General features: G+C 40.1%; 1 protein-coding gene across 1 annotated transcript; it reads left to right on the top strand.

The window, feature by feature from the left end:
* Positions 1 to 12,070: 12,070 nt before the first annotated feature.
* LOC131052438 (transcription factor IIIB 60 kDa subunit) lies at positions 12,071 to 110,160 on the top strand. The gene is made up of 6 exons (XM_059207823.1): positions 12,071 to 12,214; positions 12,317 to 12,403; positions 32,695 to 32,775; positions 95,772 to 96,080; positions 109,765 to 109,845; positions 109,948 to 110,160. The coding sequence occupies exons 1-6, from the start codon at positions 12,194 to 12,196 to the stop codon at positions 110,143 to 110,145; spliced, it is 777 nt and encodes a 258-aa protein (XP_059063806.1). The 5' UTR covers positions 12,071 to 12,193; the 3' UTR covers positions 110,146 to 110,160.
* The last annotated feature ends 34,019 nt before the right edge of the window (positions 110,161 to 144,179 follow it).

Raw genomic sequence — 144,179 nt, forward strand, 5'->3', positions numbered from 1 at the left:
CGTACAAGGACCTCAAAGGGGTGCCGCAAGAACTGTGCATACACCAGATTTCACTCGTACCTAGGGCCGAACCTGTACAGAAGAGTTCGTACAGAATGAATAAAAAGTATGCCGCGAGAATGAATGATGAAATCGAACGTATGCTCGAAGCCGAGATTATTTTTAAAGTGCAGACCAGCGAGTGGGTGTCGCCCATAGTGATATCCCTTAAAAAGGAGGCAAATAGATCCGAATCTGCGTGGATTTCAGATACCTTAACGCAGTTACCATAAAAGACCCGTTTCCAATACCATTTACGGATAGCATCTTGGAGGAAGTGGCCGGTCATGAAATTTATTCATTTATGGATGGATTTTTTGGGTATAACCAGATACCCATTGACGAAGAGGACAAATTAAAAACAACCTTCGTAGTGGAAGATGGCGTGTACGCGTATAATCGAATGTCATTCGAGCTATGCAACCCGCCAGTGACATTCCAGCGGATAATCCTTCACATATTTGACAAGATGTCAGTAGGGAACTTTAGGGTGTTCCTTGACGACTGGTCCATCTACAGTAACCAGGATGCACATCTGGCTGCACTTGGCGAATGCATGGAGAGATGCAGGCGATCCTGCCTAGCACTCAATCCCAAAAAATGCAGATTCATGGTGCCTCAAGGGACGTTGTTAGGACACAGTGTGTAAGGTTGGACTCAAGATTGACCCGAACAAGATTTGGGTGATAGTGGAAATGGAGGCACCGACAGATGTCACGGGAGTCAAATCCTTCTTAGGACACATACGGTATTACAAGCGGTTTATCAAAAACTTTGCTCAAGTATCCTGCCCTCACGACAAGCTGACGAGGAGAGGTGAACGGTACACATGGGGGACGACTCAGGAAGAAGCTTTCCAAGAACTAATGTCACGGTTGGTAGGTGCGCCAATCCTGACATATTTGAATTGGAACAAAGAGTTCCATGTACACGTCGATGCATCAAATTTTGCCATAGGGGCAACACTGGCGTAGGTTGGCGCTGACGGGCTAGATCATAGGGTGTACTTTGCGAGCAGACTCCTGTCAAAGGCGAAAAAAATTGTAGTACGATAGAGAGGGAAGCCCTAGGGATGGTGTACTTCGTCCAGAAGTTTAGACATTACTTATTGGCCACGTCGTTCACATTCTATGTGGACCACTGGGCGTTAATGTACCTGATGAGTAAGGCAATCATTCAGGGGCGAATTAGCCGATGGCTGCTGCTGCTGCAGGAGTTTACATTCAACATTATTGTACGACCTGGGAAAAGCCATGTGATAGTCGACGAGCTATCTAGAATCAAGTCAGGGGAACCGGTGAAAGTAGTAAATGAAGACTTCCCGGACGCCAAAAAAAATTGCAGTACGATAGAGAGGGAAGCCCTAGGGATGGTGTACTTCATCCAGAAGTTTAGACATTACTTATTGGCCACGCCGTTCACATTCTATGTGGACCACTAGGCGTTAATGTACCTGGTGAATAAGCCAATCATTCAGGGGCGAATCAGCTGATGGTTGCTGTTGCTGCAGGAGTTTGCATTCAACATTATTGTACAACCTGGGAAAAGCCATGTGATAGCCGACGAGCTATCTAGAATCAAGTCAGGGGAACTGGTGAAAGTAGTAAATGAAGATGTAATGTCCCCTACTAGGATTTGGTCTAACTAAACCATAATTAATCTACTTTCAAGTGCTTACAACTTAAATAACTTGATCAAGAGTCAAGGCTATCTTAACATGAAAACAAATCTGAGACATTCTTTCTTTAGTCGATCAAGTACTAGATAATTTAATCTTATTCCGATTCATTTATAAATCATTTACATTTATTAAATTACCAGTTTATGAATTATTATACATTATTATAGAGTCGTTACTAAAAGATACTACATTAATTATATTTATTGTATTAATATTTGTTATTATATCAGTATCCATATTTATAACCCTTATATTATTCCTTATTGTGATTTGAGTATATATATATATATATAAAATAATGTTACCAATAATTTATATATTTGCTAATAACCTATTAAATTGTTTTCATTTTACTAATTGTATTAACAGTCTTTTATTATATTAACAACCTCATGTTGTGTTAACAGTATTTTATTTTATTAACAGAATCATGTGTGTTAATAGTATTTTATTTAACAGCATCATGTGTGTTAACATTATTTTATTATATTAATACTTGTATTAGACTGTGAACAGCCCCTATTATCATATTAATGAAATGCTATATTCTAACCAGTAAATAAATATTAAATAGTTCCCTACGTATTATCACAGATTTATACTTACTGTGGCAACTGTGATGGTTGCTGGTGAAAGTCTTACCTTTCTTTTCTCTCGTTTTCCCTATTCTCTTTTATTATCTCCCGTGTGTCTCTTATCTTATTTTCCTGTGTGTGTGTTATATGCCTGTAACTAGATAACAGTTCTGATCTGAATTGATCGATAATCCTTTCATTTTTATAAGCACCCATTATATATTCCCCTTTTATGTCATATTAATTATATTGAATTAACAATATTATATTATATAATCAACATCATATTGTATTAACAATATTATTATATCAACAACATTATTGTATTAACAATATTATATTATATTAATATCAGCTTATTGTAATATTAATTTTATTAATAATAGTAAACTGCATTATTAATATTGAATTACATTAATAATATTACCAACAAACCTCATATTCATACCCGTAGTGTTTTCCCACTGCTGGTATTTTCTTCTGTATTCTTTCTTCCTTCTATTCCGTGTGTGAGTGCCTCCTATATCATATTAACAGTGTAAATTATATTTACATCATACGATATGCTATTAGCAACCATATATTCTTCTACCTATCTCCGTGAGTATTTCCAGACAATGTGTTGACGCACTTCTTGCCTTTTTATATCTTCTTCTTTTCCGTATTCTCTTTTTCTTCTTCTTCCGTCTCTAAATACCTATTGAATAGTTGCAATGTCGAGTAATATCTTTTCAATGGAATGGTTTTCTCTAACAGCCACGTCCTCCTCTAAATATTATTAGTTAATTTACTTAATATCATTTCCCTTAAACATACTTCTTCGTAAATATTTGTTATAGTCTAATCATAACCATAAGTTATTAATTGTTGACTATGTCTTACGTGTCTTAATTGATATTTGTTTGATAACATAATCCTATTTAAACTTATTAATTGGAATTTGCTTAATGATATATATATAATGTCGATGTCTTCCGGATAATTGCTGGATGATATTGGTGTTGATCGCTGATTTTCAACATTTCTTTGATGACACCTGAGTTGTTAATAATAGGGAGACCATATAGTTCAATTCTTTGTCAGTAATTATTTGATGTGTTTTGTTGTTTGTCTTAGCATTTCCTTGGAGACTATGGATCGATATAGGACAAGAAGGATTGCTAGATCTTTCATACCATCCATCTAGTACTTCTCAAACTTAATGGATGACTAATACTAAATAACACCAATGTCGTTTTTGCCACTCATTGCTAGATTAGCACCAAAATATGCATCGCTACCTTCGTTATCATAGTTATCTTTTTGTCATATTCATGCTTCCCTTCTGGACATAATCCTTAACATATTGTAGTCTCTTTCCTTACGACTTGTCCCTTCGATAATGGAAGAATATAGAACATTAAGATGTAATATTATAAGATAAAACTATAAAGTTTAATAATAAATATTAATAAATATATTAATTAAAAAATAATAATATTTAATCATTACAAATAATCTTTGTTTTCATAATTATCATATTAATTACTAATAATCACTTTATTTAAGATATATATATATATATAACGATCAAGGAGGGGATATGACAATCTTATTATAATATTAATATTATTTTTATATTAATGAATGATTAATATTACTATTAATATTATTAATTACATAATAAATGATAATTTATTATTATGATGAAGAATCACAAAAACTATTATTGATTACATCACCAGGATGTGGGGTTATGACAACCCTCTCACTTTAGAGGAAAATTGTGAAGTCTCATAAATGAGACGATTTTTCCATATTATTAAATGTTAATTAATAAATGTTTTAATTATCGTATTTATTTAATCACAATAATCCAATGTCCAAAGAGGGGAACTGGTGAAAGTAGTAAATGAAGACTTCTCGGACGCCCACTTATTCCACATTGCCGTTCTTCCTGCTTGGTACACAAGCATCGGGGAATATCTGTCGACATCACAATTCCTTAGAGAGATGCCACTAGGGAAGCGAAGGAAGCTCGTACTAAGGAGTAAGACGTTTCAACTCATTAATGGCCTTTTGTATAAAATGGGACCTGACTAGGTCCTACGGTGATGTACCTGGAGGAAGAAATTCAAGGTGTTTTACGAGAAGCACATGAAGGGCCAGTAGGAGGGCACATGGGGCCTGACACGACGGCCAGGAAAGTTCTATTGGTAGGGCTATGGTGGCCGACATTGCACAATGATGCCCGGGAGTAGGTGATGAGTTGTGACACGTGCCAATGGGCGGGGAGGCCGTTGATGAGGGATTTTATGCCCCTCAACCCGTCCAATGCCCACGAACTATTTGAACGATGGGGGCTGGATTTCATCGGACCTTTGAAGGCAAGTCGAGCCCGACGGTGCAGATACATCGTGGTGGCCACAGAATACTTGACCAAGTGGGTCGAGGCACGAGCTGTGCCAGACAATTCGGCCGTCAGTACGACAAGGTTTATCTACGAGCAAATCATTACACGGTACATGATTCCAATCCAATTGACGAGTGACTGGGGAGGAGATTTTGTCAATCATATAATTCGGTTGCTCACGACGGAGTTCAAGATATTCCACTCCTTATCAAGCGCCTACTATCCTCGGGTGAACAGGCAAGCTGAGGCAACAAACAAAATAATCATCTTTGTGATTTACAAGTCTTGTGGAGTGGAGAAGATTGGGAGGAACGCTTACCGTCGGTACTATGGGTGTACCGGACGACGTATAAGGTCACCACAGGACAGATCCCCTTCTAGTTAATGTTCGGGCAGGAAGCAGTGGTGCCAGTGGAATTCATGGTGCCGAGTCTTCAGATTGCTATTGACAATAGACTAGGCGGCATGGAGAGTCTCCGAGAGTGGTTGTATGCCTTGAGCAAGCTTGACGAAAAAAGAATGATGGCACAATGGGCCACAGAGGCAGCCTAGCAAAGATGGAAGGTCTGGCATGACAAGCGTCTTCGGCGAATGAAGTTTACTCCGGGGCAATTAGTGTTGGAATTCAATGGGAGGAATGAAATCAAACCCGAGAAATTTAAAGTATGATGGCTAGGCCCCTTCAAGGTACACGAGGTCAATGCCAACGGGGCGATTAAGTTGTGGACGCTCGACGGGAAGGAGATACTAGACGTCGTCAATGGGTCGAAATTAATACAGTACCATGAATAGAGATGGGCGACCGATCCCGAACCCTCTTGAAGAAATAACAATTAAAAAAAATAAAAAATCCGTAAGGTTGTACGACAGCTGACCATACGGTCCAAAAAAATTTTAAAAAAAGAGAAGACAAAAGGGCATAGTACGGCAGAGAGACCGTACGGTGGCACTCGTCGTACGGTGGGGGCCACGCATCCATCGTGTGGTGGCACCCCGCGCGCCATATATACCTCGTAGCACCAAAGACAAAAAGAAAAGAAAAATTTGCAGACCGCACCCAACCATACGGAAGGAGACAAATCACCAAGGAAGGAGAAAAAAAGTCGCAAGCCGTACACTGCACGCCACAACTGTACACCGCATGCCACAACCGGACACGGTACGTTGACATTTGGAAGGAAGGGCGTAGCACGTGCAAGATGGTTAAAAACTCTATAAAAGCAGATTAAGGGAATTAATCGGGAATCAATGGACACAAACAGGAACAAGGTGGGTTGGAGAAAATAGTTATAGCCATTAGAAGACAAGTTACAGGGAGGGCGAAGAACTTCTGAATCAAGTGTTGAGACAGGCATGCGAGTTTTGGCATCTGGTGTGCGTATTGCAGGCAGCCTCGGGATGAGTAGTAGTCAAAAAAGAAGGAAGCATTGTCCAAAACCCAGTTGACAAAGGAGAAGGAAGAGGTAACAGCGGACAATATTGTGTTCGAGGGTCTTAATGGAATAGATTGTAGGAATTGGTGGGTGAAGACACCTCACGCTGACTTGATAAAGAAAAATCTTCGCCAGGCACAGGTACACTGGGTTGTCCAAATGCCATTTTTCTGCATAAAAGATTTTGAGGCGGTTTTGCGTGCCATGATTGGTAGCTATGATAGACACTGCCACCAGTCTGTATTTGTCTATCAGCACTAGCGAATAACTATTTCTTTCACGGCAAGCGAGTTCAGCAGGGTGTTTGGCATACGGGGATTGAAAGGAAAAAAATTGGATACTTCACAGAAAATCACTCCAGAAAACCATGCCACCTTGCTACAGTTGATGTTGTGGGATAACCTCACACAGGGAGAAAAAGATAGCCTCAAAAATGCAGGTAAGAGTAGGGGGGTCAAGGAAACATTTTTGACTGAGTATGGCGATGTGTGTTTTCCATAGTAAAGAGTCGCCTTACAGGTGCCAGCGGCACGTTTGACATAGCTATCGCACAAATAGTGTTGATGAATGGGTTGCACAATGGGGTGGTGTATGATTGGGCATCACTACTGGCGGATAGGGTGGACGAGTTCATGACTCTACAGTACAAGAAATTTACATGCCGCATCACGCCATTGGGTTATTTCTCGATGTAGTCCGCACGCAGATCACCCTAGGCTCACAACCATTGGAGCCACAAGGTCATGTTGCATCGGACCAGCCGCCTATATTCTACTGGTCACACTTGGACGTCTTGGCACATGGCGCGGAGGCACATCTGGGCACTAAAAGGAAAAAGACCACCATGTTAGAAACAAAGTCCGACACAGAAGAGTCTGACGTAGAGGAGGATGCTGATAGCGGCAGGGAGGAATCTGCAGACACCTCCTAGGTGAGCAGAGGGAGTTTTCGGTTGGTAGGTTGAGGGGTTGACCAGTTGCCTAAAGAGGAGGTAGTGGAATCGGTAGGCACGAAAGGGTCCGTTCTAGCATCGCACCAGGCTTAGGTTCACTTTACACCAGCACGCTTACCGGAGACTTGTCAGTTGGTGGTGCCACGGTCATTCGAGATAGTCAGCCTAGTCACCACCGGTGTAAATATATTGTAGTTGCCACAGAATATCTCACCAAGTGGGGAGAAGCTAGGGCCTTGCCAGATAACACGGCTTTGAGTACGGCACGGTTCCTCTACAAGCAAATTGTCACCAGGTACGGGATACCACTCCAAATAACCAGTGATAGAGGAGTGCACTTTGTCAATCAAGTAATCCGTACCATGATCGTGGAATTTAAAATATTCCATAACCTATCCAGTCCGTAGTATCCCCACGTTAGTGGTCAGGCAGAAGCAACCAACAAGGTGTTGGTATCAATAATCTACAAATTGTGTGGGGTGGAACATGAAGACTGGGAGGAAAGACTACCAGTCGTGCTATGGGCCTACCGAACAACATACAAAGTCACTACCGGGCATACACTGTTTCAGCTCATGTACGGATAGGAGGCAGTGGTACCAGTAGAGTACACCGTACCAAGTCTTTGAGTGGCGCTGGAAAATCGACTGGGGGACATAGAAAGCATGAATGCAAGGCTTGATGGTTTGATAAAATTATATGAACGAAGGCTGATGGCACAATGGGCAACTGAGGTGGCACAACGCCGGCAGAAGCATTGGCATGACCAGCATTTGCGGAAGGCCAACAGCTGGCCGGGACAGTTAGTTTTGAAGTATAACGGCCGGAACGAACTTCGACCGGGGAAGTTCAAGGTCAATTGGCTTGGACCCTATAAAATCAAAGAGGTCGGTAGGAACAGAGCGGTAAAGCTCGTGACTCTGGATAACAATCCGATCAGGGACCTCGTGAACGGTTCCAAGCTAAAAATCTACAGGGAAAGAAATAAACTTGTGATTGCGATCAACATGCTAGGATACGCCACGAAAGGGCATTGGACCATTGGTCGAAGCAAGGAGGTCGAAGAAGACCCGGTGATAAAGGGAGAACCCTATCGAAGGGATGACGACTGGGCGAAGCCATTAGCGGGCATGGAAGAACGACTTGTACCAAAAAGGGTGGAAGGTGTGGCAGTTCCTAGGATTCACAAACATCTCACGAATGCGTACTTCGGGGACCTAGCTGTGTGGGCGCGAGTTTCCGGTTATTGGAAAAAACGGGCCCCATACGAACGAGCTCGGGAGGGATACGTAGCATATGACATTGATGAAGAAGCAGAAGCCAAGAGGAGAGCTGAGAACATAATTAAAAAGGAGGAACCGGTGGACCTGGAGGAAGAGCTCAACCTCGAACAATATGGGGCAACCCGAGGCCCATGTTTAAAAAAGGTATTGAAGATAGAGGACCTATTCGTCATCGCTTCTGAAGCAGGCGAGGTAGAGGCCGAACCTAACTCATTGTATTGGGTTATCCCCAACTCGGCTGGACCATCGAAGATCGACGGAGAAAGATTAAAATGGTACCACCAATACGGGGACCGATACATTGACAACCGCTACAAGGGTGTGGGACCCGCCCCACTGGTGGACAAGATATGTGACCTGGAATACGTAGGGATGTGTTGTGCACAAGAATGCTATAGAAGACTACCACATGTGTGTACATGGTTGCACGACTCAGAAATAAGAATGAGGACGCCCAACAATACATCAGGAGTAAAAAGGAAGAACAATGGGGATGGAGACTCTGAACAGGAATCAAACAAGAAATGGAAGGAAGACAAGGCGAGGAATGACGAACCAAGGAAGAAATGGACGAAAAAGCAAGGTAAAGGGCCAGTAGGAAGGAAACAAAGGAGACAAGGAAATTCCTTGCGCAAAAACAAACACAATAAACCGGCCAGTAGCATACAGAAAGTCAGCCAGAGGGCACAATCAGGCCAAGCGGTACCGAGGTAAACTAAAGTCAAGGAAGCTAATATTGAAAAAGTCGTGCCAGACAAAAGAAGTAAGACAACTGGCAAAACAAGGGGTCTTAAAAGCTGAGGAGGGGAAATACAAGAAAACAACAAAGAAGGCCAAATCAACAGGCATTAAAAAATTGGAATGTCAGGCAAGTACAAGCAAAAAATAGTAAGGAAGAATTAAGATTACTGAAAAAGAAAGTATTTTATGTTAAATTAATAAAACATGTATACCTAACCATAACCTTGGCAAAGAAAAGTGCTTATAAAAGTTGCCAAGAGACCCCATTAGGCACAATGCAGGAAGGAGAGCAGGGTTAACCCGACATCCAGACAACATTGAGCAGAACCACTTGTACGGACACCGAAGGAAGCCAGAAGGAGTTGATCAATTCGTACTGTGTACGGACTGCACAGTTGGGAAGGCACGAGTGCCAGAAAGCTGGGTCGTATGACGTACGGATTGCAGGGAGTTGTCAGCAGATTATACCGTATGACATACGGATTCAAGGCACAAGTGAGTCAATCAGGAGCCACCGTATGGCATACGACACATGAAGTACAAGGAAGAATGCAAATTCACCATACGTGTACGCCATACGAAGCACGAGCAAGGACCATCGTACAACGTACGACACACTTACCGTACGTGTATGATGCATATTGTTTGGGCGTACGGAACACGGGGTGAAGGCAATTGTTTGCCGTACGCGTATGACATAAGAAAACTCTAGAAGAGCCCATGGGTGATATCGTACGGCGTATGACGTGGCCGTACGGACAAAGTCCGAAGAGGGACATCTTCATTGTACGGTGTACGGCCCGCCCACACCAGCACGTGCATAAGTATTTGCACATGACAGAATCCGTATGGCGGTAGACATAGAAGTGTACGGAGTACAGCGACAACACCCTACCTGTATGGCAGGCACTTGTCAGGCCAATCGAAGAGGCAGTACGTAGGTATAAGAGGCCAAGAGCCTGTCCATTAGAACACAAGGAAGAAGCCGTACAACAGGGAAACTGAGAGTGACACAATGGGCCGTACAAATTGGCGAGACAATCTGTCAGACAGTTATAATAATGACTCAGGGAGGGGTATGGGAAGAAGAACAAAGAAAGGCAATTGCAGTGCAGCCATGATTGCCACAGAGCCTGCCAGGAGCAAGAAAACCAGGAGCAGACCGAAGGCAACAAAGGACTCAGAGGAACTCACGGTAGCAAATGTAGCATTCTAGAGTGTGACTGGCAGTGAATGTCGTACCTCGTGGGAGGAAAACCCTCCAGACCATGTGATGAAGGAATCTCTCAGGAGGGCACAAGTCGACCACGCTGTGTAGATGCCCACATTCAACATTAAAAAGTTCGAGCCAGTCCTACGAACCATGGTATCCGGCTATAATCCGAACGAACGAGCTTCTGTCATCCAGTTTCAAGGGCACACAGTGCGAGTTTCATTCAAACTTGAGGATTTCAGGCAAGTATTTGGCATATCGAAGAAAGGAGCATCTGCTGCCAAGCCAACCCAAAAACTCACCAGAGAAAAGAAGAAATGGTTGATGGATTTGGTGTGCAGAGACGACCTCACAGAAAGAGTGCCTGGGCTGACAATAGAGGAATGAAGCGTACCTTTATCGCACCTGGGGAATAGAGGATGTTAATGGACCTAGTCAAAAGCCGCCTGATGGGGGCCAACCGTGCCTCTGACATAGCCATATGGATGATTGGATTGCTGAACGGGATCAGATGCAGGAAGGTGTACAATTGGGGGCCATTCCTGGCAAAATGCATTCATGACTTCTTGAGATTAGAACACAAAACGTTCTACATGTGTCATCATGCTATCAGCTTGTTCCTAGATGCCGTACGACTGCAGGTTCTGCCAGAGGTTTGGGGGACGTTTGAACCTCACGGACGGGTTGAACCAAGTAAACCCACCACGTACTACTACATTCACTTGGACATCCTTGGCGACATAGCGCAACCCATACGGAAGAGGAGGAAACTAGACACATCTGTAGAAATTGAAGAGGTTAGTAGCGTAGAGGATTCAGAGGAAGTAGAAGAAACAGAAGAACAGGAAAATGGGGATGAAGGGTTCCACATGTCTGGACACACCGCTGTAGAGGAGGAAGAGGAAACAAAGTCATGGCAGCAGGAAGAAGACGAAGAGGAGGAGCAACAGGGAGGATTGCGGGCGCAATGGAAGAGTACAAGGGTTAATGATAGTTATCAAACATAACTGAAATCGGGATGTGCAAAATGAGAAGGCACCGATCAATAGGTGCCTTGATCGGTCATGTCTAAATGACATGACCGGTCAAGACATCTATTGACCAGTCTTCTAAACATATAAAGCCCGACATGAATCATTTGGAGAAGACATAGAAAATAATAAATGATCTCTCTCCTTCGGCCTGCAACAAAACAATAAGAATATTAGACAATATAATAAAATAATATTCTCACATATATAATCTGTTCTTTTATTGCGATTGAATAAAACTTTACACATCCTAGTCTTAAGCTTCATAAAGCTCTATAGAACTGGAAATGAGAAATCAACCAAGCATCTCTCGAATGAAGCCCAAACTGCACTTAAACAATTACTTGGAGACGTCTCTTGGCTTTCCTTCTTTGTTTTTTGATTTCCCGTCATTTAATTTAATTAATTTTAATAATATTATCCTCATGATTTTCTTATGAGGGATAATATTAAATAATTACACTTTAGGTCACATCAAAAGGGGACATTATGCTTTAGTTCTGTTTTACAATTTATGTTCAACACCCTGAGAGTAAAATTGTATTTATTGTAAAAAGTAGCTAAGGTTCTGGTTTTTTTTTTTGTTGTCAAAGGGAGCATGCCCTTCCATTTGAAGAAAGGTTTACTCTCACATGCTGTAAAAATGTTACACTGAAAACTGCAAATTAAAATGCAAACAAGAAGGAAATAACATTTCTTGCACGTTGCTTTTGCATTCTATTTTTAAAAATTCTAAGTGACTGTAATCTGCCAGTTATATAAACTTGTATTGTTTACAGGCTTAATTGGCAGAACAACATCTACAAAGCAATATCATGCTATATCGAATACTGCCTTGCGAATTCTATCAAGTATGAAGCGTGATTGGATGCAGGTAAAGATTTTTTTGTCTGGAAATGCTTTTTAAGATTAGTAGTGTCTCTGAATCCACTTGACATTTCTTTTGATCTTGTTGTGATTATTCTACAATCCTTAGACTGGGAGAAAACCAAGTGGAGTGTGTGGTGCAGCATTGTACATATCTGCCCTCTCACATGGCTTTGGATGCACTAGAGCAGATGTTGTAAGTCAACATTATTATAGTTATTTTGTTACTTCAAAAATATCTGGGTTCATGCATGGTTAAATATTCTCGTCTTCTGTTTTTTTCAACTAGTGAGTGAGACTTTTTAGGTTGTCTTTACATAGTGTCAGCATGTTTTACTCTGTTCCTATATTCTAATAATGGCCTCACACAAGTACAAATTTAAAAAAAAAAAATTTGAAATTCAAACTGTAATATACTACCAACTACTTGGGTTTCTTTTCAGAATATTTTGTTTTCATCAATCCTTCCTTACGTTGTCTTCTCTCTTTAATGATTTATCAGTATATTCATTTTGTAGGATGTGCAAGGAATGTATCTTTATGGCAGGTGTTTTAATTTCCTTGATTTGCAAAGTATTGGCTGAGATAAAAATATCAGACCTATCGTATAAGAATTGGTCTATGGATATGAATCTAAATTAAAGTTACAATTCAGTGGACATCAAATTAATGTGTTATAGACAGAAATTGAACAGTATTAGAGGCAATTTCAATTGGAGACTGAAAGATCCCAAATGGATCCTTTTGCTGTTACTGCTGTAAATTCTTAATTAAACATACTATATTTTTGTAATTTTCCAGTGATCTTATAGAATAGACAGAAGTTGCAGAAAGGGATTGTTTCTTTTTGGGTTTTGAAGTTATAAGTAAAGTAATTGATAAATAGCAACAACTGTGAAATAAACAGTAAACAATGCTCATATGTAAGAACACTTAAGCAATCTGAAAATACTGCAAATCATACCAGGCAAATAACCTAGTTTTGTATTCAGCAAGAATCCATACATTTATTTGGAGATGTTCTCAATCTGGATTGATGCCAGATGGAGGAATATTACTGGCAACGAACAAGGAAGACCAAATAAGCTGAATACAACTCTTCAAGCCAACATACAAACAAGGCATGGTTGCAAAGGAGGCGTGGAAGCGTCTGCAAATCACGTGCCAGCTGAAATAGACCAGCCACCTTGTTGAAACCCCCAATATGCACGCTGAATCTTCAGGCCAAGAAGATGTGTCTTCTACCTCTGACAATCTCTATGCAATCCTGGATAAATCTACTATCAACTCCTACCAAGGGCTACGTCCCAGCAAGCTCAGACCTGGGGTTTGCGTCCCAAACCAAAATCACTCTTCCAGAGCAATTCTCAAATTCGCAAGTTTCAAAATGATCAAAGATGCTATCAATTAGGTTTTCATCTCCTTATAACTCCTTTCCCTTTGCAAGTTGAACCCTAAAGAATAATAAAGCTTGCGCTTTATAATTAAAGTGACACTTTCTCAATTAAGGCGTCAAACTATAAAAAAATATCACTTTATTGTGAATAAATAGCTTCAAGCATCCAAAAAGACTCCGAGAGGTGAGAATCATGTAGCAAAGTTCAAGACCTTTCCAATGAGCTATAACACAGGCATATCAAACCAGATGAAGCCAAAAATCCCTTATTACTCCGAAATGGCTATATACATAGCCTTATTTTAATTTATTTAATCGCTAACTTAGGAAATATTTAAATATATTAAAATATTTCCATAGATCCAATAATAGCCCAAAATAACCAACCAAACATGAATCTGACATTGTCACCTGTCTGTGACTGATGCCGAACAAGATGGCCAACTGGCAGTCCCATCCCTAAAATCTAGGGATGCTCCTAGAAACTAGGAAACACACCCAATCTTCCTGAAATTGAAACCATGGTATGGTCTTGTGGAACCTCAAATATGGAAACTGCCACAACCTCCTAAAAAGTAGGGAATCTGTCTCCAAATCTTTGGAAATGCTCAAAAGCAATCCTGCTATGCTCTGTGGTCCTCCGATAGTCAACCAGTCAACTGGTAGTCCTCTCTAAAAAATAGGACCCCTCCCTAAAATTTAGGAGATGGTCTCAAATGATCCAAAATGGTTCCTAGACACCCCGGAACCAACTCTCAGTCATTCCCTAAAAAATAGGGATCCCTTCTAAAAACTAGGAACTGTCGTCTGAATGTCTGAATTGGCTCACAAAGCCCCTTGCAAGACTTCAAGACTCCTGAATGGGTTCCCTCTTCACTCCATTGACCTACGGGAACCGGATGATAGGCCAATCCCTGCTCAACTGCCTGTCACCTAGGAAGGGGACATTACAGAGACATGTATGCCTGGAGCTCTGATTTCTTTATTCAAATCTCCTTATTTAATAGCTTTGCAATGCTTAAACTCAAAGCTATGAATGTTAGTAAATTAAGGGTTCACCTTGAGAACCAACTTGTCATCCCTTAGGGGAGTGATGACTGCACATCTTGGAAGTAAAACCAAACTTTTGAATAAGATAAAATAGCTTGGAAACTTATATTTACTGTTGGAGTTAGGTTCTTTTTGTGGTACTACTTGTCAACTTTATAGCTACTTGATTGAAGCCAAAAGTTCAGATTTCGACATGCTTTGAAAAGCTTTGATTGTGAACTAGTTTTAATGTCCCTAAAGGTATCCCTACCATCCTTTATCCAAACACTCTCGAGGAAAATTATGCTCAGAAAGGCTCCAAAAAATGTGAAATAAGAAAACATAAAAAATGGAAATTTGAGTTTTTAAACTTTCTAGATTTCTGTTTGGATTGATGTCAAGGATAACTTGAATTGTTCCCTGAATCAGGAAACATAACCATTTCCAAAATGTGAAGAATGTTTTTGTATTGTTAGGTTGGATTTAAGTTGTTAGAAGCATTGTTGGAAAACTTGGACTTGGCAAAACCTCGATAGGTTGAATATTTGACTTAGACTTAGGACTTGGGAAAAAGTGGAAAAAGATAGTTAACGTTTTTGAACATTAAAAAACCTAAATTTGTTACAATCTTCAAAAACATTCAAAAATCTGAATTTCCAAAGGTTATCAATAGTTTTTTTTTGTTCTCGTCAGGGTATCCTCGTTGCCCTAGCCCAACACCCTAACCTTACACTGGTTCAAGGTAGGGGCGAGCTGGGGCCGAGACTAATGCCGGCCACAGGGTAACCAACGCCGCCCCCAAGCGTCCACGATGGGGTGATATCCGGGTAGAGAGTCAAACCCCAGACCTCAGGGAGCATACCCGAGGCTTGTTGGTGTTTGTTTTATCATCTACCAAACATTTGAATAAGATACCCAGAGGTATTCTATCCTCTCTTGAAAAATCACTACTGATTCCAAGGTCTATATGTGCAAACAAGCGACTTTAGTGGGATAGCTACTTGGGTAGTGTTTGCTGAAAATCTCAAGGGGGACTTATGTTAACAAGTGTCTTTGAAGCTTTTGGACTTGGATAGATTTATCAATTTTAGGCTCTCTTTTTTTTTTAGATTTTCCGGGATTTAGAATTTCAAAAAGGGAAAAAGGGATAGGGTTTCAGAAAGCTGATCTAATCCTACAAATTCTAGAGACGGTTTTACTTGGGTGTTCTCAGGAAACCACACTTTGCTTTGCCACACTGAGGACAACTACACAAAGCGGGTGTAATCTTCAACGGGTTGTGCTTATGATAGAAATGTTGGCACGCATAGAGGATAAGCTCATAATAACTTTGCATAGTGAAATGGGAATCATCCATTCACCAAAAGTATGAGCAGAGATACACCGTCAATTAACACTTATCAAATCCTTCATTCAATTCTAACAACATGAAAGCAAAATCTAAATTAACTTTAACTAAGGTGTTAAGGAAATTGAAACCATGCTAATCATTCAAACAACAAAGATTACAAAGCCTTAAGAGAAAGTGCACATGCAATATATTATTTGAAAATGACCTTTATGCAACAATACATCAAAAACCTCACACTCTCCAAATGAGAGGAAGTAGCCTTATATAGTTTTTTAGAAAAATAATGAACTATCGAGATCAAATAGTGATCAATGGCCCAGATTGAAAGTTGCAAACCCTAATTAGGGTTTTCTAGAACTCTATTAGTTTGAAAGAATGAGATCATGACAAGTGGCACAACTGCTATTGTCACTGAGGTGAGTGTCTAGTTTCCCCTTTTGCAGATTCAATGTATCTGGACATGATGAGCCTAACCTCTTCCATAGTGACACTTGGCAAGTTGCTAATCTGGAAGTCGACGATGTCAACATCATCAGTATACGTGGCGAGGATGCCTTCCCACTCAACTACCTGGACAAGAAAGTTCTCGTCAATGAAGAGAAAACTTGCAATCCTTGAAAGATCGCCCTTATCAATCATCCTTGAGTCTTTGAAAAAGATCGATTGAATTCTGGCTCTCAAGTTCTCTGCCGTCTTCTGCTTATCTCTTTGAATTGTCATATGGCCCTCTAGTTGCCTCACACCTTCCAATAGCACAACTCGGTTGGTAGGGTAGGCTGGGAGCTTATAGGGAGATCCTGAATATCCCTGAATTCTGATGTAGGTGAACTTCGGGTATTGAATATACCAATATTCGAATCTGTTGATGAAGTCCATAGACTCTTGAGAGAGTCTCTGATGCAATCCACCTTGCAGTGTCTGTGTGATATGCATCAGAAATGTATCATTTACCCTCTTGAAATGGAACTTTTCTTCCATGTGAAGTTGGGGATAATAGTCATAGACAGGAAACTGATTTTCTTTGTTTCCCACTTCCCCTCTATAGGTGAGGCCTCTGTATCTGTAGGTTCTAGCCAGGAAATAGAACAAGTATGAGCTCATGTAAAAGGTCCTATCCACCTCCAAATTCTTTAGCTGGCTGTCCAAGTTATCACTTATCATTCAAGCCCAATCTATCATCTTGACTCCGCTCATTATTTCATTTATGAGATAATACATCCAAGGCTCAAATGGAGCGCCTTGGGGATTACCCATTATCCTGTTCAACAAGAAAATCATATCTCCAATATCCTCTTTGAAATACGCCCTCACCAAGCTCTTCCTCTATAGTTTGGAGGCACCCTTCCTTGGTTTGTCCAGCTAGGAATATTTGACAATGGCGTCATACTCCTCCAAATGATCTTGATACATGCGATCAACTTCATCCTTGGTTACGTACACGACATTATGATATTCTGGAATTTTGAAAGCTTCCCTTATGGCCTCATTGCTGATGTTTGCCAACACTCTTCCATCTGGTGTGACAATATCCCTACTGACAGGGTTGTAGTGCCTAGCGCACTCAGCTACCAACCATGTGCACTGCATGGTAGGGAGAAAGCCAACAGCATGCATGATACCACTCTTCATAATCTTTCGCGTGGTCAGGGTAGGCACAAGGTTATCTAAACCGAACATCTGCTTCTTGAAGTCCCTCAGATTGATATGTCTGAGGTTAGTATCGCTGATATTCTTCCATTTTGAGATCATTCTCGATTCAGGAGGAGCATCCTTGTCTACTTGGAACTTCAACGTGCTTTGAAATCTCCAACGAATCTGGAAAACTCAGAAAATATAATAAATCTGCACTTTAAAACCAACTTCACCTTTGAATGAATGAGAATAAGGCTAGAAGATAGAAGGAATTTCAAGAAAACTCAAAAAAATTGACGAATCTGCCTTCTACCAGCTAGTTCAACTCCAAAAATCTTCAGATACTTGAGAAGAATGAAGTTGATAAATCAAAATTCCTCAAAAAGTTTGCCCAACCTGCAAGAGATAACCTTGCAACACTTCCAATCTACAAAATTTTCTACCAAATGACCTTCAATCTGCAAAATAATTCTCAATGTTTTCCTTAGCTTACTTAGAAAGTTCAAAGTTTTGTGTGAGAATGAAGAGGTAAAGAATGTATTTGTAATGAAGTTCAAATCTGCAATTAGAAACATGCAGATCTTTTCCAATTCATGTTTCTAATTCATCCTCAGTCCATTTCATCCACAAAGAAAGTTTCCATTTTATATTTCAGTTGCAATGTCATCTTTTTTAAGTTCGACTTCTTCACTTTGCAACTTTCTAATTTGTTTTTCCACTTCATATTCGAACTAGACTCGTAGATTGGCATCTTCCAAAAAGTTTCTAATTTGGAACTCAATCCAAAATTGCCCCAATCTGCAAGTATCCTCTTTCTAATTTTGATTCATGGTTCGAATCTCTCACAAACTCAAGTTTCTATTTTGATTTTCCAGCTCATATTCGAACTTGATCTTCTAATATCTCTTTCTAAAAACTTTCTAATTTGGGATTCAGTTCAAATGCCATGAAGATTTGAATGACATCACCAGAGAATATTCCTTATTCTCAATTCTTTATCAAGTATTGGTTTAATCTTTGACTTAGGCAAACTTTTGACTTCTTTACATATCATACAATAAGTTCGGTTCACATCATGAGTATATATAAGAATTTACATATCAGTATTAACACTTTAGAATTCTTCGTGGAAAAACATGGGCCCAAAACAGTTTTTATTTTGTTATTTTTAGAAACTGTAGGATCCCTTGCTCGTATAGGTGTAGGAAAGACTGATTTCGACACAAAGAATATGGTCAAATAGCTCACATACAAACTCTCAGTTTGCTTGTCTGAGTTTCAGTCTGATACAATGCGTGTTATTGACACCACAGCACCAATAATGCTTGCAAAAATGACCTCTATAATGTTTAAGCTACAAGCACAATGTATGAATAACTTCTATTTAACCCTTCTAATGTATATACATGACTTTCGAAGGAGGAATGTGCATCTACAGCCAAAAGACATTATCACAAACATTTGGCATGCAAACCACTATCACCTTGAATATGGACTTATTATCAAATAATTGGCCTGCAACTAACAAATTAACTAACAGCTGCAAATGCACTATGTATTCCTTCAATTATTCAATAGCTGTTCATAATACATCATACCTGGGAAGTGACCAAATGATCAATTAATGAAGATGCCAAACCAAATGGTGCTGCTGGGTCTGTACGGCCAGCATAGGAAATCGTGCCACTCCAAAATGGTGCCAAATGCCCCCTTGATGGTGCGTTTAGTTTCCCTTCAAGCCTACGCCCCTTCTCCAACAGAAAAACAATTTTTTTGAAGACTCCTAGCATGAAATCATACTATTTCAGGTGGTACGGCTGGCATATGTACGACTGGCTGCAGAATTAGTACGGCTTATTGGAATTGATGCTGATACTTGTAGAAAATACCTTCACCAATGCAATTCTTCTATTCACTGATCAGATTCAGTATTTAGCACAAATTCATCCAATCTTTCACGAGTTAGCACAATCAGAGCTTTTGAGTGAAGCCCTCTCTGAAGACCAAATTCAAAAGATATTTCACTTCCTCAAATGGTTGAACAATGAAGAATTATTTGCTCTCCAATGGCAGAAGGTTGAAACCCTTGACTTCTTCCTCTCAAACAATTTCAATTCAAAATGCACAATAATCAATGAATTGAATCGAATTCATCAAGCAATATATATAATTTCCACAAATGGTTCAATTTTCTCCATAAAGCCATTAATTGCATTTAATGATATTAAATGAATATAACATGTGCACTTTGTCATTTAATAATTGCCTTGATAAATGAGCCCACTTAATTAACTCAAAATGGCCCTATATCATGTTGCCATGACCGTCACTTAAGTTGTGATATAAAGTTATATTATAACTTCATAATATAAGCTTCTAAACCATTATGTTTATTTGGGCCAAATAAACATTAATATCTCCATAATTACTCAATATGAGCGCTGTCTGAACAAGCACCTAAGCTGATGATGCTGCATACGATCACACACCTTACTAAAAATAGTAAGATCCCCCTTTAAGCATCTGTGATTTACTATAAATAGTAAGTAATGCATACAAAGTCCAAATGAAGCCAAACGAAAGCCAAACCTACAAAACTCTGACCACTGGAGAAGCTGCATTTCCCAAAGGACCCTCTATCCAACCTTATTAGCCTACGAGGGTCAAGATGATAGGGACTTTGATACTCACAAAAATGGGGACATTACAGAAACCAAAGTAGGTGTTTGGGGGGAGCGGAGTTGAGGGTAACCATCCCTTGTGGGGGATTGGGGGTAAAGCCCCTTTGCAAGGTTGAGGTGCAGTGGCTTGTGGGGTCCCGTTGTGACCTTTTCACACATCGCCCCATTGCTAACAAGGACCCCCTCTTTTCCCACTTTTTGCGTTGTTAGGTTAGGGTTTTGGCTGCTTAGTGGGCAATTTTGTTTTTCTCGTGCCCGAGTCTCAGAGTTTTGATCATGCTATTTAGGGTTTTTGAGGTCATAGGATCAAGTGCGTGAAAATTGAGATTTTTTTTAATGATCCTAGTTTTGTTCAAGTGTACCGCCCCTTTTTGGAGCGTTAATGTGTTTTTTTAATGTCCTTGTCGATGATTTTAAGTACTAAGGTGTTTTCAGACCCTTTGGAGTTGTTTTCTCGCTCCTAAAGAATTATTCAAGTTGATTTCGCACTTTATCTTGATAGTTTTCCTTGTGTTACGCTCCATTTTTTGATGAATTTGCCCAAGTCCAGTTGAGTTTTATTAAGTTTCAGAGTTTCTAAGTGATTCTGAGTGGAAAAATCATCATTTTCCGGAGTAAAATACATATTCTAAGGGTTAAAAGGTCAAAATTCCATGCTAGAGGTGCTTTTCCCCTCATTCCTGACTACAAATCGTTTTCCCCACTCAAAATCCGAACTGGACATGGATTTCCCCTGAAATCCATACTTGCCTCATTTTTCCACCACTAATAATCCATACTAGGGTCATTTTTTCTATGGAAGCATTAAAATTTGAATAAGTGTCAGGATTTATCTTGACTACCCACGTTTTTCCACCAGGGAGGTATGGACAAGGTTGCTGATCATGTTTGCATTCATTCCACACCTGGGTCGATTTTCCACCAGGAATTTGTGACAAGTTTTTGAGGATTCTTGTTCGGATTTTTATCCAGACTCAGCGATTTTCCACTGAGAGTGCATTTCATAAGTTTGAGTCCCGATTTTCATCGAGATTGAGGTCGTTTTTCCACTAGGGAGTTTTTTTGGTGAATGAAGTGAATTTGGAGTGTGGATTCTTTATCCATACCCAAGTCGATTTTCCCCTGGTCCATTTTATGTGAATTTTGATGAGGGTTTTTGTCCACACTGAAATCGATTTTCCCTTGGGAAAATTTTGGCATTTTAAATGATTTTAATGGGATTTTTTAATCCCTACTTCAATTGATTTTCCCTTATGGCTCAATTTTTGACTTGAAGTGAAATATTTTAATAAATGAGCCCTATTTTAATTGTTTTTAAATGATGTTTGACGATTATTTAAAATTTAAAAACAAAACTAAATAATTTGCAATGAGCATTTAATGTTTTAACCCTTCTAGAAGCAAGTTAGTTTTGCCAGGCAAGTATAAGAGTAAGTTCTGTATCCCGCATTGCTTGTGTGGTAAAAGTGAGGCAGAAGCAAGTATAAGAGAGGAGTCTCCAGCATTATTTTATTGTTAAATTTGCCAGGTGTCTCCATGCAAGGCTATTTTTCTCTCTTGTTGGCGAATTTCGGCGAAGTGTTTGATTGAGGATTTTTTTCTCCTCCATTTTTTCCAGCTTGGCAACCTTTTGGTGGCTGCCATTAACGGCTTAGTGCTACGATTTTCCAAGTTTGGCGCTATATTTGAGTTTGGCGATTTTTGTGAGGATGGCAATTTTTGGTGATTGAAGAACTTTGGCGATTTTCCTTGTCTTCACCATTATTGCTTGTTGTTCCCAGATATTAATTGCAGATTGGAGTTTGATTGAAGACATTTTCAGAATTTCCAAAGTTGGCGCCATAGCTGGAAAAAACAATTTTGATTTAGCAAGTGTTTATGCCATTGTTTGGGTGGATTCTATGCATATTTGGTCTCCTCCATCACTCCCTACTTGCTGATGTGTTGCAGATCTGAGCTTATCCTCCATTGTTGCAGCTGATTTGACCTCCATAGTTGGCTGGAAAATCAATTTTCAGACTTATATCTTGTTTCCAGCTAATTTGTGCCTTAGGCGATTTTATCCGAAGGGCTGATTGGAGGCATTCTCAATCAATTTTCAGAGTTATCTTCCATTGTTGCAGATCTGAAACTCCATTGTAGGGGGCTGTCCTCAGAAAATAAAATTTTCCAGCCACCTACCTACCTTGCGATTTCACTTGGGAAGCATTCTTGCTTTATTCCGGAGTTTATTTCTGAGTATTTTATCATTACCAAGGGTGCTGGTAAGTCTGAAAACTTCATTTCCAGATTTGTCTTCATACTAAGTTTTCAGTTCCAGCCCAACATACATGCTTAGATTTTCTTATGTTTGCCTTAGAAGGTTGATTGTCATAAAACTTGGGCATAACTAGGTGATTGCAACATGTTTTAAGAGTTTAATTTTCAGATTGTCTTCAGATTTTGTTGACCTCCATTGTTGATTGCGGAAGGTGTCCTTAGACATACTTTGTGTGAAAACACAACCTTTCACACCTTTCCTTAGTCACCATTGATCCGGTATACTCCTTTGCACTCTAGTTTACACAATTCCTAAGTATAAGAAGGTGTTAATGAATTTCATTAGGGTTTCATACCCTAATGTTGTCAGATTTCGAATCTAATTGTTAAGATCTACCAAGAGTGTGGACTATTTTCCTGACTTCATGCTCTAATTAGCTTAAAATCTTTAGGAAGTCGGGAATTCTATTAAGAACATTATTTATTTTCCTAAGTTCTAACTTCAAGCTTCGTATAGGTGCGCGATGTCGAAGTCTAGATTTAAGGAAAGACAAGAACAACAAAAGATAGTGGAGACTGGATTCTATCTAAAATCCAAGATGTCATCCAGATGGAAGGACATTACGGATACAAACATGCATTTCCTGAACTTGAACCTGATGCGACAACAAATGTTCGTTGTCGAAAATCAGATTCCTTCCCCAACATATGTTAACATTATGAAGAGGGGTATTTTTTCATGCCGCTGGATTTCCATAGTCCATACAATTCAATGAGCTTATCCTAGAGTGTGCACGATGTTATGATCCTCGCTCGCGAATGATCAAAACTCCTAAGGGCGTTGTTATTGCCTACCTTGTTGAGGATGCGATTGTTGAGGTGTTAGAAATTCCATGTGGAACAGATATGAAGGATGCAACTAAGGATGAATATAAAGAGCAGTACACGAAGAAGATGGATGCGTGTAAGAGTATGATAAACAAAGAGTGGATGATTGAGCCTAGGCTTCATCATTCCAAGGCTCCCAAGACATTCATGTGCACAAACTCCAAAGAGGAATATAGTGACTTAGTATTCCTGCTCAACAGAGTGATGGGGATGCCGCAGGGTGCAATATTCGATGGATGGATGTTCTATTTCATCTAGGATTGTCTTAGAGGGACATTGGTAAATTGGTCTCAAATTATAAGTGACAATCAGGATTTTTATTTGAGGAATGTAGAGTGGTGCAAGTCATTGGCCATGACTTCCTACCTGGTATACCTGCTTGCACGATTCGTTTCATACAAAGGATTGATATGTAGAGGTGAAGTCGAGAATGGACAAGGACAATTCAGGAGTCATGAGTGCTATCCCCAGCTGAACATGTATAGAATTGACGATTATAAGAGAGTAAATGATGTATTCACCATGTACATCATGGGGACGCTGCAAGGCGGAATCCACAGAAGATTGTCCAAGGAGGTGTTGATGTGTCTTTTGTACACGACCAAACACAGAATAAAATACCAAGGTATCTTATCCTCTCTTGAACAAAGTTTCCCCGACTGTTGAAGATCTCGCAGAAGGATCAATCGAAGTATCTCCAAGGTTCTGATTGTAGGTTCTCTACGTGTGGATAAGTTCTTGCGGTATGATGTGATTTTGCTAGAATCAAAAGGGGACTTACATTCGATGACCTGAGCATCTTATTTGCTTTGGATATCACTAGAACGTGGGTCTTTACTGATCCTTGATTTTAAAAAAAAGGGAAAAGGATAAGGGTTGGAGAAGGATCTAATTCTAACACTAAAAATGTAGGAGCAATGGATGACCTTTGATGAAACTTTAACTAAGTCTTGCTTTGACATGCTAGGATCATCTCCACAAGGTTAGTGCGATCTTCTAAGGAAAGCTTTATGATGTTCAGATCACCGCTACAAGCATAGACACCGTCAGGTTGATGCATATCAATGAAGAAGCGATAATTGAAATTAAGCTTAAGCTGAATGATTCTAGTTGACTACACAAGGCAAGTTTGCAATCAACAAACTGCTAGTAGTATGGATATACAAATTTCACCATTGATCATACAAATTTCTTCCATTCATCTAATAACATGAAATTAAATTTGAGAAGTATAATGACCATGCAAATTGTAGAATCGACACATAGAATTCACCATTCCTTCAATGGAGTTTACATGTCTTTTGCAACAATCTCTTGGCAACGATCTTTGCCTTCTCTTTCTACTCTACTCTAAAATGCTAGCTACTATTGAACTACTAATTATTGACTATCTCTCTTTTGCTAACTCCTAACTATTCTCTGACTATCAACCTTTACAAATGAAGAGCTAGAGCTTTATATAGAGAGCCCTTTACAAATTGACGCTCTGATTGACTTAGAATCAATGGCTAGGATTACAAGATGAAAACCCTAATGAGGGTTTGTTATAACAAGCACCTCAGCAAATGACAAAATTACATTCAATGAGTGTGGACCAATAGGAAGGGGTAGGTACACCGAAGTTTGTGTCGTCCCCGATGAGTCAGGTACATTGAATCTAGACATGCTGAGGTGGACCAATCCGACTGGAGGAAAAGTGACTGGGATGCCACCTTTTTTGATGTTTGTATCTTGGTTGATCCTCCTCTGTCCTTGATGCGATGAATGATGCATTCCTTGATCTTCTATGTGCTTGATGAGGCTTCCTTACTGTCAAGTTTTCTTTCTCCGATAGCATACCTCGCCTTGAAGTGTTAGTAGGTTCATTCTTCTCTGTCATCATGTGGGTCTTTTGTGTGGTAGAATGGAGTCTTTTGAGGCTAGCTTGGAACTCTTCGAACTCTTGAAGTCTTCCAACGCTTCAAAACTCCTTGAGTCCTCCTTTATGCATCTGGAACATCCTTGATGGTGATGGGCTTAGAATAGGCCGTCCTTGTCCTGGCCTGATTTTCTTCAACCTGCAAAACAAACCAAAAGGTGATTAAGTACACATAATAAAGTCATTCTAACATAGCATTTCCTTTCATATCTTTGACAAGAAGGCATTAGAATGAAATTTGCTCAAGATCCTCCCTAGGGATAGGCCCTATAAGAATTTTTCTTTGGATGCTGTGGAAGGTCAAGAGCAAAATTTGCATTTTAGCTTAAATTTCATTATCTCCTTGCCTTGAACTTTTCTTGACCTTTGAATCGTTATCTCCTCAAGACATCATTGATTTGACCTCCAAAAAGACCAAAAAAGAGGATTTCGCTTTGGACCCTGGCCAAGGACAGGACCTATAAGGAATTTCACTCTGTACCCTTTGGAAGGGTCAAGAGCGAAATTCACATTTTAGGACAAAATCTTCACATTTTGTGACCACAATTTGCTCAAATGCATGTCTAAGGATGCCCTTAATCTCAATCAACACTAGGTTTGATGTAAAATTGGAGAAAAATGGAGTTTTTAAGGATTTCGCTCTTGACCCTTTGGAAGGGTCAGGAGCGAAATTCTTGATCAGGCTTAAATTCTAACATTTTTCTACTCCAAAATACCTCCTAAGACAAGCACATGCTAGCCTTCTCTCCACCAAGTCCTAGGAATCCATCTCTTAATCTCAATCATGGGCAAACTAGGTGATTTTAGGAATTTCGTCCTGCAAAATTCTTGATTTGCTTGTTTTCTTTCACCTAGATCTATTCTTCATACCTCACTTTCCTTTGACTCTCTTTTTTGGATCCCCCTCTCACGAAGACAACACTTGTTTGACCTCAAACTTGCTTGAAAGGAGAATTTCGCTAAAAATCATGGCCAGGGACATGACCTATTTAGGATTTCGCTCTGAACTCTTTGGAAGGGTCAGGACCGAAATTCTAGTTTTAGGTCAAAATCTTCATCATTGGTGGCCACAATCCATTCAAAGGCATGCCTAGGGGTCTTTCCAAGCTCAATCCACCCTGATCCACACTTGGCTTGACACAAAAATGGAAGGAAAAGAGGGATTTTGGGAATTTCGCTCTGGACCCTTTGGAAGGGTTAGGAGCGAAATTCATGTTCTAGGCTTGACTCTTCATTCCTTCAACTCCAATCCACCTCAAAAGGCAAAGACACATCATTTCTCTTCCAATTACGCCCAAGGGACAAGGTTGGTAGTCTAAGCGAGGAAGCAAATGAGGCTTATGAAGAATTTCGCTTTGGACCCTTTGGAAGGGTCAGGAGCGAAATTCACAATCTTGGACAAGATCCTCACTTTTCAATGCTTTCATGTTGGTTTTTATAACTAGGTAGAAAATAAAAGTTGAATTTGTTTGTCTTAATTAAGGTAAAGAGCGGATTCCAATTGCCTAAGGCAACATTGGAATCCGCCCTTAAGGGCTGGGCCCTTCTCACGCGCCACTCTCCTATAGGGCCGACCCTATATCTCATGCCTCATAATATGCCTCTCACCTAAGTGAAACCTGTTAAGGAAAAGGTAATTAATAAATTATATATTTATTGCAAGCCGACCTTGAGAGAAAGGTATATATATGTGTACTTCAAGATGAAATAATTCAATTCATTATTACATTATCACTTAGCAAACCTATCCTATGAACGAACTTCTTTGGTGATCAGCGAAGTATAATCAGGGGTTAGCGAACTGCATTTAGAGGGCAGCGAACCTTGTCAAGACACAACGAACTCTCTTGCAGGACTGCAAACTGGTCTGTAGAAGGCAGCGAACATCATCTAAGGGTTAGTACATCAACCTTGTAGACAGCAGCCTCAATCTGCCTTCCTCCTTGTCACAACAACAGTTGAATTGCAGATAAGTTCATAATTGCTATCTGCCCTAGGGTTCTGTGTATATTTATTGATAGCTTCATGTGTTGAAGCTCATTGTAAACTCTGTTGATTATAGCCTAATCTAGATAATTTGATTGCTGGGCTTTTCCTCTAAGAGGGAGGTTTTCCCAAGGTACATGTGTGTTATGTGCATAATTTACTTAGCATTCTGATTTTCATTCTACATTGCTAATTTGATTACTTAAATTCAACATTTCAATCACTTCCTAAGGCAAGAACATATCAATCTACCCCCACTATGTCCAAGGAACAAGGCTTTTAGTGCAAAAGGTGTCTTCTAAGAATTTCGCTCTGGACACTTTGGAAGGGTCAGGAGCAAAATTCACATTCTTGGTTGATTTCACACGTCTTTCATCCAATCCATCTTTAAATTCGATCAAACTCACCTTCCTCTCGCCACATTCAAGTGAATTTGCCACCTACTTAGTTCAAAACAAGATCTTTCCAATGTCCTAGGCAAGATAGAGGGTCAAATGAGGATTTCGCTCTGGACCCTTTGGAAGGGTCGGGAGCGAAATTCTTATTTTGAGCTAATTTTTCACTTCCTTTCTCCTTTTCATGCCTTGGACATACTTTTTTAGGCTTCCTTCCATCATGATCATGCGAATTTGCTCTTCAAGTTGACATCTAGCTCAAAATTTTATGAAAAATAGGGTTTTACATTAATTTCGCTCTAGAACCTTTCGAAGGGTCAGGAGCAAAATTCACCTTAAGCTATAATTCTGACTTCATTTTTCACATTTCTTCATTCCAAATAGGTGTTTTGCCTTCACTCAATCCTGGGAATGAGCTAGTTCATGACTTTGGGAAATGTAGAGTGTCTTATAGAGGAATTCGCTCTGGACCCTTTGGAAGGGTCAGGAGCGAAATTCCTATTATAGGCTCAATTCACCTTCAAACTGACTTGACTTTGTTGTAGACTTGATCCTAGATCCATTTCCTTCCATATCCTTGCAAATTTGCTTGACCATTCAATGATTTAGGTGAAGAATTTAGGTCCTTTGTGAAATTTCGCTCTAGACCCTTCGGAAGGGTCAGGAGCGAAATTTGGCATTTAAGCCTCTCCGTTAGGATTCATATATGGAATATAACATTTAAGTATAAGTCACTTATACTTTAAGTTATATTCCATATATATTGTCAATATGTTTGAGAGTGGTTTCGGACCTCCAGGAGTTGTAATGCAAAATCTAGTTTTTGGAGGATTCTTCAATTTTTCCAGAATTAGTCAAATTTAGGATCAGGATGACATTCCAGACTTAGCCAAATTTTAGGACATTTGAGGATCAAGATGACATTCCAGACTTCTCAAGGCGAATTTGCTCTGCCCTTGATGTAAAGGATGGGACTGAGGAGGGCATTATGCATTCAACCAAGGTTTGATTTAGCAACTTGAAGTGCGACCAGATAGTATGCAAAAAACACCCTAGGAATGATCTAAATTACCCCTAATCACTCGATTGACCTGACCTCTTGACGAGATCCACTTGACTCAAGCAGAGCCTGCTACCCTAATGAGCCCCTTGGCGACCCTTCAAATGCAAAAGGTGAATAGAGAAGAACCTAAAAGACCTAAAAAGCAAACCGTAGAAAGCAGAAAGTAGGGGTCCCCATTTGCAATGGGGCAATGTGTGAATATGTCACAATAGGAGGTAACAGAGCTAATAGAGAAATATGGATCATGCTATCTTCAATTTCCCACTTTCATGTACCTTAGGATTCATGGGTTTCAATCCGAACCCTACAGGTTTCCTAGGTATTCGTCCAACAAAATGATCTTGTTGGAAGTGGTGAGACAACTTCTAGAGTTTTATGCCATTCAAAGAGAGAAGCATAGGACATGCATGACATTCCCTATTTCAGTTGGGAAGACATCAGAGGTTTGCTAGTCTGCCTTAGCCACTAGCACTGTGAGTGAGGAGGTTGCATTCTATCAATTTGCACCCTTCAAGAAAAGAGAAAGATTTGATCTAGATAAGAAAGTTGGAAGGATCAGGGGAGAGAAGTTCATCCACAAAGTAGACATAGAAGATTATTGGGCCGACCTAATGGACGATCAAGTAGTGAAGAGACGAAGGTGGCCTAAAATGTCAATGGATTTGATGAGGAAGTGTGGACTTTCCTCATTCCTGATCAAGTATTAGATGACATGGATCATACGCATCCATAGTATGAGAAAGAAATGAAGAAGGCAATCTTATTGCCTAATTGGTCAGAATCAGAAGAGATTGATCTGAATGTATTGATGAGAGAGGTCTTGAGTTTCTCCAGTGCATGGGTAGATATTCAGATGAATAAGTTAGTTGATATGGGTGTTCCCTTCACTTATGAAAAGATGAAGCCGGAAGAGTCTGCTTCCAAAGATGATCAGAGGACTATCAGTGATGTCAGGATTCATGCAGATGAAGAGTCAAGCTCTCGAGAGGAGAAACACGTTAGGAGGAGTCAAGGCTAAAGTGAAGAAGATTGAGGAGGTAAAGAAAAAGCAACAGAAGATTATCATTCCTTCACCTATCATTCTTTCACCACGTCTCAGTGTCTCATCAATTAAGGTGATTGAAATAACAGAGCAGAATAAGGAAACCCAATAATGTTCCAACACAGTGATACTACCAGAGAATATTCAGGAGTTACATGCCACAGCAACATTTGCACCACCAAATGAGAATGATGATTAGTCGGGATCTCCTACCATCCTCTTGGAAGTTAGTTTGGGAAATGAGGTGTACGATTTGACCAGGAATAATCCTGATGATGATGATGATGTTATCTCGGCATTGAGAGGGCTTGATTGAGAGATGTGTCTCGATGATGGCATGGAGATGACCGCTATTCCTGATTGGCTGATGAGAAGTATGGAGAAGAGTAAGAAAATGATAGAGGTACAACCTATTGATAACATTGATGATTACCTAGCTAAGAGTGGTAAGGAGAAGGAACCCAAGAGAGCTGAGATTTTGTCGCACATAGCTAGAGATGAGACATGAATGCGGATTGCGTAGATTGCCGTTCCTATTGCAGGCATGACAATGGACATTGCTACTCCTATCAATTTCCAGATTACTTCACTTGCCTTTGGCCATACATCAAGAGAGCAAGAGTTTTAGGAGGTTGGTGATAACCTTAAGGCGATCAACGCAAGGTTAGATAGAGAAATTGAAGAGATTGAGAAGTACAGAGAAGAGAATATCAGACTTAGAGAGTATATTGCGGGGATAAGGCGTGAGAATCCCACCCTTATTTCCCCTATTGCAATTGATCATGGGCTACATTCACATTATGAGGTAGCGAGAGATACACTCTCGGAGGTGGAAAAGTGGATTGAGAGTGCAAGAAAACAGGCAGATGATTTCCTAACTCAGTTTTTCCAGGCATATGATAGGACAATAGGGATCGTGTTTAGAATCCAATATTTGGAGGGAGTTTGGGAAGAATTCCGGCCTATTCAGGAGATGACTATTCCACGCCTCAAGGCTTTGAAGAGGATTCCTAATTCCACCTTGGTCAGCAAGAACATTGTGCACAGTGGAGAGAGATACGATTTCCATGGCTGGTATTGTTCATTGGCCGTAAAGAGATCAACTTATGAGAACGCCTAGTTGAGTTGTATGGAGACGGAGGGATTGATTCAGGACATTCAGATGGAGATCCTTGCCTCAATTGAGGAATTATTGGGTGTTGATGTTAGTGATGCTAGTGGTTTACACTTAGCCGAATTAAGAGACAAGATGAAATTTATGTATTTTTGCCAATTGGACTCTTTGAAGAAAAGTCAGATAGATGACTTGGTCTCTTTGTTGATTCATGTTCGTAGTTTGCAGAAGCTCATGCTAGATTTGGAGAACACTTTGGACGCTTGTTCTGATTCATTGGACATGATCGATTTGCAACAGGATACCTTGCCTAGCATTTCCATGGAGGAGTTATATTTTGTATTGGCTAGATTCTTGGAGTATGCTAAGAGAGAGAGATGCAAGGAGGAATCTTCTAGAAGAATCTCTATTTGATGACTAGGTATCTTTTTATTGGGCCATATGTTGGTGGCACCATTTTTGATGTAAACCCTAAATAGGGCAATTCTAGGGTGTTGCTGACATGATCTTGGCCGTTGATCTTGTATCAATCTTGGCCATCCATTTTGTAAGAGACTCTATATATACCTCCTTGTCTCTCATTTGTAAGAGAGTTTTTGTAGAATTGTTGGTATATGCTGCAACTATTTGAATCTAAATCATTGTTCAATTGTTGGTGATTTTGCTCTTCAAGTGTTTTCTTTCCATTCATGGTTCTCAATTCCTCCAATTAAGATTGAAATTTTAGATTAGAATTTATTTTCATGTGTGTTAGATTAAGTGAAAGATTTGTTGAATATATTTGTGTGGAATCCTTAATCCATACCACTAGCCTCTTGCCTCTGGTAAGTGCACCTTGTGTGGTCAACTGGAGATTTGAGTAAGCTTAACTTCAATTATTATGCAACCTTTGACAACTATCAACTTGGATGGTGTCAATGTGTGATGGTAATAGTCTGAAAATCCTTAAGTATACCTTAGACAATTGCACTAAGCTTGTGTCAATACCTGTTTGTGAGAGCTTGCCTAGTTTGATTCCACTAGATTTGTTCATCATTTCCTACATTCTTAGGCCTAGAATAGATTTCCTGAACCCTATTCCTTTTGCCTATTTTTTTAGGAAGAACTAAGTCCGGAGCTTCATTGCTAAATCCTAAGTTTTCAGCACACCTATTCCACATTTTCATGATCGAAGAAGATAATCCTAACATTTGCCAAGGTCACGACTTATGGCTAAACAACCTATCTTTGGTTCATGGTTTGATGGCAATTGATCTTTTCCAAGGTCTGCAACCTCTCTTTGATGATGCTCTCCCTCTCTCTTGAGGGCGTCATGATTCCTACATGTACTTGTCACATTTTAAAAAACAAGTAGTTAGCCAAACTTAACTTCCTGATTACAAATAATATAGAATTAACATTAACAATATTTTCCATATTCAATTCCATCTTTATGTATGAAACAAATGTATGTCTTGATTTTATGATCACAAATGCATATTAGTTTGTAATAAATCCAAAAGAAGGAACATAGGGTTGCAACAATTTTTCAGATATGTTTTTGAGATAAAACTGCATGACGTAATAAAACAAAGTAAAAGGCATTTACCTTTAAAATATGTTTTATAAATTAATCATACAATTAAAATGCTGGGATTGTAATATTTGTTCAGTATATGTATGTGTACAGTCAATTTAGATGTAGCTTATACTCATCCTCACTCAAAAAATCAATGTTATCTGAGTGTCTGCAGGTCGGTATTGTGCATATTTGTGAGGCAACATTGACAAAGAGATTGATTGAATTTGAAAATACAGAATCAGGCAGTTTAACTGTAAGTGTTTTATAAATGATAGCAAGTATAATTGTTAGAGAAGGAATTTGTTGAACTTTGGCCTTTTCCAGAAATAATGCATGTTATAGCTATGCATTCTTGGTTAAGAATGGTTTATTTTTCTTCATGCAATGCTAAAATGATATGGAATAAGCGTAGAATCTTGCCCATTGTTTTGCTTTTTGCATGTATTTTTCCTTGAACTGTTTTGTAAAGCAAATTTTATGATGCTTAAAATAATATTGCAAAATGGGTAGATGTCTAGGTTGCCTTCTATCTTCTAAATTTTAATTTATCTTGATGATCTCTTTATTTGGATAACATTTGAAAGCTCTATTGGACAATGCATCCAGGCTAACTAAGGACACCATTTCATGTTATTATTTTCTTTTCTGCTTTGAATGGTTGAAACACCATTGGCATTTGAATGGACTACCATGATAGATGAAACCTCTGCAAAACAGTAAAAACTGCCCTGATAAAAATTCAATTGGTGCCCTACTGTCCCAGGTGTTTTTTTAAGCATGCTTTCTGTTAATGCATAGATAGCTTCGGTAAGATAAATGATTGAATGAGAGATAAATGAAGTCTCTCATTCAATCATTTATCCTATCGATTATTCAAATGAATATCATCATGCCCTCAATTGATAAGCATTCTTTGTTTATATAGAATTCCGATGTGATAATCTATTATATTAGTTGCATTCACCGATTAGTAAATCAGGATAACCATCGCAAAACCGATTTGATGATTATCGGTAAACTGAACATCAATTAGTATTTAATGATTATGCTTGAATCGTTTGTTATCTGGGAGATGTAATAAACTCACACCGATTGATATCGGGTGTTAAGGAAAACATTCGAAGCATTAATATAACCATATACCGATCAGTATGACTTTGTATATAATATGCAACGATCAATGGTTAATGAATATAATCATTAGTTAAGTGATCGGTGTCTGTTAACATAGACACCGATTAACTTCGGTTACCTTGCAATACCAAACGCCATAATTAATACCGATTGGCATATCGGTTAAACATGTTACGTAAGTCTTGATTAGTATCGGGTTGGCAAATATGTTTTGTGTTATGTGATCACCAATTAATATCGGGCTGACAAATATGTTTAACACCGGTTGATATTATATACAAAAGGGTGCGATCAAGTAGTGTCTTGATCGGTCATGTCCATAAGACATGACCGGTCAAGGCACTGCTTGATCCTCCCCTCTCATATATATATATATCATATGGCATTTAAGAAAAAGGACATAGAAATTATAAAAATGCTCCTCTCACCTGCCATACAAAAGTAGACAATCAGATTTATCATATAAGTAGACAATACATAGATCAATAAAATATAACTAGAATATATCTTGCATATTGAATTGAGAATTGAACATCATTTACATAGTATTAGAGCCAAGTTAAATCGAACCTGAGTCTGTTCAATTTTGTGGAAAATTCAAACAAGCATATATTCAACATCAAATTCTTCTAATGGGCAACGCCATCAGATTTGAAGATCCTATCAGATTTGTTGAAGCAATCAGACAACTCCTCGTCTAGGTTGGAACTTCTTTGAGAGTGGTGATTTGGATATCCCGATTGCCTATTCTAATGCATTCTGGATATTAAAAAAGATCGACTCTACTCTCAGAGAATCAATTGCAGTTTGCACATTAAGAGCCAAGTTTTTTGTGGAATCACCAGGGAGCGATTCTTTGTAAATCGAACAAGGCAATAAGGAAGGTTGCAAGTCAAAGTTTGATGGCAGATATGTGTCTCTAGCTGTCCATAAAATCACAGGAGTAACCAGTGTACTCTGGATGAACACTTGTTCGCAATGCCTTGTTATCATTAGACAACAACGACTGTATGATCAATTGTTGGGCATTCCTACCATGAGACAATATTATCTTGTTAAGTGCCTTTCTGTATGAGGATGGGTTCGAACATGCCACTTGAAGAGGTCTATCACATTCATAGAGTAATGATACATAAGTTGATGGACATTATCGCAGGCTATTTTTGTAGAGGCGATGCCATAGTACACACACCCCGTGCGCTACAAAGATGATAGAGTATGTAGCATCAAAATGCGGGAGAGATGATTTTCCATGTTCCAAGCAGACACTGCAAAGCAATGCAATGTGGAGAGACTTCTCTTCATCTTGTCTTCTCGACAGGGTCACACAAATACGTTTCATTTGCTTTTGAGAAAGGAGCTGAAGTAGACGTTCAAGATGACCGGAAACAGACACCGCTGGACAATACAATTACATGTAGACAAGATGCAGTCACAAATGTCTTTATGAAACTAGAACAAATTGCTGTAGTAATAAAAAAAAAAAAAAAAAAAAATTGATCAACAACGAAAGTTCAAGGGAGGCGGCAAGATCTCGATCTGACATAGATCTGATGGATTGTCTGTGTATCGAATCACTTAGCAAGTTTTTGTGATTAATAGTTCCATCTATTGAATTGGGCATTAAGGTTTATCTTTAATGTTGTTTGACGCTAGCGCCACAACATTGGAAACAATACTCATATGTTTGCTAGTCAGAGAGCGACATGAGAAGCGACGGTCTTACTGTAGACAAAACCAATTCGATACTCTCTTTCCATAGCATGTACAGATTTGTAGAGAAGGGTCTTCATTTGAATGCATGGCTGGGAAGATTATTGAGGAAGATCGATGCCACATTGATATTGCTGAGTGTCTTGTACGTGGCATATGGGCTCAACATCTCACAGATCCTGGTTATGTCAGATGAACACAACAACTAAAAGCATGTGTATCAAAGAGAAACCATCAAATGAGATCTAAATCTTCAAGTTCAAAGAATCAGGAATGAACAATTGTTGGATTGCGAGGAAGACTAATAAACAAAGAGATAAGTAATCCATGTTTGATTAATGGTCACGAGTTTCCTATGTTGTTATTAATTCATGCAATTACATTATGTGTGTTATTTGTGAATCAAACATTGTCAGTAGGTGTCCACACACGACAAGCTGCATTTGAATATCTTGTTTCAATTTCTTCAACATACTATGAGAAACTTGCCCCTTACAAGCAGGACTTCTTTGGAATCACAACAAAAGCAGTTAAAAGTGATGAAGAGCTTGTTGCTCTTTAGGCTATAGAGTTTTGATGTACTATTTGTGATGAAGAATTCAGGAAGAATATGGAGGGGACTTTAGTGGAGATTCTGAGATTTCACATTTCCATCTATAAACAAGTATTTGCTTGCAGAAGTGCAACAGTCCATGAGGAAGCAATGTTGACCATAGGGGCTCTTGTTTATGCTACTAGTGGTGAATTTGCTAAGTACATACCAGAGTTCTATAAGTCATGTTTTGCAGGTGATCTTTCGAGATAAAAAAAGGACAAACCAAGAAGCATAAGAGATTTCATTCAAGGGAGAAAGAACTCGATGCTTGCAGTCATAGGACTGAGTTGATGGCAGTAAGTATTTATCGAAGAAGAAGAACCCATACAGTTTGTCCTTGCGATCTGGTTCTTCGAAGAGGAGGTCAGATGGTTGATATCAGATTTAGAGGGAGTCTAACATCTCATCAGAAGCAACCTTAGACAAGGAGGTCAGATGGTTGATATCAGATTCAGAGGGAGTCTAACATTTCATCAGAAGCAACCTTAGACAAGGAGGTCATATGGTTGATATCAGATTTAGAGGGAGTCTAACATTTCATTAGAAGCAACCTTAGACAAGGAGGTCAGATGGTTGATATCAGATTCAGAGGGAGTCTAACATTTCATCAGAAGCAACCTTAGACAAGAAGGTTAGAAGGTTGATATTAGGCTCAAAGGGAGCCACACCATCAGGAAGATATGCTTAATGCATTCTTCTCTGTGAGAGAGAAGTTTGAGGAGCAAGCCCTTGTTAATACACTCTTCTCTGTGAGGGAGAAGTTTGAGGAGAAGGCCCATGTTCCACCCTCTAGGAATAGCCATGATGAATGTCATCATGTTGGGTACCCTGATGAATCATGTTATACCCTCTAGGAATAGCCATGGTGGATGTCATTTCATAACTTTATTATTAACAAGGATTCCTCCCTAGCTAAGAGGGAGTGTTGATTTGTAGTGGCCACCCTTTTGAAGAGACAGATGGTGTCATTCAGGACCAACCCCTTGTGAAAGGGTGCCTCATTCATATATATAGAAGATGCAAACTCATTCTCTGATCCATTCAATTTATGTGAAGAGCAATTTATATATTAGTTAGAGCAGATCGATCCTGTGAAGAAGGCCAATCAGATTTGTTCTTGTGAAATTTGCTTGAAGGAGTGAAGCAATATATATTGGGCCCGTATCTTGCATTATTGCTAGACATATTTGATATATAAAGAAGACATTTTTATGCTAGGTGTTTCTCCCTCGAGTAGGAGGGTTTTCCCTTGGAGATCAAACTGTAGATATTCTGACCAAACTTCTTTCAGAGTGAAGGTTGATCACTTCAGAAAAGGTTTAGGTATGATAGAAAGGTAATTTGCTTTGTAATCTGTATTTGCATGTTTAATGTGTAAACTTCTTTGTCATGACAGGACATTTTTGGATTTTATTCCCTGGGTTCATATCTAAGAGGTGACGATCTCTCAAGATAATGAACACTTGTATGGAGACATTATAAGGTGACGATCTTATAATGGCCAAACCAGTTATCATGGTAGATCTTTGGTGGATCATGGATGAAGCCATGATTGTGTTGTGGTAAAACATTCATATGAAGTGTTAGTGCACATACCACAACTTGGATAAGATGAGAATTTAAATCTTTCTCATATGATTATCCTTAAGTATTGCGTGTTTAGGCAATACTGATATCACGTGCTTAGGTGATATCTTGTCATCACAAGATTGACGTGATGGACATTTGTATCATGTGTCTAGGTGATACTTCATATCATGTGATTAGGTGATATGACATTTGTATAAGGTGTTTTTGCACATACCACAACTTGGATAAGATGAGAAATTATGATTATCCTTAAGGATTGCGTGTTTAGACAATACTGATATCACATGCTTAGGTGATATCCCGTCATCATAAGATTTACGTGATGGACATTTGTATCACGTGTTAAGATTATATCATGTGATTAGGTGATATCTTGTCATCACAAGAATGACGTGATGGACATTTGTATCATGTATCTAGGTGATACTTCATATCATGTGATTAGGTGATATGACATTTGTATAAGGTGTTTTTGCACATACCACAACTTGGATAAGATGAGAATTTACAATTATCCTTAAGGATTGTGTGTTTAGACAATACGGATATCACATGCTTAGGTGATATCCGGTCATCATAATATTTACGTGATGGACATTTGTATCACGTGATGAACATTTGTATCATGTGCTTAAGGGTTAATCTCCTCAACATTGAGAAGGCTGAGAAGACTGGTGAGAAAGAAGTACTGGCGATCACCCGCGCCCAGACGAAAAAAGCCACTTATACCGACCCCCGTACGGAGAAGGAGAGATTATGGGAGGCAAAGGCCAATATTGAACGTGAGATGACGACCGAACGACGGGACAATGAGGTGGCGAGTACATCATTCCGTACGGAAGCGGAAAATAACATCATTGGGCAAATCTTGCAGATAGAGGTGCCGATAAAGGTAAAAGACCTTCTAGACTCTATGCCACAATTGCGGACTGCCATCCTCACCAATGTGCAAAGCACCGCATTGTCGAGTGCACCACAGGTAGGGGTTCCCACCACCGCATCGTCGGGTGCACCACAGGTAGGGGTTCCCGCCACCGCATCGTCGAGTGCACCACAGGTAGGGCTTCCTACCACCGCTTCGAAGAGTACACCACAGGTGGAGGTTTCTGTCAGCCCTTCGACTGACCCGATGTTACTAGCCTTGAGTAGTGGTAGACACCCAGCTGTGGTAGAAATGGGTATCCGTGGGACCATTTTGAAGGACACCATTGTGGACGGGGGATCTGGGTGAATGTACTACCAGAAGAAACATGGAAGCGGCTGGGGAAGCCCACCTTGTGGCCACCCACATTCAACCTGGTGGGAGCGGACCAACACGGCATTAAGCCACTTGGCCTGTTGATGGCCCAGCAAGTGACAATTGGTACGCAACCATTCTTGTTAGATTTCGTGGTTATTCCCTCAAAGAAGAAAGGCTATGACACCATCTTGAGGAGAGTGTGGTTGATCAACGCGAGGTTAAACCACAACTGGAAGAAAAATACACTTTCCATGGAGAAGGGAGGGCGGAAATATACCATTGACCTACACACCCAAGATGTTGGCGAAGAGCTCGCCTCTTCCGACTCGGACTCAGAGGACTCTAATAAAGGGGAAGGGGGTCCCGATGAAAGCAAGGGCAAGAACACGATGGAGCCGAATAGTGAAGGGGTGCTCGAATTGGAGGGATGTTCTGAAGATGAGGTATGCTCACTTAACAGGCTCTTCCACTGGCAAATGGAGGATTACGAAATGTTCCAAAGCTATAGGCTCGAAGTAGAGGAACCAGAGCAACCAACAGAGGTGTACCTGCCCGAATACAGAGAATATTGGAAGGGAGACGCGCCAAACCCTCGCGACGTAAATAATCCGAAGAGTGTCGGCAACGATTGGAACTTTGTGTGGAAGGCCGCAGCCTTCAAAATCTTTATTACCCCTTCTTCTTCTTATGTATAGGAAGGAGATCGTGGTCCCTGTAGAAATTGTGGTTCCAGGTCTTCGGATGGCTATTGAAAATAGATTGGCCACCAACGGGCCCAAATTGAAACCCTACCACGCAAAGCGCGCAGGGAACCTGAGAGGCCGGACGGACACCCGAGAGCTCGGACGGACACCTGAGACGATGGAAGGGGACTTCAAAGGCCAGGCAGGCGACTCAAGAGGCACAGGACCACAACAGGCGACTCTCGGGCGAGGAAAACCGAGAAGGATGAAGGGCAATCCCAGAGACAGGGGACCCAAGCAGATGACTCTCTAAGACAACTAAATTAGGAGATGAAAGGTCGTATGACAGGCGACTGTACGGTCAAAAATTTATAAAAGAATGAAAAAACCGTACGGTCGTACGACAGCGACCATATGGTCAAAAAATTATATATATATATAAAAAAAAAAAAAGAAGAAACGGACCACCGGCGGTGGTAACACCGTACGGTGGACACCAACGGTGGATGCCATTGTGCAGTGGTCAACCGCACACGCCAACCACGTGCCGCCAACCGCACCGCCAGCCGCACACGCTAACCACGCGTCGCCAGCCGCACACACCGCACAACCGCTCCGTTGTACGGTGGAGGGTAGGCCGCACGATTGGGAAGGGGGCCGCACGATTGGAGGTGCCAGTGCTGTTGTTGACCGTATAGGGAGGTTGTATGGCCGGGGTGCCATCGGGGACATTATAGTGCCAAAAAAAAAAAACGACGACGACCAGATTTAAAATGATTCGCTGGAGTTTGAAGCCAGGACACTGGAAATTCAGAGTGGAAAAGAAGGGTTTTTGGCATCTTAAAATATCACAGAAATGCTGCCCCTCGACCCCACTAGGGCGCTGCCCCAAACCTTGCGAAGGGGCGCTGCCCCTCGATCCCTCTGGGGGCTTGCCCCCAGACCCCCAGTTTATTTTTGAGCTACAGAATACCATGGGAAGTGTTGTGCTTGTTTGTACTGTGAGAAAGAAGCCTGCCGCTAAGCATTGGCGGGGAAGCCATAAGCTGTAGAGGGAGATGGATTTGGAGGTTGCGAACAAACAGAGTTTGAGGGAAGGCATTGCAGGTCCGCGCAGTCGCACGACAACAAGGAGTTATTCAGTTTAGTTATTAGCCTTTGGGGAGTGTGATGGAGGATTTGAGGTGTCTCCTGACATTTGTGCCAGCGGATTGTGGCCACCTCCAGGCATGATTGGTACGCTTTGAGGAACTCGGAGTATGTCTCGGCTGGACGTGAGGTTGCCTTGGTGGATGCAGAGAGGGCTCGGGAGGAGCTGACCACCAGGTTGGAGGCAATAGTCGCGTGAGACTTAGTTCAGCGTACCTAGGAGTTGGATGTCAGGAGAGAAGCACGGGTGGCTATCGAGGACAACTTGGCTAGGGAGACAGTATCATTTGAGTAGCAGTCGGTGGAAGCTGAGACTGAAAAACGTGTTTTGCAGACAAGTTTGGGTTAGGCACAGGAGGACTGTGATGGCAAAGGAAGCAATATTGGTGAAATCCGCACTTGAGCATCGGATGGTAGCAGAAAAGGGTTTTCAGGCGAGGATGCAGCAAGTGTATAAGATCTTGGCCCGACTGGCGTCAGTAGTTCCTGCCGTTCATCTCTATTTTGTATTAAGTCGTCGAAGTCGACTTCTTTTCTTGGGGGGGATGATGTTGCCGAGAATAATCATTATGTTATGTTGTCGTCGGTAATAATGAGTTACGGCGGTCAATTAGTTAGCCGATGGGTAGGTAGTTGGAGTCGCGATGGTTGTGTCGCACCCCTTCGGGTATTATATATTGTGTACCTTTTCTTCGAAGTAGGATCATGTTAGTCGTGTCAGATGTAATGTTATAAGCACTTATTGTACATGGACTGTGGAATTAATACAGAGGCTGGTTATTTAATATATTTCCATTATGTTCTGTGCATCTACTTTCTGCATTTAACCGTTTACCCGAGAGGGGAAACAGATTCTTTTGCATGTGATTTACTAGATGCTAATATACAAGATGATAAATATATGTTAAATTCCCTACTAAGGACTATTTGCAAAGGAGCAGTTTATACAAAGATACAGTTTTACTTATTGATAGGTGAAATGCCAATGAACTTAATTAAGCAATGCAACCTGTATAATCCAAACTTCATTTCATTTTTTTATTGATTTTCATAACAAGTATTGTACAGACATTCATAGAGAGTTTATAATGCAGAATAGAGCACCTGTAGATTATCCGCAACTGTCAATGTCCCCTTTTGTGGTTGGCTGCCTTCAAGGAGTTTCGGAACTCCCCTGTAGTGCTAGTTATCAATGGCTTCAGCATCAAGTATTTACCGACTGAAGTTTTCGGCTTGTTGCAATTCCATCCCAACTTCCTCTCACCACGCAAAGACATATAACATCACGCACGCGATATCGGGTCTCTCCGTTCACTATGGATTAATGGATGTGTAGTCGTCGACTTCGTTAATTGGTGTTCACGTGCCGAGTGCGTTTTCCACCTTCGGTCTCCTAGACCCCACGGTAATGCACAAAAATCCTTTTCACCGCGAAAGATCTCTGAATACACGAGAATGAAATGCACGACAATATGTGGGTCGCTTGAGAGCCATGATAATGTCCAGAATCGCGAACCTTTTCACCAAGGTTGATGGACAGAATACATGGCAGCACATAGATAGAGTTCCCGATAATGCACTGGTTTCTTCACGGTAATTATAGTTTGCATAGAACTTGCGGGTCTTTCCTTCAAGGATGATGGGCGTATCTATATGTGATGCTTGTCCGAGTCTACCTCCAATGCCGACTTCCCTTACAAACGGCTTGATGGAAAACACGCCTCTGTGACTCAATTCTTCGATTCCAATAAGCCAGAGCAAGGCTGGCGAAAGGAATTATCTTCCACTGTTGATATCCCGTGGATCATCAATCTTCACTAGGTTACTTTCATAAATAAAATCTGCCTTTCTTCTTATTTGCCAAGCTTATTTATAAGATACAAATAGGTAAAAGTCCCGTAAGGAACCAACTCCCATAGATTAAAACATTAAATAATAGTTAAGCAACCTATATTTAACTTTAATCTTAATTAAAAAGAATTATTATAATATATCATTCCAAAATGATGTAATATTAAGGAAGTTCACTTTATTAAAACCAAACTAGGCTTAATTTGATGGTGACTTTGACGGGGACATTACAGTGTCCCCTACCTCGAGTTGCTTGCCCTCAAGCAACTCCAAAACTCGTGCATTTTCCCAGGTGGCATCATCATGAGGCAGATTTTTCCATTTGATGAGATATTCCTTGATAGTTCTATTCTGCAATTGCCTATCTTGTGTGTCCAAAATTACTTCTGGAATCATTTCAAGCTTTCCTTCGTCATTCAAAGGAGGTAAATCTTCGAAAATTGACACCTGCTGACCCAAAGCTTTTTTGAGACAAGATACATGAAATACGTTGTGTATCTTGCTATCCACTGGTAAATCAAGTTCATAGGCTACTGCGCCAACCTTCCGGACTACCTGATATGGGTTGTAATACCGAGGTTTCAATTTTTCAGCACTGCTGCATTTGAGAGAAGATTGCCGATAAGGTTGCAACCTGAGAAATACCAAATCTCCCTCTTCGAAATGGCATTCAACTCGCTTTTTATCCGCATAGATTTTCTATTGATTCTGAGCACATTGCAAATTCTCCTTAAGAGCTGTCAAAATATCTTGGCTTTCTTGAAGCCAATCATGAGTTCTAGGTACATTGCTTTGTTCAAAAGCAAGGTCGAGAAAAGAGAATACATCATAGCCATATAATGCTTTGAAAGGAGACATACCAATTGACATATGAAAAGTACTATTATAACAATATTCTCCCAGATATAACCAATGAACCCAAGCCTTCTGATGACTAGCTACATAGTTATGAAGATAACCCTGAATCCACTTGTTCACTATTTCCGTCTGCCCATCGGTTTGCGGATGATAACTAGTGCTATGATTCAACTCTGTACCTGTCAACCTGAAAAGCTCCCTTCAAAATATGCTCAAAAATCTGCTATCTCTATCACTGATTATGGTCTTTGGTAACCCATGTAATCGGAAAACCTCTCTGAGGAATAATTCTGCAATCTGAACTGCTGTACATTTTGTAGTGATAGAAAAGAAGTGTGCAAATTTAGTTAATCTATCCACCACAACAAATATACAATCTTTACCTTGAGATTTCAGTAAGCCTGTGATGAAATCCATGGATATACTTTCCCATTTCTGATCTGGTATAGGTAGTGGTTGTAATAAACCAACAGGATACGTTTGTTCAACTTTATTTTGCTGGGAGGTAATGCATTCCTTGACATAGCGTAGGACATCATTTTTTAATCCTTTCCAAGTGAACCTTTCTCTTACCTGACAATACATTTTGAAATACCTAGGATGCTCTGCTAAAGGAATATCATGCATAGATTGGAGAATTCTTTCTTTTAGCTTCGATCCTGGAGTTAAATAAATTCTGTCTTTGTAATAAATAACATCATTAACAATTTTATATTTATCATCCTGTATGTTTCCATCTAGCAAATCACATGCAAAAAAATCTTTTGAATACTCGACCAGCAATAAAGATTTCCAATCAGTTGTTACGACCGGTAACGCATTCATTCCAGGCCTTCTAGATAAAGCATCAGCAAAAACATTATTTTTACCTTTTACATATTCAATCTCAAAGTCATAAGCTTGAATTTTACTGATCCACTTCTGTTGCCTGTCATTTAAATCTTTCTGCCCCAAGAAATATCTCAGACTGTTTGAAGAGCACACGATTATACTTGGGGGGGGGGGGGGGGGGGGTGAATCAGTATAATAACCTTTTTCAATTTAATACTTTGTAATCAATTAAAATAAGCATGCATATGAACACAATAACACAAGATTTAAGTGGAAACTCAATGCGAGAGAAAACCACTGAAAATGTTTGCTATATATATATTTCTTTTACAATGTTTGTGAGCACCAACCCACTGGAAGCACCAACTCCCCAATCTGATTTTGTGAGCACCAACCCACCGGAAGCACCAACTCCCCAATCTGATTTTGTGAGCCCCAACCCATTGGAAGCACCAACTCCCCAATCTGATTCTATTTCTCTCCTTAATGTGTTCCTATCTGCTGTAAGAATGTTTACAAAACATGTTTCATAGTTTGTATTAAGAAGCCTCTACAAATCTGCCTTTAAATCTGTATAATCTTCTTCTATATCTGCTGCAATATACTTAGAAATCTGCTTCATCTTAATTTCTCATTCTGCTGTATATCTTTTCAAATTTCTACGCACTCATCCAAAATATATTCCCCTTTTTTTTTCACACACCACTTATACACACAGCACTTCTACCTCTGAATTTTCTTCAGCATATACATATCATACTTTACACACACCTTACACTCTTCTTCTAAATTATTATTTTTTCATTGTATATCACTCTCCACACACGCCTGAGAAGTACTTTATTTTCTGAGTTATAATCTCAGAATTATACACTCAATCAATTTTCGTCAGCATATACGTACCACACCTCACCGCACTCTCTATTACTTCACACCAAACAAAAATATTTTCAAATATATATATAACTATACTTGTCTCTTCAAAGAGGCACATACTCATCTGGAGCGTAGAAGTCACCCTGCTTGACTTAACTGATTCATATTAATTAATTCATAATATTTATCGATTAACCATAATCGGTTATACTTTATGATAATTAATGGTTTTATTTTGTTGTCAATCAAATTATGTTTTATTTAAATTGACATCTATACTTTTAAGATGTTCACCGACCATAGTCTTGTTTGAACTAAACATTAATATATTGACATCGAACTTTACTTGATCTTATCCCACCGTCTATTTCTCCTGTCTGATACATATCGGCTTTGCAATTGCTTTCCATCAATCATTCAAACCTCTTTTATTCGTGATTATTCTTTATCACGAAGTACTGGAAAATATCGGTCATCTTTACCGATTCATAATTCTTTTGACTATGATAAAAATATGTCTATCGGTTATATTGTTTATGTTTGTAATCATCATATTTACTGTTTTGATGGTCTTTGTATTTTCAACATCTTTTTGGAACATATCAAACATAACCACGATACTTCATTTCTCATAATACATATCTGGAATATATACCGCTCTATATTAACTCATCGTTTCCTTCAATGCTGGTCGTTGTTATTTTAGTGATCAAATCATATATCGTCGCCATAATAAAACATATCAACCGCTTCAACATAGTTGATTGCCATCACTGTATCTGTATATTCTCCGAAAGATATATTTTAGAGTAGGATTGGTATAGTGATGTCTTTGTGCTTTCTCAATCATGAAGACGGTGGCTCTCTGCATAGCATCTATTCCTCTGCATAGCATATATTGTAGGTTCGACTTGTAGGCTGTAGGTGTAGATGTGTATATATGTGCTGAGTCTTAAGTCTTTAATGACATCAATGACAATATTTCCATCAATCTCCCCCTTTGTCATTGATGGCAATCTTTCAATTCAGATTGCTCCCCCTCAATCCAACACTCCCCCTGTCTCCAATTTCTCCCCTTTTGACATCAATGGCAAGAAATTGTTTGCTGTTTGTAACCTGCCCCTGTTTAATGTATGCTTCGTATGAAGCACTTATTGGGAAGATGAGAGTGATATTACTCCCAATTTCTCCCTTAGGTACTCAAAAGTCTCTTTTGGAAGAGGCTTTGTAAAGATATCTACTAACTGCTCCTTTGTTGGAACATATTCCAAATTTACTTGCTGCTCAAGAACCTGTTCTCTTAAGAAATGAATTTTGATAGGTATGTGTTTTGTCCTGGAGTGCATCACTGGATTCTTTGACATACTGATTGCACTTGTATTATCACAATAGATAGAGATAGGATGATCATACTCAATCTTAAAATCTTGCAAGGTTTGTTTCATCCATAATACTTGCGTACAACATGCTGCTGCTGCAATGTACTCTGGCTCTGCAGTAGATAGAGATATTGAAGCCTGTTTTTTGCTCAACCAAGATACAAGGTTGTTGCCAAGGAAAAAGGCTCCTCCACTAGTGCTTTTGCTATCATCCTTGTCACCTACCCAATCAGCATTTGTGTATGCTCTCAGAGTGAAATCATCACATTTTGGATACCACAATCCAAAATCCATTGTACCCTTCAAATACTTGAAGATTCTTTTAACTGCCTGTACATGTGTTTCCTTTGGTGATGCTTGATACCGTGCTGCTACACCAACAGCTTGCATTATATCTGGCCTGGTAGCTGTTACATATAAGAGACTTCCAATCATGGATCTATATTGAGTCTGACTCGCATCAGGGGATTCATCATTTTTACTAAGTTTGCAACCAGTGACCATAGGAGTATTGACAGGATGGCAATCCTCCATTTTGAATTTCTTCAACATCTCCCTAACATACTTAGTCTGTGAGAGAAATATCCCTTCATCTGATTGTGAAATCTGCAATCCCAAGAAGAAAGAAAGTTCTCCAAGCATAGACATCTCGAATTCTTTTTGCATGTTAGAAGCAAATTCTTCACACATTTGATTCTTACTACCACCAAAAATGATATCATCTACATAAACAACTACAATCAACAAATGATTACCTTCACATCTGAAGTACAAATTACTGTCTGCTGCTCCTCTTTTAAACCCTTGTGTTTGAAGGTAGTTGTCTAATCTGAAGTACCATGCTCTAGGGGCTTGTTTGAGACCAAAGAGTGCCTTCTTTAATCTGCATACATAATCTTCCTCTTCTGATAGGATAAATCCTTTGGGTTGTTCAATATACACTTCCTCTTCTAAATCGCCATTTAGAAAGGCTGATTTCACATCCATTTGATAGACTTTGAAACCCTTATGACCTGCAAGAGCTAGAAACATTTTGATAGCTTCCAATCTGGCAACTGGGGCAAATGTTTCTTCAAAATTGACTCCCTCCACTTGTGCATAACCCTTACACACAAGCCTTGCCTTATTTCTTCTAATTTCGCCATCCTCATTTATTTTATTGCGAAAAACCCACTTGGTCCCAATGACATTTTTGTTTGAGGGTCTTGGAACAAGCTCCCATGTGTGATTTCTTTCAATTTTGTCCAACTCCTCATTCATAGCATTTACCCAATACTTGTCTTCACTAGCTTCATCAAAATTTCTTGGTTCTATCTTTAGAAAGTAGACATAAATGAGCATGTTCTATGGTGGTAGCTACTCTCCTCCTTGTCTGAATGTTTGTATCCAACTCTCCAATAACCAAGCCTTCTGGATGATTTTTCTGAACAAATTTTGATGGATTTTTTGATGATGTTTTTAAAGGTGTCTTTGATGGTGTTTTTGATGGAGTTTCAAAACTGTCTTGTTCCTCATTTTCACTTTCTTCTTTTAATTCTTCCTCCTCACCTTGCTCCTTAGGATGATCTTCCATGGCTTTCTCAAATTGTCCTCCTTCATCTATCTTCACATTAGCACTTTCAACTATCTTGTGAAGTCTTTTATTGTAGCATTTATAAGCTTTGCTTCTGGTGGAATATCCAAGGAAGATTCCCTCATCTGACCTGGCATCAAATTTTCCCAAGTCCTCTTCGTCTCTTCTAATGTAGCAAGTGCTACCAAAGATCTTGAAATAAACAATTGCAGTCCTTCCTTTCCAAAGTTCATATGGTGTCTCGTCATTATTTACCCTTATTTGTGCCCTGTTCAATATGTGTATGGCTGTGTGAACAACTTCTTTCCAAAAAGTGTCAGCAATTTTTGATTCATTTAGCATAGCCCTTGCCATTTCTTGAACTGTCCTGTTTTTTCTTTCAACAACTCCATTTTGTTGTGGACTTCTTGCTGCTGAAAGTTGTCTTCTTATTCCATGTTTTATGCAGAAATCTTCAAACTCATTTGAAGTGAATTCTCCTCCTCGGTCTGATCTAAGACACTTAATTTTGGCATCCATCTCATTTTCAACTAACTCTTTGAAAGCTTTAAACTTTGCAAGAGCCTCAAATTTTTCTTTTAGGAAGGCAACCCAAGTCATCCTGGAATAATCATCTATAAGTAGCATAAAATATCTTTCACCTTACAAACTTTTTGTTCTGGTTGGTCCACATAAGTCTGTATGTGTAAGCTCTAGAGGTTTTGATGAAAAGTATGCTTTGGATTTAAAGCTCACTCAAGTTTGTTTTCCAAATTGACATTGCTTGCAAATGACATTGGATGGTTTTGTAATTCTAGGCATATCCCTAACTGCTTCCTTTTTGCTGATTTTGACAAGATTGTCAAAGTTAAGGTGACCTAGTCTTTTGTGCCATAGCCAATTTTTATCTTCTTGAACAAAATTGCATGTTTCTTCATTTATGTAATGTCCCCTTTTTAGCGCAACATGATATGGAGTATCGTTAGCTTGTTCTGACACGGTCCTGAAGGCTAACAAGGACATTGGTGGGATCCTGAGGTGTTTTGGCCTAGGTGTTTTCAGTTCCAGGCCAATCGATGCTGCTCTGACAGGGTTTCTAGACACTTACTATTTATAGTTAGTCTCCAAGCAATGACTTGAAATTTCTAGTGTTTCCTTGGTTGGCATAATTATCAGTAAAAAAAATATTTGAAGGCGACAATGATTTAAAGGGATTATCAACAATGTTTTAATACTTAACGATAAAGTGTAAAGTTAAATTAAATATTTAACTTTATCGTTATATTATAAGGTTGGGAATATAAAGTAATGTTTAAAATATTAAAAGTTCCCTTTAATGTGTACATTGTGGGAAATAATATTTTATTCTAAAATGTATTATTATCCTACATTTAAGAAATGAAGTGTTTGCATCCAGGAAGAAGATATAAATTGAGGTTGAGAGCTCTCTTTGGGGTATGCTTGGGGAAGATTTAATATCTTGTTGTTGGATTTCTTGAGAAATCTGATTCGTTGGGCTTGGAGGACGAAATCCCTCTTGGTCAACATTCTTCTCGTTGTTGTGAGATACAGTCAAGGGAATTTATGGTGTTTTCATTTAGGAAACACACTGGGTTCATTAGATTTTCACAGGGCAGATTTAAGAAGATTTTGGAGCAGTTTGAAGGTGATAGTGAAGATATATGAGTTGCTGTGAGCAGTGCGTGAACAGTGCCGTGAACAGTAACGTGAACAGTGCCGTGAACAGTAACGTGAACAATGCATGAACAGTGATGTGAACAGTGCCGTGAACATTAACATGAATAGTGTCGTGAACAGTGCAGCTACAGTGTGTGAACAGTGTTTTCAGCAGGTTCTATACTTGTGGAGTTCAGGTTTGAATTTATTTATTATCATATGGTCTGTAATATTCTTCAGATTTGATTTGTATGCTTGGCGTTGGAATTAAATAAATACCATCAGCATTAATCTTCTTGTTTTTGGTATTTGATATGTCTGGTTGTTTTTATTTTGAATAAACTTTGAAAGCTTTACAATAAATATCAATTTATCCAATTTATCCTATTGCAAATCAAGAACCAAAAAAATCCAGAAGTCAGCTTGCAAGCCAACTGTTTGACAAAATTACACTAAGTAAAAAGGACATAAATTTAGTGCCGAATAGGGGGTGCCCATTACAATTTATTTCATTTAGAATATACAAGTTATTTGTCGTTCTATGAGCATTTGCAATAATTCTTCCATCCTTTTTAATCTCCCATCCCTTAGACAAAAATGTTACACTGTCCTTGGTCACAAAGTTGACTAACACTTAACAGATTTTCTTTTAATCCTTTAACATATAGCACATTTTCAGTTTTAGTCTTTCCATAATCTAGGCTAAGTGTTCCTTTACTTTTTATTTCTCTTTTTGTGTTATCACCAAATCTTACTGTTCCTTCATCTGCTGATTCAAAGGAGATGAACTTGTTTTTGTCCCCTGTCATATATCTTGAACATCCACTGTCTACATACCACCTATCCTTCTTGTTCTTTGCATGAAGAGCTATTTGAACAAATAAGGATTCTTTATCTTCTTGATGTTTTTTCTTCCAAGTCATTCTAGATGTTTCCTCCCTTTTGATGGGTACATCTTCCTTTCTTGGTAAACTAGGAAATATAGTTCTGCAAAATCTGGCTGTGTGTCCAAAGTTGTGACACTTATAGCATATCACATCATAATTCATTAAAGGAGAAAATGAATTGTGGTTCTTTGGAGTAAAATTAGACATATTTCTAGTATGACTTCATCACTGTTATGGTCAGTTTTCACCACAAATCTGCTACCAACCAAGTACTGTCTAAATTTTGTCAAAGCATGCATGATTGCCAACATTTCTTTATCATAGATAGAATATAATTTCTCAAGTTTATTAAGTTTCCCGTTTTCATAAACTAGAGTGTGTTTGTTTTGCATTAAAACTGTCCCTATTCCATCACCAGAAGCATCACATTCCAACACAAAAGGCTGATTAAAGTCTGGAAGAGTAAGTACTAGACAAGAACTCATTACCTCTTTAAGTTTCTCAAATACTTGTTGAGCTTCCTCAGTCCATCTGAATGCCCCCTTTTTGGTAAGATCTGTCAAGGGTGCCCCAAGTTCTGAAAAACCTTTGACAAATCTCCTGTAATAACTACATAAACCAAAGAATCCCCTTAATTCTAAAAGGTTCCGTGGTGGTGGCCAATCCAAAATGGCTCTTATCTTTTCTTGATGAACCTGTACCCATGTTGCACTGATCATATGCCCTAAATACAAAATGTCAGTCATTCTGAATTCACATTTAGACGCCTTTGCATATAGTGATTGTGATTCCATAATACCAAGGACTATATCGATGTCTCAAATGTTCTTCCCAAGTTTTGCTATAAATCAATATATCATCAAAGAATACTAGCAAATATTTCCTTAACTGTTTGTTAAAAATATGATTCTTACAGGAATGAAATGTTGCCGGAGCATTAGTTAGACCAAACGGCATAACTAAGAATTCATAATGACCATAATGACAACGGAAAGCAGTTTTATGAATGTCTTGTTCTCTTAACTTAATCTGGTGATACCCTGATCTCAAATCAATCTTAGAAAAATAATAGCACCATGCAATTTATCTAACAATTCATCAATTCGAGGAATTGGATACTTGTTTTTGATTGTTTTCTTGTTAAGAGCTCTGTAATCAATACACATTCGAAGAGTTCCATCCTTCTTTTTGACCAATACTACAGATGATGCAAAAGGACTAGAACTAGGTCTGATGTCCCTGTTGTGACGTTTTCACACATCACCCCATTGCAAATGGGGACCCTTGCTTTTTGCTTTTTAGGCTTTGTTTTCTAGGTCTTTTAGGGTTTTGTTAGTTAGCCTTTGCATTTTGAGTGTTGTCGGGGAGATCAATGGGATAGCAAGTCCGGCTTGAGTGATGTCTGGAATGTCCTGAAATTTGGCTATGTCTGGAATGTCCTGAAATTTGGCTAAGTCTGAAAGTCCTGATCCTGAAAATTTGGCTAAGTCTGGAATGTCCTGATCCTGAAATTTGGCTAAGTCTGAGAGTCCTGATCCTGAAATTTGACTAAGTCTGGAAACTGAAAAACCTCCAAAAACTAGATTTTGCAATATAACTTCTGGAGGTTTGAAACCACTCTCAAACATCCTGAAAGTATATATGGAATCACTTATATTTAAATGTTATATTCCATAAAAATTATCCTGATAGAGAGTTCAAAAAGTCAAATTTCGCTCTTGTCCTTCACTGAGGATCCAGAGCGAATTTCGCTCCTGACCCTCTCCGGAGGTCCAAGGCGAATCGCTCCTGTCCCTCACCAAGGGTCCAGGGCGAAAAAGCTTATTGGAATCATTCCTGACCTTGTTTGGTCAAATCGAAACATCAAAGGCATGGTGAAGGACGAAATGAGCATGATAGAGCATCCAGACTTGATCAAAGACAATGAAATGATGGAGTTTTTGTCTACAAGGGTAATTTCGCTCCTATCCCTCACTGAAGGACCAGAGCGATTTTCTTTTATATACACATTTTTAGACCTTTCTTGGACTTGAACTCTTATTCATGGCATGAAGTAAGATGATATCTTCCTTAGCCAAGACATTTCATGGTGAAAAGTGAAGCATTTTGGCCTAGCAGACAAAATTCGCTCCTGTCCCTCACTGAAGGACCGGAGCTTGAATTTCAAATTTGCACTGTTCTTGCAGGATCAAGACAATTTTATGATTTGAAGAGACCAAGGAAAACATGATTTATCCATTGAATATAATTTGGAAGGCTAACAAAGGACGGATAAGCTTGGATTTGCAAAATCGCTCCTATCCCTCTCTAGGGGACCAGGGCGAAAAACCTAATGTCCAGTCCTTCTGGCCAAGTTTGGACAAATCTAAGCCAAGGCGCGAATTTGAAATGATGTTTAAAATGCCTTGAGGTTGATATGATCAAGAATTTGCGCAATGGATGCAAAAGGCGCTCCTGTCCCTCTCCAAGGGATCAGAGCGATTTTTTTCCACACACACCTTTTTGGATCTTTTCAGGATTTGGGCTCTCGTTCGTAGCTTGTAAAAAGATAGTATCTTCCCTAGCAAAGGAAATTTAAGATGAAAAGTGTAATCACTTGGCCTTGAGGACAAAAATCGCTCCTGTCCCTCACTGAAGGACCAGAGCTTGAATCCCAAATTTGCATTGTCATTGCAAGATTTAAGTGGTTTCATGATTTGAGGAGGTCAAGAGAAGTATGTTTTGCCCGTTGAATATAACTTGAATAGGCCACAATGAAGAGAATCAACCCAAGTTGCAATAGGCGCTCCTATCCCTCACCAAGGGACCAGAGTGATTTTTCAAAGGAAGCTCCTGTCCCTCTCCAAGGGACCAGAGCGATTTTCTCACAAAACGAATTTTTGGCAAAGGTAAAGCAAGTTTCAAGTTTGAGATGAAGGAAGGCGTAATCGATCCATTGAAGATAATTTTAAAAGTTTGCAAAACACAAGTGAGCCCACAATGGCCAAGGCGCTCCTGTCCCTCACCAAGGGACCAAGGCGAAAAACACAGTATCAAGTCTTCCCCTCCAAATTTGGACGAATCCAGGCCAAGGCACAAGATGGCGATGATATTTAAAACGCTTCGAGGAAGAATGAAGTTGCAAGGACCACAAAACTTGATGAAAATTGGCTAGGGCGCTCCTGTCCCTCACCAAGGGACCAGAGCGAAATCTTCAAATTTGCTTAATAGCCTAACATTTTAGAATGCGACTTTTGTTTCAGGACTCAAGATAGATTGGAGAATTATGTTTTATGCCTCGAAGGTCATTGGAAGTTGATGCGATCATGAATGTGTGCGATAAGCTAAAGGGCGCTCTTGTCCTTCACTCAAGGACCAAGGCGATTTTCATAAAACCAATCATTCCCTTCTAAAACCACGTCAAGGCAAGATCAGGCAAAGTGAGAAATGTCTTTAAGAGGATGATGAACAAGGAATTGACCCCAAGGATCAACACTCCTAAGCTCAAATGCAAAAATCGCTCCTGTCCTTCACTGGAGGACCAGGGCAAAAATCTTTGGAGAGTCTATGTTGCCTTGGAGAAGCGAGTTAAGCATGCGTAGAATAAACAATGGAGATCATTGCTTACCCCCAAACTTGAATTGGCAATTTGAAAGATGAAGATCAAGGTCTAAAATGAAAATCGCTCCTGTCCCTCTCCAAGGGACTAGGGCGAAAATGTCCTAAGGTACGCTCCTCCTAAAGATCGAGTAAATTAAACTTAAAGTTCCAAATGAAAATCCCATCTTGGACGCCAAGGAGGAGGTTTTGAACGTGAAAGCAAGGAAGGCAAGGTTTGAAATACAAAAGCGCTCCTGTCCCTCTCCAAGGGACCAGAGCGAGGTTATTAACATTCATTATTTTTTACCATGCTTGGGCGCCAATATCCTACCAATCACATTAGATGCCAAGTTCACTAAAAACTTCAAAATATTTTAAAAAATTTCAATTAAATTGGCATTTAATAAAAGCGCATAGCATTTAATAATTAATTTTAAGCCTTGGAAAATCATTTTTTAAATTAATTGAGGCATTTGAAATTAATTATTATTAAATTAAAATTAAAAAAGGGAGTGCTTGAGGTATCATTTTTATTATTTTATTTAAGTCGGCCTCTTCCTTTTTAGTTTTATTTATTTTTTGGCCTATTTTCATCAAGTCGGCCTATGGGGAGGTGAAATGGTGAGCGCTCTATATATTTGGGGTGTGTTTTTCATTATTCAAATCATTCACTCATTGTTTCAAGTGCGATTTAGAGAAGCAAGGAAGGAGGTGCGAAATCTAGCTTGTGTGGAGTGAATTTCTACCAAGTGTGGAGACTAAGGAAGGCGAAATTCATCTTGAAGGCTATTGGAGAGGCGTATTTCTTGCTAGATTGGAGGATAAATTCTAGATGTTTTGAAGGTATTTGAAGACGAATTTCCAGATTTTTGAAGAGGAAGGTGGAGTTCTTTTCCAAGCTAAAGGAGGTGCATTTTATCCAAGGGAGAGCTTTGATCTACACTTTGCCTAGCAAAATTCATCTATTTTTACATCGTTTCTTAGAGTTAATTCTCAAGAGGAGGTATGGCAAAATCATCTTGACACCCTTATTCAAGGTTTGATTTTTTTAGACATTTTTTGGAAAAATCTAAGTATTACATGGTTAATTAGGAAATGATAACTCAAGATTTATCATGAAGTTTCCTAAATTAGAATCTTGAATCTTCCTTTCTACACTTCAAGATATATTATTAATTGTGAAATGTTGTGTAGGCATCAAATGGAGATCCCAGAGTTGGAAAATCAAGCCAGATCACGGACGGTCTCCTCCAAGACGATCAAGCAAGGAGAAGGACGACTTCCTCCAGTCTAGCATTGACAAGGACAACCTTCTTCGATTCAGCATCATCAAGATAAGGGCGACCTCTTCCAATCCAGCATTCCAAGGCGAGGTACATCATCATCCTGCAAATCAAGGACACAAGAAGTGAGAGCAAAGGGTTCGTTGAAGAAGCAGATAGTTCCAGATGAATTAATTAAAGCTAGCTTCTCAACAACATCAAGTTGAATATCTACCAAGTTACAAGTGTCAGACGAGGTGGCATCCTAGTCATCACTTCTCCAGTCAGTGTGGTCCACCTCAACATTTCCAGATTCAATGTACCTAACTGATGGAAGGTGGCACAAACTCCGATGTACCTACCCCAGCTATCCATTGGTGGAATTTTCTAGAGAGGACATGTGTCCAAGCAATACAATTTTATCATTGGTCAAGCATTAAATGTTAAGTAATGGTTGTAACAAACCCTAATTAGGGTTTTCATTATTGAATCTTGGCCATTGATCTTGAATTGATCTTAGCCATCGAATTGTATTAAGGGCACTATATAAGCCCTGACATTTCATTTTGTAAAGGGAATAGTTAGAATATAGTTGGAAGCAGTTAGAAGACAGATAGAGAGTAGTTAGAAGGTGATTAGCTAGTTGATAGAATAGCAATTAGAGTAGAGTAGAGAGAGAAGGCAAAGATTGTTGCCAAGATGTTGTTGTAAAAGACTTGTAACTTCATTGAAGAAATGGTGAAATTTATGGGTCGATTCGACAATTTGCATGGTCTCTATACTTCTCGTATTTGGTTTCATGTTATTAGATGAGTGGAAGAAATGTGCTTGATTGATGGTGGAATTAGTATATCCATACTACTAGTAGTTTGTTGATTGCAGACTTGCCTTGTGTAGTCAACTGGAATCATTCAGTTTAAGCTTAACTTTGATTGTCGCTTCTTCATTGATATGCATCAACCTGATGGTGTCTATGCCTGCAGTGATGATTTGAACATCATAAAGCTTTCCTTCGAAGATCGCACTAACCTTGTGGAGATGGTCCTGCGATGTCAAAACAAGACTTAGTTAGAATTTCATCAAAGATCATTCATTGCTCCTACATTCTTAGTATTAGAATTAGATCATTTCCTCGCCCTCGTCTTTTTTTCCTTTTTTAAAATCAAAGCTAGTGAAATCCTATGTTCCAGCAATATTCAAAGCAAATCAGAAGTTCTGTAATGTCCCCTTTTTAGCGCAACATGATATGGGGTGTCGTTAGCCTATTCTGACATGGTCCCGAAGGCTAACAAGGACATTGGTGGGATCCTGAGGTGTTTTGGCCTAGGTGTTTTCAGTTTCAGGCCAATCGGTGCTGCTCTGATAGGGTTTCTAGACACTTACTATTTATAGTAAGTTAGTCCCCAAGCAGTGAGTAGAAATTTTTAGTGTTTCCCTGGTTGGCATAATTATCAGTAAAAATGTTTGAAGGCGACAATGATTTAAAGAGATTATCAACAATGTTTTAATATTTAACGATAAAGTGTAAAGTTAAATTAAATATTTAACTTTATCGTTATATTATAAGGTTGGGAATATAAAGTAATGTTTAAAATATTAAAAGTTCCCTTTAATGTGTACATTGTGGGAAATAATATTTTATTCTAGAATGTATTATCCCACATTGAGGAAATGAAGTGTTTTGCATCTAGGAAGAAGATATAAATGGAGGTTGAGAGCTCTCTTTTGGGGTATGCTGGGATGAGATTAATGTTATGCTGTTGGATTTCATAGAGATCTGATTATTGGGCTTGGAGGACGGAATCCCTCTTTGCTAGCATTCTCTTCGCTGTTGAAAGACACAGTCGGGAGGATTAATGGTGTTTTCATTCAGGAAACACATTGGGCTTCATCTGGTGCTCTCGCATGAAGTTTTTACAGGGGTTTGAAAGTGTAGATTTGAAGATAGTGTTTTTGCTACAGTACCGCGTGAATAGTGTTTTTGCTACAGTACTGCGTGAATAGTGTTTTGCTACAGTGCTGTGTGAATAGTGTTTTGCTACAGTACCACGTGAATAGTGTTTTGCTATAGTGCTACGTGAATAGTGTTTTGCTACAGTACCGCATGAATAGTGTTTTGCTACAGTATCACGTGAATAGTGTTTTTGCTACAGTGCCACGTGAATAGTAAAAATGCTATAGTGCCGTGAATAGTGCAGCTACAGTGTGTGAACAGTGTTTCAGTAGGTTCTATACTTGTGGACTTCAGGTTTGAATTTGTTTATTATCATATGGTCTGTAATGTTCTTCAGATCTGATTTGTATGCTTGAAGTTGGAATTAAATAAATACCATCAGCATTAATCTTCTTGTTTTTGGTATTTGATATGTCTGGTTGTTTTTATATTGAATAAACTTTGAAAGCTTTACAATAATATATCAGTTTATCCAATTTATCCTATTGCAAATCAAGAACCAAAAAAATCCAATAGACAGCTTGCAAGCCAACTGTTTGACAAAATTACACTAAGTAAAAGGGACATAAATTTAGTGCCGAACAAGGGGTGCCCATTACAAGTTCAGTCATCAAATGTAAGTCCCCTTGTGACTCCAGCAAATCACATCATACCACAAAGAGCTTATCCACACGTAGAGATCCTACAACGAAGAACCTTGGAGTCATCCTGATTGATCCTTTTCCGCGATATCTTCAGCAATCAGAGGCTTTACTCAAGAGAGGATAAGGTACCTTTAGGTATTTTATTCTGTGTTTGATAGTGTACAAAATACACATCAACAGTGCCCGATATCCAATATTTCCTTAATTGCTTTTTCTATTTCATCCCTGAATGTTCTAGGGTGTCTATAAGGAGTAGTAATTACTGGTTTAGCATTTTCTTCTAATTCAGTAGTATGTTCAAAACCTCTATTAGGTGGGACTCCTGGGGGAATATCATTAAAAACCAAATGATGTGAATCTAATATTGTTAACAAATCAACTTGATAAGGTTTAGATTCAAAACCTGATACCTTGTTGGAGATTAAACATTGTGCTGACCATGCCACATCCCCATGTCTGAAAATAGCTTCCATTCTTTTCGCATTGACGATCTTGGGACCACTGTTAGACATACCACGAAGGACTACCTTCTTATCATCAATTTTAAAAGAGAATTCCATTCTTTTAAAACTTTGTGTGTATTCATCTAAAGTTTCCATCCATTGTATGCCCAAGTCCACATTAGTGTCAGCTAAATCAATCACATAGAAATCATCAGTAACAATGTAATTGCCAAGAGTAATATTCAATTTACGAACTTTACGAGTGCTAGACAAATTAGTTCCACCTGCTACTCTAACATCAAATCCTTCATGTGTTTCAGTCTGCAAACCATGTTTTTCCACAAGTGTTGCATCTATAAAATTATGTTTAGAACCAATATCAAGCATAACAATTACACGCCGTCCATTCAAAACTCCTCTAACTCTGAAAATATTATAATGTGGGGTTCCTGTCATGGATGCTATTACTCTTTCTCTTTGTTTGGTACCTGTTTCTGACTCAGTGTTCTGTGGTGCTCGTTCTATGTTAGGATCAACATTCTCATCATCCTCACTGTCTGACATAACCTCAATATAATGAATTTTTCCCTTCCCCAAACATCTGTGTCCAGGCTGCCATGCTTCCCTACAACTGAAACATAGTTTTTTCCTTCTGAGCTCTTCTCTTTCCTCTTTATCTAGCCTGTTTTTTGGGAAATCATCTTTGTTGAAAGGCTGTTTGTCTTTTTCTGGTTTAGGAGATGGTCCTTTGTTAAAATCTTTTCGTTTTGAAGATGGTTCCAATTCTCTTGCTCTTTTGACAACTGTTTGTAAAGTTAGGGGGTTTAAGGATTTAACCCACGCTTTGAGGGAATCAGACAATCCATCTATAAATATCACAATTTTGTGTCTTTCTGAGATTTCAGTCTCTAAGATAGCCAATTTTTTGAATTCAGAAATATATTGTTCAACAGTTCCAGTTTGCTTAAGCTGAGTCAATTCTTTAAGATGTAATCCAGGATCTTTAGAATTAAACTTATCAATAAGTTTCTTAGTGAACTCAACATAAGTACCTATCAAATTATGACCCAAGGTTATTTGTCCACGATGCTACCATTCATGTGCTACACCGTCAAGATGTAACGCAACATATTTAATTGCTTCTTCTTCCATCATAGGGTTTAATTGGAAGTATGTATCTAATTTTTGCACCCAAGCCCGAGCAGTTGTCTTACTTGAACCATCAAAATAAGAAATGGACATTTTTCCAATTTTTCTTTGTAATTCACTGTTATTTTCTCGCTGTCCTCTTGGCCTATGTTTCATTCGGACATCTAAGTAGTCTCTAAATGTCATTGATGATCTGAATTCTTCATCGGAACCTAACCAATCTTGATGTATTTCTTCTTGTATTTCTCTTATTGTAGGTTCATTTTTAGGTGGCCGGTTTCTAGCAGTAAATGTAGGCATAAATGGTCTAGTTGTTCCTGTTCTTTCTGGCTGATTATTAGCTGACTATTCATCTCTACCCCCATTGTTTCCCCCATTATTGTGATGTTGATTATTCTGCCTCCCATTATTTTGGTGCTGATTTATATTATTGGCCATAAACTGGATCATCAAGTTGGTCATTCTATTAACGTTATTTTGCATATCCTGCTGACTTCTGATCAGTGCAGCCAATAAATCTCTATTATTATCTGGGTCTCCCATGTTAGTTTCAAAGATAATTTCTTCGTCAATTTCTGTGTGGCTATCCTCAATTTCAAACGGAATAGACGTACTACTCTGTGTTGAAGGAGAGTTTGTAAATCTGTTTTGACGGGCCCTAGTACTTCAAAAATTATAATTTCCTTGGTGCATTTTTTTTTCTTTTTGAAATACCTTACAGGCTGGCAAGATTCAAAGCTCTGATACCACTGCTAAATTCCCTACTAAGGACTGTTTGCAAAGGAGCAGTTTATACAAAGATACAATTTTATTTATTGATAGGTGAAATGCCAATGAACTTAATTAAGCAATGCAACCCGTATAATCCAAACTTCATTTCATTTTTTTTTATTGATTTTCATAACAAGTATTGTACAAACATTTATAGAGAGTTTATAATGCATAATAGAGCACCTGTAGATTATCCGCAACTGTTAATGTCCCCTTTTGTGGTTGGCTGCCTTCAAGGAGTTTCAGAACTCCCCTATGATGCAAGTTATCAGTGGCTTCAGCATCAAGTATTTACCGAATAAAGTTTTCGTCTTGTTGCAATTCCATCCCAACTTCCACTCACCACGCAAAGACATATAGCATCATGCATGCGATATCGGGTCTCTCCGTTCACTATGGATTAATGGATGTGCAGCCATCGACTCCGTTAATTGGTGTTCACGTACTGAGTGTGTCTTCCACCTTCAATCTCCTAGACCCCATGGTAATGCACAAAAATCCTTTTCACCGCGAAAGATCTTTGAATGCACAGCAATGAAATACACGACAATATGCGGGTCGCCTGAGAGCCACGATAATGTCCAAAATCGCGAACCTTTTCACCAAGGTTGATGGATGGAATACATGGCAGCACACAGATAGAGTTCCCGATAATGCACTGGTTTCTTCACGGTAATTACAGTTTGCACAAAACTTGCAGGTCTTTCCTTCAAGGACGATGGGCGTATCTGTTTGTGATGCTTGTCCAAGTCTACCTCCAATGCCGACTTCCCTTACGAATGGTGTGATGGAAAACACGCCTCTATGACTCAATTCTTCGATTCCAATAAGCCAGAGCAAGGCTGGCGAAAGGAATTATCTTCCACTGTTGATATCCCGTGGGTCATCAATCTTCACTAGGTTACTTTCATAAATAAAATCTGCCTCTCTCCTTATTTGCCAAGCTTATTTATAAGATACAAACAGGTAAAAGTCTCGTAAGGAACCAACTCCCGTAGATTAAAACATTAAATAATAGTTTAGCAACCAATATTTAATGTTAATCTTTATTAAAAAGAACTATTATAATATATCATGCCAAAATGATATAATATTAAGGAAGTTCACTTTATTAAAATCAAACTAGGCTTAATTTGATGGTGACTTTGATGGGGACATTACAATATAATATTGTAAATGATGTTATCTATTACAAGGACAAGATTTACTTGATTCCAGGTTCGAAGTTGAAAGAGAAATTTCTCCAATGAGTGCATGATATTCCTTTAGCAAGGCACCTTGGGTACTTCAAAACTTACCGACAGATAAGGGAACGATTCACTTGGAAGGGACTAAAAGATGATGTCCTTTGTTATGTCAAAGAATGCTTCACTTGCCAGCAAAATAAAGCAGAGCATAGTTATCTTGCAAGTCTATTGCAGCCATTACCTATACCAGAACAAAAATGGGAAAGTATATCAATGGATTTTATTACAGGCCTACCGCGATCTCAAGGTAAAGATTGTATTTTTTTTGTGGTTGATAGATTAACTAAATTCGCACATTTCTTATCTACACTACAGAATTCACAGTTGTCTAGCTCACAGAACTGTTCTTTCGTGAGGTGTTCTGTTTACATGGTTTACCGAAAAATATAATTAGTGACCAAGATAGCAGATTTTTGAGTATATTTTGGGGGGAACTGTTTAGATTGACAGGTACACAATTGAATCACAGTACGAGTTATCATCCACAAACCGATGGACAGATAGAAATAGTAAACAAGTGGGTTGAGGGATACCTTCGTAATTATGTATCTAGAAATCAGAAAGCTTGGGCTCGTTTGTTATATTTGGGTGAATACTGCTGTAATACTACATATCATATATCTATCCGTATGACTCCTTTCAGAGCATTATATGGGTCTGATGCACTATCTTTTATTGATATTTCATTTGATCAGAGTAATGTTCCCAAATCTTGTGATGTGCTTCAAGAATGCCAAGATATATTGAAAGCACTTTAGGAAAATTTGCAATGTGCTCAAAATCAACATAAAGTTTATGCAGATAAGAAGCATGTTGAGCGATATTTTGAAATTGTAGAATTGGTGTATCTCAGACTACAACCCTATAGGCAGTCAACCCTCAAGCTTAGTGGGGCTAAGAAATTGAAGCCTCGATTTTATGGGCCGTACCCAGTGGTTCGAAAAGTTGGTGTAGTGGCATATGAATTGGATTTACCTGCAGAAAGCAGAATACATAATGTATTCCATGTATCTTGTCTCAAAAACGCTTTGGGTCAATAGGTGACAGTTTCAGGAACTCTACCACCACTGGATGAGGAAGGGATAGGTATTTGCGGAATAAGACAATAAGGGAATATCTCATTAAATGGTAGAATTTACCATTGGATGATGTTACTTGGGAAAATGATCAGGCTTTTCAGCATCTTGGATTGTAGTTGCTTGTGGGCAAGCAACATTGGGCAGGGGTGACTGTAATGTTCCCTAATAATTAAGTTGCGAAAAGTAAATTTGAAACAATATTAATTATTTTATATTAATATCCCAGCTATATATTAATATAAATAATTAATATTATTAACGCATTAGTGAATAAAGTGTTAAACACTATAATTATTCTTAACTATTACAGTAGTTTTCCTACGGGAAATTATAAACCAACTTATTTGAGAATAAAAGGATGGCATGGCAGTGAACATATATGCCTGAATAAAAAATGATTTGTTATTAGCGTGAAAGAAACACATTGGATTGATTTAGTTAACACTTGCCTATTGGATGCAAGATTTCGGAGAAGGGCCGTGTTAGATCGAAGCAGCAGAATAATTAGTGGTGAGAGTCTTTGTAAGAGTTGCGGATGCATGTATTTCTTGATACGTGAGACTGTTACAAACCATCGGAGGCTAGGTGTATACAACGCACTCTTTCTTCCGTGCTCCACCGGATGCTTGGTGAATACGACGCATTCCTTCTCCCGTGCCTTGTAACCCTTTAAAGTTGTAGCACAGGGTTGTATCGCCGTGAAGGGAAGTCACGATCCACGTGTGGAGGTAATGGGGGTGTCACTAGAAACGATGCGAACCATAATGATTTCGTGTTCCAGGTTAGGGCGTGCAAGTTGATTATTCCGCGGGACTGAGTGCGGGAGAACTGTTGGCAACTATCGGTGTCCCCATCTGCAATAACCATCGGTGAATGATTGGTTAACCGTAGGTGAATGAATGAAGACACTTGGCACTCACGTGAATGAACAACCGGTAGTCACAATGTATTCATCAGGTGCACTATAAAAAGAAATTCTTAAGCCATTTCTTGATGGAATATTTTATTAATTGATATCAACTTCATTGAATAATGATGATTCAGTTACTTGTTGGCAATTATTATGTTTATCAGCAAATATGAAAGTAGAATTGAGACTCTGTGTATTAAATGATAAAACTGTTTAATGTATTCCAATTATCCATTGGCTGAGTTGAACCATATGTGACTGTTATATCTTGCACACAAATCTATCTGCAAACTGATATAGTTAAGGAATTTTACACTTTTATCATCAATAAATGCCTCAAAAAGAATCGCCTTTGTCCCACCTTCAATCTGCAATCATCAATGGGCAAGATCGATGCACAAATGGAGAGATATGAGTCAAAATGTGGGTCTGCTACTTGTTGTGACATATTCACACATCGCCCCATTGCAAATGGCGACCCCTGCTTTTTTTGCTTTCTGGGGCTTGTTTTTTAGGTTTATAGGGTTTTGTCTGTTAGCCTTTGCATTTTGAGTGTCGCCAGGGGGATTACTAGGATAGCTGGCTCTGTTTGAGCCAGGGTGAGTCCACGGGGCCCCAGAATTAGGGTTTCTTTGAAAGTCTTCCTTAGGACAAAGTTTTGCTCTTGTTGCTAATTGTGTCTTGTTTGAGGAGGTCAATGAGACTTGGTGAGTGAATATCATCATTTAAGGTCTGAGTTAAGTCAAATTGGTGAGTGATAAAGTTTGGAATGTCATCCTGATCTTCAAATGTCCTAAAATTTGGCTGTCTGGAATGTCATCTTGATCTTGAAATTTGACTAAGTCTGGAAATTTTAAGAATCCTCCAAAAACTAGATTTTGCATTATAACTCCTGGAGGTCCGAAACCACTCTCAAATGTCTTGACAGTATATATGGAATATAACTTAAAGTATATGTCACTTATACTTAAATGTTATATTCCATATATGAATCTTGACGGAGAGACCAAAATGTCAAATCTCGCTCCTGACCCTTCCAAAGGGTCCAAAGCGAATTTCAATTTCACTCCTGACCCTTCCAAAGAGTCTAGAGCGAAATTCTCCATAAGACATTTTACTTTGACCCAAACTTAGAACTAACTCATTCCTAGGCATTATTGAGGGCAAAACACTTGTTTGGATGAAGAAATGTGAGAAATGAAGTCAAGATTTGAGCCTAAATGTGAATTTCGCTCCTGACCCTTCCAAAGGGTCCAGAGCGAAATTCTCCCTAGACACTATTTTCTCCCTTGTTTGGGCTAACATTTCGACCGCATTTCGGTCTTCACGATGGCGACGCAACACGCAACCTGAATGGAGACCCCGAAACCTGATTATGACACTGAAAACTGCATTTTCTTGCACCCTGGCCTGAACCTCCTTTGCACCCTGCTGTCCCGGGAGGTGGGACCAGAGCGCCCAGCGCCCTGGTCCCTGGGTCCTATTTTGGGCCCGGTCTCTTTTGGACTTCGGGTCTTTATGTTTGCAAATTGAAAAATTATCTTTCCTGGTCGGCCTAAGGTCGGGAAAATCAGTCTATCAGCCCTAATTGACAAGTATATAAACTACATTTTCCTCTTTCATTCGATATGAGGGAAAAAGCGTGGAAACTATACTCAAGCATTCAAGCATTCAAGCATTTCCTCAAGCAATTGATCATTTCAAGTCTCCATTCAAGGCTAAGTGTTGCATTCAAGACAAGGATTCAACCATTGAAGAGGAGATCACTTACAACATACTACTACAACATACAACATACAACATCTATACCTTCGCACATAAGGATACAAACATCCTTACAACAAGGTTGCAGGTACGCGGCTGAAATTGAAGATCTGGAATCCTTGTGCAGAGACGAACAAATCCCCCTTCATTTCGCAGATTTTTTGGAGGACCGTGGCGCTCGGGCGCCATCGTCCCGGCAACTTTCGCTCAAATTTACAGGACAACGCCGTATCGACATTTTACTACTAATTCCAGGTCCGCAGCTTCATATTGTATTCCTATCTCAGTTTATAAGCGAATCTTTCTCACTTTCTATGCATTCCTAGCTTAATTCTTCTATGCATATTCTTTACAAAAGAGGGTAGCCTTGCTGTCATAACCCTTGAAACTCATTTAGCATCCAATCTTGCATTGCGTGGGATTGGATCTTGTGGGTTTCAACCCCTCTTTTGAATGTAAAGTCTCTCCCCTAAGTGAAAACCATCAACCCTAGTGAATCTCCCTTCTCTCTCCTTGGAGTTGGAAGAGGGGAGAGCAACTAGGGTTCGATTTTTCCGCTTTACAATATGTTCTTTCCTCAGGAAGTGATTGAAAGCATTGAGGAATGAAGATTTTGACCTAAGACATGGATTTCGCTCCTGACCCTTCCAAAGGGTCCAGAGCGAAATTCTCCCTAGACACTATTTTCTCCCTTGTTTGGGCTAACATCCTTGTTCCTTGGGCATGGTGGGGTAGATTGATATGTTCTTGCCTCAGGAAGTGATTGAAAGCATTGAGGAATGAAGATTTTGACCTAAGACATGGATTTCGCTCCTGACCCTTCCAAAGGGTCCAGAGCGAAAATACCCATAACTCTCATTTCCTTTCTTGTTTTGGCCAAGTGTTGGTTTCTAAGGCATGTGGGAAGGTGAATTGGTATGTTCTTGCCTTGGGAGGTTGTTGAAGGCATTAAAAGATGAAGATTTTGTCTAAAGGATGAATTTTGCTCCTGACCCTTCCAAAGGGTCCAGAGCGAAATTATTTATAAACCTCATTTGCTTCCTTGTTTAGGCTATAAACCTTGTTTCATGGGTGGAGAGATGTATTTTTGCCTTCCAGAGAAGATTGGAGTTGAAGAGATGAAGAATCAAGCCTAAATCTTGAATTTCGCTCCTAACCCTTCCAAAGGGTCCAGAGCGAAATTCTTGCAAACACCTATTTTTCCCTTGGAGAAGGTCAAATCCTTGGTTTTTTATGGCGCGGATGGAAGTGAGATGATGTGCCCTTGCCTTTTGAGGTGGATTGGGGTTGAAAAAATGAAGAAATGTGCTCAAAACTAGAATTTCGATCCTGACCCTTCCAAAGGGTCCAGAGCGAAATTCCTAAAATCCACCTTTTCCTTTCATTTTTGTGTCAAGCTAAGTGTGGATCAAGGTAGATTAAGATTGGAAGGACCCCTAGGCATGCCTTGGAATAGACTTTGGCCACCAATGGCCAAGATTTTGAGCTAGGACAAGGATTTTGCTCCTGACTCTTCCAAAGGGTCTAGGGCAAAATCCTAAATAGGTCCTGTCCCTGGCCATGATTCTTAGCGAAATTCTCCTTTCTAGCCATTTTGAGGGTCAAGCAAGTTTTGTCATGTTGAGAGAGGGATTCAAAAATGGAAGTCCAGGTGTGAAAAGTGAAAAGAGTAGACTTGGTGAAGGAAAACAAGCAAGTCAAGAATTTCGCTCTTGACCCTTCCGAAGGGTCCATAGCGAAATTCTCAATTTCACCTAATTTGCTCATGATGAAGGTCAAGAGATGGATTCCCAGGCCTTGGTAGAGAGAAGACTAGTGTATGCTTGCCTTGGAAGACATTTTGGAGTGGAGAAGTAATAGAACTTGAGCCTAAACAAGAATTTCGCTCCTCACCCTTCGAGAGGGTCTAGAGCAAAATTCCTAAGTGGTCTAATATTTTGCCTAGGTCCTTGAGAAAAACCTATTCCTTGGCAATTTGGAGGTGAATGACTTGATCTTGGTGAAGTAATGATGAAAATGAGGTCTGATTGAGCAACTTTGTCAAAATTCGCTCCTGACACTTCCAAAGGGTCCACAACGAAATTTTTATAGGGCTTGTCCCTGGAGATGATATTGAACGAAATTCCATTTTGATGTCTCTTCATTAATGATTTAAGGTGGAAAATGCTATGTTGAAATGAATATGTCATATGTGCTTAATCATCCTTCGGTTTATTTTGCAGATGGGAGGAGACCAAGCCAGGACAAGGACGACCTCTTCCACTCCATCATCAAGGACGTTCCATATGCAGAAAGGGAGGACTCAAGGTGCTTTGAAGCTTTGGAAGACTAGGGGTGTTCAAGGAGTTCAAGTTAGCCTCAAGACCTCATTCTACCACATGATGACAAAGAAAGGCTTTGCTAGCACTTCAGGGTGAGATATGCTACTGGAGAAGGAAGACGTGACAATAAGGAAGCCTCATCAAGCAAAGGAAGTACATCATTCATCACGTCAGAGACAGAAAAGGATCAGCCAAGTCACAAGTGTTAGACAAGGTGGCATCCCATTCATCATTCCTTTGGTCGGATTGGTCCACCTCAGCATGACCAGATTCAATGTACTTAATTTATTGGAGGCGACACAAACTTCGGTGTATCTACCCTTGCTTCTTATTGGTCCTCGCTCCGGGAATGTAATTTTCTAATTGGCTAAGGAAGTTTGTTGTAACAAACCCTAATTAGGGTTTCTATCTTGTAATCCTAGCCATTGATTCTAAATCGATCAGAGCCATTTGTTTGTAAAGGGCTCCCTATATAAAGCCTTGGCTCCTCATTTGTAAAGGTTAATAGTTGGCTAATAGTGAATAGTCAGAGAGTAGGAAATAGTTAGAGTAGAGTAGAAAGAGAAGGCAAAGATTGTTGCCAAGATATTGTTGCAAAAGACTTGTAAACTTCATTGAAGAAATGGTGAATTCTATGGGTCGATTCAACAATTTGCATGGTCTCTATACTTATCAAATTTGATATCATGTTATTAGGTGAATGGAAGAAATTTGTATGAACAACGATGAAATTCGTATATCCATACTGCTAGCGGTTTGTTGATTGCAGACTTGCCTTGCGTAGTCAACTGGAATCATTCAGCTTAAACTTAACTTCAATTATTGCTTCTTCATTGATATGCATCAACCTGATGGTGTCCATGCTTGTAGCAATGATCTAAACGTCATAAAGCTTTCCTCAGAAGATCGCACTAATCTTATGGAGATGATCCTAGGATGTCAAAGCAAGACTTAGTTAGAATTTCATCAAAGGTCATTCATTGCTCTTACGTTCTTAGTGTTAGAAATAGATCCCGTTCCAACCCTTATCCTTTTTCCTTTTTTCAAAATCAAGGGCTGGTGAAATTCCACATTCAAGTAATATCCAAAGCAAATCAGACGTTCAGGTCGTTGAAAGTAAGTCCCCTTGTGATTCCATTAAAATCACATCATAGCATGAGAAGCTTATCCACATGTAGAGAACCTACATATCAGAACCTTGGACCTACAACGACTGATCCTTCGGCGAGATCTTCACCAGTTGGGAAACTTTGTTCAAGAGAGGATAAGGTACCTTTAGGTATTTTATTCTGTGTTTGGTCGTGTACAAAAGACACATCAACACTACTGTTCGCGACCAGTGTAGCGACGACACTGTTCACGACCACTGTTCACAGCAAGGTGAAAAGTCTTTGATCTACCTCCAATTTCCAGAATTAAGTCGCCTTATTGCCAAGAGGATATCGCCAAATTAGTCTTGCACAAAGATGAATGTATCAATAAGGTGATCTCTAAATATGAGAGTCTGAAGCACAACCACCCAAAATTTGATATGAACTCAATAAGCTCAAATGAGATGACTGGAATGTCACCTCCCCTATGCAACCCCTTGAGAGATCTTTCACTCTCTCAGTTATGCGATCAATGGGAGTTTCCGTTCCCAAAGACCCTTAGTCTGCAGCCACGAACTAGGTTCTACAAAACCAAATCAACTCCACAATATCAATTCCAAGTCTACCTTCACCTCAATCACCCTCTTCTATTTATCTTTTTCACAACTCGTCATGAGATTGCTTTTAGAAGAGGGTAGGTACACTTTATTTATTTTTATTATTTAAGTGACTTTTATAATTTAATATTTTATTTTATGTCACTTTTTAATTAAATTAATTAAATATAAAGTCACTTTTTAATTTTAAATTTATTTAATGATTTTAAAAGAAATTAATTTAATTAATTTCTCCTTATACCTCCTTTTAGCCAGAAGGCTAAAATTGGGTACATTACACCATCTTTTATGGGCCAACAACTTTATGTTTCATGAAAAAAAAACATTGAAGATTGAAGATGCCCCTTACCCTGACCCAACCAAATTTAGGAACACTTATCTAGGAATGTGGTTTTGACATGACATATATTACATGTGAAAGCATGCTTGAGTGTAATGTCCCCTTCTGAGTAGTCACTGTTGGAGGACTTATTAACCTATTCAATTCCCATAGGCTATAGTTGAGGCTAAGGGAATTAATTACTTCAATTATTTAATACTATCCCTCAAAAGTAAATCATAATGGTAATATTATTTTGTAATGTCCCTTCTTGCCTAGCATCTCAATTAATAAATAAATAAAAATAATAATGGTAGCATATTGTTTGTTAGGTTCCCATAGGCTAAGCATTAAGTTAATAAAGGGGATAAGATGTTATTCAACTTAGGAGCTTAAGTCTTATTTTTCAGTCCTTGGTGATGCGGCCATTTTAAGTTGTAATGTTGTGTTTAGTAGGCTGTGGTCATGTTTATCTTCTTCTCATGCCAAGATTAGCTTGTTTCCACGATAAGGCAAGATGGAGATGGATTCAAAATATGCCTCGCAGTTGGATTTAGAAATATGCCCTTAGAGTGGCCATCCCAGGATAGAAGGAAAGTGAAAGTTGCCTTTTGAAGTCGCTGAGTTTGAGAGAAAAACATTGAAGGAAGGAAAGAGACAACTTCATTATTGTTATCAATTTTATCTTCTGATTTTACTCTCTACAAATGTAGATGGAAGTATAGGACGAAACCCTTGTCGAAACCCTTGTCGTAGCAAATCTGGACGTAGCTCCAAGCCTGCAGTAACACCTTTCCAGTTTTGAAAGCCATGAAATTGTTCTAATGTCTATTGCCAGTGCTGAAGGTGATTTTTTGGGCGATTTGGAGACAACACAGCCTGTTCGGTATCATTGCATGGATGAAGGGTTTACAACGCTCAATACATAGAGCCTCTTTCGTTGCTAATTCAGTTCAGTCATCATTAATAGGTGCATTTCGAACTTGGAAAAGCCATTCACAGTGTCTGAATCATATCAGCATTTGTCAAAGATTGTAAATTGATTTTGATGCAATATTTCATGGCTTGTGCTCAATACTTTGCTATTTAATGCTGTCTTTGGTTGAAGCTTTGCTTGATAGACTTGGTATTAAGAATCCTTGTTGCATACCAATAAATATTTCATCGACCTATTTGTAATTTGTGAAAAACTTCATGAAATGAATAAGTTTTCTCTTTGGTTGTCTGTTTATATTTGCTATTGGCAATAATCTCTACCAAGGATATTTCAGTGGTATTAGAGCCACCAATCCTGCCAGCTTGTGAGGTATTCTCTATGCATGTCAGTTTGGGAATAATATAAGTGTTTGCATGTCAAAATCTTTGGTTTCATGTTACTTCTAACCAAGTTTGCATGGGTGCAGGGGTACTTGGAGATGCCAATTTTTTTAAAATATAATTTAATAATTTATAGAAAATCTGAAAATATAATGGCATTGAACTTTCCAAACAAGAATTAACATTGACTATGAAGTTTAAGTACACAAATGTAAAAGGAGTCAAATCAAAATGTCATACAAATGTCTGAAAATGTGGCTTGCGTTGGCAGTTTTTGCTTCTGCCCGTGTGTCATGTCAAAGTTTATCGCATGCATTTAGGGTTTTTTTAGTCATGTTAAACTTTTTGACTTTCGCAGGTGTTTTTTAAGCCCACATTTGCAGGGCATGGCGGGAGATGGGAGGGTTCATTGACGTGGAGCCTCCTATGCATAGAGACGTCTCTTGACGAGTCTCCAGTGTGGGAGACGCAACCCAGTCCCCTGTTCACGTCCCAAGGGGTTGGGTTTGCGTACCCATGCAACGTAGCTTCTAACCAATTGCATGTCGGCTTGAATTGGTTTTATGCACTCTAAAGGGTTTGGACCGCACAGGTATAACACAAGAAGTAGGTCTTGACAACAAGAAGAGGGATTTGAAATTAACCCAACTGAAACAATGATGAGAGAAAGAAGAGCAGAAAGCCCACCTAGGGAATTGAACAATCAACTCAACGATTTCCTGACAACCTTTGCCTACCAGCAACAACAAATGATGCAACAGTTCTAGGATCGCATGATCAGAACCATGGGTTAATTAAGAGTTGATCGTTCTCGATCAAGAAGATCAAGCAATGCTCCTAGTAGAAGTGATGTTGGACGAGGAAAGCAAGATAGAACAACTTCTAATGCTTTTAGGACAAGCAGCACACTATCCGATCGACCACTATGCTCTGTGTTTTTGCCAAGGCAAGTTGACGAAGTGATTTTGGAAGTGGAGGAAGAGGAAACCAACATCACTGATGATGTTATGGTAGCTTATGATGAATACAGATCTCTCCCTCTTGATGTAAGACAACTGATAAATATGAATCGGTTCATGGACCAGTGAAAGGACAAGGCTACGTACCGCCTAGCAAGGCAAGAGAAGAGGCCTAAAGGGCAAATTAGACAAGGTGCTCGACATGTGGAATATAAGGACGTGTTGAATAAGATCCCTCTACTAACCTCTGATGGAAGTGGACAGATTAGTGCAAGATCATGGGTGCATAAGTTAGATGCATTTCTAGCACTCAAACCAATGGAAGAAGATAAGGTAATATAGTTTGCTACCATGCACATGGAAGGGGTAGTGTATGATTGGTGGCACCATAGATTAGTGACACAAGAACATGCTTTGATTCATTCTGATGGGAATATTGTCATTGATGCCAAAATAGTGATACTCAGAAATATATGTATACAATAAATAGTCAGCAGTGATCAAATACACAGAACAAACTATCTACAGGACTACGATACATATACAGCAATATGCAGTGGTGCACAACGAAGCAACGATATAATGAAGCATATTTTTAAAATATCAATATAATATAATATCGGCAAAAACAAAGAGACATATATATTTCAGCAGAGATTATATTAGTAGAATAATACCATTGCCCAATATATACCATGGAGCGGCTATATGCATATGGTCCGATATATTATTGATAAAGATGATGCAAGGTGGTGGCAAATAAACATATTCCAAAGTCAGATTCAAACAAACATATTTCTATCAAAGCGGGGGTAAATAAAAATCGAAAACCTTGGCGATGAATACATTTGATACCATTAATGCTAATGCAAAAGCAATATAGTTTATCGCATGGAGCAGAAAACAAATATATTAAAAATATATCGACGGTATCATATTTTTAAATACTTCAAAGTATATTATAGTGCATATTTTATAAAGTGTTGAATATCGGTGGAAAGAAAAGACTCTTATTATCGTGGAAGAGATATATAAGCATAAACATCACCATTATTTTATATCAACGATATATTATATCGGATATGATAAAACAAGGCAATCCAAATTATTAAATACCTTGGTCAAAGATAAAAAGCGGCGGACATAATATATTATCTCAAAATTCGATGGATACAAACATTAATATATTTGCAAATAAAGCCTTAACTAAATAACACTCTTGTTAAATACGATTCAATGAAAAGTTGTGATTAAAAACTTGCAATGCTTCGTGAAGAGTCATGAAAGAAAGAGATGCAATAGTCCACGTGAAAAATCATGATGCTTGGATAATATATATAAGATGAAAAACAAACACAAATGTATGAGGGCCAAGACTACCGTAACGTGTGGTGTGCAGACTGGTATATTACTGTGTGTATGCTGTTGGTCAGATCAGAACAAATACAACATAGAGAAAGTGAGTGTGCAAAACAAAAACATATGGTGAATTACTTCAAGCACAAGGGATAATCATACCGTATGAAGGGATATATTGTACAGTGAAACATATAATCAGCAACCTGTCCAAAGTGATCTTTTTCAGATCTTAAGTGTGTTGTATGTGAACAAGAAAGATATGCTGAATGCTTGATTCTAAACTTAGTTAGAACTTATTTCAGAAAATATTTTTCAGATTGACTATGCTGATATTAAAAGACATTATGAAGAGAATATGAGAAGATTGAATATACATGTGAAGGAAAGAATAGTTTATGGGGCATACGTGTGGACCTATTGAAATTGTTGCATCAGTTCAGGGACAGACTTATTGATGATTCTGATATATAGTTTGAGGACAGCTTGGTGACTGATTTTGAAATCAAGTTACAACAAAGATCTATGCAGAAGTTGGGTGGAGTGGGTGCTTCATTTCTTTATAGTTGGTGCTTCATATTCAGAGGGTTGGTGCCTGGATTTTCAGATTGGGGAGTTGGTGCTTCCAGTGGGTTGGTGCTCACAAAGTTCAGATTTGGGAGTTGGTGCTTCCAGTGGGTTGGTGCTCACAAACATTGTAAAAGAAATATAAATATACAATATTCATTTTAGTGGTTTTCTCCCTCATTGGGTTTCCACTCAAATTCTTGTGTTATTGTATTTATGTGCATAATTGTTTTGGATAACTTAATTCCATCATATTAAATTGAAAAGTTTCATTATACTGATTCACACCCCCCCCCCTCTCAGTATAATCGTGTGCTCTTCACATTCCTATGAGGAATTTGTTAACAAATTGATTACCCGCTTTGACCGAAAAGATGTAGAGGTTTACTATAGGGAGTTGTCTCAGCTCAAGCAAGTGGGACATGTTGAAACTTACATCAGTTAGTTTCAGAAAATTTCAGATATGGTCCCTAATATGTTGGATGTTGTCGGGAAATATGTATATCTTATGTTTGGATAGTAATGTTATTTGTTGTAGTTAGTTAGCCGACGGGTAGGTAGTTGGAGTCGCGATGGTTGTGTCTCACCCCTTCGGCTGTTATATATTGTACTACCTGTGGGTATTGAAGTGTGTTGTTTTTACGACAGATAATGCTATGAACATTGTATACACTCTGAGTTATTAATGGAAAGCTTATTCTTGTATTCATGTTGTTATTGCATTGTTTATTTCTGCATTACTTCTGTATTCCTTCTGTTTACCCAGTGAGGCAAACATTTGGCGCCGTTGCCTAGACACTCGGGAACGAATGGCGCACAGACACGATGGGCCTACCTGTTGGTGAGATAAACCCAGAGGCCGATGACACGCAAACAGAGCTCTACAGTGGAGAAGACACTGCGACGAGGGAATTTTCAATCCTGCTCCAGGTAGCCATCGAGACCTACGTTCGACGAGAGGCCACGGAGGCTGAAATCCCATGGTGCAGAAGCACCTAGACATCAAGACATTGGAGGAGATCCTGAGAGATATTTTAATCCATATGTTTGGATATGATATTCAATGTAATAAAATCAAATGTAATGCCTAAGGGCAAACAAAATTGTAAAATTGTCATTTAGTTATCATTTTAAGAGTCATGTGATGTGTTTTGTAAAGCCATGAAGTCATTTATTCAAAAGTGTAAAAGTTGTCAACTTGACAATAAAATGTTGTCAAGCAAAGTTGCAAAAATGCAACAAAAGTTGAAAAGGGGTTAAAAGTTGGTTGTGAGAGGTAGTTGTAAGGTCAAAACTGACCAAGAGTCTATAAAAATTCATTTTATGGTCGTTCCAAATCATAAAGGAAAGAAAGGAAAGAAAGGAGAACATTTTGATACATTTTGGTGTATTCTACTATTGCTATTTTGATTGGCTTTCCAGTTTTTATGTTGGTTCCAGGTCTTGCACGACCATGTATGACCTGGAAACCTTTGTAAATGTATAATGAATGGTTAGATATGTGAAATACCTTTCTTTTCCATTTGGTTTGGAGTGATTATGTTTCTAAATGAAGAAATTATGGAAGTTTTGGTGAAAGTTGTTGTTTGCAGATTTGAGGTTTCCTGAGAACAGTCATGTTGCAGAATATGGTACGGATTCATATGAAATTATTATGACCTCTAAATAGATTCATTGGAAAGATATGTGAATCCTCTTTCGTTTCCTTTTGGTTTGAGTCATTTTTGTTTATATTTGTGGAAGTTATGAAGATTTTGGTGAAAACTGGTTTTAAACTGTCCTCAATGGAGTTGCAGGCAATGATTTGAAATTATCTCATGATTTAGCAATGGAAAAATTTAGTGGATTACATATTATGAATCTATATTCATATATATTTCATATTAAATTGGTTTGGTGTCATTTGGTTATGTTTTGTGAAAGATATTTGATGCCCTAGGCGGACTGGGCATGCACATGCTTTGTTTGGGAACAACAGTATTGGGTCTCGGTGCAGAGGACATAACTTTTAATCTAACCATTGGATTCTCCTATGTTTTGGATATGTTTTAATAAGGCTAGTTATATACATTTTCACCAAAGGGATTTGTAAAATAATATTTGGGTCAAAAGTTATGAATGACAGAATACAGGTCTATGACTGGGAACTTTAAAGATTGAAGTGTGAACCATGAATATGGGTTATTGCATTAAGTTGATATTAATGAAGAGATGATTGAAAGAAGTTGTTATTTTGCCTCTAAAGAATGAGTTTAAATGGATATTGATATTTGAATATGCAGATAGGGAAGAAGTCTTTGTTCCCTCTGCATCATCCCACCAAGTGCCATGTGGACAGCACTAGAGGTTAGCCCGACAGTAAATTGGTTGATGAACCACCTCCCTCGGTTGCTTGCATAGGCATTGCTAGCACAACAAGCTCGCCTGGAGGAGATTGCGCGGGAAGAGCGACGCCAACAAATCCTCCAACAGTACGAAGAAAGCAGCCGTCATGAAGCGGAGCTGGATGGCACGAGGCCAGGAAGGAATTGAACCCTGAATCCCATGGGGATAAAGGAACATTCCATATTCAAATAAAGGTGTCATAATATTGACATGAGTTGTATTTGATGAAATGAATTAATAAAGGCGTGTTCTGGTTTTATGTGTTGTTAATTATGGGAATTTACGGGAATCAATGCCCAACCTATTAAACAAAGATAGAAATAAGAAAACAGAAACGAACAAGTGGGAGGCCGCACAGAAGGCCTTGATTCTGGAACAACGAGTAGAACATAGACGGAGGCTGAGGCAACTTGCCGAAGGATGACCTGCTGAGGGGCTGCCCGAAGGGAACCAAGGAGGTGTCACGGAGGGTGCAGAAGCCGAGGGAAATTTCTACGCGTCGCTAGACCACCGTAGGGTGAGAAGCCACAAAGAGTTTTTGGAGGAAACAAGGTTACGGAGGGATCTAGTCGAAGAGACCCAGGATTGGTTAAAAAACTTATCCCTTACACCACGAAGTGAGGATCACCAAAGGGAGCCAGGAGTGGGTGCGAGTGAGAACGAAGGGGAGGATAACCGTACAGCTGTAGGTGCCACACACGACAGGCAAAACACCGTACCTCCAGTCACCCACGCAAGACACACCACCAGCGCCGGAGGGAGCGGCACAGGGGCACAGACACAGCCACAACCACCTCCGGGAAGACGACCCCCATTGATGGCGGGCAAACAGAAGTTGCCTAAATTCAACGGAGATGACAACGATGACCCCGTACGACACTGCCATACGTGTGAAACAATATTGTTAGCCAACGGGGTAGTTGACAAAACGGATTCGGTGCTGCAGTTCCCTGTCACCCTGAGAGGAGTAGCCATTGATTGGTACACCGATGTGGATAAAGCAAAGGTGGGAACATGGGATGACCTACAGAAAGCTTTCGAGATGGAATTTCGACTCCTCCGAGACAGTAATGAGATCGTGGCGGAGATATTAAGCACGAAGCAGGGAAAGCATGAGATAGTGCGAACATACAACCGATGGTTAAAGGAGTTACTGGGGAAAATGGAGAACCAGTTGGTTGACGGACTAAAGAAGAGATGGTTCGTGGAAGGGTTGCGGTCATCCCTGCGGAGAAAGATGAAAATTGTACCGCCCACCTCATATGATGACGCATACAACCGCGCGATGGATTTGCAAAGTGAAGACAAAACATCGTGGAAGAAAAGGGCAAGTCCATAGGAGAAGAGGAGTCCTCGGGAGGAAGCAGCAGTGATGAATCATCAAGTAAGAAGGTGCAAGCTCTTCAAAAGGATATGCATCGTATGATGAAGGAATTTAAGAACATAAGAGGGAGCACGAGTAAAAATGAAGACGTGTGGTGCACGGAATGTAAGGAAGAAGGCCACACAAAAGGCACTTGCTTGAAAAAGGCATTCTGCGAAATTTGCCAAATGTTGGGACACATCGTCAAAGAGTGTCCCTACAACATGAAAACGAAAGGGAACCAAGTATTCTTCACGCAAGAGCAACCCTCGTTGTCCGCAGCAGCAGGCTCCGCCCAACCGCAAGCCGACGCCACTGTATTATTGGGTGGTTATAGAAGAAACCGAAGAGGAGGGAGAGGCAACAACAACAACAACAACAATTGGAGCAAAGTGCAGTATGATGCAAAGGGGCGGCCAATAATTCAATGTCGGGCTTGCAACCAATGGGGGCACTTCGCTCGGGAGTGCCAGAATACTGAAACCCCTCAGAGCCTGTGTAGATGGTGTGGCCCCGGTGACCATGACACACACTGCCCTAAGCAGGGGTGAATCTGCTCAATATTGAGAAGAGGGGCGAAGACAAAGAAGTGCTGGCAATCACTCGCGCACAGGCGAAGAAGGCAACCTATCCCGAACCCCACACAGAGAAGGAGAGACTGCGGGAGGTGAAGGCCGACATTGAATGGGAGATGGTGGCAGAAGGACAGAAGAACACAGAGATGATGAGTCCCTCAACCCGCCTGAATGCGGAAAAGAATATCATTGGGCAAATCTTGTAGATGGAGGTGCCGATAAAGGTAAAAGACCTTCTAGACTCCATGCCACATTTGAGGACTGCCATCCTCACCAATGTGCAAAGCACTGCACATGCATCTTCGAGCGCACCACAGGTGGAGGTTCCTTTCAGCCCTTCGACGAGTGCACCATAGGTGGAGGTTCCCGTCAACCCTCTGACTGACCCGATGTTACTAACCTTGAGCAGTGGTAGACACCCAACTGTGGTAGAAATGGGTATCCTTGAGACCATTCTGAAGGACACCATTGTGGACGGGGGTTCTGGAGTGAATGCACTACCAGAAGAGACATGGAAGAGGCTGGGGAAGCCCACCCTGTGGCCACCCACATTCAATCTGGTGGGAGCCAACCAACACGGCATCAAGCCACTCGGCCTATTGATGGCCCAGCAAGTGACAATTGGTACGCAACCATTCCTGTTAGATTTTGTGGTTATTCCCTCGAAAAAGAAAGGCTATGACACCATCCTGGGGAGAGTGGTTGATCACCGCAAGGGTGAACCATATCTGGAAGAAAAATACACTCCCTGGAGAAAGGAGGGTGGAAATATATCATTGACTTACGGACCCAAAATGTTGGTGAAGAGCTCACCTCTTCCGACTCGGACTCAGAGGACTAATAAATGGGAATGGGGTTCCGACGGAAGCAAAGGCAAGAACGCGATGGAGCCAAACAGTGAAGGAGTACTCAAACTGGAGGAATGTTCTAAAGACGAAGTGTGCTCACTCAACGGGCTCTTCTATTGGCAAATGGAGGATTACGAACTTTTTCAATGCAACATGTTGCAGATAGAGGAGCCCGTCGATAAGGAGGTCTTCCCTCCAAAATACAGGGAATATAAGGAGGGGGAAGCCCGAGTGGATGAGGCACCCGCACATCAGTTCGAGAAAGACAAGCCAACTCAATTTGAAGTCCAAGCTGAAGGCAACAAACCTGGGACAGGAGGACCCGCAAAATATATTAGTCGGGATGACTGGGATCCCGTGCTGAAGGCAGTGGCCTTCAAAATATTTCTAGAGTTTAAAGACGTCTTTGCATGGACCTATAAAGACTTGAAGGGGGTACCTCCTAAACTGTGCGTGCACTGCATCCCGTGGGTACCCGGAGCCCAGCCTGTACGAAAAAGACCGTACCGGATGAACCACAACTATGCAGTGCGGGTGAACAAAGAGATAGAAAAAATGCTGGAGGCCGGTATCATTTTCAAAGTACAGACAAGTGAATGGGTGTCGCCCATAGTCATTTCATTAAAGGAGGCTAACCAAATAAGGATTTGTGTGGACTTCCGGTGTCTCAATGCAGTTACGATTAAAGACCCCTTCCCAATCCTGTTTACGGTTAGCATACTGGAGGAGGTGGCCAGCCATGAGATGTACTCGTTTTTGGATGGATTCTCCGGATATAACCAGATCTCAATCGTCGAGGAAGATAAACTGAAGACCACCTTCGTGGTCGAAGATGGTGTCTATGCATACAACCGGATGCCATTCAGCCTATGCAATGCACCTGTAACATTTTAGCGAATTATGCTACACATATTCAGCAAGATGTCGGTAGGGAATTTTAAAGCCTTCCTTGATGACTGCTCCATCTACAGCGTGCAAGATACGCATTTGGTAGCCTTAGAGAGTGCTTGGAGAGATGCTGAAGGGCAAGGCTGGCCCTTAATCCAAAAAAATGTCGATTTATGGTGCCACAAGGCAAATTGCTTGGGCACATCGTATGCAAAGCAGGTCTGAAGACGGACCCAGACAAAATATGGGTGATCGTGGAGATGGAGCCTCCTATGGATGTCACTGGGGTAAAGTCCTTCCTAGGCCATATTGGCTACTATAGGAGATTCATAAAAAACTTGCACAAATATCCCACCCCTTGGACAAGCTTACTCGCAAGGGTGAGCCGTACATCGGGGGGACCCCGGAGAGAAGCATTTGAGGAATTGAAGACGAGGCTGGTAGCTGTGCCCATCCTTGCTTACCCCAACTGGGACAGGGAGTTCCATGTCCATGTGGACGCTTCGAACTTTGCGATCGGTGCCACACTGGCCCAAGTGGGAGATCACTGGTTGGATCATCTCGTCTATTTTGCTAGTAGACTGTTATCCAAAGCAGAGAAAAATTACAGCACAACAGAACGGGAGGCATTGGGGATGATCTATGCGGTACAAAAATTCAGACGCTATCTGTTGGCGACACCGTTCACATTCTGCGTGGACCATCAAGCACTCATGTACTTGGTCAACAAGCCGATAATTCAGGGAAGGATTAGCCGATGGCTACTCTTACTACAGGAGTTTACGTTCACAATAATTGTACGGCCACACAAAAGCCATGTCATTGCTGACCAATTGTCCCGGATCAGGTCCGAAGAGCCGCCAGAAGGGGTAAATGATGAATTTCTAGATGCCCACCTATTCAAAATCGCAGTACTGCCACCATGGTATACTGCCATCTGGGAATATCTCTCCACCTCTGTATTCCCCCAAGGCATGCCACCGGGAGAGCGAAGAAAGCTTGTGTTGAGAAGCCGCACATTCCAACTTATTAATGGTTTATTGTATAAAATGGGGCCCGACGAGGTGTTACGTCGGTGTGGGATGGAGGAAGAGGTGCCAAGCATCTTGAGGGAAGCACATGAGGGGCCCGCAGGAGGACATATGGGACTGGACACTACGACAAGGAAGGTGTTGCTAGTAGGCTTCTGGTGGCCCACATTGTATAATGATGTGAGAGAATGGGTAGTAGGTTGTGATACCTGCCAGAGAGTGGGGAGGCCGCTGAAAAGGGATTTCATGCCCCTCAACCCTTCGCATGCTCAAGAACTATTCGAGCGCTGGGGGTTGGATTTCATCAGGCCGCTCAAAGTGAGCCGCGCTAGGAGGTGTTGCTACATATTGGTAGCCATTGAAAATTTAACCAAGTGGGTTGAAGCGTGAGCCCTACCGGACAACTCGGTCGTATGTACAACAAGATTTATCTATGAACAAATTATTACGCAGTATGAGATCCCTATGCAGTTGACAAGCGACAGAGGCAGACATTTTGTGAACCGCATGATTAAACTCCTTACTACACAATTCAAGATTTTCCATTCACTATCTAGCCCTTACTACCCGCGAGCCAATGGGCAGGTTGAGGCTACCAACAAGATTATTGTGAGCGTGATATACAAGTTGTGCGGTTTCGAGGGAGAAGGCTGGGAAGAAAAGTTACCTTCGGTCTTGTGGGCCTACCTTACAACCTAGAAGGTGACCACAGGCCAGACTCCGTTCCAACTCATGTACAGGTAGAAAGCGGTGGTGCTAGCAGAAGTCATGGTGCCAAGCCTTCGCATTGCAGTAGAGAACAGACTCAGGGATATGGAGAGTGTGAGGGAGAGATTGTATACCTTAAGCAAGCTAGACGAAAAAAGAATGATGCCACAATGGGCCATAGAGGCAGCCCAACAAAGACGGAAGGTTTGGCACGACAAGCATCTTCAGCGAATGAAGTTTACTCCTGGGCAGTTAGTGTTGAAATTCAATGGGAGGAATGAAATCAAACCAGCAAAATTTAAAGTGTGATGGCTAGCGCCCTTCAAGGTATGCGAGGTCAATGCCAACGGGGCGATTAGGTTGTGGACGCTCAACGGGAAGGAGATACCAGACGCCATCAATGGGTCGAAACTAAAGGTTTAGCATGAACAGAGGGAACCTGGACCATCCAATCAGTATGTTTGAAACTTTAAAAAAAAAAAGTCGGTGGAACCACCGTATGGTGGGACCACCGTGCGGTGGCAACACCGGCAGTGGGACCACCATGCGGTGGCAACACCGATGGTGGAACCACTGTGCAGTGGACCACTGTGGGGTGGGACCACCAGCGGTGGACACCACCGTGCAGTGGCTACCATCGCCCACGCAAGTATAAAACAGGCGCACACAACAAACGCAAACGCAAACATAAAAAGAAAAGGAAATGAGCACACGCAGCAACCCTGCCCAAATGCAAAGACACACAAACACACACTCCGCCCAACAACATAGGCATACGCAGCCATATACAATTGAAGAAGGTGGTTACGAAGGTGTTACACAACTGTATGGCTATAGCCAAGAAATCAGTTACAAGGGAAATTAATGGAGTTGGTTGGGAAACGGAGTTGGAAGAAGCAGTTGTAGGCTTCCTCCAGTAGCAGCCAGATGGATAGAAATACCAGGGTCTTGTCATCAGGCGTGCGTATGGCAGGCAGCACAATGGATGCCAACGCAAGTTAGAAGAAAAAGCAGAAAGTACCACTTGCCATAAGTGGGAAAAATACATTAACACGTCAGAATATCACCTTCGAGGGCTTGAATGGGTTGGAATGCCGGAAATGGTGGCAGGACACTCTCGACAATGATTTGGTGAAGCAGAACCTTCGTAAGGCAGAATTGGAGTGGGCTATTCGAATGCCCATGTTTCCTATCCAAGAGTATGAGGGTGCCCTACATTTCATGGTGGACACCTTTGACAGACACATGCACGAGTACTTTTGAGTACCTCGGGAGGGATGTCATCATATCCTTCAAAGCGGTGGACTTCACCAGAGTATTCGGCATCCCAGGCAGACAGGGCAGGAAAATCGAGTTGAAGGCTAAGAAGATGAAGCGTGAGGAGAAGGAATATTGGATAAAATTAATATCTAGGAACTTGACTACAGCAGAGCTGGACAGCGTGGCTAATGCCACGAAGGGACGAGGAATCCATAAGACCTTTGTTGTAGAGGGCCACTGGCGGTGCATTATGGATGTCATTAAGAGCAGGTTGATGGGATCGGGTAGAGCGTCGGACATCGCCCTCCCTCAGATTATGCTTATGAATGGGCTTATGAACAACATTGTGTACGATTGGGCCGCGTTGCTAGCAAAGCGCATGTATCAGTTCTTGACGATGCAGCATCGCACGTTCTATATGCCCCACTATGCTATAGGACTGTTCTTGGAGGCCACGCAGGACGCAGTGCCAGAGGCAGAGTTGGAGGTATGACCGTGTTGTGACCATTTCACACATCGCCCCATTATAAATGGGGACCCCCTCTTTTTGCTCGTTCTCCTCTCTGTTTTTTTTAGGGTTTTGGTTTAGTGAGTCAGTCATTTGGACTAGGGTCAAGCCTTAGGGTTTCCGTTCTGTGTTTTCAGGCCAGAGTCCAGTCCATTTTGAACTTGTTGAGCATCCTCGCATAGATGCAATTTTGAAATAAGGTAAATTCGTCAGAGGTCAGGTGAGTTGGTCTAGTTTCAGTTGGAATTTTGAGTGCAACTCCAAAATTTTGCCGAAGTGTTAATGATGGAATTGTGATATTTTGTCCGAGTGAGTGATTTTGACCAAATTTTGAAAATTTTGATAATTGATTCTGGGCATTGGAAAGGTCTTATTGTTGCCTTGTCAAGTGATTAAACCCTTGAAATCATGATATTTTGACCTATGGAAGCAAAATCGCTCCTGTCCCTCAGCCAGGGACCAGGGCGAAAATGATGTTTTATGCATCTTGTGAATTAATTTGTTTCATTTGTCTTATGCAGGGTCGCCAGGAGATGTGATCGAACGCGAATTAAAACCTTTGAAGATTTTGAGATTTGAAAATGGCTAATTTTTTGGAGTTTTAGGACAAATCGCTCCTGTCCCTCAGTTAGGGACCAGGGCGAAATGTTTTGTCTGGACCATTTTGACTTCATTTTGATCAAGCTAAAGCGTCAAGGACGGGATGGAAGATGGAATAAACGTGATGGAACGCCAGGACTTAGTCATTTGCAACAAAAGGATGAACATTTGCCCTCAAGGACAAAAATCGCTCCTGTCCCCCACTGAAGGACCAGAGCTTGTTTCTCAGACTTTTACTATCCTTGCAGGATGAAGATGAATTTTGGATTGGAAGTGATAAAGGGAGGCATGTTCTTTCCGTTGAATATAATTTGAAGAAATTCGCAAACAAGGAAATGTGCCAGGGACAAAAATTGCTCTTGTCCCTCACTCAGGGACCGAGGCTTAAAATCCAACATTGCCTTGTCCTTGCAAGATTTGAACGATTTCGCGATTTGAGGAGAACCAAGGAAGTACATCTTATCAGTTGAATATAACTTGAAACTGCCAACGTAAGGAAAATGGACCCTAGAAGCAAAATCACTCCTGTCCCTCTGCCAGGGATCAGGGCGAAATTTAGTGATAGCTCTCGTCCCTCTCTCAGGGACCAGAGCGAATTTCCTTATAAGGCAAATTTTGGGCAAAGATCAAGTAAGTTTTAAGTTTGAGGTAGGCAAAGAAGGTGTAATGGACCCATTACAGACAAATTGAAGATTGCAAGACACCAAAGGGAGGCTCATATTTGCCTAGGCGCTCCTGTCCCTCAGCCAGGGACCAGAGCGATTTCTTCCTTAGACGAATTTCTCACCAAGATAAAACGAATTCCATGCCAAGGATAAGTGAAAGGGGGCACAACGAGTCCATTGAAGACAAATTTGGAAGTTAGCAAAGCACGATTGAGCCTACAAGTGCAAATTCGCTCCTGTCCCTCAGTCAGGGACCAGGGCGAAATATTAGTTATGTTGCCTTCCTTCCAAGTTTAAGTCACTCCAAGTCAGGGTACAAGGAAGAAATGATGTTTGGAACGCCTCGACGAAGAATGAAGTTGCGAAGACCACCAAATGTGATAGAAATGCCTAAGTTCGCTCCTGCCCCTCTCTTAGGGACCAGAGCGAAATCTCTATAAGGGCTTAAGTTTTGAATGTTAATCATATTTCATACGTTCAAGAAGGATCAAAGGACCTCATTTTACATTGTGAAGGCGATTGCGAGTTGATAGGAACAAGAATGAGCCCAAGACACAAAAGATCGCTCCTGTCCTTCAGGCAAGGACCAGGGCGATATTCACTAAATTGGCCATTTCTTTCAAAAACTACGTCAAGGCAAGGTCAAATCAAAGTTACACAAGGTCAAAAATGTTCTTAAGAAGATGATATGCGAGAAACCAAACGTCAAAAGGTGATCAACTTGAGCAAAGAAGCTAAATCGCTCCTGTCCTTCAGTCAAGGACCAGGGCGATATTCATAGAATCTATCATTCGTCCCAAAAGATCACCTCAAAACGAAGTTACACAAGGTTGAAAATGTCATTCGAAGGGTGATGAACAAGAAGTTAAGGTTAAAAAATGACAAACTTGAGCTAGAACACCAAGTTCGCTCCTGTCCCTCACCAAGGGACCAGGGCGATATTGACCTTAAGAGGCATTCATCCACAAAATTGAATCAATCAAGCTCGAGATTCTCAACGAAGATGCCAGTTTCAACATGAAGAGGGTGATTTTGAACGTAAAAGGCAAAAGAATCAAGGCTAAAATGCTAATTCGCTCCTGTCCCTCAGTCAGGGACCAGAGCGATATGGTTTGTACCCCGTACATCTTCCAAATTTTGGCGCCAATGAAATTTTGAATTTTATTAAATGCTAAAATCGATAAAATTTGAATATTCAATTAAAGTTAGCATTTAAAAAATAGCGCATGAACATTTATTAATTAATTTTGCCTTTTAGAAAATCAAAAAAATTAATTATAAAGGCATTAAATTAATTAATTATTAATTTAAATAAAAATTAAATTGGGGCGCTTGGGTTTTATTTTTCATATTTTAAACAAAGTCGGCCTTAATTTTTATTTAAAATTTGCTTTTATTTGCCTATTTTTCCAAAGTCGGCCTAGAGGGAATTGAGAGGGCAAGCGCCTATAAAGGAAGGTGAATTATTTCATTTTCAAAGCATCATTTAAACCTTCATTTGCATGCGATTTGGAGAAGACAAGGAGAAGTGCGAATTTCATCAAAAGGAGGTGTGAAGCATCATCAAAAGGAGTGCGAGTTTGGTTCAAGTGAAGCGAGCTTGCCATCATCTCGATTGAAGACCCCCCAAAGGTGGCGAAGTTGCTAAGGAGGACGTTCGCTTGAGGAAGATCACGTTGAAATCTTCAAACTCCAATTTTTGCCTAGGCAAATTTCCTTGTTTTGCATTTTTAGAGTTAGCTCGCAAGTGAGGTATGACGTGGATCCTTTGTCTTGAATTTTGAATTTTTGATCGTCATAGCCTTGAATTTTGAATTTTGAAATTTTGAAATTTCAATAGCTCGATCGCATTTAGGAAGTGATAACTCAAAGACTTATCATGAAGTTTCCTAAATTTAATCTCTAATCTATAGTTATGCATTGCAAAATCTATTACTTATTACGAAATGTTGTGTAGGTGTTACAATGGCGACCCCGAAGGCGGGAGCATCCACCAGTCGTCCAGCTCTCATGAAGGAAGATCAAAAGACCGAAGAATTGGAGACCAAGATCGTGTCTAAGTGGAGCAACATTGGAGATACCAACTTGGGCAACTTCAGTACGAAGAAATTTTGAGAGGTCCCTTACATTGGCAAGCCATCACCTGTCGCCAAGAGGATAATTGAAAGCGGCATCATTAAGGCGGTCGGCTTCCCTCCAGCAGTTCAGTGCCATGAGTTGATGATCAAGTGTGCTCGTCATTATGATCCGGAGTCCAGAACGATCGTGTCCAAGGAAGGAAACACTTTAGCTTATCTTTCCGAGGAAGCTATAAGTGAGGCTTTCCATCTTCCAGAGCACAGGGATATGGTCTACAAAAGCATAGAAGGAGCCAGGTCCATGTACGAAGATGATCCAGATGCTTGCTTAAACATCATCAACAAGAACTGGTTACTCAAGAGTCGTCCTCGCCTGAGCAAGATCCCGAACACACCACAGAGGATCGATTTCCAGGAGGAGTACAGAGATTTGATAACAATGCTCAACCGAGTCACAGGAGCCCCTCAAGCCTTCTATTTTGAGAAGTGGATGTTCTACTTCATCCAAGTGATAGTTCAGAGAAAAGGAACAATTCATTGGGCTAGGATGATTAGCCATTGCTTGGATGTACAGTTAAGGAGATTGAAGGCTACCAAGTCCTTCCACATGAGTTCATACGTCATATATGCCTTGATCAGGAGCTTCGAGTACGCTGGACTACCTCACAGAGGAGTGATTGGAAGAGGACCCGGCGAGGTCAGAGTTTGTGATTCCTATGTCCACTTGCATCATCCGCCAGGAAGTAACTACAAGTTAGTTAATGATACCTTCATGATGAACATCACAAGGACGTTGCAGGGAGGAATTCACAATAGACTATCTCAGGATGCACAAGAGTTAGTAAAGAGGTACGGTGCTTGGTTTATCCAATTTCCGAAGTTTACATATATTAGAGTGCATGGATGTCCTTCACCTCCATACATGTTGCCGAGATATCCGACAGACAAAATTGTGTTACTTGAGGTAACTAGACAGTTGGCAGCTTATGCGAAGGCGTTCAGACACAGACATGGGAATGGAGTTCCTGTACCTATCATATTGGGCAATTCAGTTGAGGTATGTCCTAATGCTCTAGCCATGGACGATGCAGAGAAAGAGTTAGCTTTGTATTCATTTTCATTCTTTGCCTTGAGAGAGAGCTTTGATCCACATGGATATATAGAGGAGACAGTCGGTAGAAAATATAAGCATGAGTTTCAGATAGAAGATTTTATGATGAATCTCTTAGATGATCTTGAAGTGAAAAGAAAGATGCATTCTAGATTGCCTTTGGATTTCATTAGGAAATGCAAGATTTACAGAGTGGCTGACCAAGCTCAGGACAGTGGCAGACATCTCCAATCATCCTATGATCGAGAAAGCAAAACAGTGAGGTTAGATTGGAATGAACCCGAGGTTGTGGATCTAGATGCTTTGATGGCTCCAATCTTGTCTTGTACTCGCAAATGGGTTGATGTACAGCATCAGAAGTTGAGAGAGAAAGACATAGCTATGAATTTTACCTTGGAGGAAAAACCAGCTGAAGGTGGAGCAAGTGTAAGCGAAGGCAATCCTAATCCCAGAAATGCAAGCGAAGGCAACCTTCGAAGTGCAAGTGAAGGCAATCTCCATCCAAGAGGCTCGAAGAGGAAAGAGAGACCTGAAAAAAGAGAATCTTCCAAGAAGAAGCAAGAGGCCAACCGAGATCGTTCATCCGGCGCATCTTCTCGACAAGAGAAGAGGACATTTGAGATAGAAGAGTCTATGGAATCAATGGTACAGAACGATAAAGAAGGACAGGCACCTCAAAGGTCACCAGGTGGATCTCTCCAAGATAATGAGTTGCATGAAGATAAAGAGGATAACGAAGTAACATCTCCTCCTAGAGAAGAAGAATTGCTTAAGGAGATTCAGGTTAAAGAAACAAGATCGGCAATCCCAGATTGGTTGAAGGAAAGATTAACAAAAGTGATTGTGATCGAGGACAAGGACAACGTGATTGATTTAGAGAGCCTTGTTGGACATTCCCAGGAAGTGACAGAAAAGAGAAAGGCAACTAAGATGTCCAAGATGATCCGAGATGAGATTGGATCCAGAAAATTGCAGATAGCTACACTGGCCGTGGACAAGTATGAAGGTGAGATCCTCGCAGAAGAATATGATGTAGAGACATTTGAGCTAGGTCCATCCACAGCCGAACAGACAATGGATGATGCCACTGATTCATTTGAAGCATTGAAAGACAAGCTTAGGGAAGAAATGGAGAAAAATAGAAAGCTTGAGAGAGAGGTCGGTGCATGGAGAACATATTTCAGCCATCTCAATCAGCCTTTAGGACGTCAGGATCCAGCAAGATCACCCGTGCAGGCACTTCCCCTTCAATCAATTGGTGAGGCAGAGAGATTCAGGAGTTTGGTCCAGCTGATGAGCTCATGGATTGACAAATCTCATACAGTTGCCATGGAATTTGCAACAAGGATGATGCAGACCATTCATAGGGCTATCCAAGTTCTTGAGATCATACACAACTTGATGATAACGGTAGCCGCTTTTGCTCATACCAAAGATGTTATCATTCCTATCTTGCAAGTAATCAGACAAACATCAAGGAAGGTCTTAGCACAGGAAAAGATCATGGATGGAGGACCTCACAGTTTACTTCAGTGGTCAACTTTACTCCAGATGAAGGAAGTTCTCTTCGAGGACATCAGTACTAGGTGCAATCATGTTGAGGAGGTTATCCACCCGATCCAGGACAGAGTATTTGAGGTACTACGTACCATTCTTGGCAGGAGGATCGAAGTTGAGACAGATGTGGATTTGTAGGAATTGGAGGATAGAGTCAAGGTCATCTTTTGCAAGGATGCTAATATTATCACAGATGAGCAATGGTACCAGATGTTTGCTACCTTGCTCCTGATTGAGAAGACTAAGGAACTTGAACCTAAATGGGACGCTGCTCTTCTCAAGGCATTTGATCAGGTCATCCACTTAGAAGAAAGAATGAGGAATCTTTCCGAGATTCCAATTGCTGAGATCGAAGGAATCGTATCAAGATTCATCGCATATGCTAAAAAGGAGCATTGGAAAGGGAATAAGATTCTAGATGAGAGGTTGTTATAGATGACATGGCACCTTAATTGTCATTGGTCTATGTCTCCTAGATTTTTGTGCCAAATTTAATATTTGGCTATGCATTTAATATTGTTCAATAAAAAGGGGGCTATTTGTAATAAACCCTAATTAGGGTTTAGGTGTCATAATCTTGGCCATTGATCTTCTTTCGATCTGGACTGTTCTTTGTAATTGAGGATGCTATTTATACCCTCATTTCATTTCATTTTGTAATTAGAAATCAGATATCAGAGTTATGTATTAGAGAATTAGAGAGATATTAGAGATTAGCAATTTGTTTTGTAGCAAGATTGAGTTTGAGGAAGGAATTTCAAACAATTGTTGTACATGATGGCTTTGAGATCAATAAAATATTGAAGTTATGGTGTTTTATTGCTATTCTTGTGGTTATCTTCATGGTTGTGCACTTTCTTGAATCATTCTCAATCAAGGTAGTGTTTTAAGTTCGAAGGACAAAGTGTTGGACTTGATCTTTGGTAGGATTCATTTTCCAAACCACTAGCTTCTTGCTGATTGTAGGAACGCCTTGCGTGGTCAACTGGAGATACTTGAATCGCTTAAACCTTCAATCGTTGTTGTATCTTGGATATGTACCTTCGTAGTAGTGTCCTTGATCCTTGATGTATTGAAAATCATTTGTTACCTTAGAAGATCACATCAATTTCAATTGAGTTGTTAATTTATGGCAATATTGAAGTTGGTAGAATCTTGCCAAGTCTCGTCCACATTGAGTCATTCTTAGGGTTAGACTAGATTAGATCTCTTGCAAACCCTACTCTTTTGATATTTTTTGAAAGCTTGTTTAGTTTAGGAAATTCTTCGGTGACGTAAGGCCCCTTGATGACACAGCAATCACAACGACCACTGGTGCTTATCCACACGTAGAGACCCTACTAAAAAGAACATTGGAGTCACCCTGATAGATCCTTCTTGCGATATCTTCAGCTATTAGAGACTTTATTCAAGAGAGGATAAGATGCCTTTGGGTATTTTATTCTGTGTATGATTGTGTATAAAATACACGTCAACAGACCGCAGGGATTGTTGGTAGCGGGTGAGCCTCCTATCATGTATTGGAGACACCTGGACATTGGGCACTCTTCTGTGAAGCGGAAACGGACGGTAGATATGGCCTTAGGGGAACCAAATAGTGGGAGGGAGACTTCGAGTAGTACAGAGGATTCAGAAGCGGTGGATGAGAAGTATGATAGCAGTAGGGCGACGAAGGAGAGGGTCCTTTTTGCCCCACCCTTGCTACCGATGGGCACACCGGTGATGTCATCCAGAGTGGGAGGCACCCTTATTCCTGCATTTGGGCAGAGTCGCACGCTAGTTGCACTTGGCCCCATCCAGCAGCAGGTAGCCTCACCTCCGCCGGATCGAGCACCACCTTCGGGACCGGCCCCGACCATCGAAGACATGGCGGAGTCGTGTACAGATGGGTCGCTGCATCGAGTAGTAGATGAGGAGCAAGGACTGAGGGAGGTGGTTGATACAGAGCCTCAGGTGCGGTTGGATGTTGTTGGAACTGAGGCAGTGGTAACCGTTTCTGCCTCCTTGTTGGAGGAGCCCATGGCTATGGTGACACATCCTCCGGTCGTAGAGATGCAGAGAGTCCCGGGGATCCCTAGTAGAGACTCGTCGGTAGTGGCTATGGAGAGCTGGCTGACTCAGCGATTTCAGATGACAGTGGTACCACTCGTGGGAGTTGTTGTATTCTCACCTTGTCGAGAGACTCCAGCAGAGGTAGTAGACTTGGACGATTCATCAGGCGAGGCACATGGACTAGCAGTTGGGAACGAGGCAGGAGAGCTCGTCTCTGCGGTGCAGGAACAAGGGGATGTTACACCTCTAGTGGCGGAGGAGGTACCTTCATACCAGCAGGATGTGGCAGTATCGGTTCTGCCAGAGACTTCTGAGTTACCCTTTGGCGCTCTTACACAGATGCCACTTCCATCATGGTCACAGCTTTCAGAGCTGGAGGGGGAGGACATTGAGGCCTATTTAGTTGACATGGTGACGGGGGTAGACGAGTGGTGGGCATGGCGCAGATGCAAGCATTACAGCAGGTTGTGGTGGAGTTAGAGCGGGTCCTACAGTTTATGTGGGCTGCCCGACAGCCTTTGTTACATGCTTTGAGTCTCAGGGATGGCCGACTACAAAGACGGATAAGATGCTACAGGCTTGGATTGTGCGAGAGCCCATTGTGGAAAGTCGGGTGATGGCAGTTGTTTGAGAGATCGAGCAGGTCTATCGAGACGCCTACTATACATTGAGGCGTACACAACAAGAGTCTGCGGTTCGTGAGGCTGCTCGGGTCGAGTTGGAGAGGGATGTGGCCAGTCAGCAGGCCTCATGGGCAACAGAGAGGGCACAGTTGTTGGCGTAGCTTGAGATGGCTGAGGTAGATACTCGTCTTTCGGTGGAGCAGAGTGTGAGGAGGTTCGTGCAGGAGGAGTTGGATGCAGTCACTACTGAGAGGAGCTTGTTGTAGACTCAATTGGTCTGTATGACGGAGACAACGGATACCAAAGAGGAGTTGCTGGAAGTCGCGCATATGGTGAAGACGGCTTTGGATAAAGTATTAGTGGCGGAGCGTGATGTGACTGCACGTACTCAACAAGTTTATGAGCTCTGCGCCGGCTTGGCGGCCCCGACATCGGCATCTCAACTTTCTACTTCAGCGACGCTTCCTCAACTCCCTCCTTAGTTTTGTCTTGGATGTATATTTTGTATGGGTTGCATTATCTCCATTTTTGTTGTTAGTCGTCAGAGACGACTTCTTTTTTGTGGGGGATGATGTTGTCGAGAAATATGTATATCTTATGTTTGGATAGTAATGTTATTTGTTAGTAGTTAGTTAGCCGACGAGTAGGTAGTTGGAGTCGCGATGGTTGTGTCGCACCCCTTCGGCTGTTATATATTGTACTACCTGCGGGTATTGAAGTGTGTTGTTTTTACGACAGATAATGCTATGAACATTGTATACACTTTGAGTTATTAATGGAAAGCTTATTCTTGTATTCATGCTGTTATTGCATTCTTTATTTCTGCATTACTTATGTATTCCTTTTGTTTACCCAGTGAGGCAAACATTGGAGAGGTGAGTTACTATGTTGTTTGTTGAAGGTTTGAGTGATAGACTGAGAGGATTGGTGAAGGCTCATAAGATGAGTACACTTCATGATGCCATAGGTCTAGCATTGGACCTGGAAACTACACCTTTTCAGCCTCAAAAAAAGAATTTCAGCCCTTGGAAGTCTGATAAGAAAATTTTTAATCAGCAAAAGAACACACCTCCCAAAGCTGATCAGGAGATGAGGAATGAACTAAGATGGAAGAAGTTATGCTTCTCTTGCAAGGAACCATGGGAGCTTGAACATCGTTGCCTTGGTAAAGGAAAAGCACATTTAATTGAGGTCATCATTGATGATGATGAAGAGGATGTGTAGGAGGCCCGTATTGATGAAGATGTTGCATAGGTAGATCAGCCTCAGATAAAACTGGAGGATGCTACAACCTAAGAGACTCCACGCATTGCCGCTCTTTTTGGAGTTCCTAGTAGCCGCCCTTTCCGGCTCTCCTTAAGGGACAACAAATGGTGTTCTTTGTAAACAGTGGAGCCACACAACTTTATAAATGAGGGACTAGTATTAAAACGTGGACTTTTGGCCGAAGAGTTTCTAGGATTCAGTGTCATAGTTGCGGATGGTTTCTCGTTGGCTTGCTCCCGAGTAGTTCCCTAGTTGAGTATAGAAATTGGAGATTACTCAATGACAGGTGATATTTATATGCTTGGGCTCAGTAACATAGATGTCGTCTTGGGACTAGACTGGCTGGACTCACTTCAAACGTTATGTTCAGGATTTTAAATAGATGCAACTGGAATTTATGGTTGATGGAAATATAACGATGCTTAAGGCAATGTCTAATGGCGGTCCATGAGTTGTATCAGCTAGAAGGATGGAGGCTCTCTTCAGGCACAAAGATGTTGATCGGGCAGCATAGTGTTTCATGCAGTTTCATATCGATATGTATTATATTATAATCATAAATAGATATCAAAGTATATCGATATTTATTTTTAATAATTTGTGCAAAAACAATATAAAAACTCACTTCACACGTGTAATTTGTAAATTATTATAATATTTATTATTTATTAATAACTATTAATTTATTAATTATTAATAAATAGTAAATATTATAATAATTTAGTTAAAAAAATTATTTTTAAAAATTAAATCACTTGTTAATACTAAATTATTATAATATTAATTATTTATTAATAAATATTATAATAATTTACAAGCAATTTAATTTTTAAAAATAAAAAAAATTTACTCACTGCTGGATTTTCTAAAACAAATTACTTGCTTGCAAAACTGAAAAATAATATTTTTTACAAAAAAAAATTGTTTTTTTAAGTGTGCTTACCGTTGGAAACGGCTAATCGTACTTGGGATGACTTGGGTGTCCTCTGTCGTCCCAAGGACATTCAATGGTCCCTAGAAAAATAGTTGACCGTCCCCGAGTTTTCGGGACGATTTCTGAAAAAATTTTCAAGGATTGGGTTTGGTTTGGAAACGTTTCTAGTAGTCCCCAAGTCCTAGAAATGGTTTCCGTTTCCGAAATGGGTGCCTCAAGGCCGAAAACGCGTTTCCAGGTAAAAATGCTTTGCAATGACCTTTTTATTGATTTGAAAAGAAATACTACCTCTGGTTATCCCAAGAGCTAGCAAATTGGACCAATAGACATTTGTCATAATTGGAACAACAATTTAGTTAAGTATTATTTCCTCGCTTTGCTCTAAATTTCGTTGTGCTTGGTCTATGCTGCTTGTGATATTCTTGTAAAAACAGTTTAGATTAGGCTTAATCTCCATCACCAGAGTTACAATCCTAAAAACCACCCTAGCATCTACTTGTTATCATTAGACCATCTTTGGTAGTGTGTGTTGGTTGTTTGACCTCCCTCTTGATTGGACACCAGTACCCTGTCAGTTTTTTTCCATCTATAGTTCTGATATCTTTTCTTTCACCATATCATTTTTTATCTCAACTTGTCATCTGCTACATGTTATACTAACCTAAGACTAGACAATAAATTAGATCGCTATGTCAATTGTTTCTTATGTTGCTTTGATATGTTTGTTTCGCTTGCTATGATTTTGTTGCTTTGATATGGTCAATTTTAAACGGTAGCCACTAGGCAACTCCAATGCAGTAACAAAGACCCCTTTTCCATCCCCATGTGTGCATCTTCTTAATACTATAGTTATATAAAATAGCCATCCCCGTGTTCATTTATTCCCATATTCTGATTAGAAGGCCATTGTCCATCCAGCACCCAGATTTATCATTTGATCATGTTTTTTAAATAATTAAAAATTAAAATACAAGAAGTTTTTTTTCCAACTAATTATTATATACAGTCAATGATAAATTTTGGGTGCTGGATAGACATTGCCAATTAGACATGCCAAACCCATCCCTATACTGGCACCCTTATGCTGCATATCTCCAAGTGACTCTTTTAAATTATTCACATTCAAACAGAATGGCCATTTAATTGGTGTTGACTTGTGTAATGTCATATCTGATACCCAATGCTATTTTAGTTTTTGATATGATGGACATTTCATTCTTGTGATAATATTGCAACTGTGATCTTATGTTACAAGGTGCTGAATGATAGACTACTCCTTTTTTTCTCCCAAGAAAAGATATAGAAATAAGCAATGAGATTGAGATTCATCACTTTCTTGACATGTGGCAAATACAATATTAGGATATTTCTTATTTTATTGGTGAAACGTATCAATTTAATATTACTTGTGTCAAATTCATGTATTTTGACAGGTGAAAATGACAAGGGAGAAGGTAAAGCTAACAAATGAGAAAATGGTTGAGGACGGAGGGGCATGTTCTCAAAATGGAGATAATGCTACAGGTTTAAGATATAAGAATACAGCATCTATAGATGTAGACACGGAAAATCGAAATCAGGATGGTCAGAATGGTGTTACAGAGAGTTGTTTATCAGAGGCTGCAATAGGTTGTCCAGCAGAAACAGATGATTGGACTCAATTGCAGTTTCAGGAAAGTTATAATGTAGGAGATGATATGGGCGAGGAATTAGAAACTCTGTCTGACATTGATGATGAAGAGGTATATAGAATGCTAATTTCTTTCTTACATTTATGAAGCAATTTAGTTTGTAAATAGTTTTCTTCTATCTAAACACAAAGTTGTGGCATTAATTTGATTTTGGCTGTCTTACATGGCACATAGATATTGCATATTGTGACGTTTCTCTGTATTATCATTCGTTTTCTCATTTCTCATTAAAAGATATGGAAATGATCTTTTTATTGGAAGACAATGCTAAAGTAGTTACTATCATGCTTTTCTGGTCTTGTTGGATGTTGTTGTGACCATTTCACACATTGCCCCATTAAAATGGGGACCCCCTCTTTTTGCTCGTTTTGCCTGTTCTTCTCTCTGCCTTTTTAGGGTTTTGGGTTAGTGAGTCAGTCGTCTGGACTAGAGTTAAGCCTTTGGGTTTCTGTTTTGATGTTTTCAAGCCAGAGTCCAGTCCAATTTTGATGAATTGTTGAGCTTCCTCCCGTAAGATGCAAGGTGAATTCGTCAGAGGTCAAGAAAGTTGGTCTAGGTTCAGTTGGAATTTTGAATGCAAGTCCAAAATTTTGCCTAAGTGTTGATGATGGAATTGTGAACTTTTGTCCGGGTGATTTTTGACCAAATTTTGAAAATTTTGATAATTGATCCCGAGCATTGGAAATGGCTTATTTTTGCCTTATGAAGTGACTAAAGTCTTAAAATCTTGATATTTTGGCCTATGGAAGCAAAATCGCTCCTGTCCCTCAGCCAGGGACCAGGGTGAAAATCATATTTTTAGGCATCTTGGTTATTAATTTGTTTCATTTGTCTTGTGCAGGGTCGCCTGGAGATGCAGATGAACGTGAATTGAAGATTTAGATGATTTTTGAGACTTAAAGATGGCAAATTTTGGAAGTTTTAGGTCAAATCGCTCCTGTCCCTCTCCAAGGGACCAGGGCGAAATGCCTTGCCTAGACCATTTTGACCTCATTTTGATCAAGTTCAAGCGTCAAGGACATAATGAAAGGTGGAATCAACATGATGGAGCGTCCAGACTTAGTCGTTTGCAACGAAAAGATGAACATTTACCCTCAAGGACAAAAATCGCTCCTGTCCCTCACTGAAGGACCACAGCTTGTTTCTCAAAATTTCACTGTCCTTGCAGGACTAAGACGATTTTCGAATTGGAAGAGATAAAGGAGGGCATGTTTTGTCCATTGAATATAAATTGAAGAAATTTGCAAACAAGGAAATGTGCTAGGAACAAAAATCGCTCCTGTCCCTCACTGAAGGACCGGAGCTTGAAATTCAAAATTGCCTTGTCCTTGAAAGATTTGAACGATTTCGCGATTTGAGAGGATCACAGGAGGTACATTTTATCAGTTGAATATAACTTGAAAGCGCAATCATGAGGAAAATTGACCCTAGAAGCAAAATCGCTCCTGTCCCTCTGCCAGGGACCAGGGCGAATTTTTAGTGATAGCTCCCGTTCCTCTCTCAAGGACCAGAGCGATTTTCCTTATAAGACGAATTTTGGGCGAAGATCAAGTAAGTGTTAAGTTTGAGGCAAGCAAAGGCGGCATAATGAATCCATTGAATATAATTTTGAAGATTGCAAGATACCCAGTAAGCCCATATTGTCCTAGGCGCTCCTGTCCCTCTCCCAGGGACCAGAGCGATTTCTTCCTTAGACAAGTTTCTCGCCAAGATGAAGCAAATTCCATGTCAAGGATGAGTGAAGGGGAGCATGGCGGATCCATTGAAGATAGTTTTAAACGTTGGCAAAGCATGAATGAACTTAGAAATGAAAGTTCGCTCTTGTCCCTCAGCCAGGGACCAGGGCGAAATCTAGGATATCTAATGTTCCCTCCAAGTTTAAATCACTCCAAGCCAAGGTACAAGGTGGCGGCGATGTTTGGAACACCTCAAAGAGAAGCAAAGTATTAAAGGTCGTGAAAAATGATGGAAATGCCCAAGTTCGCTCCTGTCCCTCTCCCAGGGACCAGAGCGAAATGTCTAAGTATGTTCAATTTTAAGTTGCCACTCGCATTTCAAGCATTTAAAAGGGAGTAAGGAACATCATTTTATACTTTGGAGGCAATTGCAAGTTGATATGAGCAAGGATTAGCCCAATGAGCAAAAGTTCGCTCCTGTCCTCCAGTCAAGGACCAGGGCGATATTCACTAGACTAGTCATTTCTTTCAAAAACCACGTCAAGGCAAGGTTGCACAAGGTCGAAGATATCTTTTGGAAGATGATAAGCAAGGAACCAAACATCAAAAAATGACTAACTTGAGCAAAGAGAAAAGTTCGCTTCTATCCTTCAGTCAAGGACCAGGGCGATATTCATAAAATCTATCATTTTCTTCCAAAGATCACATCAAAGCAAAGTTACACAAAGTTGAAAATGTCATTTGAAAGGTGATGAACAAGAAGTTAAGGTTAAAAGGTGACAAATTTGAGCTAGAAATCAAAGTTCGCTCCTGTCCCTCACCAAGGGACCAGGGCGATAAACACTCAAATATCAAATTTGCCTTGTAAAGGACAAGTAAGTATACGTGGAATGAAAGAATAGAGTTGTTACTTGCCTTGTGATATAAATTAGTGATTAAAGAGGCGAAGACCAAGGAGTAAATACAAAGTTCGCTCTTGTCCCTCACCAAGGGACCAGGGCGATAATGATCTTAAGAGGCATTCGTCTACAACATTGAATCGATCAAGCTCAAGATTCCCAATGAAGATGCCAGTTTCAACGTAGAGGAAGTGATTTTGAACGTAAAAAGCAAAAAATTCAAGGACAAAATGCTAAATCGCTCCTATCCCTCTCCCAGGGACCAGAGCGATATGGTTTGTATCCCCTTACATTCCCCATGTTTTGGCGCCAACATCATTTTCAAATTATATTAAATGCTAAAATCGATAAAATTTGAAATATTCAATTAAAATTAGCATTTAAAATAGCGCACAAAACATTTAATTAATTAATTTTGCCCTTTAAAAATAAAATAAAAATTAATTACGAAGGCATTTTAATTAATTATTAATTATTAATAAAAATAAAAGGGCGCTTGGGTTTTATTTTCCATATTTTTACAAAGTCGGCCTTGATTCTTATTTAAAATTTGTTTTAATTGCCTATTTTTACAAAGTTAGCCTAGAGGTAATTAAGGAGGTAAGCGCTTATAAAAAGGGGGTGTGATATTGCTTTTCAAAACATCATTCAATCATTCATTTGCATGCGATTTGGAGAAGACAATTACAAGGTGCGAAATACTATCAAGAAGACAAGGAGGGTGCGAACTTGGTTTGTGGTGGAGCGAATTTGCCATCAAGACGTTGAAGACCTCAAAAGTTGGCGAGGTTGATAAGGAAGGCGTTCGCTAGAGGAAGATCACATTGAAAACTTCAAATTTCGATTTTGCCTAGGCGAATTGCCTTGTTTTTGCATTTTTTAGAGTTAGCTCTCAAGTGAGGTATGGCGAGATCTTCTTGTGTCTTGAATTTTGAATTTTGATCGTCATAGTCTTAATCTTGAATTTTGAATTTTGAAATTTTGAAATTTCAGTAGCTCAATCGTATTTAGGAAATGATAACTCAAAGACTTATCATGAAGTTTCCTAAATTTAATCTTTAATCTATGTTTATACATTGCAAAATCTATTTCTTATTATGAAATGTTGTGTAGTTGTTACGATGGCGACCCCGAAGGCGGGAGCATCCACCAATCGTCCAGCTCTCATGAAGGAGGATCAAAAGAACGAAGAATTGGAGACCAAGATCGTGTCTAAATGGAGCAACATTGGAGATACCAACTTGGGCAACTTCAGTACGAAGAAGTTTCGAGAGGTCCCTTACATTGGCAAGCCATCACCTGTCGCCAGGAGGATAATTGAAAGTGGCATCATTAAGGCGGCCGGCTTCCCTCCAGCGGTCCAGTGCCATGAGTTGATGATCGAGTGTGCTCGCCATTATGATCCACAGTCCAGAACGATCGTGTCCAAGGAGGGAAACACTTTGGCTTATCTTTCAGAGGAAGCTATAAGTGAGGCTTTCCATCTTCCAGAGCACAGAGATATGGTCTACAAAAGCATAGAAGGAGCCAGGTCCATGTACGAAGATGATCCAGACGCTTGCCTAAGCATCATCAATAAGAACTGGTTACTCAAGAGTCGTCCTCGGCTGAGCAAGATCCCGAACACACCACATAGGATTGATTTCCAGGAGGAGTACAGAGATTTGATAACACTGCTCAACCGAGTCACAGGAGCCCCTCAAGCCTTCTATTTCGAGAAATGGATGTTCTACTTCATCCAAGTGATAGTTCAGGGAAAAGGAACAATTCATTGGGCTAGAATGATTAGCCATTGCTTGGACGTACAGTTAAGGAGATTGAAGGCTACCAAGTCCTTCCACATGAGTTCATACGTCATATATGCCTTGATCAGGAGCTTTGAGTACGCAGGACTACCTCACAGAGGGGTGATTGGAAGAGGACCCGGCGAGGTCAGAGTTTGTGATTCCTATGTTCACTTGCATCATCCGCCAGGAAGTAACTACAAGTTAGTCAATGATACCTTCACGATGAATATCACCAGAATGTTGCAAGGTGGGATTCACAATCGGCTATCTCAAGATGCACAAGAGCTAGTAAAGAGGTACGGTGCTTGGTTTATCCAATTTCCGAAGTTTACATATATTAGGGTGAATGGATGTCCTTCACCTCCATACATATTGCCGAGATATCTGACAGACAGAATAGTGTTACTTGAGGTAACAAGACAGTTGGCAGCTTATGCGAAGGCATTCAGACACAGACATGGAAATGGAGTTCCTGTACCTATCATATTAGGCAATTCAGTTGAGGTATGTCCTAATGCTCTAGCCATGGATGATGCGGAGAAGGAACTAGCTTTGTATTCATTTTCATTCTTTGCCTTGAGAGAAAGCTTTGATCCATATGGGTATATAGAGGAGACAGTCGGTAGAAAATATAGGCATGAGTTTCAGATAGAAGACTTTGTGATGAATCTCTTAGATGATCTTGAAGTGAAAAGAAAGATGCATTCTAGATTGCCTTTGGATTTCATCAGGAAATGCAAGATTTACAAAGTGGCCGACCAAGCTCAGGACAGTGGCAGACATCTCCAATCATCCTATGATCGAGAAAGCAAATCAGTGAGGCTAGATTGGAATGAACCCGAGGTTGTGGATCTAGATGCTTTGATGGCTCCAGTCTTGTCTTGTACTCGCAGATGGGTTGATGTGCAGCATCAAAAGTTGAGAGAGCAAGGCATAGCTATGACTGTTGGTTGAAAATTTTGTACACTTGGGGAAATATACAAAATTGTGGTTTCAACCACAGCACATGAGTAAAAAATCTCCTAATTTAGGGAAGGCTCCCCCTATCTAACTACAACTTGGAAAGTAAAATGGGATGGGACAACAATCTTTTTTTTTTTTTTCAAGAAAGACAATATCCTTTTCTCTTCACAGAAAAGGATAGCGATTGAATAACAGCAGTAACCACTTTAAAGTGAAATAAGAGAAAGGAAATGAAGTTTCCTGAAAGCGCAAAGACTTCCGTCACTTCCTTCGGGACGGGACAGCAATATCAAGCTCAAAGACTTGACTATTGGAAGTCCTATCTACCCTTTTCTATACTAAATTTTACAATGAATAAACGACAACAGCTCAAAGACTGGAATAATTTATTCTTTTAACACAAAGACAAGAACTAATGCAAGCTCAAAGACTTGCTACTATTTCTTATCAAACAGTAACTTTTCCTCAAGAATAGACGCAAGCTCAAAGACTTGCTGCTCCTTCTAGAGATTTTCCTATTTTAATTAATCTTCTCTACTTGCAGCTCAAAGACTTCAAATCAGATTGGACTAAGCTCCTTTAGAAATACTTTGCATAGAAGAAATAAAAAGATTCAAACTCAAACATGTGGCTCAAAGACTCAAAACTTGAGTAATCCTTCTTTATAATTCTTCCAAAACCTTCAATTCACATTCATAAGCTCAAAGACTTCTTGCTGTAAATTTGGCAGAGTTTTTGCTTGCTTTCCAAAAGATATATTTACAATGGACCTCTCAAGTATTTATAGAAGAGGAGCCTTGAGAAAAAGGTGGGAGGATCCTAACTAACTTGAGAGATTCTCTCAACCACCAAGACTCCTTCAATAAATAACTGAGACTTCATTAATTAACTAAGAGTTACTCTAACTAACTAAGACTTATTCCAACTACAGTCCTAATCGGACATAACTTGTAGTTGCCTTACATGTAATTACAAAAGTACAAGTAATTTGTAACTTGTATTTTACAAAAATTACTTTTACATGTAACTTGTCAAAACGAAATTACAACTAAAGATTACAAAAGAGAGAAAATTCAACTAAGTGTTGAAAAACACTTAGGTTGCCTTTTGTGAAGACATGAATCCTTGAAATTTCCGGATGCTCGCTTGTAGTTCCTCGGGATTCGGTTCATGAGTGTTCTTAGCAACTACCATAGTCTTCACAATAGTGTCGTGACAGCGGAGGAGCGCGGAATTGTCTCTATCCAGGATGGACTGGATCTCATGCAAAAAGGCTTGATGTTTCATCAATGCTTGAATTGAAACTGCCGAGAATTGTTCACTCCTCCATTCACCATGAATCCTCATCTGTAAGTCCGCAAGAACTTCTTCTTCTGGAATTACCTCTCCATCCTGACTTACTATATTGCAAGAGGCCCTTTCACAATGTGAGACAATACCTTGATAAACTTCATTCCGGAATCTCCTTGCATCACTGATCTCTTCGATGAGGGACTTAAGAACAAGGGTTTTGTTTTCCATGAGTTCCTCAAATTCCAAGTACATGACCCTGGAAGAGATGATGGCGTGCTCCTGCAAAATACTCAGCTGTTGTTGGGGCATGGTACGCCAGATTGCCAGACTTTTCTCAACACTTTCCAGATTCTTTTTGAAAGTGTTAGAAGTCTGATCCAATTTCTCCTCAATGGTTTCCAGCTTAGACATTATTTGAAAAATGTCTTTTATCACTTGCACGCATTGATCATGAAGCTGATCAATCCAGGAATCCAGTGCTTGTACTTTTTGAGCAGCCCTTTCCACTCCACGAATCGATTCTTGGGAACCGGAAGAACCTATGGAGTTACTCCCTTCAGCAGCAGGTTTTGTGATTTTATTGATGGCTGCCATGAGCTGTCGGTTTTCTTCTTCTAGCTTGTCTTTCTTTGCAAGAAGATCGTCACACCTTTGCACTAGTGAAGCAACAAAAAACTGAGCATCATGTTTAATGACTTCATGTGTTTGCTTGCCCAATTCTACCCTTGTAACCTTATAATCAGCAGCTGACATTTCATCAAGTGGTTTATCTGCAATAGGTTCCACAATTTCAGCTACTTTCATCTTGTTGCTATCAACAGTTACCCTGGAAATAGTCTTCGCCTTCTTAGCAACTTTAGATCTGGACTGTTTGAGTTGCTGGTAGTCAAAGGCATCAGGTGAGATCTCTTGCTTCTTTCTTTTCGGGGTGAAAGAACTAAGCCATGGAGGCAAAGTCATCAACTCACTTCCTGTAACAGCTGTAGGCAAAGGAGAAGCAGTTTCTGTTTGAATCACTGTGGTCACCCTGGGAGGAATATCTGTTTGAATAGCGACTATGTTTTGCTCAGTTACCAACGGACATGAAGATTGCCTCATGAATTCTTCAAAACCAGAAGTGGAAGTATCAATTTCTGATAACTGAATGCAAGTGGGATTATCTTCAGGAACTTCCAACACACTTTCTCGTTGTTGCTCAGGAGAAGGCCCGTATGCTGAAATGGGAACTGCATTCTGAGGAGACTCATCAATGAGCAAATCAGGAGGAGAAAGAGGCGTCTCAATAGAAACTGGAGGAATGACCTCATGAGGCGTGTCTGAAACTGAAGACTTAGGTGCATCATCAGATTGCTGCCCCTCTTCTGGATTATCCAGATCGATCACCTGAACATGGAACCGTGATTTCTCTTTCCCACGAGTAGTTGTCTCCTCAGGAGGAAGCACTACTGCACGACTAACTCGTAACTTGATCCTTGTGCTTGAAGATGAAGCACCCTCCTTATTATCAATCTGAATCTCAGACTTTCGTCCAAGAGGCCCTGTAGAATCATCTTCTTTACCAACCTTGATTTTGATAAGTCTAACAGCATTGCTTTTCAACCATGCGTTAGTGTTGGCCAAGATAGGCTGAAATCTGTCAAGAATGGAGACGCACTCTTTATGTGACCATTGGATCAAAGGAAGTGGAGCTTCCTCAACCCTCCGTGAAGTGTATTCAGGATCAAGTATACGCCCATCATCAATCATCCCTTGTGGGATATCTGCCAAGTTCAAGTCAACAATTTGCTCAACAGTGAGCTTGCGGTAATCCATCTTCAGGACTTCAGCTTCTGTGCGGAGATCTGCCCAGATGTCTTCAATGCGATGAACATGTACAAAGGATTTTTTGATCTTTTCCTTCATACCTCTATAATCAAAATCAGCTCTAGGTTTGAACCTCTTAAGCTTGATTTCTTGCAATTCAACCTCCATGGCCTTAGCCTTCACAGATGTGACAAGGGAGTATCGACCAATTTTCAACGGATTTGTGCTGGAGATCCCCATTCCAACCTTGTGTCTAGCAGACTGAAGAGTATGAACAGCCATAATCTGTCTACCCAACTCCATAAGAATTATCCTATCGGTCGGGTATCTTGGTAGCATGTATGGTTGTCCATCATAGCACCCAATCCTCATGTAGGTGAAGGTGGGAAATTGCAGGAATAAGCACCCATACTTAGATACCTTGACCCATGCCTCATCTGATACTTGTTTATTTCTGAGATCCATGTCAAACTGACACATAAAATATCCAAAGAATGCGTCTTGGACTCTTCTGAAATGTAGTCTGCTAGGTTTCAAAGGCAGCTGGTCATAATATTCCCAAACTGGTATGAGAGAGCGATCACCCTTGGTAGAAAGACCTAGAAAGTGTCTAAGTGATGCTGCTAAATATACCAAATAAGAATTCATAAAGAAGGTCATAGTGGTAGGAACCGCTGCAAGTTGTTCGCACAAAGCATCGCTGATGATTTCACCCCATGAAATGTGATGCGACTGCCGTATGAACATGATGAATTGATATATCCATGGCTCAAAGACATTAGAGTGCTCAAGGCCTAACATTCTGCTGAGAAGAGTGATGGTGTCTCCTATCTCCCACTTGAAATCACAACGGTACAACTTTGCCCATCTTGAGAAGGAAGGACGTGGCTCATGAATCCACCTATTGATGTGGCGCTTGCAATCTTTTTCTCTTTTCACATAATACTCTGCTGCACTTTCTTTGGTGATTTCCATGTAAACAGGTGCAGGAGGTATTTTGAAGACCTTCTCGATTGTATCCGCATCAAGACGAATTATGGCTTCACCATCATCATTTTTTATGACTCTTGACTCTTTGTCAAAATGATGGGCGCATGCAAGAACAAATTCAGGTTCTAGGGCAGCCACTGGGAAAGAAGACGCATGATGGATATGGCTGTCCAACAGCCGCTGCAAGTTGTTATCCTGTGGATCTTCTACCCTGTGAATGAATTCTGCCATATCAACATGCCCTATTTCTGTGTCCCTGATGCGATCCAATGGAGAGGATACCTGGGAAGGTGTAACCTCATTCTGGTATTTATCATATTTGTATTTCATTTTCTTTGGAGTTGGCGATGCCGGCAAATCTGACATTGATTGTGAACCTGGAATGCTGTGATGAAGACTTAAAAGGGTTAAGGCCACATCATAATTAGCTGCAAATATCATTCTTTCTTTTTTCAAATGGGTAAAACTTTGATCTCTGAATTTCACGGTTTTGTGAGAAGAAGAGAGAAGACATGTAGAAATGGGAAAATCTTGACTTTGACCAATTTCGGATCTTGGGGGAATTTTCGCAAGTATACAAGTTGGAAAGTACATACATGCAATCGGGATTTTAAAACCCGAATACAAGTATACTTGTAAATTCGAAAATGGAGAAACGGATGAAAAATGGGATTTTGACTTGCGGGAAATGATGGAAATGGAAAGTGCGGATATGGGGAACGTGAATGGATAGAAATGGGAATATCCGGGATAGTCATTTTCATGAAAATGGGAAGATCTTTTCAACATGTAATCCGGTTTTCAAAACACGAATTTGCAAGAGAGAGGTATTTCACATTTTTCAAGCTTGGAAATTTAACCAAAAATGATTAAATTTCTCAACCGTAAGGGAAGAACAAGAATTTCCAGCGAACTTGTAATTGAGATTAAAAATCCCGAATACAAGCTAAGATGGAATTTTGAGAAGAATAATGCAATTTAACAATTGCATTTCAAAGGGAAGATTTGTTTCATGAAAACCAATTTTAAGGGAAGAACAACACATGTGAAGAATGTAATTAATAACGAAAAAAAAATGAAGAAAACATGAAAATAAAAAGAAGAGAAGAAAGGAAGAACATACCTTGATTGGAAAATCAAAATGCTTCTCCAACAATGCAATACTTCTTGAGATGAAGAAGCAAAACTGAACTATTAAACCCTTATCACGTTTTTGTGAAAATGCCCCCAAAAATGGCAGCAATCTTAAACTTGCAAGAGTAAAATGCCAATGAAAGTGTTCATTTCAAGTTTGTTGAAGCAAAACGATCAAGGTATTTGCTGAAGCAATAACACCAAAGGTGTTTGAAGAGGTATCAATGCCAAAGGATTTAAAACGCAGCCAAGAGAGTCACGTTTTTGTGAAAAACGTGGTATTCATTACACATTACACATTCAGTGCACCATTAAATGGTGCGAAACTTCTCTTACCCTCCACGCCTTAGGAAGAAAGATCAAAACGATCTAGGAGTGTGCGAAATTTTAAAGATTCAACCCCTCAAAACGTGGCATTAATGATTCACGTTAGGAAAAAACGTGGTTGCTGTTTTTAGGGTAAAAACCAGCGAATTTGTCCTTGAAACGGCATGATAGATGTCCAAAAATGCAAGAAGATAGGATGCAAACCCAAAACGCCTCATTCATCCAACGATTCATCCACAAATTTTGCTTTGAAAAAGTCCAAAATCGCTTCCCTCTTGCATTTCGGGTTTTGAAAAACAAATGACAAGTTCAATTTCTTCAAAAGGAAGCAAATCGGGTTTTAGATATAAAATGACAAGTTCGATTTGCACTTTTCCCTCTTTCATGCTTAAAATCGGGTTTTGGATATAAAACAACAAGTTTAAAATTTCACCTTTTCACTCATTAAGCCAAAATCGGGTTTTTTTTGGACAAATGACAAGTTTAAAAATTGTCAAAAATGAACTTTATGTTAAAATCGGGTTTTGAAAGACAAACTGCAAGTTTAAAAATACTTGTAAGGGGGAAATAAAATCCCTACAACAAGTGTTTAAACATTTGCACACATGTAATGGGGATTTAAAATCCCTATTACATGTAAAACCCATTAAAGTAGGGGTTTTTTGGACAAACTGCAAGTTTACTTGCAGTTGAGCTAAAAAACCCCTATTTTAACTAAAAATGACCAAAAAACAACAAAAAGATAAAAACATTAAATGGGAAACTTAAAATAAATTACAAGTGACATATTTGAAATAAAAAATGCACATGTAAGTGATCAAAAATTCCCCTACAAAGACCACAACAATGAATATCATTAAAACTTGCAGTTTAAAGAAAATTCTCCACCTGCAGTTTAGGTTTTAAAACCCGAAATTGAAGGAAAGGCATAGCAAACGAACCCAGAATTGGACGAAATTTGAAACGTAGTTCAAGAATGGACTGAGGATTAAGCCAGTCCAAGGATTAATCAAAATTCTGCCTCGGGAAGCGTGCCATAGAGTAATAATTTTTATTTTTTCATAAAAATTCCATCGTAGTGGTCCTTCATTTTTGGAAACAAAAATGAGGACAACAATGACTTTCACCTTGGAGGAGAGACCAGCTGAAGGTGGAGCAAGTGTAAGCGAAGGTAATCCTAATCCCAGAAATGCAAGCGAAGGCAACCTTCAAAGCGTAAGTGAAGGCAATCTCCATCCAAGAGGCTCGAAGAGGAAAGAGAGACCTGAAAAAAGGGAATCCTCCAAGAAGAAGCAAGAGGCCAACCGAGATCGTTCATCCGGCACATCTTCTCGACAAGAGAAGAGGACACTTGAAGTGGAGGAGTCTATGGAATCGATGGTACAGAACGATAAACAGGAAGAAGGACAGGCACCTCGAAGTCACCAAGTGGATCTCTCCAAGATAATGAGCTACATGAAGATAAGGAAGATAATGAAGTAACATCTCCTCCCAGAGAAGAAGAAACATTGCCTAAGGAGATACAGGTTAGAGAAACAAGATCTGCCATCCCAGATTGGTTGAAGGAAAGACTAAGAAAGGTGATTGTAATCGAGGACGAAGACAATGTGATTGATTTGGAGAGCCTTGTTGGACATTCCCAGGAAGTGACAGAGAAGAGGAAGGCTACTAAGATGTCCAAGATGATCAGAGATGAGACAGGGTCTAGAAAATTGTAGATAGCTACACCGGCCGTGGACAAGTATGAAGGTGAGATCCTCGCAGAAGAATATGATGTAGAGACATTTGAGCTTGGTCCACTCACAGCCGAGCAGACACTAGATGATGCCACCGATTCATTTGAAGCATTGAAAGACAAGCTTAGGGAAGAAATGGAGAAGAATAGGAAGCTTGAGAGAGAGGTCGGTGCATGGAGAACATATTTCAGCCATCTCAATCAGCCTTTAGGACGTCAGGATCCAGCAAGATCACCTGTGCAGGCACTCCCCCTTCAATCAATTGGTGAAGCAGAGAGAGTCAGGAGTTTGGTCCAGCTTATGAGCTCTTGGATTGACAAGTCTCATACAGTTGCTATGGAATTTGCTACAAGGATGATGCAGACCATTCACCGAGCTATTCAGGTTCTTGAGATCATCCACAACTTTATGATAATCGTAGCTGCCTTTGCTCACACTAAAGATGTTATCATTCCTGTCCTGCAAGTAATCAGACAAACATCAAGGAAGGTCCTAGTACAGGAAAAGATAATGGATGGAGGACCTCATAGTTTACTTCAGTGGTCGACTTTACTCCAGATGAAGGAAGTTCTCTTCGACGACATCAGTACTAGATGCAATCATGTTGAGGAGGTGATCAACCCGATCCAGGATAGAGTGTTTGAGGTACTACTCTTTTGATCTTTTTAAAGAACTTGCTTAGTTTAGGAAATTCTTCAGAAACGTAAGGCCCCTTGATGACACAGCAATCACAACGACCACTGGTGCTTATCCACACGTAGAGACCCTACTAAAAAGAACATTGGAGTCACCCTAACTGATCCTTCTTGCGATATCTTCAGCAGTTAGAGACTTTATTCAAGAGAGGATAAGATGCCTTTGGGTATTTTATTCTGTGTATGATTGTGTACAAAATACACGTCAACAGATATGTAAATGAGAATTCATTGTAAAATGTTTGAATCTCACATTGACTTGCTTGAAGTTTTTTTGGTTTGAACTTGCCTGGTGTTGATCAAAATATGTTTAGTGTTCAAACTTTCACCAGTTATATTTATCTAAAGAAGATGAAAGTGTGAAATCCTGCATAAACTGATATTATCTTAAAAAGTATAGTGATAATGTGCTAATTGCTGCTATGTCTATAGGTTGATCGATATCTGCATAATGAGGAGGAAGTACGGTTGAAAACTATAATCTGGACAGAAATGAATAAGGAGTATCTTGAGGTATGTAGAGGTCCCTTTTCCAAAAGTGTAACAAGTTAGAAACCTGGCTCATTTACATCACTGTATTCTCTCTTAGTATAATAGTTTAAAAATTGAATTCAGGAACAAGCAACAAAAGAGGAAGCAATTGCAGCTGCAGAAGCAGCTCATGCTGCGGCTCTGGCTGCTGCAGCAGAAGGGGCACCTGATGCTGTTGAACTTGCAGCAGCAGCAGCTGCTGCCGTGGCAAGATTGAAAAAGGTTGCCACTCTCTCCCTTCTGTTGGCTACAAACATTAATTCCAGAAATATCTTACTCTGAAAACTGTATTATCCATTTTTTCACAATGTTTGATTTTTTGGTTCTTTGTTAGGTGAACTCATTTTGATCACCAAATAGGGTTCTTAACTTCAATATGCACTACATATAAGTTCTATAATGGTTGATGTTGTGCTGTTTCAGGCATTCAATTATCTGATCTCTTTTTTTTTCACAGATGGTTGATAATTTTGTAATTAACTTTTGATTTGTTTATGACCGTAAAATGTTTTCGAACAGAGTTCAAATCAGCTATCATTCCATCAGCAAAATCAAAATTTTATATATATATATATGGAAATGTGGCCTTTGACACACTGGTCTATTCTCAAAATATGTTTTATGATGCAAAACAATATTCATTTCTTTGTAATACAATTGTATAATTGCTTATTCTGTCTCATATGACAATAAATAGCACTAGAGAAAAAATACAATCGTGGTTTTCTAGAGACAGAGATAACTTTAAAAACACAGACTTATTTAGAAATATATCATTTGTTTTTCCTGCAAATGGCATCTACATGTCCCTACAGTTGGGATGTAGCTAGAGAGTGAATCCTTAGTAGATGTTTGAGTACATATTGATGGTGATCAATGCAAAACTTCTCCAAATAAAGAGCCTTAAGTCTGATGACCTTCCCCTCTACATGAACCTCATAATCTGAATGCCTATATCAGACTTGATGAAGATAATACTACAGCTCTTTTTCAAGGACCTGTAAAATGGTTATGGCTGGATATGGCTGTTTTCAAAAGATGACATCTTTTTTTAACACAAAGATAAGCTGTAAGAGGAGATTCTCATTATTGTAAAATACTAAGTTACCGGCTTTGGCTATATAGGCTACCATATTGCCTAAATACGGTTCGGGTTCAGGCTTTGAGTATGGTTTGAGATTCAGTTCGATGTCCTCTGCTGATATTTTGAACAGCTCCTCCACCTGCTTCCATCTGACGCAGCTGTTGGTGAAAGTGTAAACCGCTGGCAAATTTGACCCGACCGGTTGATCCACATGCAGCCAAGGATATGATTATGGTTTATTAATTTTAAGGTCTTTTATAAATTTAAATACAATGATACATAATATATTGTATGATATTATATAATATTAATATACATAATATAATATAATATAATATAATATATTTTATACAATATAATAAAATAAAATATGATATATTATATATAATAATATAATATATTATATATAATATATCATATTTTATTTTATTATATTGTATAAAATATATTATAGTATTGTTGTGAGGTATTCACACATTGCCCCATTGCAAATGGAAATCCCCACTTTCCGCTTTCTAGGATTAGTCCTCTTGGCTTAGTTCTAGGCTACTGTTGCGTATTTGCTATTAGCCTTTGCATTGGAGAGGTATAAGCCATGACTTAGATGATAGTCTTGTGGGAGGGGTGAAATGAGTAAGTTTGTTAGCTTCCAACAACGTCTTGATTGCATGAGAAGTCAAGTACACTGTGAGTTCAACCGAAGTACGTGGAGATTGCTAATAGAAAGTTGCTTTAGATGCTCAAGTTTTAGGGTAAAAGCTTGAAGTGTTCCACTTTTTGAGTGAAATTCACTCCAACATCCCTACTTGTGAATAAAGTTTTTGCATGGCCTCGTCTTGATGAGCTTCAATGGATGTAATGAGTCATGTTGAACAAATGAACCTTAAGGTGCTGAATTTTGATCAACTTCAAGTCTTGAGCTAGGGGAGCATTTTTCATCTTCTTGACTTGGCATAAGAGAGCGCTTCATGAATTGAGCAGCGAGAGCGCTTCATGACTTGGCATAGGAGAATGCTTCATGAATTGAGCAGGGAGAGCGCTTCATGAATTGGCATAGGAGAGTGCTTGATGAATTGAGTAGGGAGAGTGCTTCATGAATTGAAGGAGGTGAGCACTTCATGAATTGAAGGATGGGAGCAAAGTTCATGTTTTGGCAGAGGGGAGTGAACTTCAAGTGTCTTCCTCCTAGAGCGAGATCCTACAGATTGAGCATGGTTTAACACATTAGAGTTGTTTAAAGTGTATGAGTGAAGGGAGTGAGCATGAATTTGGTTCAAAAACACCTTAAGTTCTCCTTTAGAACAAAGTCTACTTCATGAATTCAAGGAAGGGAGCAAATTTTTCATTTTAAGCCCTCATAAAGAGAGTTTGACCTCTTTTGGAGTATGAAAGACTAAAAAACCTAAGGATTGAATCAATGAAACAATGGCGTGATTGGAAGGAAAGTGTGTTTTGAGATCACCTCTAGATTTAAGCATAGGGGAGCACTTCATGAATCAAGGCAGGGGAGCGCACTTCATGAGTTGAGTTAGAGGAGAGGATTTGCAACTTCATGAATTGAGCTACATGAGCGAATTGCAATTTCATGAATTGGAGTAGAGCAGCTAACTTCATGAGTTGAGAGGGAAGAGATAACTTGAAGGAATGAATTTCATATGAACACCACTCAATTTCAACTTAATCAATTCAAGAGAGAGAGCGAAATTCAACTTCATCTTCAAGGCTACATTAGCGAAATTTCAACTTGATGAATTGAAGGAGGTGAGCGAATTTCAAAGAATAGATGGCATATGCATGCCACTTGAATGAACTTCATAACTTAAGGGAGCAGAGCGAATTCCAATAGCAAGTATATAAGAATGCATTTGATGAGTTGAACGAGGTGAGCATTTCAAGAATTGAAGGAGGTGAGCGCTTCATGAGTTGAAGGAGGTGAGCACACTTCATGTGTAGCCCAAGGGGAGCGAATTTTCTCTAGAGGCATTCCTTAAGGACAATTTATCACATTTGCATCAATAAATGGTGGGAAAACTCAACCTTAGAACCCATAGAATGAATGAAAGCGAGTTCAAAGCCAAGTTTAAGGATAACTTCATCTTCATGAATCCAATGGCAAGAGTGAAATTCATCTTCATGTTCAAGCATGGGAGAGTGAAATTGGACTTCATGACTTCAGCAAGGGGAGCGAGCTTCATAACTTCAAGGGGGGGAGCGAACTTAAAGAATTCAAGAGGGGGAGCGAGCTTCAATAATTCAAGGGGGAGAGCGAAATTGTTTGCAAATTCCTCTCCCAAACTAATTTGGTGCCTCTACCTGCATGAAAGATAAATTATTCAAACCCAAAGTAATAAAGGGCAGAATTGAACTAAGTTGGAACTATTTCAATTACTCCTCTCTAGGAGCAAAAAAAAACTTCAAATACTCCATGAGAGCGGATTTCCTCTCACCAAACCTGCAAAATGCATGAAATTAAAGAATCTATCTGATAGGGAGATTGCTAGAGAAGTGCTCAATAAGGTTAATTAGGTCTCATGGTTCAACAAATTTCCAAGAGACTTGTTTGTGACTGTTTTATATGTTTGCAAAATCAATTTGAGGTTATAATACTAAGCTTCTCATGCATAACTTCTCCAACATCCACCCTTTGTGTAGGCTCATACCCTTGCTGAATCCACTCCTCCTTGTTTGAATATGCTCCAACTCAATACCCTACTTCCTACGCATCCAGACCTACTGCTCTAAGTCGAGGCAAACTCCTCCAAAGGTTCCAAGAAGTTAGGCAAAAGTTTGATCTTTGATCATATACAATTTGTAGTCACTTAAGCATTTTTGCTCTCCCTACTCAACCCCTTTGCTAGGTTACAACCCCCAAAAGTCTCTGTCATACTGTCAAGAAGGTGGAAGGGTGTTCTTCAATGTCCGTAGATAGTTTTCCAAATGTTCTTCAAGCTCTACCAAACCCCAACAAATCGGGTTCTTGAAAAGTGTAATCTTGCAGTCAAAAAGGCTTGTAGCCCGTGGAGGGCTAATTGACACTTTTTTGCTCACCTAGCCCAATGATGGGTAACTTCACCACAAAACTTGACTTGGATGATGTTCATGAGGTCCATACTCCAAGATTTTTCAGGTCTTAGGCTCCATGAAGAAGGTTTAATGCCTGTCCTCAATTTTGGGCACAAATGTAGGGTTTAGTGAGGGTTTTGAAGCTTGCAAAGTTGGATTCACAACTCCTTCTCAAACCAAGGCCTTAGACTGTTTGTTAGGCCCTGCCACACCTTGGAGAACATTATCCAACAATTACCACTTGTCAATTTGACAAACATTTAGCAAACTAGCTGTAGGAGATGACAAAAACAGTCATTTTCACTGTTTTCACTGTTTTCACTGTCTTTACTGTATAACAGAGGGTTAGGACTTCCAAAATGCCTGCACCATAGCATAAATAAACCTTCTAACAACATGTTAACTCTGCATCGAACAAGTATGGTAAAGTCTTCATGCATGGAAGGTTACAAAAAACAATTTGATGCCAAAAACCACTTAAATCTCCAAAACAGGGAATCCGCTGCCCCACATTGTTTGTTATGATTTTCAAGGGCAAGATAGCTCCTCATGGAGTTCCAACCTGCTTCAAATCACTCATGGGGAAGGTGCAGACCTTTTTCCAACATTGTTAGCTCAAATAGACTTTGAGAACAACATTTTGCTCATAATTTCAACCTACTAGCCAAGTTACTCACTTAACTTGCCTAGTAGGATCTCACACAAACTTCTTGTGCATAACCCTGGCCAAACAAGAAGATATATACACTGTACAGACTTCCATAAACTTGACCAAGTCCTTCCATGGGAGCCCAATGAGGTTTTTAGTCAAGTTGACCCATTTTGAAGCACAAACCCTTGACAGGGCAGAGGAGTAGCAAAACTGAAATAAATGAAAACAACTCTCTTCTCAAAGCAAGAACAAGGAACCAATTACATTAATTGCTTTTAATCAACACCAAAAACACTTCCCAGTAAGTACAGTACGGAAGAGATCAGATTGGTACGGACTGTTCCATCAAAACAAGTTCAAATTGCCATAAAAATCAGAAATTGCACTTCTTTTATTGAGAATGACTTTGTTTTCACATCTGCCAACCCTATACAAGGAAGAGGGTGGTCTATTTAAAGGTTTTGTGAGTTAGTTATGATGTCCTATACGGACATATTGCTGTAGGATTGCTTTTGTACATTTATGACTTTAAAATGACAGCTTTTTAACAAGGTGAGCAACTTTTGGTGCACAAAATGTCATTTTTGTTCCCCTTTACTACACCAACTCTCTTAAACACTTAAACATGCTTGAAATCACTTTAACAACATGTCTCAATGCTTTCACAAGCATTCGTAAGCCTATAAGGCACTTCTCACAAACTTACCCATTTTTGGCCTAGGAGACAAAACTTGACAACTCAAGACTAGAAAGACAAAACTTGATCTCTCAAGTACAAAATGAGATCAAAACCATATGACAAGACACACAACAACCTAAAACAACATCACAAACCTACCCCAAGACATTACAAAACATGAAAGCATGAAATACTCAAGAAGGAGAGTTTTACTCAACTAAGTACTCAACTAGGTGCTCCTGAACCACTATCAAGTTAGAAGAACTATCAAGGTTATATATGATGTGTATTTGATAATATACTTGTTTAGTTTTGCAGATATGCAAGGAAGATGATGTAAAAACCTTGGAGAAGAAAGATTGCACGACTCTGCCACCATGCAAGTTTAAGAAGAGGCTTCATCAGCAAACACATGAACATCAAGGAAAGAAAGATCCCATGGTGTTCAGAGGCTCCTACCTGTTGATGTGTATTTTGTACACCATCATACACAGAATAAAATACCTAAAGGCATCTTATCCTCTCTTGAGAAAATAGTCTCTAACTGCTGAAGATTCGCGTAAAGGATCAGTTAGGTAGACTCCAAGGTTCTTTGATGTAGGGTCTCTACATGTGGACAAGCTCCAGTGGTATGATGTGATTTGCTGGGATCACAAGGGGACTTACATGTGATGATTGAACTTCCGATCTGCTTTGCTGGACACAGGCTCTTACTGACTTAGATTTAAAAAAAATGAAAAAGGATAAGGGCGAAGAGAGGATCTAATCCTAATACTAAGAATGTAGGAGCAATGACTTGATTTTTTGATGAAACTCTAACTAGATCTTGTTTTGACATCAATGGAACATCTACACAAGACTAGTGAGATCTTCTAAGGGAAGCTTTATGATGTTCAAATCATCACCGCAGGCATAGATACCATCCAAGTTGATGCATATCAATGAAGAGGCAACAAATTGAAATTGAGCTTAAGCTGAACGATTCCAGTTGACTACACAAGGCAAGTCTGCAATCAACAAACTGCTAGTAGTATGGATATACGAATTCCACCATTAATCAATCGCATTTCCTCCATTCATCTAATCATCTACCATCTAAGATTGAAGACTCAACAAGAAACCATGCAAATTGCAAGAAAACGACATATTTCACCATTACTTCAATGAAAATGGAGTTTGTTTACAATCAATGGCAACAATTTCTTGCCTTGTCCTCCTATTCTACTCTAATTACTATTCTATCAACTATATTCTAACTCTCCCAACTATTTACATGCTATCTCTAACTTATTGCTAATTAGCCTTTACAAATGAAATGCCTGGGCTTATATAGTGCCCACAATACAATTTGATGGCTTAGATCAATTCAAGATCAATGGCCAAGATTCAACAATGAAAACCCTAATTAGGGTTTGTTACAACCATTACATAACATTTAATGCTTGACCAATGATAAAATTGTATTGCTTGGACACATGTCCTCTCTAGAAAAATCGACCAATGGATAGCCGGGGTAGGTACATCGGAGTTTGTGCCACCTTCCATGAGTTAAGTACATTGAATCTGGACATGCTGAGGTGGACCTCACTGACTGGAGGAGTGATGACTAGGATGCCACCTCATCTGACACCTGTAGCTTGCTAGATATTCAATTTGATGTCGTTGAGAGGCTATCTTTAATTAACTCTTGTCCTAACTCCTTTTGTCCTTGATGTGCAAGACGATGATGTACCTTGCCTTGGAACGCTGGATTGAAAGAGGTCGCCCATGTCCTGGCGAAGACCGTCCTTGCGAAGACCGTCCTTGATCCGGCTTGATTTTCCTTGATGAGATCTCCATTTGATGCCTACACAACATTTCAAAATTAGAAACGTGATTTTGCAATATATAACATAGATTAGATTATTTTTTAGGAAACTTCATAATAAATCCTTGAGTTATTATTTCCTAAAAAACAATTGGGCTAAGGGAAAACAAAATTTCAAAATTCAAAATTAAGGCAATGACGAACAAAATTCGAAATTAAAACAAGAGATCTTGCCATACCTTATTTGAGAGCTTAACTCTAAAATGCAAAATAAAGGAATTCTCCTAGGCAAAAATCAAAATTTGATGGCTTCAACATGATCTTGAAGGATAATGAACATCCTCTTTGTCAATTCGCCATCCTTGGGGATATCTCTGACGTGGTCTTCAATGTCCTTGGCAAGTTCGCCTAACTTGAAACTCAAACTCCTTTGATAATGCTTGTGCCTTCCTATTGATAAGACTCGCACCTTGAACACAATTCGCACCTTCTCTTGAATGATAATTTCGCCCTTCCTTTGTATGAAATTCGCTCCTCTTTTGCCTTCTCCAAGTCGCATATGAGAGATGATAAATGATGATGTGAAAATGAAGTTTTCACCTTCCCTTTATAAGCGCTTACCATCACAATTACCTTAAGGCCGACTTGTGTAAAAAATAAGGCAATTTAAATGATTTTTAATAAATAACAAGGCCGACTCTCACAAACCAAGCGCTCCTTTTGATTTTTTATTAAATTAATAATTAATTATTAAATGCCTTTATTATTTAAATTGTCAAATTCGATTTTTTATAAAGGCAAAAATAATTAATAAATATCAAGCGCAAATTTTAAATGCCATTTTTAATTAAATTTGCAATCCATCGGTTTTAGCATTTAAAATAAATTTAAAGAAATGTGTTTGAGCGCCAAACTTTTGAAAATGAAATAATACGTACCTCATCGCCCTGGTCCTTGACTGAGGGACGGGAGCGATCCATCAATTTGGTCTTGATCCTTGCATTTTTGACGTCCAAAATCTTGATCCTTACGTTCAAATCGGCATTTTAGCTGGGTCCTTCAAGTTTGATTGACTTGTTTGTGCGAAGGAATGTCTTTAAGATGTGATATCGCCCTGGTCCCTTGGAGAGGGACAGGAGCGATCCATGTGTTCTAGCTAGAATTTGCCACCTTTCAACCTTTGTTCCTCGTTCATTATCTTTCAAATGGCATCCTCGATCTTGCCCACCCTTGCATTGTCTTGATTTTGAAGGAGCATGAGTGTTTTAATAGAAATCGCTTTGGTCCTTGTCTAAAGGACAGGAGCGATATAAGTTCCTTAGCTCAATTGATAGCATTTTGACGTTCAAAACTCTTGTATATCGTCTTCAAAAGACACCTTAGACCTTTTACCACTTTGCAAAACCTTGACTTAACGTGATTTATGCATGAATTGGCAAATATGGTGTATATCGCTCTGGTCCCTTCCTGAGGGACAGGAGCGAACTTCAACGTTTTGAGCTTGTCTTTGCCTTATTCAACTTGTAATTGCTATCAACGAGTAAAATGAAGTCCCCTTGATTCTCCTTGGTCGCTTGAAACATGATCAACTTTAAAAATCTAGGCCTTTATGAGAATTTCGCTCTGGTCCCTTCCTGAGGGACAGGAGCGAACTAGGAGTCTTGATGTAAATCCTTCAATGTTGACGATCTTTGATGCTTTGCGCTTGATTGGGACGCTTCGAAATGTCCTTGCCACCTTGTTCTTTGTCTTGGAGTGTCTTGAATTTGGAGGAACGGCAATATAATCATCATATCGCCCTGGTCCCTTCTTGAGGGACAGGAGCGAATTTGTACTTGTAGTCTCCATCACACTTCGCCAGCTTCCAAATTTATCTTCAACGGTCTCGTAATGTCCCCTTTCATTCATCCATGCCTTGGGTTTGATTGTAACTTAACCAGAAATTTGTCTAAGACAAAAATCGCTCTGGTCCCTTCCTGAGGGACAGGAGCGAACTTAAGCATTTTGGTCCTTTGTTGACGTTTGATAATCTTCAATTTGTCTTCAACGGGTTCAATTCATCTTGTTTCTTGCCTTCAAACGTAAAATTTGCTTGACCTTTGTTCAGGACGTACCTTATGAAGAATTTCGCTCTGGTCCTTCAGTGAGGGACAGGAGCGAATTTGACCCTCTAGGCAAAAACTTCATCATTTCGTTGTTTTTGATCAAGTCTGGATGCTCTATCATGCTCATTTCGTCGTTCACAATGCCTTTGATGTCTCGATTCGTCCAAACAAGGTCAGGAATGGCTCAACTAAGCATTTTCGCTCTGGTCCCTTGGTGAGGGACACGAGCGATTCGCCTTGGTCCCTTGGAGAGGGACAGGAGCGCTTTTCGCTCTGGACCCTTGGAGAAGGACACGAGCGAAATTTGACTTTTCGCACTCTCAATCAGGATAATTTTAATGGAATATAACATTTAAGTATAAGAAAGAAGAATCTTATACTTTAAGTTATATTCCATATATACTTTCAGGATGTTTGAGAGTGGTTTCAGACCTACAGGAGTTATATTGCAAAATCTAGTTTTTGGAGGTTTTTTTCAGTTTCCAGACTTAGTCAAATTTCAGGATCAAGACATTCCAGACTTAGCCAAATTTCAGGATCAGGACCTCACTCAAGCCGGACTTGCTATCCATGTGATCCCCTGGGCGACGTTCAAAATGCAAAGGCTAGCTAACAAAACCCTAAAAAACTCAGAAAACAAACCCTAAAAAGCAAAAAACATGGGTCCCCATTTGCAAAGGGGCGATGTGTGAAAACGTCACAACACTACCCTATCAAGACGACTTAAGGAGATGAAAAGGATGTGAGGAAGAGATCATCCAACTACCTCAAGACTGCGGAGCATGAAGGAAAGATGACTTACACGGTGGAGAAATGTTTTACAATCTTGAATTCCCTTCGGGAATCCAAGAATCAAAGTCAATACATTAAAGAGCTACCTTCAACCAAGCGCACTATTCATTAAGTATATCAACAACAAATGAAGATCAATCAAGATCATCACAAACAATACATCGAACATGATCAAGGGAGCAAATAGTTCTAGAAGAGTTAATCAAAGTTAACGTCTCATCAATCATCATCATAACATCAAGATTTGAGCAACTGAATAATGGGTGAGTATTAAGAGATATTGCTAAACACTCTTTATGACGAGGAATCAAATCAAGTCTACAAAGTGCAAGTTGAGTTGGCGTCTCAGTCATTATTCCTCCAATCAGAGAGATCCACATCTACATGTCTAGATACAATGCACCTAGTTCATACATGAAGGCACAAACTTCGATGTACCTACCCTTGGTATCCATTGTTCCACATTCACTAAATGTAATTTTCTCTTTGGCTGAGGAGAGTTTGTTGTAACAAACCCTAATTAGGGTTTTATTGTAAAATCTCAGCAATTGATGAAGATTCAATCTTGACCATTCATTGTAAATGAGCTCTCTGAATAAAGGGAATAATCTTCATTTGTAATAGTGAATAGAAAGAATAGAATAGGTAATAGCAAGGAATTAGTGAAGAATAGATAGATTAGAGATTAGAAGTTAGATTAGGAGAAGGCAAAGATTGTTGCCAAGATCTTGTTGTAAAGAATATATGATTTCGTTGAAGTTGTGGTGAATTTAATGTGTTATTTCAACAAGTTGCATGGTCTCTACTTCTCAATTCATTTGTTTTCATGTTGATTAGATGGATGACAAGAGTTGTGAATGATTAAATGGTGAAATTCATTTATCCATTCTACTAGTGAATTGCTGATTGTAAGTTTGCCTTGTGTGGTCAACTGGAGTTCTTAAGCAACTTAACTTCAATTGCTATCCACACTTTGATATGCATCGTCTTGATGGAGTCTATGCCAGTGGTAGTGATTTGAACATCACTTTGTTCCCCTTAGAAGATCACACTAAGCTTTGTGGAGTTGTTGCTTTGCATGTCAAAGCAAGGCTTGGTCTAGTTTCACCAAAGATTGTTCATCGTTCCTACATTCTCTGGATTAGCGTAGATTTCTTAAAACCCTTCTCTTTTGCACTTTTTTATCTCCCTGCAAGTAGATAGGATCTAAGTTCGAGTGATTCAAGCATTCAGGAATTCAACGTAAGTCCCCTTGTGATTTCCAACATTATCACATCCATAAATGGCCCACTCGCAGAGTACTCGGCGAGTTTTTAAAAACTCGCCGAGTTTTCAAAAAAAAATCAAACCGTAATAGTTTAATTGTAATGTCCCCACTTCCTGAGTGATCTACCAGGATGGGGAATTCACCTGACACCCATCTCCACCAGTGAATTCTAGTGTTTGGGCATGATTTACTTGCCAAAGGGAATCATACACTTAGTCATTTTTATGACTTTGGTAAGTTAATAAAGTAACTTTATAAATTAAAGTTATAAAAGTGCTTTTTCTAAAAATAGAAAAAAAGCTAAGTTACAAGTTATTATAAAACAACTTTATGAAATTACCTCGGCACATTTACCTAGGTTGTTTTATAATATTAAATTGGCCCCTCTTTAATGACACATAACCCCTCAAGCTGGGCGTACAAGTTTGGAGGATTAAGATTCCATTTGGAATCTTAAAAGATGCTTTTATGGGGTTCGAATTAGGGCAAGAGGATTAAAGAGATGGAAAAGGATTTTGGAAGTCATTATGCATTGGTTATTTTTTTTAGCATTGGTAATTTGCAGGTTTGCAACTTTCCTGAGATCTTCAAGTTTGGGACGATACCCTCAAATTTGGTTTCAGAAGGATGAAATCCCTTCTATAGGCACCACGTGGGACACATTAGAAGCTTGTTTCAGGTCATCGAAGGGCCCATTCAGCAAGCAAACCTAGGAATCAGCATTTCTTGAAAATCACGATCAGATCTGGGCAGATAATTGTGAGTTTTCAGTCCATATTTGAGGTCTATGCAAGCTGTACCATTTCCCCATGCTGGCTGTACCATTCCAGCAGCTTAGGGTTTGCAATAAAATAAATTAGAAGGTTTTGGAGGCAGGGTTTGTGAGCAAAATCATTGTCAGGCAATAGGGGAATGAGTTGGTTGATTAAATTGATCATATCTCAGCTTATTTGGGAGCTATCAGCAATTCATTGGGAATTTGGTGCCAAATCTTGGTGATTCTGTAATGGACACCCTAGAATGCCCAAAGACTAAACCAACTGCTGATAGGAATTTAGTCAAACAGTTTGCATTCAACTCCTTATTTCTCCATTTAATGTTTAAACCTCTTATGGCTTTGGAAATGAAATGTTTGTTTGTTTTTAAGTCTTTGCATAGATTTGAAATCACATAACATGAACTAGAAGGAAATTACAATAATATGCAACATGAAGATTGAACTACTGCTGATATGATATTATTTCCAGAATTAATAAAATCAAATACATAGCAGATTTTTCAACTCACTAAATACTCTAGCATTTGGACATATTGTTCCAACAACAACTTCCCATCTTGCTGCTACAGTAACATGAATAGTCCTGTGCTACAGTAACGTGAATAGTGTCGCACTACAGTAGCATGAATAGTGCCGTGCTACAGTGGTGCTATGCTACAGTGGTGCTACAGTATTAATTAGTCTTTAATCAGTCCAATATCTTCATAAAATCATCCCTTTAGAATGGCATAAGCATTGGTCAAGAAGTGAAGAAGGTATGAGCAAAACACTAAATCTGCCTGTAGCTGGAGATGCACCCAATCTGCTTGTTAATGAAGCTGATAGCAATGGATTTCAAAGGCCAAACCTCAAGGGAATGACATCTAGAATGTCACGAGAGAGGATAGATGTCCTCTAATGTCAAGAATGGATCTGCAACTCACACATCAATTTCTTCTCATATTCAACATGTTGAATGAAGCCACAAAAGCTTCCTTTTATTCTTTCTCCAAGGGTCGACCCAACTCACTTGAGCAATGTGGGATAAAAGATGTGCAATATAAAACATATTAAAATATTCACTTATATCTCCCTTGGGTGCCCCTTTGATTTGCACACATCCCCATAAAATAAATATTAAAGTAACACTTTAATATTTTACAATTAAATTAAATGTTACTTTAATAACACTTTAGGCATTAAAATATATTAGCAATCGGGCTTCGAATAGCACAAGTGATAGCTCGTCGGAAAGCCCTCGTCGAGGAGTATCAAATCCAATCACCAAAGGTAGCCTCCGTTGTGTCCTACTAACTTACTAAAAATAGTAAGTATGCCTGAAACTAAGTAAATCAACTCCGTTTTAGCCCAAACTGGAAATAACTAGGCCAAAACACTCCAAGATCCCCTTAAACCGTTCGTTAGCCCTCAGGATCATGTAGAGGTAGGCTAACGCACATACACTGGTTAGCTACTAAAGTGGGGACATTACAGTCTGCCCCCCTTGAAATTGCTTGTCCGAAAGCAATCTCAGTCCAGCCTGCTGTATCACCTGCTCATTCTCCCATGTAGCATCCTCGTCTGGCAGGTCTCTCCATCTGACCAAATACTCCTTCACTATCCTGTTTCTGAGTTTCCTCTCTCTGGTGTCTAGAATAGCCTCAGGTACTAACACTCTGACCAATGGCTTTCTTAAGCCTAGACACATGAAATACATTGTGTACCCAACTGTCCTCTGGAAGCTCAAGCTCATAGGCAACTTCGCCCACTCTGCGAATCACCTTGTAGGGACCATAAAATCTAGGCTTCAGCTTCACTGCTCCACTCCTCTTTAGCAATGACTGCCTATATGGCTGTAGCCTCAAATACACCATGTCCCCTACCTCGAAACTGCGTTCTACTCTATGTTGGTCAGCATACAACTTCTGCTGATTTTGAGCCTACTGTATATTCTCCTTGAGCGCTCTCAGGATATCCTGACCATCCTGCAACAGATCCTTGGCTTTGGGCACTCTGCTGTCCCCCAAAGCCAAATCCATGAAGCTTGGTGCTTCATACCCATACAATGCCATAAATGGAGTCATCCTGATGGTCATGTGATGTGGTATTGTAACAATACTCCCCCATATGTAACCACCTGACCCAAGCTCTCTGCTGTGTAGTCACATAGTTCCGTAAATAACCTTCCACCCATTTATTTACTATCTCCGTCTGCCCATCTGTCTGAGGATGGTAGCTCGTACTAGGTGTAAGATCTGTACCGCACAACCTGAACAACTCCTGCCAAAAGGCGCTCATGAACTTGCTATCCCTGTCACTAACAATAAATCTTGGTAGCGCATGCAACCTAAAAATCTCTCTGAAGAACAAATCTGCCACCTGAGCTGTTGTGTAAGTAGAAGGAATAGAAAAGAAGTGAGCAAACTTCGTCAATCTATCTACCACCACATAAATGCAATCTCTCCCCTGCACTCGTGGTAAACTAGTGATGAAGTCCATAGAAATGCTTTCCCATTTCCTATCCGGAATGGGCAAGGGCTGTAGTAAACCTGCAGGAAACATGTGCTCTCCCTTATTCCGCTGACAAACTGCACACTCCCTGACATACCTCTGAACATCATCCTTGAGCCCTCTCCATGAGAACCACTCTCGGATCTGCCTGTAGGTCTTGAAGACCCCTGGATGCCCAGTTGTAGGTGCATCATGAAATACCCTTAGTATCGCCTCTCTCAATTGTGATGACAGAATCAAATAAACCCTATCCTGAAATCTGATCAATCCATCTATCACCTCATAGCGATCATCCTGTATAGTACCTGAAATCAAACCAGAAGCCCAAGTATCTCTGACATACTTTGCTATAATCTTATCCCTCCAATCTCCTGTAATCTTTGCAAGAGCACAAATGTGAGGTCTTCTGGATAAGGCATCAGCTACTACATTCTTCTTCCCTTTGACAAACTCAATGTCAAAGTCATAAACCTGCAATTCAGTGACCCACTTCTGCTGCCTGTCATTCAAGTCTCACTGGCTCATGAAATACTTTATGCTATTGTGATCCGTCTTGATCACAAACTTCCCTCCAACCAAGTAGGATCGGAATTTGGCCAAGGCATGCATGATGGCCAACATCTCATGATCATAAATAGAATAGCTCCTCTCCACACCTCAGAGCTTCCTACTCTCAAAAGCGATGGGGTGCTTCTCCTGCATCAATACTGCTCCAATCCCATCACCTGATGCATCACAATGAAGCTCAAAAGGCTTCGTGAAGTCTAGTAGAGCTAGGACTGGACATGAAGACATCACCTGCTTGAAATGCTCAAAACACCTCTATGTTGCCCCTGTCCACATGAAGGCCCCCTTCTTAGTAAGAACTGTCAAAGGAGCAGCTGTCTGAGAAAACCCCTTAACAAACCTCCCATAAAAACCACATAAGCCAAAGAACCCCTTAAGCTGAGTAAGGTTCGTAGGCGTGGGCCAATCAACAATAGCTCTAATCTTTTCAGGATCCATCCGAACTCCCTTTGCACTGATAATATGACCAAGGTACAAAAGCTCTGTCATCCCGAACTCACACTTAGACTCCTTGGCATACAGTGACTCTCTCTCCAAGATAGATAGCACCTCCTCAAGATGCTGCAAATGCTCCTCCCATGTCTTGCTAAAGACCAAAATATCATCAAAGAAAATCAAAACGAATCTCGTCAAATGCCTCTTGAACACTTGGTTCATGCAACTTTGAAAAGTAGCAGGAGCATTGGTTAGCCCAAATGGCATAACCAGAAACTCGAAATGACCATAGTGACACCGAAAAGCTGTCTTCTCAATGCCCTCTACCCTCATACTGATTTGATGATACCCTGATCTCAAATCTATCTTTGTGAAGAAGCATGCCCCATTTAGCTCATCTATCAGCTCATCTATCCTCGGAATGGGGTACCTGTTCTTAATGGTTTTCTTGTTCAAGGCCCTGTAGTCAATGCACATGCGCATTGTTCCATCCTTCTTCTTAACCAAAACAACTACTGAAGCAAAAGGGCTTTTGCTTGGCCTAATGTGACCCATCTCCAACAACTCCTTGATGGCTTTCTCTATCTCATCCTTGTGTTTTTTTGGATGACGATAGGGCGTGATCATAATGAGATTAGCCCCCTCTTCTAACTCAATGATGTGCTCTGTCCCCCTATCTGGAGGAACGCCATGTGGAATACTACCAAATACCTTGGCATGTCTATCAAGGATGTCCTGCATATCAGGCGGATGACTCTTAACCTGTGGCTCTGGTGATGCTGGCATAATCAAGCACTCCGCTACCCACTCAACATCATCATGTCTGAACAACCTCTCCATCCTCCTCAAAGAAACTACTCTAGAACTACAACTGCTATCTGATAATCCTCTGAGTACCACGGTCCTGCCTTGATGCTGGAACCTCATCTCTACTCTCTCCATGTTGAGAGTAAACTCTCTCAACGATGCCATCCAAGTCATCCCTAAGATAACGTCATAATCACCCATGTCCACAACATAAAACTCATCCTGAAGCTCATAAACATCACCCAATCTGATGCGAAGATTTGTAATCTTCTGTGTGCATAGTAATTTGTGACCACTAGCTACCATGACTTGGAATCCTGAATGTTCTTCAATTTGCCACCCTCTCCTAGCCACTAACTGTGAATCTATGAAATTATGTGTGGCCCCAGTGTCCAGCAAAGCAACCACCTTCTATCCCTGTATGGTGCCACGCACCTTAAAAGTAATTGCCTTTTGAGCACCTGTCAATCTAGCTAGTGACTTCTTATTCCCTGAACCCTCCTCAGTGGCACTGCTCTCACCATCAGACTCTGACTGTTGCTCCTCATCCTCTGACTGTGATTCCTCAGCAAAGAAGTATTCCATCTGGTTGGCCTTAGCCTTCAGAGGACACTTGTGAGATAAATCCCACGGTTCCCTACACTGAAAACATAGTTTTTTCTGCCTCAACTCGGTAAGTCTCATTGTCTAACCTCTTTGATTCTTTTTTTTGAGGCTGAGAATCCCTATGTAGAGGTTTATTATCCTTATCCTTCTTGAAGTGTGGATCCTTAGGAGTGAACTTACTCCTAGAAGCGGAAGGTGCAAGATCTCTCACCTTCCGAAGCATCCTGCAATGTGAGGGGATCATGTACCTTCACCCAACCATGAAGAGGCTCTGACAACCCATCCACAAACAGTACAATCAACCTCCTCTCTGAAATGTCTGTAACCAACACTGATGGTCTCTGGAAATCTAAGATGTAACTATCGATAGGACCCCACTGTTTCAACTGAGCTAACTCCTTGAAATGGAGTTCTGGATCCTTCGTATCAAACTTGTCAATCAACCTCTTAGTGAACTCTGCGTATGTGTCTATCTGATTATGGCCCAATGTGACCATACCATGGTGCCACCACTCGTGTGCACTCCCATCCAAGTGCAATGCAGCATACTTAATCGCATCCTCCTCAAGCATGGGATTAAGATGGAAATAAGTATCTAATTTTTGGACCCATGTCCGTGCTCAAGCCTTCCCTGTACCATCATAGTATGGAATAGACAACTTTCCCAACTTCTTCCTCATCTCATAATTCTATTGTCGGTTTCCTCTCATCGGCATATTCTTGAGTCTAACATCCATATATTCCCTGAATGTCATCTCAGCCTGTAACTCAGGGCTAGAGTCCCTCCAATCATCCATAATCATATCTTGAATCTCTTACTGTGTAGGACCGACATTATTCTGGTCATTCTGTCTTGGAGGAAACTGTGGCATGAGTGGTCTCGTAGTAGAAGAACCTGCTCTAGCATATGTCCTGGTTCCCCTGTTAACTGATGCATCTCCATTACCTCCATTATCCTATCCACCTCCCTGATTAGCATTATTACCCTGATCGGTATTATTACCTTGGTTGCCATTATTACCTTGGTTGCCATTATTGCCTTGATCTGCTCTCGTCAAATGTTGTGTAAATGCTATAGCCATCTGCTGCAATGTAGCTTGGAGCTCCCTCTCACCCCTAGCAAGATCACTGAGCATCTCCCTAGTGCTAGGTTCTCCCCTTTCGCCATCTCTATCACCCATGGCTGGTGCTGAAAAAAGGTCACCCTCCTCTTCAATCTCTGGTGAATTCTGTAGGTTTGTGTTTGACCTGTTTCTTCTCAAGTAATACTGATGTGCTGGACGCATGAAACCCTCATAGGATGGCAAGAAAAACAAGCTCTGATACCACTGTAATGGACACCCTAGAATGCCCAAAAACTAAACCAACTGCTGATAAGAATTTAGTCAAACAGTTTGCATCCAACTCCTTATTTATCCATTTAATGTTTAAACCTCTTATGGCTTCGGAAATGAAATGTTTTTTTTTTTTTTTAAGTCTTTGCATAGATTTGAAATCACATAACATGAACTAGAAGGAAATTACAATAATATGCAACATGAAGATTGAACTACTGCTGATATGATATTATTTCCAGAATTAATAAAATCAAATACATAGCAGATTTTTCAACTCACTAAATACTCCAGCATTTTTGACATATTCTTCCAACAATGACTTCCCATCTTGCTGCTACAGTAACATGAATAGTGTCGTACTATAGTAATGTGAATAGTGTCGCGCTACAATAGCGTGAATAGTGACATGCTACAGTAACGTGAATGGTGCTGCGCTACAGTGGTGCTACAGTATTAATTAGTCTTTAATCAGTCCAATATCTTCATAAAATCATCCCTTCAGAATGGCATAAGCATTGGTCAAGAAGTGAAGAAGGTATGAGCAAAACACTAAATCTGCCTGTAGCTGGAGATGCACCCAATCTACCTGTTAATGAAGCTGATAGCAATGGATTCCAAAGGCCAAACCTCAAGGGAATGACGTCTAGAATGTCACAAGAGAGGATAGACGTCCTCTAATGCCAAGAACGGATCTGCAACTCAAACATCAATTTCTTCTCATATTCAACATGCTGAATGAAGCCACAAAAGCTTCCTTTTATTCTTTCTCCAAGGGTCCACCCAACTCACTTGAGCAATGTGGGATAAAAGATGTGCAATATAAAACATATTAAAATATTCACTTATATCTCCCTTGGGTGCCCCTTTGATTTGCACACATCCCCATAAAATAAATATTAAAGTAACACTTTAATATTTTACAATTAAATTAAATGTTACTTTAATAACAGTTCAGGCATTAAAATATATTAGCAATCGGGCTTCGAATAGCGCAAGTTGTAGCTCGTCGGAAAGCCCTCGTCGAGGAGTATCAAATCCAATCACCAAAGGTAGCCTCCGTTGTGTCCTGTTGACTTACTAAAAATAGTAAGTATGCCTGAAACTAAGTAAATCAACTCCGTTTTAGCCCAAACTAGAAATAACTAGGCCAAAACACTCCAGGATCCCCTTAAACCCTTTGTTAGCCCTCAGGATCATGTAGAGGTAGGCTAACGCACATACACTTGGTCAGCTGCTAAAGTGGGGACATTACAAGTTCTCCTGGCAAAAATTTGGGAAAATCTTTGTTAGGGGTAAAAACGTATGTTAGTATGAATAATAATTATAAGTGTGTTATGTGTGGTTATGTTTTGTTGTTGCCGAAAGGTTCCCGTTGGGTAGTTGGGAGTTGGTGACGGTTGGCAACTTGGCCAACCGTCAGGTCTATATATTGTTTGGTTGGAACCTCGGCAAGGGGGGATTAGGTATGAACAATTCTGGACATTGGAATAAAGATATAACTTTCTGGTCTATCTATTATCATTGGCATCAAATGTTGTAAGGTACATTGTTCTGTTCCATGAATGCTTGGTATGTGCAGGGAATAGTGTGTTAATTGATTATCCACCAACTATACATTTAGGACTAAACATTTTGGCGTCGTTGCCTGAACGAACCTGGAGATAACCATGGCAGCATGTGGAAGCAATTAATGGGCCGACCATTTAACCAACAATTAATTGTTGTGGACAGCGACATGCACGAAGAGAGTACCGCAGAAGAGGAACGAGAGGATCAGTTGACGACAGACTTGGTGGAGTTGTGGGACGTGTCGATCACGCAGTACGTACGGCGAGAGGCTAAGGAGAGAGGCATCTCGGAAGGTACGGTACGTGGTGAGCTCACCGTCAGCACCCCCGTCTTTGACCTACTCGGAAGTATTCCAAGGTTACTCGCCAGAAATTTGATTGCACTCCAAGACCAAAGGGAGAAAATGGCAAAGGAACTTCGGCGGCAACAAGTTCTCCAACGGTATGAGGAATGGAGTCGTAGGCAGGAAGAGGAGAGGGAGGCCAGTTAGCGCCGTACCTCTGGCACCTGATGCCCCTACGGCCGAACAAAGACAGATGTACCACTGCTACCGAAGGAGTAAACGAGGGAACTGTACGGCGATCCCTCCGCATAAAAGAACAGGCCAACAGGAGATTGTGACTAAGAGAGGTTGCCGACTCAAGGAGTCTGGAGAAACACAACAGAAGTCGGAGTCGTAGTCGAGAGAGGCAAAAACCGTGTACGTGGAAGGAGTTGGTTGAGGTTGCCAGGAACCTGCCACTTCTAGACATAGCGAAGGAAGATCTTGCCGACCAGGCCCCACACTCGACAAGTGAAGAAGACTCCGGAACCGAATCACAAAGCACCCAATCGAAATTTTCCGAACAAGGAGAGGAGGCGGTACGAGACCTGCACGAGGAAATCGCCACTATTTTCGAAACAACATTGTCCGGCATTAAAAATTGTCGTTGTCAGAGGGCATCAAAATAGGAAGATCGGACCCAGAAACCCCGGGAAGGAGGGACTATAGAAGTGAAGGTGACCAAAGCCCGGTTGGCAAGGACCCAACCAGACCAGGAGCGTACGGCACCACCCGGACACATAGTACCTTCCCGACATATAGCCATTTTCAGGCACTACATAAAACCGCACAGAAAAGAACGATGGCACACACCCTGGAGAAACAAAAACTTCCAAAATTCATGGGCGATAGATCAGAGGATCCCGTACAGCATTGCAAGACATGCGTTACCATTTGGGAAGCAACTGGCCAGGACGACCGGGACTACTGGGTGAAGGCATTTCCAGCCACCTTGCGAGGAATAGCGATTGAATGGTACACAAATCTTGATGCGTAGCATAAAACATGCTGGAACAATCTAAAGAAGGCCTTCGAGGGAGAATTCAAACTCCTATGGGACGACAACGAGATTGTGGCAAAAATATACAACACCAAACAAGGAAAAAACGAAAGTGTACGCGCATATAACAGACGACTGAGGGAACTATTGAACAAAATGGAGAACCAGTTGGCGGATGGCCTCAAGAAGCGGTGGTTCGTGGAAGGATTGGTACCATCCCTGAGAAGGACAATGAAAGTAGTACCTCTGCCATCGTACGATGAAGCATACAATCGTGCCATGGATATTGAAAGTGAAAACAAGACATCCTGGGGGAAGCAACTGAGTAGCGATGGTGACAGTACAGACGACGACAGCGATGGAGGATCAAAAACAGTGCAAGCACTCCGCAAAGATATGATGAGAATGATGAAGGAGTTAAAAGGTGACAAAGAAAGTGGTAGGGAAGGAAAAGAACTATGGTGTACTGACTGCAAGAGCGAAGGGCACACTAAAGGAGGTTGTCCTCGAAAAGTCTTCTGTGACATTTGCCAAATAACGGGACATTCCACCAAGGAATGGCCGTACAACTTGAAGGCATGGAGCACACAAGTGCTCTATGCCCAACCCGACCAAACCACACCACCAGCAACGCCTCCAAGGCCAACAACAAACCCTGATGCCTCACCCGGAGGATACAGAAACAATCGATGGGGGAACAATAGATCCAATAATAACACACCAAGGAGCAGAATTCAATACGACGGGAAGGGGCGACCCATGATTCAGTGCTCGAAGTGCAATGAATGGGGTCACTTTGCTCGAGAATGCCAAAACGGAGGTGATGTAGGAAGTTTGTTGTGCAGATGGTGCGGTTCAGGGAATCACGAGGACATAGATTGCCCAAAGCAAAAAGGGGTGAACATGCTTGAAGTAGAGGGATCAAAGGAAGACGTACTGGCAATCACAAGGTTGCAAAATAAGAAAGCCATGTACCCGGACCCTCGCACAGAAAAAGAAAGACTTCAGGAGGCAAGGGAAGATATCCAGCAGGCGATGGCTGGAGAACGGAGGGCCTCGCACCTGGCTGCCGATACGTCAGTCCGGCCAGAACTAGAAAAAATTATCATCAAGCAAATGTTACAAACCACAATACCTGTACGGGTGTCTGACCTTCTGCAGACCATGCCACAGCTAAGGATGGCTCTAACAAATGTAACCGGGGACACTACCATCAGTCAGGAACACCAAACGCTGACAAAGTCTGGTACGGACCCGGTTCATGGATCCGGTACAGATGTTATGAGCCTTGTGCTACTAACGGTGGGAGTCGGACGAAAACCCGTAGTGGTAGAGATGGATATATTGGGACAAAAGCTTACAAACACCATCGTTGATGGTGGGTTTGGAGTCAACGTACTGCTGGAAGAAACTTGGTGAAACCTTGGCAAGCCGACACTATGGCGACCAACCTTCCACCTGGTTGGGGCGGATCAGCATGGCATCAAACCCCTTGGCACCCTCATGGCACAAAAGGTGATAATTGGGACGCAGCAATTCCTTCTCGACTTTGTAGTCATTCCTCTGGAAAGGAAAGCGTATGACGCTCTTCTAGGAAGGGGGTGGCTGATCATGGCCAAAGCTAACCACAACTGGAAAAGGAATACGCTCTCAATCGAGAAGGATGGGCATAAGTATGTAATTGATCTCAGGAACCAGTCCGTCAGCGAAGAGCTCGCGTCATCGGACTCCGACTCAGAAGATTCCAATCGATGGGAGTGGAGTTCTGAAGGAGACAAAGGAGGGAAAGAACCTGACGAGGAAGGAGTGCTGGAACTAGACAGATGCTCCAAGGATGGAACCAGTTCACTGGCAGGACTTTTTCATTGGCAAATGGAGGACTATGAGCTCTTCCACCCAGAGTGTCACATACTTCAAATATGTGAGATGGGAGAATCAAGCGGCGGGATGGAAGAACAATCTTTTCCCCCGGAGTACAGTAGATACCAAGAGGGAATGGCATGGATGGACGACATGCCAGCACACCTATTTGAACAGGATAAAACTATCAAGTACGAGGAACAGGGTGTGGAGAAGGTTAATCTGGGCAATGAGGCAAAACCACAGGTGATACTTGTAAGGGAAAAAGCAACTAAGTCCAAGTCGGCAAGTACTAAAAAATTGAAATATCAGGAAGATGAACCTGACAGCTAGACAAGACTGGGCGTAGGAAAGGAAGTAGTACACCATACGGATCAGTGGCATGCTGCAAGGACAAAAGAAACAGTACGAAGCACATGTACGAATGCCCAAGAGGGGACAATTCTGTATAGGGTATGGAGTGAACGATCAAGAAGGCACGAAAATCTGAGGGCTATACCGTACGACGTACGATTTGCAGAAGATTGCTAGAGTCTATTGAACAGTGCAAAAGTCATACCGTACGACGTACAGATTCAGGGCACGAGAGACTGGAGCCACTGTATGGTGTATGGGGTACTGAATACAGGAAGGGAAAGGCTTAGGCTGCTGTACGTGTACGGTATACAAAACTCATCTGAAGGGGAGCAAGTGTACAACATACAGGCTCCGTACGGTGTACGTCACATAGTGACTAGAATTGTGGCACGAGGAAGAGCAGACCATTCGCCGTACGAGTACGGCTTAGGAGAAACAAGGGGTTGTCAACTTGTAGTACCGTACGACGTACGGAGCTACCATACGACCATAACCCTCGAGGGTATACCCCCACCATATGGTGTACGACCCACTTCCACCAGTACGTGCAAAGCAAAGATATCCGTATGACAACCAGCATTAACATTTGCCAAACAAACAGAGACATCTGTACGTCCAAGAGCATCCGTACGACCAACATCATCAACATCTGTATGGCAATCAGCATCAACCACACCCAAAAGGCAAAGTCCGTATGGCGTACGACATCAGTCAGGCAGACAGGGAGATCCGTACAGGATAAGGTACCAGGTGGACAGGCAGAGACATCCGTACGATAGGCACTTGTCAGGACAATCAAGGAGACCATACAGCAATGAAACGAAGAGTGACACAATGGGCCGTACCAACTGGCGAGATAATCTGTCAGGCAGTTATAATAACGACTCAGGAAGGGGTATGGGTAGAAGAGCAGAGAAAGGCAGTTGTAGTACAACCATGATTGCCACAGAACTTGCCAGCAACAGGAAAACCAGGAGTAGACTGAAGGCAACAAAGGACGCAAAGGAACTCACAGCAGCAAACGTAGCATTCGAGAGTGTGGCTGGCAGTGAATGCTGTACTTGGTGGGAGGAAAACCCTCCAGACCATGTGACGAAGGAATCGCTTAAAAATGCACAAGTCGACCACGCTGTGCAGATGCCCATATTTAACATTAAAGAGTTCGAGCCAGTCCTACGAACCATGGTATCCGGTTATAACCCTCACGAATGAGCTTCGGTCATCCAGTTCCAAGGGTACATAGTGCGGGTTTCATTCAAACCAGAAGATTAGCATGGAGGGCTACGAGCGTAATGGAAGAGTACGAGCGCAATGTTGCAAAAGATTGGAGAGGGGGAACCGTCAGCATAGCGACGGATATCGTTGCCACAGACCAGCTTGGTTGTACTTGCAGCAAGAACAGAAACTGGTACGGTGGCAGCATAAACTGGTACGATGACAATAGAAACTGGTACGACAGCGGTAGAAGCTAGTACGGCGACAGCAGAAACTAGTACAATGACGACAGAAACTGGTACAGTGTCAACAAAAAACTGGTACGGTGTCGGCAGAAACTGGTACGACGACAATAGAAACTGGTATGGCGGCAGTAAAAACTGGTACGATACCAACAAAAACTAGTACGAGTGACTTGGAGGCAAAAATTGGTACGGTACCAGCAAAAACTGGTACGGGTGTCTGGGAGGCATTCGCAGCCCAAGTGGCAGAGCTCTCCTTACAGCTGGAACAGAAAGATAAAAAGCTACTGGAAGCTGCTCACATGGTAAAGAAAGCACAAGAACGACAGCTGTTGGCGGAAAAGAACCTGAAACTTTAGGCCGGACAACAACCTCCTCCTGCGGCCACTACAGGGACACCTCCTCCCTCTTCTCGGTCTTAGCTATGTTTTATATAATTCAGTTTCTCTTGTCTGAGTCGTCTGGAAGACGACTACGTTTTTGGGGGGGCTAATGTTAGGGGTAAAAATGTATGTTAGTATGAATAATAATTATAAGTGTGTTATGTGTGGTTATGTTTTGTTGTTGCCGAAAGGTTCCCGTCGGGTAGTTGGGAGTTGGTGACGGTTGGCAACTTGGCCAATTGTCGGGTCTATATATTGTTTGATTGGAACCTCGACAGGGGGGGATTAGGTATGAACAATTCTGGACATTGGAATAAAGATATAACTTTTTGGTCTATCTATTATCATTGGCATCAAATGTTGTAAGGTACATTGTTCTGTTCCATGAATGCTTGGTATGTGTAGGGAATACTGTGTTAACTGATCATCCACCAACTATACATTTAGGACTAAACAATCTTCATCTTTACATTCCACTTCCTAAATTGTTTTTGTTATTTATTAGAGTGATGAATAAAGCTTATTAAAGTTGTTGATGTGCGTTGGAGACTCTTGTAGCAGCAGTTGTAGTCAATAACACAGCCTCCAGGCAGGGCGTGGGACCTTTGGTAGGCCATATTTGACATTAATGTATTGAAATCGAATAATCTCTTGCATTTAGTAGTTGCTGTTAATAAAATCGGAAATCTGACAATTGATTTCAGTCAGTTGTTTTTTTGTATCGCATTGTTATTTCCTTTATGCATTGTCAAAAACCCCAAAACAACCAAAAATTGGAAAAGAACTTACGAAAATCTGAAAACACATTCGTTGGTCAAAGAACCAAAATTGGAAATGTTCAGTAGTTTCAATCAGAATTATAAGCAGAGATCTTTCATTAATTTTTAAAAAATTTGAACGATGTCTAAATTTTTTTCAACTAATTTAGATAGTTTGCTAAATTGTTTAACTAAAATATTAACTTTATTTCTTCACTTTGTATGTGTAGGTTAACTAAGCATTAATTATGGCAAGTTTTGATTGGCCACTAGAAACATGCCCATCTGGATATATAGGCACCTGTCCTAAAGGTGCTAGAGATAGGGCTTGTAGGTGTGCCTATGAGGGACCAGATCTTGGGATAGTTATTTGCATAAAGTGTGAAAAAATACTTCATGGAGGCATCAACCACCTCAAATACCACCTTGCAGGCATAGACATGCATGATGTTAGAGAATGCCAAGGGACCAATGAAATAAAAAGACAAATGAATGCCCTACTTGCAGTTGGGGAAGAGAAGAAATTGCGAAGGGAGAGGGCAATGCTAGCCATGAGATCAACCATAGCTGAATCTCATGGTGCTTCTATTGACATTAAAGAAGAACAAGAAGCACTTTAGGGCATAGTGGGCTCTCGGTGTGGCCCATACATCTACAAACCCACCACCACCTTGCCCATCGCTTTTGCTTTCTCTAGTAGAGTACCTGACAATGGCATTGGTGCATCACGATCAGGGTCCATCGATGATTATTTTGTGCCCAAGAACACATCTGGAGCACAACCATCATTAGAGGCCACTGGATGGAATAGGGAGGCACATGAGAAAACCGACATTGCAGCAGCTGATTTTTGGTAATTCAACAACATTCCATTTAATGTGGCAGACAATCCTTATTGTCTGAATTTGGTGAGCGCAATGATGGTTTCAGGGAAGGGGTACAAGGCCCCTTCTTGCAAGGATTTGAGTGGGAGGTTAGTAAATTACTAAATAGTCCACTTGATTTAATTTTTAATTGTTTTTTTGTTTTCTTGTTTATTAAATCAAAATTGTGTACTAAGACCTAATTTCACTTTGTTCTTGTAGGTTGCTCACAAATGCAGTTGCTAGGGCAAAAGAAGTGGTGGAGGACCAAAAAAATGAATGGACAAAATATGGCTGCACCATTCTTTTTGATGGCTGGATAGATGTCAAGAACCGCACCATCATTAATTTATGGGTTGCTTGCAAGGACAATGTAGTGTTCTTGAAATCGGTGGATGCCTCCAACAAGGTGAAAAATGCAGAAACATTGGTTGGAATGTTGGAACACGTTATCATGGAAGTGGGAGTAGAGAATGTGGTGCAAATTATCATGGATAATGTAGCAGCATATGTGTTAGAAGGTAGAATCCTTTTGAATTATCACCTTTAGCAATATTTTCATTTGTTGTGGCTTTTTTTTTCTTGGTTCTTGTGTAGGAGAAAAAGTGACACTAAGCAAACATGCCCTAATCCCACTTTCAACCACACACTTGTGGAATACGAAAGAGCCTAGAGGTATCACACAATTGGCTACTTCTTTTTGTGGAAGAGAGAGCCACGGGATACCTATTAGGATTTCTATTCCCTTGTTGCAATTGAAAGATGAAATGATGCAAGTTCAATCCCTAACCCCAAAATGCAAGTATGAACTAATAACAAGATTGCAGAATTGAACTTAAATAATGGAAAGCTGTAAACACAAGGACAAGACAAGAATGCAAATGCGTACCTGGAGTTAAAATCTGAGTGAAAATGTTCGGGACGGGGGCGCGGGCGCCACTGTCTTGATTCTGCCCCCGAAACTGCTCCGAAAACTGCTGTTTTTGCACTCTGGAAAAGCTGTCAAAAATGCTGAAAATGCTGTCTGTCAGGAGGACCAGGGCGCCCAGTGCCCCTGTCCCAGGGACCAGGGCGCCCCACGCCCCTGTCCTGGTCTTTTGCTCTGAAATTTGGTGGGAAGGTCGGTCTCAGTCTGCTTCTCCCGGATCTGCAACCTGCGGCGTTGTCCGAGTCCTGAAACCTGCACTTATATCTGAAAAGGTGTTGTGGGCGGCTATATAGGGTTTTGCCTTAGTCAAACCCCCGCTTCGGTGATTTCCACCTCCACGAAGAGCCAAGTTGTATTGTAAAATGTATTGTGTGTGCAGACCTAGTGTGTGTGCAAGGTCCTTAAATGCAAGAAAGCAAACTAGAGAAACCTAGAAAGTAAACCCTAATTGCTTGTAAATGATAATGTAAATGCTCTAAATCAAGATGCAAAGTGATCTAAAGCATGAATAAAGGATATATTGAAGCTTATGCAAAGACATGAAAACAACATGAAATCATACCCAACCCTCAAGGGAGGAGTACAAGCCAATCTTCAGTCGGTAATCTCCTATTGTTCTTCAATGTCTTCCAAGCCCTAAATGGATGAATGAAATTGATAAATGCTTGATAGAAGGATGTTGAATGTTGTTGAAGTCTTCAAAGATCTGCTCTTTCGCTGCATAGAAGGTCGCTCAAAGCCAAAAATCCCATCCTTTCAAATGAAGAAAGAGAGCTCTTATGTATGAAACCCTAGGTCTTAATTTCAACTTTAGGCCAACTTAGAGATTGAATCTCCCGCCAATTTCTTGGGGTTAAGCTTTATTTTATGATTAGATCGCGCTCCTAAAATTTTGGGAAAAATGTCCGGGACCATGTTGCACTCCGGGCGCCATGGTCTCGACAACTTTTCACCAAATTTTCAGGACTGTCGGATATGATGATTTTAGAGAGAATCCCGAAGTTACAAGTGATTTCAAGATGTTTTGACCCCCGAAATCAAGCCCCCAAGTTCAAAATAGGACCTAATTAGGGTTTTTGATTAAATGATGTATTGGAGGAATAAAATGAAAAGGGCACACTTTAATGAAAGGGCCCAACTTTATGATGTAGGAAATGATAAAATAGGACCTTAGACCTAATTAATTCAATTAATTAAGTGCCTAAGGAGAAATGCAATGCAGAATGTAAAATGCACTAAGGCGGGTGCTAAACTAGGTGTGAAATTGTACCACCCTAGCGAGTGCGTACAATTTACGACGCTACATTTAGCCCCCACTTTAGCGGTCATATGAACACTACGTGCATATGCAAGCTAAAGTACAGAAAAGTAAACATTATTTGAAAAAGGATATATCCATAAGTCTGTCGAACGAAGCCCCCAGCGGTATCTGCAGTACACAGTTAGGAACCGCACCCTAGAAAACACACGTTAGATCACAAAATCACCTAATGCTTACTAAGGAAGGTGATGAAAATTCGAGGGTAGCTATATGCCCCCCCTGTTTCGGCTTGCTAATTTTAGTGAGTTGAAACAGGGTATCATGTTTACCACTTCGAATTGTTAAAGAATATTGATGACAAATGCTCACAAGAAGATTTGATATGAGATCAAAAACTAATGGAGAATCATTTGGTAAGAAAGAGGACAAAATCTCAATTCCAACACAACAAAGAGTGTGAGGATTTGGGAGTTCTCTAACACAAGATGAAGGATGTAAATGGAAACAAAATGCAAAGTGAAGAAAAGAAAGGAAAAAAAGCATGAATACACACATTGGTGATCTATGAGAAGAATAGTGAGAGAGAAAACATGGACTTCTCGCCCCTAGATCTTGTCTAGGTGATCCATGGGAAAAAGGACATGGAAAACTAGCCCCCAGAGTCTGTCTAGGTGATCCATGTAAGGGAGGAGAGTGAGAAAGTCTAGCCTTATGCCGCTAGTTCCACTCAACCTCGTGCATGTGTGTGTAAGGGAGGTTAGAAGCATCTCATAGGAGTCTATGCCCGAGTATGCTACAACCTGTATATGTATAGTACAAAAACGTGACATCTCGCTCTAAGAGTCTGTGCTCTGGTTCTGAGAATAATCAGCTTGCATAAAAGAAAAATGGAGACATCTCGCTCTAAGAGTCTGTGCTCTGGTTCCGAGAATGACCCATTGCTCAAAAAGTGTAATGTTTATGTCATAAGCAAAGTAGAACAAGGATACCTACCTTCATCACAAAAGAAGATACCCCCAAAAATGCAACAATGTCATAGATCCAAGCAAGGGAGTTTTTGCACTCTTTAAGCAAGGATAAGATAGTTGAAAAGGGATATCTTGTAGTATGTGTAAAGGAGATCCTTAGAGGAGAAGAGACCTTTGTACAAAAGACACCTATCCCAAAGAGGTATTGTCTTAGACAAATATAACATCTTCTAGAATAAGACAAAGAAGAGAATAAGAATGCAATACTTCCTTCTTTTGCGAGCTGAAAGTGATTCTTAATGAAGGATGACGCTCTTTTTAACCCAATTGGGAGAGTGAATTCATTATGGATGTAGTTTACCAAGTGCAAAAGAGGTTGTAGTCAAGGACTTACACCTCTTGTAAGAGAGAATCCTTGAACAAACAACAACAAATGCATACAAGGAATAACATCATGTAATAAATTTCACACCATCCACGAAATAGGAAAAAGTGGATCCTTAGATAAAAATAAGGAAAGATCATTGCCTCAATGAGGACTTACACAATCTTCTAGGAAGAGATTTGGACATAAGAAAAAGAAGAGATGTATGAAATCACTCTTGTCCCCATAGGAACAAGAGATAACATAGAAAATTAGGCTATTATGTTGCTTCAAAAATATGATTGCACTTGAAATTGTACCATCATGAATGACAATGAGCCCCCAGTAAATGAGCTACCAATGTCACATAATGATGAGCAACATAATAGCCATTAATGTTATTTAAAGACATGATGGATTGAATGAGGTATTTGAATATGACATGCTAAATGCTCAACTATAAGTGAGATCAAAAACATGTGTAAAATGATAAAAATTGAACAAGAAAAGTCACAAGAAATCTTAGGAGAGGGATGAGTGTAATTTATTAGAGCCTTATCCTTGGAGGAAAGGACTTTATGATGAATAGGAAATAAAGATTCATAAGTGGATTTAGAAATTTGAGGGGAGTCATAAAGAGATTTGTTCATCGCCAAGATTTCCTTATGAGGGGAATGAGAGTTGATAGAAGTAGAAGATGATTTAGTTGAAGTGAGATCATCATCACTACTAAATATAGCATTCACATTAAGAGATGGTCTTTTAGATGCTTTAGTGTGTTTGCAGGGATTATAGCCAAGTCCAAAGGCATAATTGTGAAAATTAGTCTCTAGAGGAACTTTTATCCCTTGTTCATGAGCACCACAACCATTTCCATGATACCCATGCTTAGCAAAAATGCGAAAACCACGACCATAACGATCAGCCATTTCAGGAAGAGAGGGTGGTTTTTCATAAGACAAAGAATCAAACTCCTCATAATTAGAGGTGTGAGGAGAAGAATTTTGAGAGGTGGCCACAAAATTATTGCTCATAGGTTCAGGTAAGACTGATTGATCTCTAGTTTCTTCCTTCTCTTTAACTTTAAGCACTCTAGGAGGAACCCTATACTCACCTACAAAGGTGGGATTAAAGTCAAGAGATCCCCAATCGTCTTCTACGAGAACCTTCTCAGGATCAAAAGCCTTTTCATGTGTAGATTCAAGTCGAGAAGAATCTTCTTCAGGAGCTCCAGACTCATCCAAAGAATTTTGATTATCATAGGGTAATGATTTGTTCATAGGTATCTTGTTTAAAGAGTCATCATTAGAAGAGGAAGATTTAGAAGAACTCCCTTTGGAAGTAGATGTTTGCAAACAAGCCTGAAGATTAGTATCACCTATCAAGGTATATGTCTTATTGTTATAAATAAATTTAACTTGTCTATGCAATGTAGAGGGGACAGCTTGCATACTGTGAATCCAAGGCCTCCCTAATAACAAGTTGTATGTTAGATTTCCCGACATAACATGGATAGGAGTAGGCAAAGTAACAGGTCCCACTGTGACGGCTATGGTGATAATACCTAATGAAGACTTAGCAACATTATCAAAGCCTCGAATGGGACGAGAGTCAGGCTCAATAAGGGATGTATCTACATTCATCTTATGCAATAGATTGATGCTACACACATTAAGGCCAGAACCATTATCTACCAGTGTTCGTCTTATAGCAGTGTCATTTATGATAACCACAATCATCAAGGGATCATATTGATGTTGAATTTCACTAGTAGGCAACTCATCTTGAGTAAACACAATTTGAGCTTTAGGATTCATCATAGAGTCAACCAAAGACACTATATTACTAGATGTATTAGGTGGAGGAACATTCAAATCTTTTAAGGCATCTTGTAACATCCCATGATGAGCGGAAGAAGTTTGGATCAAATCCCAAAGGGATATCTTAGCAGGGGTAGCTTTAAGTTGTTCTATGAGATCATATTCCTTACAAAGAACTTGTGAAATACGTGGAGCTTGAGGAAGAATAGGTTGGGAAGGAGGAAGTGAAGTTGGGATAACTGGAGGAGGATTAGGTTGCCTATTGTTTCTAGTACTATAAGTATGGGCAACCGCATGATAACTCTCTCTAGTCAATTGCTTAGCATACTCATAAGGGCTCTTAGAAGAATAACCTCCTTGCACAGTAATAATAGGTTTCTTAGGAGTGCAAAAAGAATCATTAGCATAACCACCTTGAACCACTAAGATAGGCTTATTTAAAGGTTGAGAATTTTGAGAAGGACAAGCACCTTGGACAGTGAAGAGAGGTTTGTTAGGTGTCTCATTCACATGTATCAAATTGATTGAGGATGGTTTAGAGGAATGAACAAAAGTGTTGGAAGAATTATTGATAGTCTTCTCTTGCACTAAAATCTTATCATGGATTAAATCAATTTTAGGAGAGAGACAAGGAATAGGCATTGATGTTCTAGTAGGGAGAGTAATACTAGGAAAGGTCATATCATCGTCTATCATCAAAGGATCTACATGGGGAATAAACTCTCTAGGAGAAGGATCAACATTACTCTCTAAAGTCTCACTTTTGAGAGGGAGATCTTTGAAAGAGATGTTAACCATCTTGCTTTGAACTAGGGTTTCCTTATGAGTAGAACCAAGTTGAGGAGAGGGAGATGCTTTATTTTTAGAGGGAGAATAATTGAGATTCAAGGAAGGTGAGAAACTATCAAGGGAGTTTTCAATCTTGATTTCATCCCCTTTGGCTAGGGTTCTCTCACGGGGTAGAGAATAATCTACACCTTCTTCTAATGGTTCATCCCAAATAGTGAGGTTGTTGAAAGGAATGTTTGAAGTATTGTCAATTTCGGGAGAGGAGATAACATTGTTTATTAATTCCTCATCCTTAGGAGGGAGAGCATCAATAGATGTGTTAAAATCATCCTCTTTCCTCAAAATATGTTCAATATGATCTTTAAGGGAGAGAGAATTAAGGAAATTGCTTATTATTTCATCTTCTTTCTCTAAGGGATGCTTATGGGTAAGACAAACTTTAGGAGAAGGGTAAGCATTTATCATTAATTCATCATCTCTAGTGGGAATTTTGTTGGAAAAGGAAATGCCATCACTAGGAAATGTAGGGATAATGTCATCTTCTTGCACAAAAGGATCCTCATGAAGGGAGTGTTTTTTAGGAGGAACATGAACATATTTCTCCAAAGATTCATGCTTAGGAAGGAGATCTTTGAAAGAAGTGTTCATAACCTCTTGTTGCACTAACATGCCCCCATTGGAAGGACCAACTTTAGGAGAAAATAATTCAATGTCCATCAATACCTTTTCACTTAGAGAGGCATCATGGAGGGAAGGTGAAGTAACATTAAGAAAGGTGTTTATGATATCATTCTCTTCCTCTAGGATAGCTAAATAGGAAGGGCACATTTTAGGAGAATTATCAAGATCACTCTTAAAGACTTCATCCTTAGAGCATGGGAGAGTCTCAAAGGGATTGATAGCAACTCTTTTAGGCACTAAAATGTTGTTATAGATAGGGGGAGGTACTTTAGGAGAAGGAAAAATTGAAACAAGAGAAGCTAACCCATTATCACATCTATGAAATGAATGCATCATGACAACAATTTTCCTCTTTCAAATGATAACACATACAAAATAGAAGGAAATGTTCAATGCAAGCACTTAAAATATAGATTTAGAAAATGAAATTTATGATTCAAATGAGTTCCTAAATCAGATTTGAAATT

This window comes from Cryptomeria japonica, chromosome 7 (assembly GCF_030272615.1).
Source record: "Cryptomeria japonica chromosome 7, Sugi_1.0, whole genome shotgun sequence".
In the NCBI taxonomy this organism is placed as follows: Eukaryota; Viridiplantae; Streptophyta; class Pinopsida; order Cupressales; family Cupressaceae; genus Cryptomeria; species Cryptomeria japonica.

Coding starts and splice junctions, on each gene's coding strand:
- LOC131052438 (XM_059207823.1), top strand. CDS start 12,194: ATGAAGCGTGATTGGATGCAG. Junction 12,404..32,694: donor GATGCACTAGAGCAGATGTT/GTAAGTCAACAT, acceptor GAGTGTCTGCAG/GTCGGTATTGTGCATATTTG. Junction 109,846..109,947: donor TGAATAAGGAGTATCTTGAG/GTATGTAGAGGT, acceptor AATTGAATTCAG/GAACAAGCAACAAAAGAGGA.